At 38.5% G+C, this 144179-nt stretch overlaps 5 protein-coding genes across 5 annotated transcripts; 3 read left to right on the top strand and 2 right to left on the bottom strand.

Annotated features, from left to right (window-relative positions):
- Positions 1 to 13889: 13889 nt before the first annotated feature.
- On the bottom strand, positions 13890 to 22544 carry LOC139740725 (uncharacterized). Its single transcript, XM_071651292.1, has 3 exons — positions 22329 to 22544; positions 16827 to 17831; positions 13890 to 14935 (listed from the first exon to the last, which is right to left on the bottom strand). The coding sequence occupies exons 2-3, from the start codon at positions 17253 to 17255 to the stop codon at positions 14756 to 14758; spliced, it is 609 nt and encodes a 202-aa protein (XP_071507393.1). The 5' UTR covers positions 17256 to 17831; positions 22329 to 22544; the 3' UTR covers positions 13890 to 14755.
- Positions 22545 to 28202: 5658 nt separating this feature from the next.
- LOC139740724 (uncharacterized) lies at positions 28203 to 33973 on the top strand. The gene is made up of 3 exons (XM_071651291.1): positions 28203 to 28662; positions 30856 to 31945; positions 33685 to 33973. The coding sequence occupies exons 2-3, from the start codon at positions 31241 to 31243 to the stop codon at positions 33892 to 33894; spliced, it is 915 nt and encodes a 304-aa protein (XP_071507392.1). The 5' UTR covers positions 28203 to 28662; positions 30856 to 31240; the 3' UTR covers positions 33895 to 33973.
- Positions 33974 to 37460: 3487 nt separating this feature from the next.
- Positions 37461 to 40569, top strand: LOC139740700 (uncharacterized). Its single transcript, XM_071651269.1, has 3 exons — positions 37461 to 37640; positions 38188 to 38290; positions 40478 to 40569. Exons 1-3 carry the CDS (start codon positions 37461 to 37463, stop codon positions 40567 to 40569), a joined length of 375 nt encoding a protein of 124 aa, XP_071507370.1.
- Positions 40570 to 46968: 6399 nt separating this feature from the next.
- On the bottom strand, positions 46969 to 54291 carry LOC139740723 (zinc finger protein-like 1 homolog). Its single transcript, XM_071651290.1, has 6 exons — positions 54079 to 54291; positions 52977 to 53088; positions 52362 to 52555; positions 50102 to 50381; positions 48076 to 48190; positions 46969 to 47366 (listed from the first exon to the last, which is right to left on the bottom strand). Exons 1-6 carry the CDS (start codon positions 54178 to 54180, stop codon positions 47171 to 47173), a joined length of 999 nt encoding a protein of 332 aa, XP_071507391.1. The 5' UTR covers positions 54181 to 54291; the 3' UTR covers positions 46969 to 47170.
- A 1581-nt stretch (positions 54292 to 55872) lies between these two features.
- On the top strand, positions 55873 to 143470 carry LOC139740715 (HEAT repeat-containing protein 5B-like). The gene is made up of 36 exons (XM_071651280.1): positions 55873 to 56007; positions 61940 to 62112; positions 77935 to 78136; positions 94003 to 94214; positions 103840 to 103948; positions 113380 to 113529; positions 118179 to 118347; positions 119031 to 119188; positions 119611 to 119860; positions 120446 to 120598; positions 121094 to 121344; positions 122184 to 122295; positions 122779 to 122931; positions 124303 to 124402; positions 125554 to 125663; positions 126145 to 126383; positions 126929 to 127132; positions 127821 to 127889; positions 128257 to 128378; positions 129260 to 129419; positions 130302 to 130491; positions 130993 to 131162; positions 131619 to 131787; positions 132274 to 132438; positions 132919 to 133047; positions 134063 to 134191; positions 134389 to 134570; positions 135033 to 135101; positions 135473 to 135652; positions 136119 to 136593; positions 137051 to 137323; positions 138640 to 138942; positions 140312 to 140536; positions 141332 to 141483; positions 142093 to 142306; positions 142990 to 143470. The coding sequence occupies exons 3-36, from the start codon at positions 78011 to 78013 to the stop codon at positions 143307 to 143309; spliced, it is 6192 nt and encodes a 2063-aa protein (XP_071507381.1). The 5' UTR covers positions 55873 to 56007; positions 61940 to 62112; positions 77935 to 78010; the 3' UTR covers positions 143310 to 143470.
- The last annotated feature ends 709 nt before the right edge of the window (positions 143471 to 144179 follow it).

Raw genomic sequence — 144179 nt, 5'->3', positions numbered from 1 at the left:
GAAGTGACGGAAAGTGACCAAACAAGGTGATCTTCTGTGGAGAGATTACAGTCGCGAAAGTATCGAAGTTTACCCAAGGATAACGTTTTGAGGAGAATATGAAAAGCCACCTCCTCGCTCCACCAGATCACGACAACCACCAACAAGAATGCAGTTATGGAGATGTATGTTGCACAAATACACACGAGCAAGTCTATTATTTACTATAAGGTGCACTAAATGGTTGAAAGTGGAGAAAGACATCGCTAGATTACCCTTTTCATGTAAGTAACTTAAACAGATACTTTCATTAAGGGTTTTCCCGTCAATACGAAGCACAATGTCTTCATTCGACAAGTCTTAAAAAGCGAACAAATCTAGACTCAGCTTCAGGAAATTTCCTTCCTTTCTCCATCTCATAGTATGTTTTCAGATACAGTGATGCTAGTTGATCTACATCGTATTAAGAAGACGTCCATGTGTAATTTGCTAGTCACTCAATTTGAATCATATGACAATGTATGAGTGAGTCAGTTTTTCTGTTTGTTTGTTTGTTTGTTTGTAATAATCTTTATTTAGGATGTTCCCCTTCGACGCCTAAAATAGATTCCCCTGCAGTACATTTCCAGATAGGCCTACAGAGCAATATGTGTAATACAATGTCAACATAGAAACATTGTTGGATGATAGAATTATACTTCTAAGAAGTGACTGTTAATTGTCGAATTCAGCACATCCTGCAAAACGTTTTGAACAAACTGTGAGATATCCGACATGATAGCCATATACCATAGATCAAGTATTTCGGAACAGGAACAACAGTGATTGAATTAGTTGTTTCGTAAAATGATCAGGAAGCGAAATTGGTCAAGTTGTTCAGCTGAAGACGGATATCGTATGGATTTCGATATACTTGGATATCATGCTAGCTGCAAAAACTTGATTAAAAAGACAACAACTTAGTGGAGTCAACTTTCACTATTTGCACCAGGGCAGAATGAAAAAGAACGAGACATGAAAACTCGTCACATTGAGGACGAGTTAGGTGATACGCTTGTGGTCATCAGATGACAGTCATCTGTGATCGACAAAGAAAAGAATGTGATATAGGCACCTTGAAGTTATATTGAGCGTGCATGCGAAACCGTTTCTGTAACCACTCGGCCACGGGTCATCCACGGAAATGGTAAGACAGAAAAACAACAACAATGTATAGATATAACGGGGGGAAAGTCAATGCCCACTCAACTAACGCGGCCGTGTGAACATCTATTGCATTGCTAGACGGAAAAGCGGCCTTGTAACGACTGAGGTCGCTATACCATTTCTGGCAACTTGGGAAAAATACGTCCCGCAGACATAAAACCTATAATCGGCTGGTTTTGATACCTTGCCTTTAATCACAATTTTCAGTGTAATGACGTCATCAAATTACAAAACAATGACATGGTCTTGAAAGAAAATTGTTCAAAGTACAACACCTCAGTCGTCGTCATTACATACTATGATCGGTTTGACAAAGTCAACCTGCAAAATTTTGCTGCAGTCGAAGCAATGTGGTCTCCAACACACAAAAAAGAGGGATATGGCGTGTGTGTGTGTCTGTGTGTGTGTATAGGTGCGTTTATATACGAACGTGATTTCTACATGGACGAATATGTAATACAAAATTGAAGAAAAAAAAACAGTAAAGTAGCTAAGTATTTTGTTTCGTGATCTTGTGAGGTTCGAACCCGCAACCTCACGTCTCTGAGACGTCGCCTTTAACCACTCGGCGACACGTCTCGACGGGAAAATATGGGGAACGTTATGGACTTGAAAGACAGTTTTCAATATATAACACATTCATCATACGTTGTCAGTTTGCTATTGACATGACGATCTATCACATGAATATGAGGGAGGCATTAGTACCTGTATGAAATTATTATAGGCATGGTTATCAAATTGCCCTAAAATATCCTTATAATTGCCTTATTTTTACACACAGTTACGCTATCCCTTTAAACTCGTCACAGTTTAATTAGAATCATTAACATCATACATTAGTACCATATTCAGTTCCATAGCTGATCACGTTTGCTAATCAATTAAGAGTAATTGTCTAGAATGTGTCATATGGCCAACCTGTATACACACGTATATACACACACACAATGCTAAATGTATGTATCAAACATCTGTAACACAGCTTTGAACTAACTATAGGAATTATCGCTGCACTTATCATCCATACTTTTTATCACTATCTGAAACTCCACAAAAACCACTAATTGACAAATAATCATCAATACAGAAGACTGAATACCTTTTTTACAATGTATAGCTTGTTACATGTATAAATCAGCACAAAGTAACCACGACTACATTGTGTTACTGAATTGATATGAACAAATTTCATTTTGTTACAGTATACTGTATCAGTTTGAAAAGCCCAACCTGCAAAACTATAATTTTGCAGCAGACGAAGTAATGCAGTCTCCAACGCAAAACAAAGGTATACTGTGTGAGTGTGTGCGTATAGGTGTGTTTACATGCAAACGTGATTTCTACATGGACGAAGGTGTAGTACTCCATTGAAGAAAAAAAGTTAAAAAAAAATTATTATTTTCTTTCGTGCTCTTGTGAGGATCGAACCCGTACGTGTGCAACCTCACGTTTCTAAGACGACGCCTCTAACCACTCGGCCATACGTCTCGACGAGAAAATTAGAGGAACGTAAGCTTATGTACGTGAAAGATGAATCAGGAATCGTTTGGTCCGCATTCCATTCTCATTTTCAGTTTTAAATTGCAAAATTGTCAACCTCATGAGGAGATTTCAAAGAATAAAATGCATGATTACTGCAGCTTATTGTCACAGCTACAACATAAATAAGTTTCAGAGGAAATGAAGCAAAATCAGCTGAGATAAAGGTGCTTAAACGTTGTCAAGTCAATGCATGGTTTCTAAAAAAATCACCTCCCATAGACATAACACGTAAACTTGTCCGATTTTGCGTCTTTACCTTTAAACACAATTTAAAGCATGATGACGTCATCAAATTTCAAAACCATGACATGGACTTGAAAGGCAAATGTTCAAAGTACAACATATCTGAATTTGGGATAATATTGAGCTTAAACAACAGAGATACGAGCAAATGAATGTCAGAAACAGTACCTCAAAAAAATTAATTCCACTTTTTTGATTTCAGATGACGATATGATGACGTCATAATGTAATTATGGAAATAATGATACTTGAAACGTCATGTCCAATTTATATGCTTTTGTAATATGCAATAAAAACATAGGGTCACCTGACGTTTTAAAGAGCTATGGCGAAATAAACAAAGACATGTTTTTTCACTATATTTGCACATAGACGCGCACGCGAAATTTGAACTTTGACGCAAGTGCATTGCTTTGTTATTTGTAGGAATCGATTAGAAATCAATGGATATTGTTGCTCAAAGTATCAGGAATCCAAATCTGTCAAAAAAAGTGTATTTTCATGTTGCTGACGCGCTGTGCGCGCGAAAATGCGCGGACGGACGCGCACGCGCAAAATTGTTTGAAACGCATAAAATTGTCTGAAACTTCGAGATTTCCCATTGGAAAGTTGTTTTGAGCCTTTTAAAATTTTGACGCGCGCTTACGCGCACTTAATGATGTCCTAGGTAATTAGCATCAAAAGAAGTAAGATAGAACGTGACCTGAACTTTATGTCCACAAAAAATGATACAGAAATGACCTTTAGTTATGAAGTTATGATCGATCATGTAACATGGTCCAAAAATCACAAAATGGCGCCTAGACGACGTCATAGATATGTTACTGTCATGAAAACCTTATTGTGGCTAGATATTGTCATGAGACATGTTCCCTGAAAATGTCATGTTATTCCGTAATGTCATTCTTGAGATATTGATGACACAAAATTGTCCAGAAAGAAAGAAGAATAAAAAGAAATAAAGAGAGATTTTGACAATCACAATAGGTGATACGCTGATAGCGTATCACCTAATAAAGAGAGATTTTGACAATCACAATAGGTGATACGCTGATAGCGTATCACCTAATAAAAAGAAACGAGACATGAAAACTCGTCACATTGAGGACGAGTTAGGTGATACGCTTGTGGTCATGAGATGACAGTCATCTGTGATCGACAAAGAAAAGAATGTGATATAGGCACCTTGAAGTTATATTGAGCGTGCATGCGAAACCGTATCTGTAACCACTCGACCACGGGTCATCCACGGAAATGGTAAGACAAAAAAACAACAACAATGTATAGATATAACGGGGGGAAAGTCAATGCCCACTCAACTAACGTGGCCGTGTGAACATCTATTGCATTGCTAGACGGAAAAGCGGCCTTGTAACGACTGAGGTCGCTATGCCATTTCTGGCAACTTGGGAAAAATACGTCCCGCAGACATAAAACCTATAATCGGCTGGTTTTGATACCTTGCCTTTAATCACAATTTTCAGTGTAATGACGTCATCAAATTACAAAACAATGACATGGTCTTGAAAGAAAATTGTTCAAAGTACAACACCTCAGTCGTCGTCATTACATACTATGATCGGTTTGACAAAGTCAACCTGCAAAATGTTGCTGCAGTCGAAGCAATGTGGTCTCCAACACACAAAAAAGAGGGATATGGCGTGTGTGTGTGTCTGTGTGTGTGTATAGGTGCGTTTATATACGAACGTGATTTCTACATGGACGAATATGTAATACAAAATTGAAGAAAAAAAAACAGTAAAGTAGCTAAGTATTTTGTTTCGTGATCTTGTGAGGTTCGAACCCGCAACCTCACGTCTCTGAGACGTCGCCTTTAACCACTCGGCGACACGTCTCGACGGGAAAATATGGGGAACGTTATGGACTTGAAAGACAGTTTTCAATATATAACACATTCATCATACGTTGTCAGTTTGCTATTGACATGACGATCTATCACATGAATATGAGGGAGGCATTAGTACCTGTATGAAATTATTATAGGCATGGTTATCAAATTGCCCTAAAATATCCTTATAATTGCCTTATTTTTACACACAGTTACGCTATCCCTTTAAACTCGTCACAGTTTAATTAGAATCATTAACATCATACATTAGTACCATATTCAGTTCCATAGCTGATCACGTTTGCTAATCAATTAAGAGTAATTGTCTAGAATGTGTCATATGGCCAACCTGTATACACACGTATATACACACACACAATGCTAAATGTATGTATCAAACATCTGTAACACAGCTTTGAACTAACTATAGGAATTATCGCTGCACTTATCATCCATACTTTTTATCACTATCTGAAACTCCACAAAAACCACTAATTGACAAATAATCATCAATACAGAAGACTGAATACCTTTTTTACAATGTATAGCTTGTTACATGTATAAATCAGCACAAAGTAACCACGACTACATTGTGTTACTGAATTGATATGAACAAATTTCATTTTGTTACAGTATACTGTATCAGTTTGAAAAGCCCAACCTGCAAAACTATAATTTTGCAGCAGACGAAGTAATGCAGTCTCCAACGCAAAACAAAGGTATACTGTGTGAGTGTGTGCGTATAGGTGTGTTTACATGCAAACGTGATTTCTACATGGACGAAGGTGTAGTACTCCATTGAAGAAAAAAAGTTAAAAAAAAATTATTATTTTCTTTCGTGCTCTTGTGAGGATCGAACCCGTACGTGTGCAACCTCACGTTTCTAAGACGACGCCTCTAACCACTCGGCCATACGTCTCGACGAGAAAATTAGAGGAACGTAAGCTTATGTACGTGAAAGATGAATCAGGAATCGTTTGGTCCGCATTCCATTCTCATTTTCAGTTTTAAATTGCAAAATTGTCAACCTCATGAGGAGATTTCAAAGAATAAAATGCATGATTACTGCAGCTTATTGTCACAGCTACAACATAAATAAGTTTCAGAGGAAATGAAGCAAAATCAGCTGAGATAAAGGTGCTTAAACGTTGTCAAGTCAATGCATGGTTTCTAAAAAAATCACCTCCCATAGACATAACACGTAAACTTGTCCGATTTTGCGTCTTTACCTTTAAACACAATTTAAAGCATGATGACGTCATCAAATTTCAAAACCATGACATGGACTTGAAAGGCAAATGTTCAAAGTACAACATATCTGAATTTGGGATAATATTGAGCTTAAACAACAGAGATACGAGCAAATGAATGTCAGAAACAGTACCTCAAAAAAATTAATTCCACTTTTTTGATTTCAGATGACGATATGATGACGTCATAATGTAATTATGGAAATAATGATACTTGAAACGTCATGTCCAATTTATATGCTTTTGTAATATGCAATAAAAACATAGGGTCACCTGACGTTTTAAAGAGCTATGGCGAAATAAACAAAGACATGTTTTTTCACTATATTTGCACATAGACGCGCACGCGAAATTTGAACTTTGACGCAAGTGCATTGCTTTGTTATTTGTAGGAATCGATTAGAAATCAATGGATATTGTTGCTCAAAGTATCAGGAATCCAAATCTGTCAAAAAAAGTGTATTTTCATGTTGCTGACGCGCTGTGCGCGCGAAAATGCGCGGACGGACGCGCACGCGCAAAATTGTTTGAAACGCATAAAATTGTCTGAAACTTCGAGATTTCCCATTGGAAAGTTGTTTTGAGCCTTTTAAAATTTTGACGCGCGCTTACGCGCACTTAATGATGTCCTAGGTAATTAGCATCAAAAGAAGTAAGATAGAACGTGACCTGAACTTTATGTCCACAAAAAATGATACAGAAATGACCTTTAGTTATGAAGTTATGATCGATCATGTAACATGGTCCAAAAATCACAAAATGGCGCCTAGACGACGTCATAGATATGTTACTGTCATGAAAACCTTATTGTGGCTAGATATTGTCATGAGACATGTTCCCTGAAAATGTCATGTTATTCCGTAATGTCATTCTTGAGATATTGATGACACAAAATTGTCCAGAAAGAAAGAAGAATAAAAAGAAATAAAGAGAGATTTTGACAATCACAATAGGTGATACGCTGATAGCGTATCACCTAATAAAGAGAGATTTTGACAATCACAATAGGTGATACGCTGATAGCGTATCACCTAATAAAAAGAAACGAGACATGAAAACTCGTCACATTGAGGACGAGTTAGGTGATACGCTTGTGGTCATGAGATGACAGTCATCTGTGATCGACAAAGAAAAGAATGTGATATAGGCACCTTGAAGTTATATTGAGCGTGCATGCGAAACCGTATCTGTAACCACTCGACCACGGGTCATCCACGGAAATGGTAAGACAAAAAAACAACAACAATGTATAGATATAACGGGGGGAAAGTCAATGCCCACTCAACTAACGTGGCCGTGTGAACATCTATTGCATTGCTAGACGGAAAAGCGGCCTTGTAACGACTGAGGTCGCTATGCCATTTCTGGCAACTTGGGAAAAATACGTCCCGCAGACATAAAACCTATAATCGGCTGGTTTTGATACCTTGCCTTTAATCACAATTTTCAGTGTAATGACGTCATCAAATTACAAAACAATGACATGGTCTTGAAAGAAAATTGTTCAAAGTACAACACCTCAGTCGTCGTCATTACATACTATGATCGGTTTGACAAAGTCAACCTGCAAAATGTTGCTGCAGTCGAAGCAATGTGGTCTCCAACACACAAAAAAGAGGGATATGGCGTGTGTGTGTGTCTGTGTGTGTGTATAGGTGCGTTTATATACGAACGTGATTTCTACATGGACGAATATGTAATACAAAATTGAAGAAAAAAAAACAGTAAAGTAGCTAATTATTTTGTTTCGTGATCTTGTGGGGTTCGAACCCGCAACCTCACGTCTCTGAGACGTCGCCTTTAACCACTCGGCGACACGTCTCGACGGGAAAATATGGGGAACGTTATGGACTTGAAAGACAGTTGTTCAATATATAACACATTCATCGTACGTTGTCAGTTTGCTATTGACATGACGATCTATCATTTGAATATGAGGCAGGCATTAGTACCTGTATGAAATTATTATAGGCATGGTTATCAAATTGCCCTAAAATATCCTTATAATTGCCTTATTTTTACACACAGTTACGCTATCCCTTTAAACTCGTCACAGTTTAATCAGAATCATTAACATCATACATTAGTACCATATTCAGTTCCATAGCTGATCACGTTTGCTAATCAATTAAGAGTAATTGTCTAGCATGTGTCATATGGCCAACCTGTATACACACGTATATACACACACACAATGCTAAATGTATGTATCAAACATCTGTAACACAGCTTTGAACTAACTATAGGAATTATCGCTGCACTTATCATCCATACTTTTTATCACTATCTGAAACTCCACAAAAACCACTAATTGACAAATAATCATCAATACAGAAGACTGAATACCTTTTTTACAATGTATAGCTTGTTACATGTATAAATCAGCACAAAGTAACCACGACTACATTGTGTTACTGAATTAATATGAACAAATTTCATGTTGTGACAGTATACTATATCAGTTTGAAAAGCCCAACCTGCAAAACTATAATTTTGCAGCAGTCGAAGTAATGCAGTCTCCAACGCAAAACAAAGGTATACTGTGTGAGTGTGTGCGTATAGGTGTGTTTACATGCAAACGTGATTTCTACATGGACGAAGGTGTAGTACTCTATTGAAGAAAAAAAGTAAAAAAAATATATTATTTTCTTTCGTGCTCTTGTGAGGATCGAACCCGTACGTGTGCAACCTCACGTTTCTAAGACGACGCCTCTAACCACTCGACCATACGTCTCGACGAGAAAATTAGAGGAACGTAAGCTTATGTACGTGAAAGATGAATCAGGAATCGTTTGGTCCGCATTCCATTCTCATTTTCAGTTTTAAATTGCAAAATTGTCAACCTCATGAGGAGATTTCAAAGAATAAAATGCATGATTACTGCAGCTTATTGTCACAGCTACAACATAAATAAGTTTCAGAGGAAATGAAGCAAAATCAGCTGAGATAAAGGTGCTTAAACGTTGTCAAGTCAATGCATGGTTTCTAAAAAAATCACCTCCCATAGACATAACACGTAAACTTGTCCGATTTTGCGTCTTTACCTTTAAACACAATTTAAAGCATGATGACGTCATCAAATTTCAAAACCATGACATGGACTTGAAAGGCAAATGTTCAAAGTACAACATATCTGAATTTGGGATAATATTGAGCTTAAACAACAGAGATACGAGCAAATGAATGTCAGAAACAGTACCTCAAAAAAATTAATTCCACTTTTTTGATTTCAGATGACGATATGACGACGTCATAATGTAATTATGGAAATAATGATACTTGAAACGTCATGTCCAATTTATATGCTTTTGTAATATGCAATAAAAACATAGGGTCACCTGACGTTTTAAAGAGCTATGGCGAAATAAACAAAGACATGTTTTTTCACTATATTTGCACATAGACGCGCACGCGAAATTTGAACTTTGACGCAAGTGCATTGCTTTGTTATTTGTAGGAATCGATTAGAAATCAATGGATATTGTTGCTCAAAGTATCAGGAATCCAAATCTGTCAAAAAAAGTGTATTTTCATGTTGCTGACGCGCTGTGCGCGCGAAAATGCGCGGACGGACGCGCACGCGCAAAATTGTTTGAAACGCATAAAATTGTCTGAAACTTCGAGATTTCCCATTGGAAAGTTGTTTTGAGCCTTTTAAAATTTTGACGCGCGCTTACGCGCACTTAATGATGTCCTAGGTAATTAGCATCAAAAGAAGTAAGATAGAACGTGACCTGAACTTTATGTCCACAAAAAATGATACAGAAATGACCTTTAGTTATGAAGTTATGATCGATCATGTAACATGGTCCAAAAATCACAAAATGGCGCCTAGACGACGTCATAGATATGTTACTGTCATGAAAACCTTATTGTGGCTAGATATTGTCATGAGACATGTTCCCTGAAAATGTCATGTTATTCCGTAATGTCATTCTTGAGATATTGATGACACAAAATTGTCCAGAAAGAAAGAAGAATAAAAAGAAATAAAGAGAGATTTTGACAATCACAATAGGTGATACGCTGATAGCGTATCACCTAAAAAGAAATAAAGAGAGATTTTGACAATCACAATAGGTGATACGCTGATAGCGTATCACCTAAAAAAATCAAACGTACTCTAACACACAATCATTATGGGAGGAATGCTCTGTGTAGTGAAGTACAATCAATGGGTTGGACCAACATCTTTTAGGCTAAAATTGTTTGCATCAGTGAATCTAGATCCCTGAACGAAAAGATTAGTTCACGTCTATTTTTGATGGCACTATGAAGTGTTACACTAATGGTCGCACACGTGTAAATAGCACGTGTGCAGTGCCGAGCGCATCACTTTTTCGTACCAACGATACTAAACTAGATCAGGAAAATTAGACAACACAAAGCGCACAGCTTGTTAAGAATAGTTAGGTGGGGTTGCTGACGATTCATGAAACAAGTGAAATTTGAGGGGTAAAACCCGTAATCTTTCATAAAGATCTGAACGGAGTTCGAGCAAAAAGCCCCCCCCCCCCCTCCTTTCTTGTAAATTTGAGCACTGGAGTGATATGAATGATTTTGGTCTACTAATATCAAAAAACGAAAGACACCGAGTATTTCGTGTATTTCACATGTACACACGTGTGCCTACTCAAAATCTAGAAAGGACAGAGGAACCTGGGTGAATTGAGAAGCGTTTGGTCGTAGAGGGAGACATTCTATTCCCGGTCATTGAACATCCTTGGGTAAGTCGATTCAAAGATAGTGTCCGAATGGCAGGAGCTGATTTTAGGAAATCCGATAAATAATTTGGCTCTGGTGGAGTAGATGTAATTTTCCAAATAATCTACTAGTATTCATTTCGTGCCATATTTATCAGAAATACGAGGACGATCGCCTGCTATAACAGAAATCGAGATAGCGCTGGACTTCGAGTTTTTTCTCCTATGAATTGAAAAACAAGATTAGTTGTGGTAGGCCTACCTTTGCCACGCCAGTTTCCTGTCAATCTACAAAGTTGCTTGTGTATATGTTAGCGTGTTTGTTTTGTTTTGTTTTTGTTTTTGGTTTTTTGAACAGGTTCCCGAAGTGGTAGGGGCGCAGTGCTAGGTCAGGATTACTCTATTCTATTTACTGGTTTCACACTAGAAGAATGCTATCAATTATCAAGAGATTTTTCACTTTCATACATGCATTGGCTACTCCATCTCTTCAGCAATGACTGCAATACGAACAGAACGAAGTGTTTTGCGTTCAATCTTGAAACCACTGATTGAAAAGGTTCCCCTTGTCAGGCGAAGGGTAATTTTTGGAAAGCGCCATCTATCGATTGCACCGATTAATTTGATTAAAAAAAAACAATAACAATTGACCGACAACGAGAGTCATGACGGGATACAAACGTGCATTATAGCTGTAATATAAAGACGTACCAAAAGACTGCCGTTCACAATACACATTTAGAATTTAGACTTATACTGATATTTATACTCTTGTGTTCTGTTTTCATTAAACCTAATTAGGTCACTGACTCATGCTTGTTACAATCCCGGCTTCGCGATTGTTCATTATCAACAGGAAAACATTTTTGTGTTGTGGACTATAGCATCACTGCAATGTTATCAGTTGATATTCTTAACTACATTGATTAAATCATTCGGTTTGCACAACGGCGTTTATTATATGATAACAATATTATTCCTCATGGTGTATTGTGACGTAGGTGGCCTTATACCTTATCAAAGTTCGCAATACTAATAGCAGACTCATACCCATGCACATCATAACATTACGGAGTCGATAGAATAGACGTAACCCAAAAATGGTTGGGCGATATTTTCCCCAGTCAAACGCAGTCATGTGTTGCTCAGCCAAAGGAAACGAGAGATTAAAGCACCCATCATACCTCAAACAAAACCGACCTACACGTTCACACACATATTTCACATATGTGCATACGCATGTTCACCCTCAATTATCACCTTACAGCAAGCCTCACAGTATCCCTCGGGAAGTTCACAACAGCGAGCTACATGGCCTAATAACCAATGTATATGATTAGTATGGTAGTAATAACATTTATCAACATTAAAATACATTAGGAGAGTGAAACAGAGCATGCTAGGATGTAAAATACTCTTACTTTGTAGTAAGTTATCAAAAAAATGTGACACTGAAATGAAGGCTTATGATGCTTTAGGAAAGCAAAGGCCATGTCACATGTATATCAAAGACTCCATGACAAATGAAGAAGAAATGGACAGAGTCGGTTTTATTCTGTAGAATCGTGAGCATTTCATTGTACGGAATCAAGGGTGAGTCAGAGGAGCATGAAGATATCATAATGAAACGCCGTCAGGAGGACTATATTTCGTGGCAAATAATTGTTTTATTTAAAGAAACAAAGATCACGATACATCTGTTGATCGTGGTCGATCAGGAAATGGAACTCTTGTAAAATGAAATAGGAAAGATCATCCTTGACTGAAGGCATGACATAGGAAGACCACTTCATACATACTTGTCAAGAATTTTATCCACTCATATTCAACGTGTCAAAAGAAATGTCATTACTCTTTCAAACAGAATATTCGTTTCCGATGACATCCACAAATATCTTGCCCGACAAAGTAATAGAACAATATCATACGTAAACATCAATTGGCACAATGAATTAATGAAATCATGCCTCATATGATAAGTCATACATCAAACAACCATTGCATCGGCATTATAAGTAAAGGTCAATTTAATGTACCGAATACGGCTGTTAGTCAACAAAAATTTCAGCTTCACGAATGAAGAATAAATTTGTACCATATTAAAAGAAATGACTTCAATCTATATACCTTTTGTGTATCATGTATGTGACAGTATTATAATATTACTTCTAATCATTGGAAACGATGTTGTTACAGACACAATAATGGCCTTTTACAGTATCGACGGTGGTGGGATGAATGGTGCATTTACATAGAATAACGGAGAGCGTCCCTAAGATTTCATAGTAGGCTTTCACATTAGTTACATTGTAAATGTGTTGTAACATAAACAACGTATTTGATACTTCCGCTTTTGCCAAATGTGTTCCATGACAGGCTCATGCCCTGTACATTGACGGTATCCACTTTGCTTCAGCACTTCCTGCTGTATTTTTGCTGTAGCGCCAACAAACGAATCAACAAAATACTACACGGTGGCTGTTTATTTAGTCATGGTCAATCTTTCTCGACCAGATACGGGTCTTGACATAATACAATGAGTTGTGAGTTCGTCATAGTTCCTTCAGCGTTTATCTATTTCGTACGGTGATTTCATGCTCTACTTAGAGATTGCTATGTGGCGAGTGTCTAGATATTCAATAAACAAATCTGTTGACTCTTTGTCTCTCAAAATTGAACGTCTCTGGATCGAAGCTTCTCGGGAAGGAATGAATGACTTGGAAAGAACTCTGGAGAAATGTGATAAAGAATTTTTTTGTCGTGAATTGATATAATCCGACGTATTCAAGTTTAGGTCTGGCTGGCACTAATGACGGGGTATATAGTGTGAGCTAAGATTGCTTTTTTATCGTGTTTATTAGAGAGAATTTCGTCAGTATGATATATTACTTAGTATTCAGTCACCCAGTCCGATGCGATCTGATCTGAGCATCAGACCTCCTCTAGGAGTAGCATCCACGTGAAAGCGGAGCTCTATGTTCAAGATAACTTTAGTAGACATAGAGGAATCCGACAAGAAGAATGAAATAGAAGTGTCATTATAGTTGGTCATGAAATAACAAGGTTTAATATAAAAGTTTCATGAAGAATTGACGTTGGTATAACAATCTCGTATTGGTTCAAAAGCAAAATAGTTCAAAATAATGCTTTTTGGTGTTTAATTCAACGACTGCAATCCCTTTCTCATAGGAATCATGGTTGCTTAGTGTGTACAACTCTGCCATAAATTGGTTCTAGGGATACATGATACTCATATTACTTTCGTTCAGAGAAAGAGATTGAATGAAGATCTGTGATCAGATGTCAGATGAAAATGTGACTTGAGAATGAAGACATCACCACATCATCTGTTTTGTGTCCGATTGAGACCTTATCATCATTGGAAAACAATATTTCAAACGTCAAAATTGCATAGCTTTCTTCATTTAAACCTGATTTATTAAGGCAGAATTGGAAATTAAGTGGCATTTGCATGGTAACCACCCAGCAAGGATGCTGAAGCTCTGGCTGTGAATCCTCGCTATTAAAAGTTGTCCATTTCCGTTCATCACTGATTAATTCCAGGGGCCGTTTCCGTTCATCACCGAATAATTCCTGAGGTCTTTCCGAGCTGAAAACATCCTTACCGCATCAATAGATGGTTTACTTGGCAGTTTTGCTGGGTGTAATGGTTTCCATTACTTTGTTTGAATTCTCATCTTTTCGTCGTTCTATTTCAGGAATAGTTTAAGCAAACTTATTTCAGGTGCAATGAATTGGTGACAGATAGATTAAATCGCAGAGTGCCAGGTTCTGATAATTATGTCGAAATCCGTGTCACATCAGTCGATATTATTTCAGCAGTCATTTTGGAATCTGAGTACAATCGAATGTCTTCTTTATAGTATATTACAAAACATGTTTCTTTACACATACACGTGTATGTCATTCGTCCATTTTCGGCTGATTATACTGTTCCTTGGGTGACTATGCTTTGTGGTCTAGAAAAGAAACATGCCGTACGATACACCATCATATTCGTCGTCGGTGTTCAGCGATCTTGTGGCGCTGTTTGTCTTCACAGGCACGTAAGGATAACCTGGTGGGGGCGGGGCTACGAGGGCGCCCTTTCCTAAGAAACTGAAGAGCCTTCCGAGCTGTCTTCTCAAGAAGAGACGAATCTGGCAAGGTCATGAAAGGTAGAGACAAGCACATTAATGTATATTACGAAATAGATATTAATGATTGAGCTATGGTTGATATAATGGCGTTAAATATGATAATGGGCAAGATAATTACCATAATAATTTGAAACCGAAGCTTACACTACAAGCGAAGTTAAACATGAAACCATGGAGCTATAGAATACTAAATGTAGTATAGCTCCTTGATGAGACCGACCATATCAAAGATCTTGATAGTAAAAATCAATTTGACATCCAGGCGTTCCATTGTATATATAACTTTGTAGATGTAACAATCGTGGATACTGGATTTATTTTGTTAAAATAGTTGTGATGGAACCATAACGGCATTCATGCACCTGTCATTAACATTAAGCCTTCTGTATGGCGGTTTAGCTAAAAAGAAAGGAGACACATAGGCCATTGTATCCCTCAATAGTGTGTGTATATAGGGGTATTCGAGACAATACAACGGAGACAAGCTAGAATATTGACTTGACTCTATACATTTTTCAAAGAAGAACGTCGATATAGTAGGTGACATTAAGGTCAAGATGTTAAAGAAATCATCATACACACGATACAGATTGTCAGACTGTATCACTTTAAAAAGAACATGCTATTACACACTAACATTTTTAACGGTTTCTTTGCGTCCTTATGCTGTGGTGTTTCCTTATCATCAAGGCGGGGGCAATTGGCGTGCAGCGTGATTGACTAGCATTTTGATTGCTCTTGAAAGTGTGCCATATGCGCCTGGAACGTACATGAAAACAACTGTAGGGACAGGACCAGTAACTTTGAAGAACAAACGTTGTTTATCGACATATTTTTAGCGTTATGGCAATAGACCTACTGCGGGCAAAAGGTCGAGCAGTTGGGCCTGGGGCAATGCGATGGCGGAGCATGATACACAAATGATTTTGTTGGATTGTATGATGAATGTCTTAGAATTTCGGTTTCATCATGCGTCCTCTGACAAAAGCATCCAAATTCACTATTCCAAATGGCCTTAAGAAAGCAATGTATACATAATATATATATATATATATATATACATATATATTTTTTTTTGGGGGGGGGGGGGGGGCGGGGGAACTCAGAGATACACGAGTTTCTTACAAAATTCAATTTGCGAAGACGAGAAGACCCATGCTAAATCTGTACTTGTTGAAGGTGTTTATCATAATTGAGCACTGAATGCGAATAAATCATCAAAAATAACATATCTATCTCTATATTTTCTATATATACAAATAGCAATATTCATTAAGTTGCAAGAAGTGTCAGATTTACAAATCGATGACCGATCTTTAATAGCATTTTTCCTTCTCTTTGTTTTTGATCAATTTCGTTTAATACTTTAAAAAGTAATTTACATACTTTTTTGCTAAAGTTTTCTCTCTCTTATATTACCACATGTTTTCCTCTCTGACTAAATCTATGTAGTGTAAAGACGACCTTCAACTCCGTTTGTATACCCTAGAGTATATTTCTGGCGTTTGTACTTATAATGAGTAATGACTGCGCAGGGCCTTCACCTTTTTTTTTTTTTCAAAGGGGGGGGGGGGGTGCGTTTATATTTCTGGTTCCACTTCCGGATATCATGAGCTAACAAACAAACAAACAAACAAACAGCAAAGCCTTCAGCGCAATTTTCTGATTCCACTTCCTGTTTTTTTTTTTCAGCTGACAAGCAAAAAAAAAAAAAAAAAGACACACAAAAAAACTCCAAAAAACAAAAGAACAAAAAAGGCCTATTACCCCCGCACTATTTTGTGCGTGCATACTTCTTAAGTAAAACTTCTTTTTTTTTTTGGTTAGGTCTGAAGGGGGGGGGGGTGCATAAACGCACCCCCCCCCCCCCATGATTGAGGTGGATTCTTACCCTTTTGCAGAGTGTCATTCGTCTCGTATCGGGTCTTCTTCCCCTCCTCAGGGAGCCTCCATCATCGTCGTCATCTCCCCCTCTGACGTCACTATGGAACCTGACATGTTTCGTTCTGCCAGGCCTCATAGGTCCAGAACGCTCTTCCTGTTCCTCCTCCTTGGAATCCCTTTCCGGATTTGTGCGGTCGGGGTCGGTCAAATCATCCCTGTCATCCGGGGTAGGTTTACCCGTGGACTCCCCGCTCTGTGCATCCAGACTGTTCTCGGGCTTGGTCTTGGCCAACTCTTTACAGTTGCAATTGGAGTTGTTTTCGTTGCATTGCATACAATTAGTCTCAGTAAGGACGACTTTATCACCGTCGAGTCCAGTGCTTTCCCCGCTAAGCTGAAGAGTCACCTTAGTGAAAGCTTGCTTTACTTTCCCCATGATTTGTTGTTGTTTTTCCTCCAATGAGCCAACAAAAGGACACAGAAAATCTCTTCCTAGATGTAGGCACGTTGTATTTGAGCAGATCAGATGAGAAGTTACATTTTTACGCGTTATATCACTGGTGAAAATGAATACAATAATGTTTCTTTCACGGCTAAATGTTCTCCTTCATTGTTTCTCCATCGTTCTTGATTATTTTCCGGATTTTAACGGCACAAGACAAGTGTGAGCAGAATGACGAAAACATGAGGTATTCTATAAACGCTCCCACTCTCAGTCATTGTTCAAGAAGCAGTTTCTAGCAGCAAAATAATTCCCACTGGATCGCTTGCAAACATGCGGCTAACAAACAAACCATGATATCATACATGTACAGGCGATGTAGACCATACAGCTCCTGGAAAGTGTAATCAACTCAACGGAAGTTTGATGGCTCCCCCACGTTTGTGTGTCACGACCTCCTGGCGGCGATTTGTGACAACCTTCACCGATTGTTTCAGCGATGATCAATGGCAGCACAAAGAGTGGCAAGGTTTACCGGAAACTCTCCAGAACTTTCGTCATAGCAATGACCTGTAGGAACAAGTTGAGTGATAATCGGTGTTTGAAAAAGACCTTGACAATGCTCAGGATATTAAACGACCATATGGTGAAAAACAAACATCAAACTTCAACTAAAATGAACGAAACATTTATGTCAATCAAATCAAACGTTATGTCAGTTTAACAATTTCGACTTTTTACGTGATTCTCCAGTTTCAATCTTTTTTTTTCTGTCGTCGTGAAAACACAATAATCATGAAATCATAGCCCTCACATCCTGTCTTCCAAGATAATAATGTAACATGTCTCAACATTGTTGCTAGGACAGGAAAGCCTCCTGGAAATTGAATGCTTTATAAGTGACTAGAAACATTTGCTACGAAAGTACTTATTAGTTTATGCGAAGGATTGTCTGAATTAACAATGCATTGATTTTGCTACGATGGGTATAATTATAGTCGAGAAAAGTTTGTTTATAAAACATTTGAAATTGTGTTTCTGAGAGCAGATATTGAGACAGACGGCAAACTATGTTGTTGTTGTCGTTTTCAAACGTTTAAGTTTTGTTTGTTTTATTTTCTGTCTTGTTTTTGTGCATGATGATGAATATGAACCTTCCTGGGAGGATTTATTGCAAGGCAATGGTTCTTGAGTCGAGCGCACCCTCCCTATGGTATGTATGGCACATTGTGAAAGGCTGCAGGAATCGCGACGTCACAAGCCTCGATCAACTCACTTTAATTGATTTGAGTCCACGTCTGAATAGTGTCACTACTTGGGATTCTCAGGAAAGCTTTCTTACGTCCTCCAACATAATGAGATGCAATCTTCCCATTCCATGATTTATGCAATTTAGAATAAAGAGGGATTCTTCACCAGTATAAGCTTTATCATCTCATCTTAACGATTTTATTTTCTTACAGGAAACTGGAAAGCATCCTCAATAATTTTGTGTCCATGGAAAATTAACAATTCTTTGGCTTAGGAATGACTGAGACGCAGCAGACACGTCTTTCGACTAAAGATAAAACAATGAAGAAGCTTTTTATTACTTTATTTGTGCGGGGGTCTACAAACATCCACAAACCCCTCACATTTATTGGAGCTTTAAAAAAAAAGTCTGTCTCTCGTATCACTAACAAATGTTTACATAATCGCTGCACAAGGTTCTCGGACTTTCTGTATAGCCCCAAACAGATGCCGACTTTGAACGAATAGTTAGGATAGACATTTATTACATGTATTTAAATTCAATCTGTGATTTTATTTTTTTTTTCAATCTTCTTTGTCAGAAGCAGGGCATACTGGGCATCTGAAAACACTTTCAAATAATCATCATGTAAACATTAGCACATAGCACTATCTAAAGAAAGACGTAGAGGACCACTTCCATGCGACAAGATGTCGGTCTAATTGGGGAAATGAACGGGACTTCTCGGCAGGGCCTAAAGCCGTCACTTCCATATAGCAAGTAACCAGCCCATGAAATGTCACGTAACGTTATTCCCGTTACATATATAGAAACACCGGCATCTGAAATGCATGTATAGGCCTGCTATGCTTCCCGGGGATTAGGGATATAATATAAATAAAGCAATGCTATACCCTGGATGCTTTACGGAAATGAGATTGTTTTTTTTTTCCCCCTCTGATACAATTAGTGAGTGTGTAGGTCCCTGTGGTTTTTACTTAGGGTCTGTTTGTATGTGTCTATGCATACATATATATATATATATATATATATATATATATATGTATATATATATATATATATATATATATATATATATGCTGGTACATTGTGTGATGCTGATAATTATAAGGTACCATACGCTTTCGTCATCTTGGGAGCGCATAATAGGCCTATTATGCGCTCCCATAATGATGACAAGAGATATAGCATAATACCAGCTGGATTGGTTGAAGCTCGACTCTTGGTCTTCTTCAGCTTTATTGTCTGTACACAAACATGGCTTGATAAAGAAATTCCCACAACCTAAGACCTCTTGTGTATATATATGTATATATATATATATATATATATATATATATATATATATACATATATATATATATATATAAATGTATAAATAAATAAATATATATATATATATATATATATATATATATATATATATATATGTATATATAAGATTATATTTGATGGGGGGAGGTGTATCGGAGTTACGCTATTTATGCTTTTGGTGTATTCTCATTATCAAGGATTTCTCCTGCAGACTAACTTTAGTGACTGCATGATTGCGTTTGGTTTGTCAGGACAGGTGTGGCTATATCAAATTTCAAAAATCCTGACTTCCAGCCTCATAATGTATAATAATGCTTAACCCTATAGTGTCAGGGACTTTGGACAGTGTGTACAACACTATGGAGTATTGTTGTTTTTTTCACTTGTCATTCAAAGCACACTACGGGATGAGACAGGGGGGAAATGATAATAAAGCTTGGAGAAATAACATTGGACCTCGACGCATAATTCAATAAAGTGAATGAACAAATCTTTTCTTGTCTGTTTAATCTTTTTAGATACCTCTCAACAGACTTATTCAAACAAGGGATCCCAGAGTTGCTCCTAACATGGTACTCCGTGCACCATTTTTCAGTTGAGTGTATACCTAATTGTCATTTTAGATATTGCGTACTCATGTATTACATGGCTTGAAGACTCGTGTGGAATACAAACGCAAGTTCCGTAAACACTTCGCCCTTTCGCGTAAATATGACCCGTACTTGAAACCCATCAAATCTTTATTTGCATAATTCTTAACCTTTGGGATTCACTCTCCAACCCTGCAATAAGCTGATTCTATTTGTACTTAACAATCTTATACGACGTAAACTGGTAATTGAAACCACTCCGTATAGTCACGTACCCCACTCAGCACGAAATTGGATTAAGCCACCATGCTCTACAAATTCTGAGACCAAAATGAGTGGCGATGTGAAAAAGAAGCAACGTTATAATCGTTTATAGATTATGATAATAGTTGTTGTGCATCAAGAACACCTTATGGAAATTATATCAAAGAATGTCACGCTATATAGTACTGAAAACGATTTTGATACCATGTGAAAGGAAAAATGTAAAGTTAATAACCCCAAATGCCATCTATACATTGTTGAATACTTTTCATCAATGAAGCATAAACGCATAGATTCAGTCTATCACGTTTATATCGTATACTCAAAGCCGCCACTGTGGATACCTTTTTCAAACACGAACGACGACTCAATAATATCTGCCCGCATTTTCTACATGCCGAACTAGGAGCAGTTCACTTCGTGTTATGTGATGAGTGAATCTTGCTCCAAATGATTATTATATATATTTTGTCATGTATATCGTTGTATGTGTAATTTGCCTGAAGTCAACTTTATGCCTGACCGAGTATTACCCTTTTCCAATGTACTTGTGCGAAGCAAATCTGATGGTATAAAAATGCAAAGAAAAGACAAATTTAGTGTGTACATCCCAGGTAAGCATTTCATGCAAGCATTCCCCATTCATGTACATTGTGTGTGTGTGTGTATATATATATATATGTGTGTGTGTGTGTGTGTGTGTGTGTGTGTGTGTGTGTGTGTGTGTTTTGTGTGTGTGCTTCCCCATTTCAGTCCTGGGGGTGTTTCATAAAGCTGTTCGTAAAGTTACGAACAACTTACGAGCGACTGGTGATCAGTTCTTGTGCTGAATTATGGAAATTCTGATAAGTATAGCACATCCCAACTGATCACCAGTCGCTCGTAAGTTGTTCGTAACTTTACGAACAGCTTTATGAAACAGGGCCCTGATCTCATTTAGCAATTCGTTTACTCTTCCCTACTTATTCATGTATCACATGGGCCAAGTCATCAATATGAGATACAAAAAGTGCGTCCCGTAGCAACTACAGTTCTTCGAAGGAAGTTGCGAAGTTGGCAAAAGTTAAACCGATGAGATTTCGTCTTTGCAGACACAGAAAACAGGGTTGGTTTCAGGCACAATTCTGATGCGATTTTGGTGTCTAATGTTGTTTACTTCTGAGGATCGTACTGTGCCAACTTCAATCTTGCTACGTAATGTAGACATCATGTCACAATGTTTACTCTGTGTCGTAATGATATAGTCTTATGTGAGCGGTTTGATCTATACTCAAGGGAACGATAAAAGATGGTTGCAAAGTGGGAAGTCATAGAAATCCACATAATAACGAAGAACTAAAATCTTCTTCTTCTTCTTCTTCCGATAAAGTGCTGCCCTCAAATGGTCGAGGATGAACTTATGCATACTCGCATGATGTCATACTGACGAGGGAATAACTTGTCATTTACTCTAAGACTTCAATATAAACTGTATAGTCATGTGAGTGCATTGTGGAATGTAAAGAGTAAAAAGGGTAACAGTAAAAGAATGAACGAAGTTATACATACGACTCTAACCAGCCTTATTCTCAAGACTTTTCCACAAAACTATGTGTCAAGTACCAAGTCCATTTTATACACTAAGATAGGTCCTATATATATACTTACCATGATGTTCTGAAACAGGTTGCAAGCCTTCGTTCCGCAGCGTGAAATCAGATTAAAATCCACCAGTTGAGAGCGTAAACTTCCCTGGTATAAAGTGTGACGGAGTTTTCAAGTAAAAAAGCCAAACAACGCCGAGGTTTCTGTTACGTGAGGAGACCCGTTGTTTGAAAGCTTTGTCTCAAAGTAAGCAGCGACTAAAGTAATACCCCCGCTATAGCTTCACCTAGCTCAGGGATTCACCCAACCTATTGTAGAAGCTGAAATGCCCCTAGCCATAAACAGACATAAAGTATGTGCACTCAAACTGCTCCGCGTTTTCGAAGGTTAAACAAAAACCGCATACTCCCACAGATCAGCAAAGTTCGTGGGCTCGTCAAGAATGACTGCTTACGTACACATATTTCTGGCGCAATTTCAAGTGTATTCATCTTCTATATCATTAAAATGCGATTTTTAAATACTATTTAATTGTACATTTCATGCTGTGTATACTCAGTCGGTTTCCTGTCTCATAGGAATGTAGAAGTCTTCAGAAAAATAAGAAAAAATAATAATTGTAACAGGGAATCAATCACGTGGATGATGAAAACAAGTATAAGCTCCAAGAAACCACTTCGAGATTACACACGTCGTGAGGATTACATAATGCATTTTTTCATTACATGTATAAGATATTAATTGCATATTGTTCTTAAAATATCAAATTAAAAAAAAATCAGCTACAGCAATTGCATAAGTCTGTGAAGACCAGTGAATACAACTTTGAATGATTGCTTTATAGGCTTTTGCTGCTGGACTAGAGGCTATGCAACATGCCTTGTCAGGTGTAATTTTGATTCCTATCACTGAGAGCCGGATGCAAGAGTGTTATGTCATTTTACTAACATTATCAAACTGCCGGATTCAACTTTTAGATTGTTAAAATCATACACACTGATAAAAATGAAGAAGGTTCCCTATCGTCTGAAAAGTAGCAAAGGGAAGTAATCAATTACAAAATATGGAGTACCGAGGCATTTGGTGATTTGAGATCAATCTGTTATATTGCATAATGTTTCATCATCTAATTTTGTATTGTCTTATCTAAATAATTGATACCATGTCTCAGGTATAGATGGTAAATACCACTCACACCAGTATAGATTTAAGGCTTTGATAAATCTGCTTTAGTAATGTGGTGAATTTATCACGTTATGGAGGGGATCAACAAAGCTATAGCGCATTTTGTATACCTCCATCGTTTCAATAAAAATTATTTATTCATATATAATATTTATATACGCACAAAAGTTTGCTGAGCTTTCGTAAGAACCAATGTATGTGTACGCCTCAGTCCAATTTCTTTCAACTATATGCATCCAACAATGCGGCACCGCGTACGTTCGGGAGCCAGGGAACTATTTCTCACATTATATACATATATATATACATATACATATATATATATATATATATATATATATATATATATATATATATTGGTTCTTACAAAACCTCAGCAAACTTTTCTGCGTGTATTAATGGCCTTTCTCGAAGCTTTAAATGTATGCGTTTTAGTTAGGCATTCAATTCATTCATGCACGTGGGTCACGGACGCCTAACATATAAAAAACAAATGATCATTTTGAAACGAAGTGATATCGTGTAATCATAATGGTACACGTATAAGACACGATAAAATTAATCGTAGGTTTACTGATGACATCATCATTCAGATCGGGGAAGAATGTCTTAACCCGCGCTTACATTGCTTTATCCCAAACTGTGTCTTCAAGACCTGTCGAGGAAACTCCTGTTGTTATATTACAGCAAGTTATCTCACAATTGACATATATAATTAAAGAATACATCTAAGAATTTGTTCCTACACATTCTTGTGCGAAGGTGCGTTAACCATATTCTATAGATTCAAATTATTGGTATTAATATTCTTTCAAGAGAAAGGAATAGAACTTGTCTTAATTTGAACTTACAATTAATTTCGTCATGCTATTTTGAAGAGATTTTGTATGTTCTTATAGCCAAGTGTTGTATTGAGATCACTTTGCACGCTTTTTTGATGATTGCTTTACCTACGTGGTTTTCCTCACACTTGATTATTTCTGAATCAGAGATGAGACCAACAATCAAGTGACACATTTATAAAGTAATATACAAGTATTCCAGCCGAAGATGATTTTCGTGGTAATTTCTCCACAGCTGCTTAGGTTTTGATGCGCTATAAATATTCGTTTTCACCCGCTTATGGAAGTGATCATTGCTGCTTTGTGATGATTTTGCGTTATCTGGATTTGGAAAGAAATGAAATAAAAAAATGGATGATTACATATTTGCTGAAAATGAGTGTTTTGCACACTTTGGTGATTTTGTGGAAATCTAAATTCATTCCCTTCTTACGTTATCTCTCCCATTCTTACGTATATATATATATATATTCTTTTTTTTTTTTAGATTTCCAGATGTATATTTCCCATTCCTCGTTGTGTAAGAAAGACAATTGAAACTACCACGAATATAAACGTAATCGTGCATTGAAAAAAGGTAGTGCGTGCATTTGTGTGTTTACAACATAATATAATATTTTGTAATCTTTTGTCAGACGCTTTAACTTTTTGTCAGAAGACATAGGTTGTCACAGTACACCTGACTTTTTTTTTCTCTCTGAGTATACAATCATGTAGGCCTATATTATAACGTTGACAGTATTCAAATGTTTACATGTCTAATCATATTACAAGGCTAACCATAGCTAGTTAGATGTAGACGGATATAGGAAGAGATTTAGGAAGAGAAAACTACAACGGTGGGAGATAGGTAATAACTATGTAGGCCTACCTATTTGAAAGAATGAATGACAATGGTTAGCTGAGACTATTATCGATCGATCTTGCTAACCGATCAACCATGATCAAACACAAAAGGCTGGACATTGGAAAGGCCTGTCGGATTTCGAGGGCTGTTCAACAAAATTCTAAAGAACCAATGTTTCTCCATTACCCCAGGTTCCAGTTAACATCGCCAAGTCTGCGGGCCCGTATTCAAGTCTACTGCGCTTCAATGGATTGGGTCTGTTGTTGTTTGGTGTTTTTCGTTGTTTGTGTCTATTTGTGTCCCTGATGGCCCTAACTCCAGGAAAGACACAAGAAACAAATTCATCAGTTCTTTAAAGCGCCTATGCCCTTCAAAGGCTTTGAGAAGAGTGTGACACGATACGACTCACAGACTTTGGGGTTAGCGGCCTTGCAAGTCCTACGTCGAGTATCTTGATGGGAGACACGAGAAAACTGTATAGTATTTGACACAACACGAAGTGTCATTCAGTCCCACACCATACTCCTACACTGCTGATGCCTCATGATAGGTGTGACTGGCTTAATATGGAACCCATTTTACATCACAATAATGTCCCTTTGACGAAAAAAGAAGAAGAAGAAAAGACTGCAAAGATCCGACATCATAGGGTTTTATTCAGTGACATTGATTGTTACTCTCTCTCTCCCTCTCTCTCTCTGAAAGAAACCTAATGCTTTAAGTAGTGGTTCAGTATTTTCATAAGTATGATACTAAATAGCTGTTCAAAATGCATTCCTTTTTCGATAATGTCAATCTCAGCAAGATTCAATTGCTAATCCATTCGTTATATCAGTATATTTTGTTTTGAGGTATTGATAGTGATATGCGTTCTTTGCTTGGTGTAAAACGAGTTTCAAACTTTTTAGAAGTATCTGAGGAGAACTTTCATTGAGTTTAGAGATATTCACGCTGTCCTCTTTATTGTCGAAACATTGTGTACTGTGAACGCTCATTAAAATCGGTATGATTCTTATTGACTCCTTGTTACTTATTGATCACATGCACCAATTGTCAATCTGAGCTTAGTGGAGTAAATTTTGTTCGAAAACAACCGACCCTTTGCCTCTCAGCCGATATGGTATTAATATTTCATTCGAATGCAAGAAGAGTACAGTCAAATATTGTTGCGTAAAACATATATTCACAATAAGAATGGTTAGCGAGGGATTAAGACTCGCTGCAGATTGATTGACTTGTATCTGTTGAGATTATGGTGGCATTGATTTATCGATGACCTTTGCGCCTCACACGTGGATCTTATAATGATGTCATGTTTTAGACTGGGTTCATTACAAAATCAGAGTGACGTTTACACAAATAGTCCACTGGTGTTTACATTGTCCGCGATGTGTAAAGCATAGACCAGGCACTGATTCCCATATTTTACCCACAATGCACTTCACGGGTGAAAAGGCGTGTCTGTGATCATTAGCATATTCATATTCAACTTCCTATATGTACGTTAGTCCTCGTATATAAGAAAGTATTGTTGGCTCGTCAAACAAAAATTGATCCTTTGCGTAATTTCAGAACGTTAACACCAAATATGTCACATTACGTCACTCCAGTGAGACTTCTTTCTCCTTTTTTTAAATGTGTTTTGATTTACCTATAGCTCTCATTGACGAACTGGATCCAGGTTCTTAATGCCTATCCTGCTATTGTCAATATATTGTACAGAAGCAAGAACATTCACAATGTGAATCTGATGGTTATATTAGTGTAAGATTTACAACCACCGGAATCCTTAGTGGTTTGTAAACAGACTGAATTATGGGTGCAAACATATCATGAAATTAAACTTGAAATAGAATTTATAAAATCAGTATGTTACATATTGTCATCAAGCAAGGAAATGGTGCATTCTATGTCTTACAGCAATTAAGCCTCGGACCAGGGTGTACCTTACCGAGTAAGTTCAGGTAATGGTTTATATTTCTTATAATAAGAACGATACACGATTAGCTGCCCATTTGCTAAACTTATCATGCCTACAATGTAAAAACTATTCTGAAGCCACTATCGTCAAGCATTTGCTTTTTTGTTTTGATGATGGTCTCCTGTATTTCTGTTATGTTTAAAGTTGGTTGATTGTCTTTAGAACGGCAGGAAAATGTGATTCTTAAGTTTGCATATAATATGCATATAAAAGATCAAACACCTGCTCGTCTTCATTTTGTATTATCATGGAATAATGTTGGACATTTTAGCTATAATCGCTTACCAGTTTCGTTACTGTTGATTCAAGCAATATTGTACTCAACAGCTTTGTTTAATTGACTTTGTGTTGCATTTATATGAAAAGAGGAATACAGAAATAAAGTTAATCAATCAATTATTTAAGTCTTGCATATACACCTTGTGCTATATGTGATGATATGCAGGATATGAATTATGTTTAAAAAATTGTGTTTTCAATGTTATTTCAGTGACCAGCTACTTCACACATACATATTTACAGAACACAAAAATATCAGTGCTTCAAAACGAAGCAAATGGATCTATTGATAGCATGCCGTTACGAGGTGACATTATTACTTTGATTATCACGAACATCAACGGCGAGTAAAGCACAAGAAGTAGATGTAGAAGTAGCAGCATGATATCAGGAAGGAGTAAAGTAGCAGAAACCACAGAATTGCGCATAACTTGCCCTTTCACTGTTTTAATATGATAAGGTGTTATAGTAAATGTTTATTACGTTATACTTCTTATTTCACGAATGCATTTTTCATTGTCTCCGTATTTGAAGCTGGCTTCGAGAGTGAGCCAAAATATAACACAAGAGATACAAGAGAGTCATATTTCTTTAGTCTTCACCACCTCACCTCCCCCCCCCCCCAACACACACACACACACACACACACACGCACACACACCGTTCATATCTATGTCCTCTGTATACCAAACTCTGTTGTAGTTGGTTCTCTTTTCGTGTTTTCTTCCTGTTGGCCCCGGCAGTCACCACCGCCACAGGTGGCCTTCTAGGGACACATTGAGGGCCGTGAACTTCACCGACCCAGTAGAGCGAGGAATGTCGTTCCTTGTCCCCGAGGACCAACTACCAATAGGTGGGTCGCCGATCCCGGAAAGGCAAAGTTTTCCATGAAGCCCTGCTTTTGCAAAGCCATCATACCGGGCGAGCGAGAATACAATTCATTTTGTTTACTCGGGCAACACACCATTCTTTTCAGAGATTTTACCCGCGTTGTTCCTTCACGTAACTCCAATGCAGTGGCGTACCAGTCACTACGAAACCGAACGACAAAAGCTACGCGATAAAGCTTAATACATGTAGTAAAATCGCAGAAAATGAACTACGACTCAACCACAAGTAAAAGAATGCGCCGTTCCTACAAATAGGTCTACGTCAGCTCTTCTGAACATTCGGATCTTACGAATGTTAAACGTCCAGTATTCAACTCCTGCACAGCATACAGTAGTCCACATAGGACTACACGGAGGGACCAATGAGTTGGAGGTAAGCCGGCGTACTTATGGTTTCACACGGGTTATCAAAGTCTTTACCTGGTCTACCATTCGTATGACATGATACCATAAACCTGAAAAGGTGGTCAGTTATTTACAAAGTAAAGTTCAACTATTATGATTAATGTACATGCAAGGAGTTTTACTATGCAGCGATGCTTGAGAGCAACATTGGGTCATGCATTCGCTGTAAGACCATAAAACTTGCAAGCGGGCACTTTCAGGTTATTCTGTACTTCGCTCTCTTTGAATTGAAGGGTAAACCTACAGCGAACGCGTTTTACAAAAGACGTATTACTGTAAGCTATTGTATTGTAACCTCACTGTCTGCATTTTCCATTGTTATGGGATCTTACTCTTTAAGTACAGATAGGTCTGATCTTAGTACATCGTATTGTAGTATACATGCAGGGGATGTCGAAAGTACACTTTTATCCTGTGTCTAAATTTTCAAAATGATATTTATACTTGTACCATGTTCGCCTGTTCGACATGCATTGTGTACTCATTCATTTGAAGTTACATTATATATATATATATATGTTTTTTGTATATACATGTACATATTTACTAATTTAGGGGGAATTTATGCTACTAGTACATTTCTGAAACTGTAAGATTTGTAGTATGCGAAGGGTTCACTCTGAGAATTTCTGGAAAGTATCAAAACGGCCCTTAATGCCCCTTAATGCTCTGTTCCTTACTGTTCAAGGGCCTGATACAGTGTGTATCATGTACAACATGTGATATGTCTCTTTGGTTCGTCTCTTTCTATATGGCATTGGCGTAAAGGTATATGATCGAACATGTTTAGACACGACGGCGCGGCGTTGTTGAAGATAATATAAAGTTTTGGTACCTCAAAAGTTTCCCTGAGTTTCCTTGTCTTAGTTTGTGTTTCAGGTTAAAGTACCTTTCATACAACTAACACTGTGAGACTTACTCGCCCCAAAGTGCTCTCATGTCTTAGTAATCATGCAAAAATGGTTTCGTACCAGAGCAGAGCAAGCTCTGAAAAATTCGAACGAGCCGTTAGTTTGACTCGACGCGGTACCGCGACAATCAATATACACGTATTGTACGAAACCATTATTGCATAATTACTAAGACATGAGAGCACTTTGGGGCGAGTAAGTCTCACAGTGTTATGAATGGTACTTTAGCCTGAAACACAAACTAAGACAAGGAAACTCAGGGAAACTTTTGAGGTACCAAAACTTTATATTATCTTTAACAGAAGAACAATCTTGTATTGGGCTTTGCTATCTAACTGTGTGGCATAATGTTCCGATACGTACCAAACCTTTCAAAACTAAACTTAATTTATATGTACTTCTATGTCGCCTGTTTGATTTAATCAACTTTTACAATACAGAGAGGCAAGCTCTGCTTATTCATCTGCACACCATTCCCCATACAATCAAACATCACCAATTACGCTGTAAGATACTAGATAATAGATATCATATTCTATCTCTAGACGTATAATACTCGACACCAGTATCACAGCTATAGGCCAACATGAGCCTACCATATGGTGGGGCCTACACTCCAAATGATAAATGTGTTAAGTTTGAAGGATGCAGTAATTGCATAGACACCCTCTCATCGACATGTTGGAGTGCTGGTGTTCAGAAAGACGCCAATTATTCTTATGGCATCAATCTTTTCACGAGACAAGAATAAGTATATTGCTTAACCAAGTGTATAATTCCTACCTTTGCAATCTGAATCTGATAGTGATGAATATTACTCACCCACTTTAAAGGTCGTCATATTTAATTTGTGCAGTAAGGGATTACAAGCATACACTGGGTTAGAATGATGGATAAGCGCCCATTTTATACACTGAAGTAGTATGGGCATGATGAATATCATTACTTCAGGTGTTGCGGAGTCAAGCTCGTATGTCGAACTTTATTCTTGTCAAACACATCGGCAATGTAAATAACAAAGTACTCCCTGAACATCCCATTATCTGTAAATATTTTGCGTTGTATAGATACGTGTTTATGGAAAAGAAATAAAATTATCCCCTTCACATAGCAGATGATGGTTTAAATCATCTGAAGAGCATTTAACCTCCATACATGAAATGATATATGTCTCTCTGCCTAACGCTAACCCTCGTCTTCCATGAATTGTCATTTGATTGTAATTTCCCTTTTCTTTCTCCTTTCACTAGTTTACTCCAGCCTTCTGGCAAGCGTCTACCATCAGAGAGGCTAAGACGAAAAGGTTGTCTTGGATCTAGGAACTATTTGAGTTTTTGTGTTTCCAAGGATACGCGTTGTTCCATGCTGAGTACGGGTTCTAGAAACAAGAAGCCACGGGGGCACTAGACTGACGAAAATTGGGCCATGTTTGCTCTTTGTATCAAGATAAAGAGCTACAGGTAGACCGGTAAAGGTGTCCTCCAACAGAGACGACGCATTAGTCAAAAATAACTATAGAAGCTTATCGATGGACTTTGAACTTATATAACACACCCAAACTCGCCAACTGGTAGACGTGATCCTGGTAAGTTCATTCCAGGTGCTGAGTTTAAGACGTGACAGCTAGGAGGTATCATGGGAACGAAGCCAAGGCCAGAAGGCCAGGCAAGCGGGTCGGCCGACGACTCCAAAGCACACAAGAAGAAGGGACTCTGGATCCTTAGATTGGCTCGCAAACGCAAACGCAGAACGGCCTCCCAAGAGCAGCTGTACACGGTGAACCAAAACTTTAGGACCACCGAAGAGGTCGGGGATGACGTGGTGAACGAGCCGCACAATCACCAGCTGGATCACAGGATGGCAGACGCTGATATCGTCGTGGTCGACAAGGGAGCTAAAGACCCTGGCGAGCCAAGTGAGGGCTCCACGAATAGCGGTCCAAACAAACACACTGGGGAGGACAAGAAAAAGATGCTAGGCTCGGCAATCAAATTTTTCAAAAAGTCTTTCAGATCGACAAAACGACGAAAAAAGGGCGATTTCTCAAAGCTTGCTGAGTCAACTGATGATCTTGTGGAATGTGAGCCGTCAACATCTAAAGACAATGAGAAATCGGAAAGGAAAGACGCTTCCCTCACCAACAATGATGAGACAAAGGGGAAGAAACGCTGCAAGGGCAAGGACTACGTGCGGTTTGGAGAAACCATGGATGACGACGACAAGGAGAACATTGATATGGTCATCGATGAGGACGTTGCCATGAAACACAGAGATAACACAGAGTCGACTTCCGACACGAAGACAAAGAAGAAGAAATCAGCTCGAAAGAGAGTAACAAAGGTTAGTGAATTTGTGTTGACTGCGTCAGAATCAGTGGCAAAGCATTGTTAAAGTTGTAAAGAAAAATAATTGAAAGATACCGGATTATGCTTTACATGACAAACCTACCTTTTGAAATCAACCTAAATTTACCTACAATCGCCTGTATCTCGTGCCATAATATTCGATGGTTTTCTATATACTCTGCGTGCATGTAACTGAAATGGAAACTAAATTTACAATTTTGTTACAAAGTCTATCAGACAGACCAGCTGATACGAAGACTTTGTTTGATTTCAGTGCTGCTAAAGGGCAAATTGATATAAGAAATCCCTGTGAAATGAAAAGCAGAGACAGCACTGATTGAAATCAGTGGTATGTATTTAATTGCTGTGAGTGTTGTTTCTTATATACATTTATTTCTCAAGTAACTCTCGGAGAACTACTACAACGTTACTCTCACCTCCATGACTGTGAGAATGAGTATGTTGCTTTGTGTACATTTATACGTGCTTTCAACAGTAAATATAACCTAAATTGCTGAATAAGTAGAGGTTCTTTGATCGATTTGCTACAATACTGTTGTGACGTGAATTACATCAACTTATATCGACATTGTCCTACAATGATACTGCCTTGGATGAAACATAACAGTGCGACATGGCATATTAAAGTCAACAGCTATTTTTTATGGGCCTACATCATCACTACAAACGTAATCAAAAGTGTTGCACTATGACCCTTGCTCTACCTTAGTCAACATTGAAATCACGTGATTATACTCAGCAATCTCATCATACAGATAAGAGTATTGACACATTAATGGTAACAGACAAAGCACAGTAAAGGATGGCATGTAAACAAATCCATGCTCAATATTCATCTTTACCCGCAAAGAGCCCATGTTAATGATGTACGACTTAAATAAGGGTTCCACCTCTTTGGTTTTAATCTATATACACTGATGAAATGGATCATGCTTCCCGTAACTGGAATTAGATATGATTTCAAGGAGCAGCCGAAGTGGTTTATCAAACAATCTTGTAGAATTTGTGCTCATCCCACTTAAACTTGCTAGCAATGACTGTCACTATGTTTCAATTGAGTGTAGGATATGGCAAGGAACAAAAGAGCATACAAGCCCTAAGTGGTTCTGGGTGCGGACAAGTTACATTAACACATTTCGCCCATGCATTGTGATTTGGGCTTATTTCATGGACGATGATACATCTGCTGCATTAGGCCTATCTATCGATTGCAGTTCTGAGTACTAGTATCGGCATCATAATCGATAATCCTCGCGGACGAGCCCCCACCCTTTCCCCAACAAAGAATAGCAAGCTATGCTTTTTTCTGTGATATGAAAGCAAACATTACGTACCACATACAAAATACTGATTTAAATTCGTAGTCGTTCTCAAAGGAATTATATTGACAGAAGAATAACCGACCGTAGGCACATTGAGTAGTCCCATGAAATTTCACTGAATTAACCTATATACAAATTTGTACATCATGCTTTTATGATTAATTGTCAGCCCTTAGTTCTTCATAAAAGAACATAATTTACATAAACTACACATGCTTCATCAGAGTAATCGTAATACGACAATTCTAAAACTAATTCGTGAAGATTTTCCTTTTTTCCAAAATGCCATTTGCATATTTGCATAATCGAATTCATAAGCCGAATTGTGAATTGACGCATATTCTTTATTTGTTTCTATATCATATTTCTTCCAATTTTCTCTCCCTCTTAGGCTGGCAAAAAGACTGGGAAAATGTTCGGCGTCGGAATGATTCAGATTGGACGGAATTTGCAGTACCTCTCTCCTATCCCCACACCACATGTCTTCTCAGAGTATAACGAAGCAGCGAAAAACAGAACTCCTGGCGCTAGCAAACCGAAGAAGCCCACTTACAAATACACTGCTAAAGCACCACCTGCAAATCCGTACGCGTTTGTGTAGGACGGAATGATGTACTTTTTCTTCCGTCAAGGACCGTCTGCAGTGTTAAAACCATTCCGGGATCATTCAAAATGTTGCTTTCAACCGCAAATGTTTGTATGATTAGTATAATCTTAAAAAAAAACAACAACACTTTTTTGTGTCATACACAAGAAATGTTTCTGTGACGTTTGTACGCATGATATGAGATGCGGCACTATTGGAATGGTCAAAACAAAGCGGTCAATATTTATTGAGCATTTTATTATGTGTATGGTTCACCAGACCTTGATGACAGTAACTAGGGTCCTTATAGGGTAGAAACAAGGACTCAAACTCTTCCTCAGTGTCTGCTTTCTGTTCCCGGATACGGTGGCGGATCCAGAGGGGGGGGGGGGGGGGGGGGGGGGGGACGCAACTGGCGCACGCCCCCATTAATTTTCGTTAAAAACAAAGAAAATTAAAAGAAAAAAAAAAGAATGAAATGAAACCCGGAAGTCGCACCAGAAATATTAGTCACGCCCCCCCCCCCCCCCCCCCTTTACAGAATTCCTGGATCCGCCCCTGGGATAGGTGTTTAACCCTGATTACAAGTAATGAAGAAATTCCGGTATCTATCATTTAGGGTATGGTAAGCGGGGTGATGAAAGAATTTGGTGAACATTCGCATTTGATTCGTGGACATATTGTAAAATCCATATTCAAATAATATCAGTTCCTCAGGCAGCCTCTTTCCGGTGAGTCAAGTCCAGATGTTCACTTTCCCACTTTAGCCCTTTTCGATACCTTAAGTTACTCCAGACTTTATCGGAGTTGAAGGTGTTGTATGAATAGAAGAACGAGTCTCATTGGACCTCATTTCATAAATTCACACCCCCCCCCCCCCCGATATCAACGTGTTTCGTTCATCTATAGTGTGAATTTCTTGCTTTGCTTTAAAAAGCCATTTATCTCCCAAGATTAGAATTGTACTTAATCGGGAGAAGAAGAATGACAGCAGTAATTTCAAAGCAAAACCCCACAAAATGAGGGTATACCTTGAAGCTTTCAATGCAACTCAATAACACGTCTTAGGACTTTCAGTATAATGTAAACATTGGCAATGTGGTGAAAACTGAGAATCATCGCTATACTGATCGTAAAAATCTCACGCCGGGCTTTTCTGCCCGGAGAGAGGTACGAACTATTACGTCATGCTCAGCTCGTCATTGTGTTTGTTGTCTTTGATTTTTAGCTGTCTTTCTAGGTATAAAAGTGTAAACAATTTTGATTCTGCGCAACGTTTACTCGGCCTGTCACTTCTAATTAATAGAATATTAATCGATAAACCACTGGTCAATCAATAAGCTAAAGTGTGATTGCTAGCACAAAGAACATCCAGGGAAATGTTTGGGATGGTTTCATTCTAAAGAACTGTACCACCAAGGAGGTGTCACTTCCTTGGTACTGGTTATCAGAGACGCAAAGTTTTCCAGATGATGTGATATTCTCCTGCTGCATTCGAAGAATTAACATTCTGTGCGTATCGTTTCTGAGAGAACTTTAATAAGCAGATTTATATAGATTTCTGAGGTATACAAGGACGTCTGAGTGCACCGCCCTAAAAGGGGTATACAAACCTCAGTACTGGTGGAGCCAAATCCTATGCACCCTTCGGCAACAATCGTTATCCTGCAAACCCAGTGCTAGGTCCAACTTAGCAAAAAGTGTGTACTGGACCAATCTGACAAAAGAAATGTGATCGAACGGGGCATGTAGGTTTATGGTTCATGACAAGGCAGTTGGCTTTGAAGCGGCCATGGATTTGAATACGTTAACGATGCATTCTGTCTAGAAAAGTGCAAAAGTCAATGTGCAGCAAGGTCTATATCATATGTCGCTCAATATTTGATTTCTTTAAACTGAAATGAATTTCGATAATCATACACACAATGTATATAATATCGTTATCATTAACATTCTATTGCAGCTTTTACATAAAGTATTGTCTGCGGAGCATTTGGAATTAGGAGAGATTTGGAGATAAAACAAGATTTATTTCTCTTAAGTGCCGAGTGTGGCACGGTGTAGTAATCTTTGATATTTGGAAACTGTACATACATTAACGAAAGTTCTACAGAAGTGGATGTGCGTTACATCTTCTGTTGTTTTTTAAACGTTGATATCAAAGTTGCTAGATGCTTATGCCTTCCTATCATGACAACATTGCTGTCTTCCATGTATTATGTTCGAATGTATCCGGTACTGTAAAAAGTCGTTTAGCGCTGAAGACTGTGTTGCGTGACTTGCTAATAGCTTGTAGTTGTAAAAGAAAACGACCGCACTGTGTCTTTGAGTTGGCAGACAGCTGTATATGCTTTCTTGAAATCTTTTAGCCCTCAGCGGAAAAGTTTTCAATGTCGTCCCGATGGAATTAAAACTGGGATGAAAGTTGCTGGTAATACTCCATGTGGCCCAGCAATCAATAATGAGCTCCGAGAAGATTTAAGAGCTGGATTTCTGGTTTTATTGATCCCCTTCGGAGATATTGTCAGGGTCACAGGGTTATCTTTAAAGGATCTTTTACCTGTCTGCTTGTCTCTTTGTTCTAAATGCAACGTGTATAAACTCAAAGTTTAAACTTTTCTTCTTGCCGTCCCTGACAGACAAGTAGAGCTGGGGTTTGTGTCCAGAATATAGTCTTTTCTCGTGCAATGCGTAGATGTTGAAGGACAATGAAATTGCCAGACAATATATATGATTAAATGATATTCTCTGAATTGCTCTGAATTTAGCAGTTATCGTGTATTCCTTGTGTTTGTCCGTGAAGTCTTCTGCCAAGATTACCAAAACCGTCTCTTATTCTGTGTTTATGAACATTTCTATGTTATTGTCATTATTATCACACCTACAGTTGCTACTACTACTATACCACTACTGTAATATTGTTGTTGATGATAATGATAATGATAATAATAATACAAATGTAATAATTATAATAACATTATTATTGTTACAACTATAATTGTTATTATTACTGTTATTATTATCATTATTATCATCATCATCATTATGACGATAACAACAATACGGTACATAGTATCATCGTCCTTAATTGCCACCCATGGGCCCTGTTTTATGAAGAGTTGATATTGATTATGTAGTTGATTTCAACTGTAAGTATATTTAAAATCGATTTTATCTTTTGATAAAATGGGTCCCACGTAAGCTAGAATATAATTAGAATCACAAGCAACAGGTCTTGTGAGATTGCAGAGAACCACGCCCTTTTTTTCTTCAGCGCGCGCTTCTTACCATTGTTCAATGGCGCGCGTCTCTACCGCGTATACATCCCTCACATGGTAACGTGATTGTGACAAAATAAAGACGCCCATGATGTCACTCCTCACGAACCATGGCAAGCAAAATTCGTCTCAGAAACATTGTCACCATGCGCCAAATTATTATCCGCACAAGTCTTGGCAGCAGCTGATTGAAAACACATACTTTCAGAGAAATAACACATCAAATTACAAAGTCTCTGCGGTCATAGTTCCGGGTAATTCATTCAGTGCAGGACCTGACAAAGACTAAAAGTACAGGAAATAATGGGTTTGTTTGGACACGGAGATACCAAGAGCTCAGTAACACAGAAGAAATCTCTCTACGTCTACTCCTCGCTTCTCACCACTCTGGCTCTCTTGATCACCATCATCAATGATGTCCTCCAGTACACGGTGTTTGAGAGAACGGACCACACCTCACAACATTTCACAGAGAGCTTGCTGGTAGGTTGGTAATTGAAAATTGGGTTTGGGAAATCTACGCTTATCCCTTGTCATGTTTCTGTCTTTACAAATCTGTAGAAATGAAACTGAGATCACGATGATGTTATCAAACTTTCTCTTACCATACTGTCTGTAGGAAAATCCTAACGTGATCGACACCAATATGTTTGCAAGTAATTAACGTTTCGTACTAAAAGGAAACAAAAAGTAAGATAAAACTATCTAAAAGAAATGTATAGCTAGTATGTCTCACTCCAATTTACTTTGATGCAAGTTTTGTCACCCCCGTTTGTTGTTGCATAATGATATCATTTATTGGTAAATAATTTAGCGTGCGCTGGCAACATTTTACAAAACAGGTTTGATAATGAAAATTAGTCGTTAAATTACCCGGTGTAATGCAACGCAATCTCCATGATGAATCCACTTTGGCAATTAGTGTACTTTATTTACCTCCGAAGCGACTCCGTCTGACGTGCAATGAATTACCAGATAAAAATACATGTATGATTATTTTGAAGAAAAAAAAATTCATTCATGTTTCCAGATGATCCACATACTAGCGTACTATGCGGCACTTCTGGGCTTTGTGTACAATACTAAGGCGGGAAAGAGGATCGGGAAGGCAAGAGTCGAATGGCTGGCTATTGGTAAGTTTCAGCCATCCATGGGAGGAATTTCATTGCCATGGTAACCATAGTTTATGGGCTGTGGTTGAAGACGAAAATTTTCAAATCAGGTTTGTAATGAGCATTGAATTTCGTGCGTGATCCTTATCTGACAATATTGCCTCATCGTATCACCCTCCGACGTGTCTGACACTGACATGATAGTCAACCAACAGAAGTCGGATTCATCGGACTGCAATTTGATACTCTTCGGTTGGTAGCCGGAAGCGATAAACTTTGCTTCCGATGAGCGCGACCGATGAGAGAACATCTCTGTGGAATGCGGGTATAACCAGTGCTTTATACCGGTACCCAACCAGAGCCGTAAATTTACGGCTCTGTTCCCAACTAGAGAAAGGGCTCTCTTCCCAACAGTGCCAGGGCGCCCTCATGCTGGCGAGCAAAATTAATGGAGCAATATCTCGAATGGAAAGTCAGACGATCAATTCAGAAGCTGCTACTTTTCAAAGTATCTGAGTCGTCATCACTAGATCTGGAGACTAATGCACCTCTTGACGTCATTCGGACAGCAATGTAAAGAAAATACGAAAAAATGAAAATTTGTATCACTTAACGAAAAAGCATTTGACTCTATTACCTCTCTCAGAAAGCAGGAGGATTAATGTTATTCTAAACATGTCAGAAACAAGTTGCTGGAATGTCTACTTTTTATGACAAACGAAATTTTGTGGAATTCTCCTTATGACAATGAGAATGATGATGACAATGATGACAATGAATTTATTTCTTAAAACGGCCCCTCCCGGGGCATGGAAGAAATACAATGAGTAGAAAACACACAATAAAAAAGATTAAATCTTTGGCAGTCACAACACATAAATACATGTAATGTAATATCGGCAAGATTTAACAACAAATAGAGCACACTGTGCCAACTGGCACACCTCACAGTTTTGGCGCTACTAACAAAGATTCTAGTCAAACTTCGACATAATCATTCTACGAAATCTGGACAAATTCTTCAACTTTTTAATACTCTTACTACTAAATAATTGATGAAATTTAATAACGTTAGGACGGCATGAGAAATACCTCTTAATAATGATGCCTACGTGTTTCACTGAAGAAAGGACAAACCAACAAGTAATGAAATTCATCCCCCTGAACCTGCAAATTACATAAAGTACATAATTGGGGTGCTTGATCAGTTAAATATCTTTATATTGCTGTCTACAATGACGTCATGAAGTGTAGTAGTCTCCTTATTCAGCGATGACGGCACAGAAACTTTAAAATTCATAACTTTTGAATCGATTGTCCGATTTTCCTCGGACTTTCACTGATGTGTTCTATTGATATTGCTGCTTTCACTAATCCACATTTTATTTGGGCTTTGGTTTCCCGTAAATCTATGGACCTGCCTAAACATTTCAACTCAAATAAATCTTATCACGTGTATTGTACAATGTTTCTATAAATCGCGTGAAGATGGTAAACTTTACATTGATTTTCAAAAGCATAAGTTGCTGAGTCATAGTTTGCTAAATGATGTACTCGTTAGAAATATCTTAGCCTTTAGATTATGAGCGCAATATAACACGATTCGATGTCTCCCAATAATCATGTTCGTACACATGCATCTACCCGTTGCAAAATAAGGGGGTGAGGCAACCATGAAAGTAAGCCATTAAAGCGGAAGATTTTGCTGACGCCAATTCCTCAACTCACCCACTCTTCATCCATCCATTGATGTCCATGATAAAATCCATCCGTTACGACTGGTGTCTCTTAAAATTTTCGAAAGAGATTATATTTATAAATATAGCACGCCCATACTCTACTTTACAAGGGATGTTTGGATTTTGTTCTGTTTTGTCAAACTTATAATTGATTATTAGTCCCAAATATTCAACCATAACTCTTGCTTGATAGAATAGGGCCCTGCACATATATTTCTATTATTTTTAATAAAAACGAAAGTATGTAGGATTATTTCGCGTCACGATTGCCGGATTTACGGAGAAGGGCAAGGGGAGTTGATTTCTCCCTTATAATAAAATGATGAAGTAAAATTTGCAGCTGACTTCTTTTTTATGGATTGGTTTCAGTCCACAGTCTGTAGCAGTTTTCACATCGATGTCGACAGATTATCGTTTCATCTCCATTAAACAGCTGTATAATTTTATTTTCGAATTATTTTCATTGCAGTGTTGACATTTTTGGTAAGCATGATACGTCTAGCGATCGAAGTAAGTTTCATCACATATCGCAAGCAACAGTACAAGAACTTCAACGACTGAACGTAGCAGGGAGGGGCGTGGCAGCCTGTGGTACCAATGCCTTCATTTCCATTCATTGTATTTGGTAACCAAGTGACTCGGAATAAACGTGTGCTGTGGAAACATCCGATTTGAACTTGAGCTTTTTGGAAATCTTCATTGCCGTTGTTGAGGTTTAGTCTGTAAGTAGCCGTGCGCATCGATAGCTGTCGCTTCTGCAATATAATTGTCATGTAGGATCGTGTTTACAGAACAATCGGTTGGCAATTTAATTATAATCATAGTTATAATCATAATTATGTAATACAATTTAATTTTCATTGCAATATGATCGTAGTTACCAGTCAGATACCATTAGGTATACTTTTACCCTGTGAGGATAGGCTTATCCTTTGTTTTTTTCTGTCTTTTATATAAATAAGAAAGAGAGAGATAAAGATAGATAAAGGGGGAGAGAGAGAGAGAGGGGGGGGGAGAGAGAGAGGGAGAGACTTTGACACTAGCCCTTTACTCAGATTTTTACAAGCAGAGGAGGACGGTAGAGAGAAAAGATGAATTGCCTTCTACGAACACAATATGTGCTAAACAATACGACTAAATAATAGGGAGCTTTAAACTTGCGACGCAACGCTAATACGATGCTAATCAGGCAAAAGAAAAATGGTTTTTGTGCAGGTGCGCGAGACAACTGTTTCCTTTGTCTAACCCGGGAGGCTGCGTCGTCTTAGTGTTCGCGTCGCTGATCTAAAGCCCGCTAATAGGAGATACAAAGGAAACCTTAAATTCCCTTTCAGGACACTGATCCTCAAAAAAAAAAAAAAATGCTTTAAAGGAGATGGCTAGTAACTGATCAGTGGGAATCAGTGGGAATGCTGGGGGGGGGGGGGGGGGTGATTGTTCCAATTCTTGTGGGATTCATTTAAGAGTACATTATCTATCTATTGTTGTGTGAAAATTATTTGCTTCAAAATGGTCTCATATTCAAGTAATGTGCAGTTTAATGCCCCGTCACTGTATAGGCATGGTAGCCTCGAAACATTAAACTGTACATTACTTGAATATGAGACCATTCTGAAGCAAATAATTTTCACACAACAATAGATATATAATGTACAGTACTCTTAAATGAATCCCACAAGGATTGGAACAATCATCCCCCAGCATTCCCACTGATCAGTTACTAGCCATCCCCTTTAAACAAAATAATGGAAGCAATTGCACATGTTGTGATGTATTTAGGCAACTGTTTAGACATTTCTCAATCAAACAATCTCCCCAAGTGTAAAATTTGACAGCTGGAAAGATGAACATCACAGTCTCCGAACTATCATGGTATAAAAATGTATTTTGCCTTGAGAGTTTCTGGTTAGAACTACGGGAAGAGGTGACTCCAAACGAACTATTCACTGAGGGGCGCAGCCCGAAGTGAATAGTTCTTTTTGAGGCACCGAGGCCTATAGTTTTAACCAGAAACTCTAAATTAGGCAAAGTATATTTGTTTTACATTTTGAATCAAAAGATTAAAACAAAGAAGGGGAAATGGGAAAAACGCGAGGAGAGAGGCCGCGTGTGGTGTATGCAATATTGTGAAGGGATCACACGCTGACGCTAAGCAGCGCACGATGCCAGAGCTGCTTTGTGATTTTACCATTGCTTTATTCGAAAATTTTACACTTCACAGAGTGACGGTACGAAGCAGTGCACAGTCAGTGTAAGAATTGCTTTTTGACGTCACGATTGCTTTGTTAGAAATAACTACATGTATTGTTATATTTCACAGAGTGACGGTACGATCAAAGCCGTGAGCAATGTCAAAATTGCTTTGTGGCGTCACAGTTGTTTTGTTAAAAATTGTTACAATTTCACGTAGTGATGGTACGACGCTGTGTGCGATGTTAGAATTGCTTTGTGATGTCACAGTCATTTTGTTAAAAATTGCTTCATTTCACAGAGTGATGGTACAAATTGTACAAGGCTGCGCACAATTTCAGAATTGCTTTGTGACATCATTTTGCAAACAGTATACTGTTTGCAAAATGTCATTACAGAAGTGACGTTATTTTGCAAATAGTGCTTCGTGGGGTGTCAAACATGCAAACATTCTGATATAGCTGAAAATATCTATTATGACGTGAAGCTCTTTCAACCAATCACTAGATGATAAATTTAGGATCCAAAATATACAATCTAATTGACAAAAAGCGTTGACCAATCTAAATGCTCACAAAAAAAAAAGAGAGAAGAAAATGTCACTGCTACAGGTACTGATGATATTACTTTGTTATGTTAATGGTTGTGATAAACTTGTGCACAAAAACTTCTTCCTATTTATTCCAGATTTTCATATATATTTCAATTTTCACTGTTTATTGTGAGGTACCCTAACACTTGTCATATGGCAGTTACTATGTTTTGATAGAAAAGGAGATCTAAATGATTTTTTCCCTAGGACAAGAACAAATTTCTGAAATGCAAATATTAGGCAAAATGTTTTTCACATACATGCACATTTGAATGAAATGCAGTGAATATAAAGCAGCAGGTGACAATAATCTCTTAGTATGACAAAAATGCGACTTAACTTTAATATATTTCATCTCAGTCAGCTGGTGATACAAATATATCATTCAACACAAAAATTGCTTGGCAATGTTTGCATCAGCACATAATCTTTTTCTTCATATTTTACTTCTTCATACAAAACAGCATTCAACATTACACTTTTGCCCATCTGCGCAGGCTCAAATTGACATTGTAACAACGATCAGATGACGAAGTATGCGATCAACATCAATTCCATGCTGTACATGTCTCTCATAAGGAATGTAATGTACATGAAAGCTATTGTCAACAACTGCCAGATGATGGTGAACACTTGCCGTATGACCAAGGAGGTTTTATACATGGAGTTCCAACTGGCTGTAATTTATTCAAACAGTTGTCAGATTTCTATTGATGTACAAAAGAATTCCACAGGTGCACTTGTGCCTTTGATGATCGTTGTTCGACGCCGCTGTCTTGCTGAGCAATCTGAAGATTCATTTTGAACGTTATCATAATGTTGGCCATATTTTGCTTATCTACAGCTTCTGTATTTATCAAATGAAATGAAATTTCACTTAATAATAAAGCATGTAAAACAAAAGTCAATTCCGTTAAGAAATTTGCGCAAAGTGTAAATCAGAGCTGTATTATGTGAAAATGTTTAAATCTGTACCATCCTGGAAAGCTGGTTTTATCACTTTTCGACTTAATTTCCCCAAATGAAACTAGCATGTAATAATCGTCAAGTATAATTCTTTATTGATAGATACATCAGATTAGTGCCCGCGTATGCCCAGTCGAGTAATTTTCATTTTCATATCAGCATTTTTTCCTCATTTTCTGTTCGCGCATCCTCGTGTCTGTATCACCTAGCTTTTATAAGAAGGGATAGCGACAAGTAATTACCATCACAAAGACATATCTTCCTTTGAAAGTGGCTGGTGATTATGCAATGAGACGCAAGTCAATTGTCTTCGTATCGGCGCGGCAGATCCTGTATGGCACATGCTTCAAATATTTTTGAGCGGCAGCTTCGAACATAGATCAAAGGGAATAAGTCTGTTGTTACTCCATCTCTTCAACCTCCTTGGTATTACCCATCTTTTCCTCAACTATCTGACAAACAAAAAGAAACAAATTCTTTGCACATTGCAAGTTGGCTTCTGTCTCATCAGCAAGGAAACTGGCACAATTCTTACAGGTCTATCTTTCACAATTTGAAACTGAATCAGGGGGCACAGAAAAGAAAACATGTCTTAATTTCATTGAAACATAGGCAATGATACACTGGGTTTCTTTATGTTTGAAATTGTTTGAATTGTAAATGCATTCAGTTGCAAAAATACTTGACAAGTTGGTTGTAGTGCAGCATAAATGCATTGCTCTGGGTCACATCATAAAAGCACAGAAACATGACACAGAAAATGGGCAAGCAAAACCTTGAACATGCCCCAGATTTCTACTGTATAGAGGGCCAACATCCCAGAAGGCAAGCACTCTGTATTTCACTCACTCCATAGAGAATAAAATTGTTTGCAGTTCCCCGTTATCTTATAACAACATCTGTATCACATTTTAAACAAAACAAGTTGAGTAAATGTTGCTGTAAGATGAAATATCTGTGTTTATCCTGTAATTGGTAGAAATTTTAATATCATCTCCCCTTTAACAGATTATTAAAACAAACTGAAAGATACCAAGATGAAAAGTCTAACCTCTTCTCAGAATGAGGGAATCATTCATAAATAATTCGGAACCATATTCACCGACTAAACTACTAAATCACAAAATACCTAACAATAGAATCTTTGTTGGATCACTTTCAAATAAAGGGATAAATTGAGTTGATTACAAGGAGAATATAATGATAACTGCATACCAAAAATTTGCATGATATTTGGCATAATTTTCTTCTTGCAAAATTCATAGGAATGAAAAACATCATCCATCCCAGAGTTGAGCTGCTGCAAGATAGCATAATTGAAGTGATCAGTGTTCATAGAAACGTAAATGTACATGTGATGACTAGCCATAGTAACAGACAGGACAAAAATCTGTAGAATACAATTCCACATATTCCTCTACAAATGGCTGCTTCGGCCATCCATACATAAAATCTGGAAGTGGAAAGTAATCTTAAAGAAAGAGACCACCTAAAACCAAGGACAGCAGTTCAGTAGATATCAAAGATGTATACAACAGCGAACAGATGTCCTTCTGACTTGTGACATACATTTGCTTTTATGCTGGACTAAGATATTTCTTTTCTTTCCAAGCAAAATTATCATAAAATCATATAGATCTATAGGTCAAAACTGTGTTCTGAAGCAAATCAATAAAAAGGAGCAAGAGACCCTGTTATGAAAGAAATGTACTCCTGATTTATGTCATGTTGGTGCCTGGAACTTACTGCAACCCATCAGTCTGGGGTTGACATGCCAACCAGGATGCTGATAATGGTACATCTACATCATACTGTAAAAGAGGTTATTTTTGCGCAACTAATTTATCGCGCTTAGCAGGGTAAGAAGAGTTGTGCGTGTTTTTAATTCCGCGGAATCAAGACATCAACTACTGGAACATAAGGCAAACAAAAATATTTGCGTGCTTTTATTTTCGCGCTAGTTTCTGGTTGCGCAAAATTCATGAAAATTTAAACACCGCGAAAATTTTCACTTTTACTGTAATTGACAGATGAAAAGTTTGAATGTGACTAAAGAAATCAAATGCTTGTTCCCATTTTCTGTGGTACAGAGCATGACAAATATACCATTCACCACAACTTGTCTTTAGAAGCAACTCAGCAGAAACTGGTGATGTAACTCTGCCACCAGACTTTATAAAGGTAAATTCATATTTCTTGTGTTCTGGTAAAAAAGAAATGCAAATACAAGGTTGACAAGTAACAATTTCAGTGATATTGTAGTTGGACTAAAAATGGAACTGTGACCTTCATACAAATGTAGTTATAAGTTCTATGGTACTGAACTAATAAATCACTAAATGGAGTTTTTTCCCCTTCTTCCACCCAAGTGACATAGACTGCAAATAATAATAAATCCACCTCATTATCTCAAAACCTTGTGTATAATTTCTTAGATATTACATGATCTGCCTTTCCACCTACATATGAACTAAAATTGAATGGAAGTGCACATTTCTTGTACCAATAGACATGTAATTTGTGATTGATACAGGAATATGCATTCCAGTTAATTTGTTTTTTCTCGAAAACATTGCAATTAAGTTTACAAAAAATAATATATTATAATATTTGTATTCTTATGACAAAGTAGCTTAAGGGCACCTTAAAAGAAACAAAGATGTGTTATGCTGACAGTGTTCTTATTAAAAAAAAGAAGGTTATGCAATTACATGTTTCAACATCATATCAAAGCATGCTGACATGAAGTGTGTTATATGACTGCTTTGATGGATAACCAGGCATGCATGTTTCATGCATCTCATCTTACAGTCCGATAACAAAGAACATACATAACTTTGATTTTCCCAAAGGAAGAAAAACAATATACCTTTATGACATCCATCATAACACAACTCTATAGGATTATTTTCATGATATGTACAGTCCCTTTTATAACTGGTCACCACTGACACAAAAACACTCTGCACTGACTGTTGCCTCCACATTGAGCATCATTTGGTTATAGGGTCCACTGCACAGGAGTCTGGAAGTCTATTCCCAAACAGACTTTCAATGCTGCTTGATGTGTGTGAAAAACGATGCTACACACTGCCATCCTGGATTCAAATACTGTATACGCCGAATATTTTGCAAGGTTTTTATTTTCGCAAATTTTGCAAGTCAGCTGCTATTCGCGAAATCACAAACACGTGAAAATATTGACTCTGATCTCGATATGAACGTGACGTATGTGTATGCATTTCTCCGTTCAGTACAGGACTCCATGATCGCGAATTTAACCACTCGCAAAATCGTCGGGAAGTATCGATTCGCGAAAATTTAGACTCACTAAATATATGGCGTATACAGTAACAGATTAAACCTTCACTGCAGTCCTCCATACTGTTCCCTGTCAGCCTTCTAAACCTCCTATCAGATTCTTCTTCCTATTCTGATGTTGGGGTTGTTCAAAGGATCCAGGAGCGGGTCCGAGTTTGCTGATGCCCTCCCTACTGACGTCATGACGATGACGAAAGTGAAGAATGCCAGGAGGGCAATAAGGAGCAGGATAGCCATTCGCTTGATCTGGACATTGGACTCCACAGACTTCCTGCTGCCTGCTCGGGATCTGTCATGGTGAAAGTATATCAAAACCGAGTATAAATAAATACTGTGAAAGTCATTGGTCTTTTTAATTAGACACTGAGGCTAAGTGCATTAAATTCCTGTCCAAATTTAATGCAAGCAGTATCAGGTGGTGATATATTCGTGTGTTGTGAAATTTGCAGCCCAACAAAGATTTGCAAAATTCACAAAAATTAAACCCTAAAGAGTATTACAGTCTTTACCGTAGATTTTGTTTTCTACATTGGGATTACCAATAAAGCTCTAAACATGGCATACAAGTATGCACAAACCACCACCTCACATAAATTTATCCAACAAAATGTCATCTTTTTAAAATCTTTCAGCCAATGTAAAGAAATGCAGTTGGAAGGGGATATCTCTTGACCTTATTATATTTTGGTTAAGTGATATGCTATGGTGACAACCAAATTTATATCTATTAAATACAAATGAGTCATTTTTTTTTTCTCTCTCTTTACTCCTTGGTCCCAAATCCCTCACAGGCTCACAAGCTTTTTTCATTTCACTAATACTATGCATAATAATTTGCTCATGTGTGTATTTCTCTAACGATGATAACACAGAAAGCTGGAGTAGGAAATACCACTGGCATCCTGAGGAATAAATCAAAAAAAGAAAGAAAAGAGTCCAGCTCTCGTCTATATACTTTGGCTCTACTGGAAGTCTACAGAGAATATGCAGATACTCACTTGAACCATCTAGCAAACCAGTGAAAAGCACTTCGTCTCTTGTACTTGTCTTTGTCATGATCTTGGACAATGTCAACAACAAGGTCATCTTTCCTGGCATCATAAACTCTGTGCTCTGCAGAAGTAAACACATGCAAGTAAAGTTTTACGCATGAGAAGAATGTTACAACCATCTTTCCTTTCCTGAAACCATATTTCTAAGAATTAGTGAGAATTCTTAATCACTGCTTATAAATTGAATTTCAAGAGGAAACTAGAAATGTCGCTATGGCGACTGGTATGCCTCCGCCATAATACATGATTCTCCTAATAGGTCTAGATAGTACATGTGGACAATGTGTGATTACATTTTCACAAAATTGGCAAAATATCAAAATGACAAGTTTGTCACAAATGTGTTGAATGTTCACCTTCCTTGACCTAGGTTTAATTGGATGAATAGGAGAGCATGTATTTGGGAAGGACTTTGACTGGACTTTGACTCATTCATAAGTTTAATATGCATTGAGTAATGTTCAAGGTATGGAGAAAAAGTGCAATTTCTGTATTGAATACTAAATTGTTACCATTTTCATCTGGCCTTTGACCCTAAAAGTCATAAGATAATCACTGTCAGGCAGAACATGCATAAATATGTAGTACGTTTCAAGATAACTTGAGCCACTTCCAAGATATGGAGGAAAACTTAGTTCAGCACTTTCACTTGATCCTTGACCTTTTGACCTTTGAGGAAAAAAAAAAAAAAAAAAAAAACTTTCCAGAGAATCTCTATTAGGTTATACATGCATACACCAAGTGTTAAAAAAAAAAATCATGCTGGCATTGCATAAATATGACGGAAATAGTAAAATTTTGGAGTGTTGCCCTTGACCTTTCACCCCTGACCTTTGACCCCATGAACAAAAAATTCTCTAGATAATCACTGCCAGTCAGTACAAGTACATGCATATATACTATGTTCCATCAAGATACCTTGAACAATTTCCAAGGTACAGAGAAAAAAGGCGAAGTTTTAATATTTTTACTTGACCTTTTGACCTTTGACCTTTGACCTCATGACCCAAACTTTCACCAGAGAATCTTAATTGGGTAATACATGTATACACTAAGTTTCAAGAAAATATCTTCAGGCATTGCATAGATATGGTGGAAATAATGAAATTTTATGTATTTGACCTTGACCTTTTGACCTTTGACCTTGAGCATTTGCACCCAAAAGTTGATAGGCACAACTTCACCCCCTAATACACATACATGCCAAGTTTCATGAGGATACCTCAAAAGGTTTTGATAGTTACCCTGTCCACAAAATTCATTACGGATGGACGGACAACCCGAAAACATAATGCCTCCAGCACCACTTCGTGGCGGAGGCATAAAAACAAATAAATTTTTCAGGTATTCAGTCACAGATCAGAAAAACTCAAGCAAGACCATTTGATCAATTTGGGCATGCACTATGCACATTAAGTGCACAGACAATGTGGCTGCATTTTAGATACAGCTAAAACTACACTGTTCAGTCTAATTTCTTTGTACATTAAAGAAAAATACTCCTTCATTCAATGAATTTCTTCATGTCATGGATTCAGTACATATAATTTTTGCTGTTCTGAGTCATATGCGCAAAGAGGTCTACCATCCTGTGGTTGCAACAAAGCATGAAGGATCTTACACAATGTTAGACATTCAAAACATAAAGGTTATGCCCAATGCATTCATGCATAATGTGCATGAACACTGCTTACACAATTGTATGACAAGTAACATAATATCTCAAGCTGTTACATATAGGCAACTTTTGTGTGTAATTTGTGAATGCAAAGTCAAACCACTCTCTGTAGGTGCACATTCCATACCCTCTTGTTGTACGTATCAAGATAATGATACAAAACACACACATTGTGATTCAGGATAATGCTCATAACTAAATATTTCAAGAATAGCATTGCAGATTACCACAACTGACCTTGATTACTGTGCAAATATGACTGCTTTGATAAAGTATATCATAAGCCATACACACCTCCTCCACTTGTGGAAGGGAACTGTTTGTCAGTTCTGGCGTGTGTTCCCATATTGTCTCCTGACAGCCCTGAAGACCCCACCCCCAGTGCTGCAGTCTGTCTGGGCTGTGGTCTGGTGGTTTGGCCATAGCTCCCTCTAGAGACAGGAGTAGGGACAGCCTGCTGGGGTGACACCACAGCCACAGCTGTGGGTGAGCTGGCTTGCGACGACTCCGCAACATTGATCAGAGTTGAAGAAAGTGATGAGTGCGCAGGAATGTCTCGCTTCGGCTCTTCAATCTGTTGAAGTACATGACATGCTTAGACTAAAAACTATGAACATATGCCAAAAGGTTTTATACTGATACAGGTGATCAGTCGCGACAGAATTGATAACAAGCAGACCGGTTTAAGTCACAGGACAGTCCACAAAGCCATACTAACTGAAAAGGCTAGTCATTGACTAAGACATGTTCCATGTCAAGTTGCACTAAAATACGAGGAGTTTGAGTTTGGATTCAATTAGTGTTTGTGGTCCATTTGCAGAACACTGAGATAAGCTTGGGTATGAGCAGATGTTTTTTATGATTTTGTAGAGAATACTCTCAAATTGCTGTTCATATTTTTCATTAGCTCTTAGCATAATGAGTAAATCACCTTAGATAATGGGAATTACAATCTGATACTTCTACTATCGAATTTGAACTTGAGTATTCTGTTTCATTTAAAAAACATAACGTTTGTACAAAACAGAAAGAACACACACACACACACAAAAAATGAGTGTACAAACATGCTATACATGGTAACTATGAAAGCATTTGGAGAACGCAGACCTTCACCAAGCAGCTATTTTTCACCCATAGATACACATGACGAACATTGTCCAATTTCCAAATGATATACTGTACAGCCTTGAGATGACAAAACAACGTATGTCAAAAATTCATGAATTTATTGACTTTCATAGTCACATAGTCCAGCTTATTTTAGTAGAATCTTACTCTTGACCAAATCTTGAAATCAGAACCCATTCCATTACTAAGATATGATGCCCCCTCCCACTGGAAATTGTTCAAATTTTGTTGGCAAAATGACGCAAGCGGCGATATGCTTGCCCCTGCTCAACACACGTCAGGCATGGACTTGGCAAAACAATGTATCTACATGCGATACTTTGTTTTGCCATCTACATGTTAACGCAGTAATAGGCTACACGCCTGCAGAAGCGTGCCCAAATTGACGTTGTAGGACATATACGCACGCCAGTGATCGAGACTTACATTGTTTTGCTGTGTCAATGGCAACAGCATGGTTATGTTGAGACAGCAAAACAACGCATGTTTTGATTAAATGCAAATTGTTCTAAAAATAAAGGGTCTCGAGAAATCAATTTGCATTCACTGTATTACTGATCCTGTTGGTCCTTCTAGGGTAAGATATGAAGTGTTTAACTAAAACAGAAAAAGAGCTGTAGGTTTACGAAACTTCAAACTCGATTTACTGGAAATGATGTTGGCTGTAGATACGTTGTTTTGCCATCTCAAGGCCATGTAGAAGCCTAATGTTTACCTCATCAGCTTCCTGCATGCTGTGCAGCACATCGAGCAGAGCATGCGCTATAGTGTGCGAATGCAAACCTCAAGTACGCGCAGCTTGAACTCCCAAGTACATTGACCCTATTTGCCAAAACAAGATTTTGAAAAAATCCTTTAAAAATTAATAAAAATTCCTAGATCACTACCAAAAATTTAACAATCTGTTCCTTGTGCCATTACCAACTATCCTGTAAGTTTCATCCAAATCATTTCACAACTTTTTGAATTATTTTGAAAAAAAAGACAAACAAACAAATGCTGACAAAAACATAACCTCCTTGGCAAAGGTGATTATAAATGAAACACGGAAGTTTACAACAAAAGACCATTGTCAGGATAGTTCCCAACAAAAAGAAGGTGAAGTAATATTAAATTGTTATAAAGTCAAAACATGAACCATAAGAAATGTTTAATATAAAAACAGATACAAAGGAATGCATTTTGGTGATAAAATCTGTAAACCTAACAGTAGTAATTGATAATAACAACCCAGAGGGCAAAACCATTATTATCCAGCACAATAAACTCTAGATGTTAATAAAGAGTATTTCCAAAAGTTGCTCTCCTCTTCCATTTCACTAAAAGCATACACACACACACACACACACACACACACATGCCCGCACAGCAATATATTGGGCCTTTGATGTATCTTCTGAGTGAACAATCTAAGTATCCATACCGGTGACAGGCCTAAGCCTGCTCGTGCCCAGTTGACCTTTGAAAGATACTTCCTCAGGGTCTCAGCAACAGGCGAAATCATGTTTGAGCTAGGGAAGATGCTTGCATTGCAGGTGGGACAAGTGTAGCCAGCGGGTGCCGTGTTTGGAGGAAATTTTCTGGCATATGCATCCAAACACTCCCAGTGAAATACATCTGAAAGAAAAAAGAGAAGAAATAACCAATCTCTACTATAAAGAGTACAATATCAACATGTGGTAAAAAACCTGAGTAATATAAACTACATGTAAATTGAATTGTTTGATAAAAGTTTAATGCTGGAATTTGTATAAGGTAACAAGTGTGTTCATTATAAAAATATATTACATAGTGGTATTTCTTGAACTTTGGCACAAATTTTAACCCATTGAGGACAAGTCCCGAATATACTCGGGCAGGGGTCTGTGGGAAATGCTTGTTGTTGCAAAATCAGCCTGTCCTCAACAGGTTATTTTTTTCCCCACTTTACAATGACAGTGTGGAGATATAAACACACCCATAGCCTACACTGCGCTTACTAAACTGTAATAATGATGATGATGATATCAATTAGGTAAAAAAATGCACACAGACTCACCATAGCACAGAAGCCTGACAACATCTCCTTCTGCCAAGTCTTTACTGCACAGTGTACACTTTGTGCTGTAGTCACTATCTTGGAGCCACTGCAAGTAAGACTTTACAATACACTGCCAGGAGAAAGAAAGAAAGAAATGAAGATTGTTAACCTTACTTGTGCTTAAAAATGAAATTATCTTACAATTGTATGGGGTCATTGTGAGTTGGGTGTCCAACACATTGGAGACACCTTGATGCTTTTCTATCAATGAATACTTAAAATATTTCACAATTTGCCTGAAATTTTACTCACAAGTAAAGAAAAAAGACCACCCAACTCTGAATTCACAAGCGTGCATTAAAAATGTGATTTGCTGTACATGCTCCAAGATAACTGCTTCAAACGCATGGGTTGTTATTTTGACGAACTCAGTTGCGCCATAATTTTGAAACCAACACCCCTAGCATTTCTAGGCCGTACCCTCTCTTGACAATACGTGTGAAATGCACATAGATCTAATGCTTTTCAAATGCGCATTTATAATCTACGGTATCAAATGCGTATTTATAATCTACGGAATCAAATGGTTGTTTTGCTGTTGATCTGGTAGATTCTAGGGCCTACTACTATATCAAATATTAATCATCGGGTTTTTGGACTTCATCAAATCCCCAGTGAAGAATGCAAAACCACTGCTGCACGTAGTCTCATGCGTGAAAGTTCGTTCTTTACGCGCAATGCTATAACTAGAGGGGAGTCAGTTTCAATATTATGTAAAATACTACAGCGTCGATGTGTTGGACACCTAACCCACTGGTGGTAGGTAGGCTCTGCTAGTGGATCCCAAAGTGGCTGCAACTTGCAAGCAAGAAATCATGTCATCAGAGATTATGATAGAACTTTCTCAATAGCCAGAGTCTCGGTCCCCAGACCCTGCCGTTCTTACCCACAGTGACAGAAGACTAATAAAACAAAAACTTACAAGTCATAATTTACAGTTCATACAGACATCTGACTTTAACAGGATATGAGTCTAGATTTATAAGGTTCTAACATAACAGTTACTCAGAAAGTTTCCTGATACAGAGAGGACGAGACGGCTCATTCAACGTAAAATTACCTTCGGGTGATTTGCCACCATACAGTGTTCACAGACGTTGACTCGGTGCTCGAAACAGAACAGATTCGTCACTTTTCTCTTCGGACACTTGCACAGACCCATTTTAACACCTCGATGTGTCAGAAAGATGATAAAGGAGTGATTGCTAGGTTAATTTGTACAACCTACAAGTTTATCACACATCACAAACTGCACAGAACGAACGCCTCACTGACGGAGTTTTACTGTGATGAATCTTGCTCTCTGTACGTCCAACATCAACACAACCAGTCGAGTCGTTAAATGCACATAGATCACGCAGGAAGAACTGCACTGACGCGACGATGTGTACCGAACGTCAAGCCTGCCACGTATTTGACCTTTGACCGTATTATTCATCTCGTTCCCACGTTGTGTAGGCGGTGATAGTCAATACAGTGTACTTATTTTTTTAAATGAATGACGTGCAGTTTTTATTCATTTTTTTTTTTTGGTTCCATGTGTACAAAAAAAAAAAAAGCGAAATAGTTTAGCGAACCAACACGAAATTCCAACCATGATAAAATCGAAGGACCTAATGATTATGATTTTCTATGTCTTCTAATCCCGGATGCATAAGCAATGAAATATAATCTCAGCAGAAGAATGTCCAGCTTCATGTTTGGAAGAAGGATATTGATAAAATCTTTTCAGTGGATATTGGGATATTTTTCTTGCACAAGCCAGGGTCACAAGATCTCATAACAGTAAAAAAAACATCGTTTTTAATTTGAAAATTCAGAGAAAAAATGTGTGAGAATGTGAGAGAGAGAGAGAGAGAGATAAGGGGGATGTGATAAAAGGATGGAAGTGAGAGAGAGAAGGAGAGGCGGAAGGAAACGGCCAAAATGCAGGGGCGGATCCAGGAATTCTGTAAGGGGGGGGGGGGGGTGGGGGGCGTGACTAATATTTCTGGTGCCACTTCCGGGTTTCATTTCATTGTTTTTCTTTTTATTTCTTTTGTTTTTTACGAAAAATAAAGGGGGGGGGGGGCGTGCGCCGGTTGCGCCCCCCTCTGGATCCGCCACAGAAATGATTCGTCTAGAATGTAAAGAGAATCTTCATATATTTCTGGTTCACTGCACTACATCTCACACACAGAATTAAAAGGAAATGAAATGAGAACTATATGAATAGCAAAACTTCAGTGGCACCCAAGGAAAATACACCAAGCAGGACAGCATTATTTATTTTCTATATCACTTTCTTTATTTCTCCTGTCGAAGGGAAAAAGCAAGGAGCAAGATTGTAGAGTATAGCGCCCATATTTTCACTTCTCTGCTATTTTGGGGGAGAACTAACTTTCAATGTAGCATCCATGGAGTGAATCGTGCATGTAATATGCCAAAAATATGCAGAAGTAGACCTACTGTCAGAAAAAAAAAATGAATAAAGTAAAAGTTACATAACCTTGCCAGTCGTAAGGCAATCTGCCTTGGTTTTGTTGGTAAAAGGGACTACAGTTACAAGCCCTACTTTTCAGAAGCCCCCTACTATGACCAACAACTCGTGTTTGCAATGTTGCATTGTTTTGTATGTTGTGTAAATGTTTGTTTTACTGTAAATCTATTTTATTTGAAATAACAACTACAACCAGAGAATGGCCCTCTGTAGTTAAAGCGAGAGACGAAAGTAGTGCAATATCTCCCTTGCTCGGAGATCAGTGAGTGCAATTTGGGTATTTTGCAGAGCGACAACCCGCTCTGGTATTTTGGGTTGAGCGCCACCTTGCGTCATAATTGTAATAAATGTATTTGCCGACTGACTGGACAGACACGAAATCTCGTCCGGGTAGCCGCAAGAACACAGATTCTGACTAAAAGTGAGAAAATTACTGCCGGATAAAGACTGTAAATCACCAGCGTTGGCCAGACCAACGGACATTTTCTTGTGACAATCGTGAAATAAAAGGTAAGTCAAATTATTTGTGCCTTGGTACGAAAAATGTTGTTCTATTATATCGCTAGCAGAGAACACAATGACATTGACAATGTGATACGTCTCCCGCGATCCCGTTGAATGAGATGATGGTGACGGCTACTTGTACCATCCACATTATCCCAGCAGTGTGTCCAGTCCACGCCTTCTACTTCGGCGTATCTTGGGCACCGCCACATCGCATGCATGCAACGTTGAACAGGACAAAGTCATAAGTTATCCATCCTAATCCTGATCCTGTATTTGTGCCTCAGAGGAACATTGCGAGGAGCGTTTAATGTGTGTAGATGTTCATAGAATCTGTAGAATATCTAGTGTAGACTACTTGGGTTTTATGCAATAATGGAAAGTTTGGCCTTTTGAAAGACATGGTATGGTACGAATCGATGTAAACTATTAGATAGTGTTACTGTTAGGCCAGTTAGACGTCTAATGTTAGAGTAGAAACCACATGTTTACACTTTGTTCTACTGTTTCGTTAGTACTCTCTGTAGACTAGATTTGGTCAACAGGCATCACCTTGTAAGGGGAATAGTAGATCGATTGTGTAGAACGATTACGATCACGATTGGTGGAGAGCGATGTAGGAGGGAGAGAGATAACGACAAAGAGGTAAAGCTTGTGTGCCGTGTCGGCACAAGTAAAAGAGAACAGATTGCATATTCCTGGTATCGATATCAGTCATTCTGTGTGTTGTCTAACGAACCCTTACAACCTAGACCACTACTCATGCCAGAGAGAGTCTTCATACACATAGTCATTTGACCGAAAGATCAGTCTGTATCTGTCCGTCGGGGAATGTTTCGCGGAGACTGCGTCTGGCTTCACGGATCCCCTCCGTATACAGACCGAAGTCAATGATTCCGGCTCCTGTGTGGAGCAGTCGCGCACAGATCAAACATTACGATAAACCAAATTTCAGACAGCTTGTTTACATTCAAACAAGTTTGACATGACATGACACATTATGCAGCAATATTTGGGGTAAATTTCTCACATTGTGCAATCGAAATACAGTAACTAGGTTGTAATATAACGCAGAAATTTTATCCATATCGCAACACTGCCGTTCGCTAGCTGAAAGTCGCCATTTTGAATCTGTAAGCCAATCACATGCGAGGTACGTGCTTTAGTAAAAAAACACGTAGAAACTACCTCGCATGTGATTGGCTAATAGATTCATACTGTATGTTTCTGCAGTTTGAATGTGACGACGCGACGGGCTGGTTGATGTGTGTTTTATGTTGAAAATTCTACCAAAATGTTGGATTATTCATTAATCTGGTGAGTGTAGTGCATTCTTGAAATGTTGATTTTGCTATACAAGCTTAAATTTGCTGACCTAGGGCCGTGAATTAGACGCAATCGAGAAGGGTGAGGTACATGTACCTCACCGAATTTTCCATAGAGACAGTGGTTAAGAACATCCACACAGCGATGGGTACTAATACCTTCCGTCTGTCTACGGAGGAGAGCGATAACGTGAAAAATATAAAAGACTCCTCCGGACAGACGGATCTTTCTGTCTACATAGTCATGCACAAGCCCCTTCAACTAACAAGGCAATTAGACTAAGGCTATTCAACAGGATTTCTCCCAAACTGGAGCCTTGACTTCTGAGGGGCATCTAATCTCTCAGTCTGGACCTCTTAACAATTACTCACCCATCAAGCAACCATTTCAAGAAATTATGGAACCTGGCTTGTGATCTGCCTCCTGGCAGGTGTCGCTAACTTTTATTAGTGTCACATGTGCCAGCTATGCAGACATCGACAAACACAGAATCCCAACAACCCAACCAATACCGACAATGTATGGGAAATGACTGGCGACAGTGGTGTTAGCTTGTCATTCTACTATTCCATTTTGCAATAAAATCATGCATACTGATTACTGCACATAAATCAGAATTCTGTTCATCGATGAGGCTGTACAGTACTGGTTGAGGTGACGATTCAGCTTGTAACGCTTTGCGAGATATTTAGAATCCACTCTATGAAGTGGTAAAGAGCATACGATTCTAAAGGGAATCAAAAGTTTATTTGATGAAAATCGGTTTTGAAATGAACGAGATATCTAAAAACAAGGTAAAACAAAGAAATCCTAATAAAAGTCGTGGCCTGTCAATTTTATTAGTATCGCTTTTTTGGATATCTCGGCCATTTCAAGCCCAATTTTCATCAAATAAATGTTGAATCCTTCTTGAAATTACATTATCTTTCATATTCATTCTAGGTTCTTATTATCTCACCAAAAAATGTTATAAACTTGACGTTAGGTCTTGACCAAAGCTATGCGATCCCTTTGATAGTACAGTATACAAGTACTTCCCAAATCCCATGTGAGGTATTGCATAATAGCTGCATAAAACCATATCGACAGTACTAACAGGTACAAGCATCATGTACGCCAGCATTGCGAAGCTGCGGAGCAGGGCATTTTGCACTTGAAAGAAATCTTCATTTTTAAATCATATATGGGAAATATGATGCATATTGTATGATATGTAAAAGTCAGCTAAGCCAATATAAAATGCAAATAAATGTGTGTAGTTATTTACAATATTACAAAGTTGTACTGTTCTCAAATATTCATGATGGCTATTGTAATATACACATGTAAACCAGGGTTTTGACATACGATTTTAGTAATGCCAGTTCTCAGTGTGTATGTGTCGGCAGGCCATTTCAGAGGATAAACTGCAGGACAAGGAACATCTTTGGAGGAAAAAGACTTGTCACTCACTGTTATTAAAGTGTTGTGATATATATTTGTGCAAATTCTTATTATATGATGTTATCAAGTTATAAAGGAACGTTTAGAAAGATCTGTCAGTAAATAGTGCTGTTCAAGGTGATGTTTGAACAGTATTTAGTACACATCAAACATTCAGATTCTCACTCAGGTACTGTTCAACAGTTTGCATACAAATACATTTTCTTGAAGAAGAATAGGGAGGAAAAGATGAAAATAATCAAGATTTTGAGATCTAGAGCATACTATATTACTTGTTACTAATTAAAAGCACCTGCAAACATGATACAGTAGGACCTTGATTATCTGGCCATCGATTATCCGGATTCTCTATCTGGACGTCGACTGGCTTACATTTTTGTTTGTGTTTTACTTATATTGGGTATTATTTCCTGTCATATGAAATATGAAACATGGCAATGCCATGTAGATAATCATGATATTAGCAAATTGGTAATAACATGTTATATACCCCTATCACAATATGCTAGAAAGTGATGTATTTGAGCATATCTCTCTTATCCAGTTAAAGCGATTATCCAGCCAAAGCGATTATCCGGAGGCCTGCTGGTCCTAATGTGGCCAGATTATCAAGGTCCTACTGTAGTATGTATTTCATGTGAGTTTTTTGAATGTGCAGCATAAACATGCATTCCTACTGGGGCTATTATGCTTATATCTGTTGGTGGCTGACAAAATGTTGTGATTATTGGTAGGGCAGGGCTTGGGTGTAAATGACATTTGAATGTTACAGTGACTAACAGTAACTGGATAGATCTGTCTATAATATGCATGGTACACCTGTATGGCATTGTTTTACTGCTCTCTCTCCACTGTGATAGAACAATCATTCCCAGGTTGCAAGGGTTACCGTCATTGTTTTCACACAAGATGTGTTTATCTACTAATACATACTACCATCAAACAGATGCCCTTCAAAGGGGTATGATAACATTTCAGTTTAATTGTCTGCTTGTAGTGCAATCAGTTGTAAATCATGTTGATGTTCAGAGGGAATACAACTCAAGCTCTCATTGTATACTAGCAGCTACTTCATCAGAAAACAGGATACTGGCGTATGGGTGGTATGTTATGGTTAGGTACATTTGTACACAACATAGAAGTTTGATCAGGTGTTTAAGACATATTAGAGCCCTTAATTGTTAAATTCTTTTCTCATAAACAGATGGTGCTGGATGACAATGAATTTGATGGTTCTACATGTTGCTGTTGACATACTGTACCATGTATCAATAATGATCTGAATTAGATTACAGTGAGCTGCTCTGTACTTGTAATTAATACCTAACAGGAAAGGGCTCAATATTTCCTGGTTGGAGATTATGCACAAATACAAATTATGTACCGGAAGCATAGTATGGCTCCTATTCATGTACATAGGGTAGGTTTGACATACTGTGTACTAATACAGACAAACAGACACAAGCACTAAAACATGTACAATAATAATACACCAGTTGATTGTATTGCAACTTTTGCATTGTACTATTAAAATAAGCTACAAATATGAAAAGGGAAGTTTCTTTGTATATTTCATAACATTTATATTGTATTTCTTCACTTGCTTCTTTTGTAAGATGTGCAACTAATAACTAATGCATAATTAGTGAAGGCTTAGTTTCATGAACCTTCTGTTGTACTTTGTGGTATTCATCGATTATTAATTAATTATTTCAGCTTATGACTCATTACATGTTGGTGTGCTGTTTTATTGTTGCTTTTATTTCAATACTTGTGTTTATTATCATGAGTATACTTTATTCGTGTCATGATTGAGGTAAATCAGCAATGTATGACTCTACATAGCTGCATCTCTTATTAACCTAAAAAACTGAATTGATATCCTGATGTCTACATGTTTTTTTGTTGATTTTTTTTTCATGAGTTCAATGTCTTGGTATTTCTCTGTATTTCTCTCTACATTTGGTAGATTAATTTAACCTGCAGATCTTACAGATTTAAGGTAGAGGTCAGATTTACTGGAGAATAGCAACTGTTTTTAATTAGGATTTGTCTTGAAGGAAAAGGTGAAATTATGTGCTGCTTCCAAATCATGCTTTCTTTTCATACAAATCCTTTTATGAAACTGATTGGTTGTATATTCATCAGTGCTAACAATCATTTAAAATGTTCAAATTTTTACTTGGGTGAAATTTTTGAGAAACAGTAAATAATTAGTTTGTATTAGGCATTGGCATAGAGATTGTAGCATGACATGTACATGCAATCATGTGTAAAGCTATGATTTGCGTTGTGCATATCTCTTTAGTTATGTTTAGAAAAGAAGATGAGTTAGTATCCAGTCAAAAATATTACCGGTACACAAATACAGACATACATGTAATAGCTCATAAGAAAGTGATCGGGTGTGATTTTTGAAGTATCTGCACAGATAGAACACAGTGTAATCTCACTTCAATATAAAGACAAAGACAAACTGATTTGAAGAACAGTGGAATGGTAGATGCAGGCACTAAGATTTTAGGATTGTACTTTTTTTTTATAGAATAAAGATCTCAGTTCAAGATGTTAAGTTTTCTAAGAAAAGCTTTAGAGTTGTCTACCTGTCAAAAATGAAGCATTGATGTGCTCACACATTTTTCGTAAAATATGGGGTATGAAGACATTTACAATTTATTTTAAAAAAAAGCATTATGGAGGCATTACTCTCATACTAGGCACTAGGTGTTTGTAGAACCATGCTCACACTAAACGCATTGTACCATTGCACTATACATATCTATAAATTTAAGATATAAAATCCTAGCAGCAATAATTTTCTATTTCCCTCACGGTCTTTTGGAATTTGAATGAAAGACTCTTATTGCCATGTGTGTGTTGATTATTTTTGTTTCATATGACTGTCATGTTTCCATGTATTATTTGCTTATCATGCTGTTTTGAACATACCTGCATATCTGCTTGTATTGTAGCTCCTCATCCCAGCTTTGTCTTAAATATTGCTTTCCAGTCCTATTTCAGATTTATGGTTTTATTTTTGTATCGTCAAAACAAATTGTCTGTTTTAGTTCTTTGTTTTATTTTTTCGCTCTTTCTCCCTGTTTCTGTTTTGTTTCCTCTGTGCACGCATGTTTGTTCTCCGTCATTCCTGCTTGCCCACATCTAATAGTGGTTGCCCATCGGAGGGCGTGTTGGAGTGGATCGCCACAGTGCATGGTGGCTGTAGTGTCCATGCCTTTGCTCTCCGGGGTTCACAGTATCCAATAGAAAGAAAGGAAACCCCACAGGCTGTGCTCTCACCTCACTCCCGCCATACCCAAATTTTGCACTGCCTGCCTGAAGGTATGTACACAGATCATTTCTTCTCTCTGCTGCTGCAATTTAAAAGAGGGGGGGGGGGGGGGGGGGAACCATCTTAAAAGGTCTCTGCACATGGCCAGTGCAGAGAGCTTTGTAGCCAATACCATTGCTACAATGTAGCTGATCACCTGTCAGTTACACTGAAGCATATACTTATTTGTATCTCTCCCAATCTTGATAACATATGTATAAATTATATAAAATTGTACAAACCTTTGTAATGTGGGATTTCACTCTTACATAATTTGATATTTTACTTTCTAATGCAAGTCCTAAAATTCGTGATATTTGACATATGATTGTATTCAAATGATTGAAATTTGAGAGTGCAGGACATCTACATATGTTTAAACTGTGGTCACAAAAATTAATTGGTTTTATTTGTGCATAATGTGTACAATGTGCTTGCTTGCTAGCTAGTGTTTTGTTTGTATGTACTCGTAAAGTGTTTTTCTGTAGGGTGAACTATCCTGGCACCTGCTCATCATGCATGCTGTACACTTGTGCTGCTAGATGTTAGAAGCGCTTTTCAAACACATAATAAATCAGAGCTCACTTGCACCAGTTCACATACAACTAAATTCTTGCGATAAGCATGTATCTGTAGAAGAATTAGTAATTACACAAAACATGTTATGTCCCTATGTAGTAGTAATGATATTATGCATAAAAAGCATAAAAAGCATAAAAAGCTGATAAGTGTATGAGTTGTCAGTATAGTAGAAAACTTTACATTTTAAATCTAATGCTTAACATATTTTTTTTTCTGGTCTTAGATGATTCCTGGGTTTGATGTTTTTTCAATGAATGACAACATGTTTTGTGGGTCTGAATATAACAATGTATTTTTTAGTTGTATTTGTAGTTGGCAGTACTGTGTGTTTTGTGGTTTGATACATGAGTACCAATATTTGATACTTCTTTTTGGTATGAGCTACATTATGTATATATACCAGTGACATCCTTTTGTTATTATTTCATTACTAGCCCTTTCCATCTGCTACATTAGGTCAAAAAATAATGCAAAAAGTGGAAGCTGTCTTTGTGGATATTTGTTTCTCATTTCTGACATGAAATAAAAACAATTACTTGTGAAGTCAGACAAATGAGAAGGATATCATCTTACATGTCACAATCAACTGAAATAGTTTAGGTGTCTTGTAATGTATACGTGATGTCAGTTGAGAAGGTTGTGTTGGACTATCACAGATTTCAGATTCTAAATTCTAGACAGATACCTCCACTTCAGTTAGATCCTGTGGTAGTGATCACAAATAAAGAAGTGTATTTCATTGAAAAACAAAGATGACATAGTCTGTCCTTCATGCAGATTCAAGTAAGATATTAGTGTAAGTCATTTCAAATATGTTTATTCAATAGTTATTAGTGTCCTGCTCAGGCTTCTAGTGTATCATTTCACCAGCCAAATGATGCAAGGTGCTTTAGGCTGCAGACGCAGAGCTTATCACACCCTTGGATGTCTGTATTGTAGAGATCCTAGGGGAAATTAACTTCACTGCCTGCTGGATAAGGATGGGGAAAATAATCCCCTGATTAAGAAGTGCTCCTGAATGGTTTCATCATAAGCAGGATTATGTCATGAATTGCCGAGGAAATACTTTGCAGACATCTGGAATAGAATTACCTTGAAGCTTTTGCTGATCTACCTCAAATGACTTTGAGCAGACTGCATTTTTACTTTGCTGTTTTTTGAGAGAATTAAGTTTTATGATTTTAGATCCAATAATTAATCTTTTTCAATTTGGAACATAATTTTATTTGGATTAGAAGGTTCTTTGAATACTGTATTGAAAATTTACCTATGAGTGTAGTTTATCAAAGTGAAGTTCAAGGAGTAAATGTGGTGCTTTGATATATAAAATGTAGTTTAGTGTTACCATCTTTTTTTTTCTTTTTCTTTTTTGTAATTGTGCACAATTAAAACCTGCAGTCACTGTAAGTGGAACAGAAAACAGCCAACATCTATCAAACTTAACTTTATGCATATATATTTTAATTGTCTCCAACTCCAATGTCATCTTGCATTTTGCATCCTATTGCTACCGTGAACATTCAATTGCGAGAGAAATTTGTACTGGAAGGATGGGGTGTCATCCAGACGTAGAACTAAATGAACATGAAGCCATTCAATGTTCACCTTGAAATAATGGGGTTGCCATCAGCTTACAATGTATGCAAACTTCATGTAGTAAATATGCATTTTGAATAATTGCTCATGAACAGATATTAATCATATTGTAAGGAAATGTGGCAGCCTTTGGCCTGTCTGTTTTCAGTGGGTACCATCACAGCATGCTTTATGAGTGGTCTGGCTTCTCGCTTAAGGGTTTCATCCATTATTGAAACATGGCTTGATGATGTTCTGGTGGCAGTAGGTGAGGCCGGGGTAGGGTTGTACGTCACTAAGATGCATTCTTTCTCCTGGTCTGCCCAGGACTGGCACAGCCATCTAGTGTGAGAATGTTGAGACCTCTGGAGAAAGTCTGCCATCCCTTCCAAAGAGAAGTTACACCGAATGGAAATAGTTCAAAGAGAGGCCTTTACATAGTGTTAGCTGATCAAAGAAAAGCCTGTGAGCTGTCACAGTTTCAATGTCAGTACATCACACTAAGTGATGTCCTGTGGGTCATTAAACAGTTATACATGTATCGGTCATGTGATGATGGCATCTTTTGCTCAGTTTTTATCACAACTCTTCTTGTTGAATATTCAGAATGATCACAAGTATTATGACAACCTTGACTACTGGTTTGCTTGATAGTTTTGTCGTCAATTTTGGATGGTGTTTGTCAAGAAATAATGATCTCATTAATAGCAGTCATGCAGAAAAGCGAAAACTTACATGGAGTTGAATTAAGATTTTTTTTTTTTAAAGCATTGTGCTAACTATGTCACAAGTTTGTTATAACATTCACAGTGGTCTTACCAGATTTTCAAAAAAACTTTTATGTTTCTTTTAATGAACTCACAGCACTTTGATACTGTATAGTGAAAGGAGCAGATGAGTATCTGGTATTGATAGTAATTGTAATGATACTATTATCATTATGTAATAATGATGGAAATATGGTATAAAGAATGATGATGATTGCAACAAGTACTGGTAGTATTAATGTAATTTATTTGTCTAGCTTTTATTATGACCATGTTGCTTCTATCATTAGCACAGCTTTTTAAGATTGTATCAGCTTTTAGAGAATTCTCAATTGTTGGGAAATCTTTTTCAAAAGAACCCATCTCTGAGGTTGTGCACAACTTGCTGAGTTTGAGACCTTTGTTGTGTGGAATGGCCTTATATTGATGATTTATTCAACTCATGATGTTTACTTGTTATCTATATTTTTTTGTACTCGATATTTATCAGACATTAGTTATATTCTATATTTTCAGGTAATAGATGGCCCACATCATTTAAAGGACAAGTTCACCTTCATAAACATAAGGATTGAGAGAATGTAGCAATATTAGTAGAACACATCATTGAAAGTTTGAGGAAAATCGGACAATCCGTTCAAAAGTTATGCATTTTTGAAGTATTTGTGCAGTATCCGCTGGATGAGAAGACTACTGCAGTGTGTGAATAACTTAGATGTCACATGCGTACAACAATATAAGGAAAATATAAAGAGAATTTCACAAAATTTCATCTTTTGAAAAAAGTACACATTCGTCCGACTTGTTACCGACAAATGTTATGGGTAATATTATTCCCCCTGCCTTTAGAAAGAGGCAAGTCAAGTGCTCTTGGGCAAGTCCAAGATAACACGCGCGTTACGTATGGGACATTCAGAGACTTTTATGACCTGAAAAATAGTGTTAATGGCTTTTGATCATATTGAACTTTATCATGGTGATTGATATCTAGGAGAAGTATAATCATGCAAAAAATGGAGAAAAATGACCTTCACAATTATATTCTAGAAGAGAAAATATGTGCCGTTACGTATGGGACCAGAAAAATTTAGTTTTTTTGAACATTTTTTTCAACCTCAAAACTCTCTGAAAGTATTTCATTCTACAACTTGTAACTCACTGTGATGAAAGTCACAACACTCAAGATTATCACAGGTAAGTTTCATGTCATTAGGCAAAAAGCTCTAATTACAGGTTCTAATTAAAGACAGACATGACGTGTTACGTATGGGACAGTTACGTATGGGACAGTTTGTCCCCCATTCATTTAGTGTGTGAAGAACCATGTTTATGGGTATTTTGCATAATTATTGAAGTAAAATCAGTTGAAACTACTCAAATACTGATCCAGATTGTCAAGGAAACAATATTCCCCAAATATTCACCATCCTAATCATATTCAATCATATTTTTATATTTTTATGACCAACCTGAGTATGCATGCCCTTTGTCCCCCATTCGTTTAGTGTGTGGAGAGACATGTTTATGGGTATTTTGCAAAGTAATTTTGCAAAATACCCATAAACAAATTTTTGCATAATTATTGAAATTGAATCCGTTGAAACTACTCAAATACTGATCCAGATTGACAAGGGAACAATATTCCTCAAATATTTACCATCATAATCATATTTAATCATATTCTATATTTTATGACCAACCTGAGTATGTATGCCCTATTTTTATCAGGATAGTTACTACTGAAAAATTGAATAGTTTAAAGTGTTTACTTCCATTGATGAAGGGCAGTTTGCCATTTCGTTTCAATAAAAAACAACTTGACACAAGAAATATTAATTTTTATAAATAAGCAATACCTGCTGCGTGGAACCCCAGTGATCGAGTAGATATATGATGTCTGTCTAGCAGTCAGGTCATTGATTCGAGTAACACCTCAGTATGTATACCCATGAATTTTGTCGTGGCTATTATTGAAACCTGAATAAGGACAATTTGTGTATCACTTGCAATAAAAAAAAAAATCATTTTACTTTATATTGTTTTAAAATATTTATATCACAACCATTTCAAAGTGGATCTCCATCACTAAACTTTGAATTCCTCTAGTCTTAGGATTGTATGCTCTTTAGTAATTCATATAATTGGTTTCCAATCATCTCATCAAATGCTGAAAACTGAATCCCCATTTCTGCAAAAAACTATACCATCCCTTTAATGCTGATTTTTCATTGTGTATTTTGCCATTTTCCCCTCCCCCTTTCTGAAAATCGTTCAGTCAAGTACATGTATTGTTTAAAGTGTCTATAACTCAAAAAGTAGCTACAATGTTGGGATGCTTTCTTCAGGATGATTGACCATTTGTGTACTGAGAGACCTTCCCAGCTAGCTACATGCATTCACATGCATTATGTATGAGGATGTCCCATACGTAACGCATTTGTCCCATACGTAACATTATTTCAATGCCTAATAAAAAATATTCCTTTTACTGTTTTTTCTTTTTTCTATGGTATTTAATTTCTCTAAACAATAAATTAGAACTTTCCAAAAGGGCATTAATATAACCTTAGCAATTTCAGAAAAAACCTAAAAAAATGACCTCAATTTGTTACGTATGGGACATCTCATGATAGGACACGAGCTAATTTGCATAATCATTTGTATAATTCCTAAATTTTCATACCAAGTTAAACTATTTGATGAACTTCTTATGTCCACATATTAATCAAATATCATTTGCTTTCCTTTGAATTAATATGAATTTTTATAAATGTCCCATACGTAACGCTGTGTTTCACATTTATGCAAATGAAGCCCTTGAAATTTGCATAAATTTACGTAATATAATTTTTTCCTCCATGGAAATCAAAACTTCAACTCATAAGCTTCAAAATGATACCAAACATGTCAATATTGAGCAAAGATGAAATTTTGCCTTCTGAGGGGACCTTATCTTGGACTTGCCCTCTTTTATTATGCGAAAAAAGTGAAAATATGTTGAATTTTCTTTTACATTTTCTTTATACTGTTGTACGCATATGACTCACAAGCTGTAGTAGTCTCCTCATCCAGCGGTTCCAACACAAAAATTTTAAAAATTCATAACTTTTGCATCGATTGTCCAATTTTCCTCAAACTTGCACTGATGTGTTCTACTAATATTGTTGCATTCTCTCAATCTTTATGTTTATGAAGGTGAACTTGTCCTTTAAATTGCGTTGACATACCAGAATGCATACAGGATAAATATTCCAAATGCTGCTTTTTTTAATCAGATACATGTAACTGCTGTTCTCCAGATGAATCTTATCTTCATCTTAATTTTAATGAATTTTATCTCCATATGTAGAAATCATGAAGTCATATGCTGAAGCTGCATTTAATATATAAAGAATAAATAGCTTACCACATTGTGAGATATGTACAGAGAGTCAGCCACTCAGGATAAAAGCATCCTTTAGCTAGTATCCATGGTTACGGATGATTAAGCGATCTAAGATGGGAGGTGCATGGGGCCATTATACTTGACTTGACAAAGAGAGATGTGCAGGAATAGTAGCGTCTAGGAATAAAACAAAAGTGGGGAATATTGAATACTAGCTTACTCAGCATATCAGGTTGATTTTAAATGATGAATCCATTTCTATGATAAATCTCTTTTAAAGAATTGATGCTCAATTCTTGTGAGAGCAGAACAAATATAATTCATGGGGTTTTGTGTGTGTGTGTATTTTCCCTATCTTTTGTGAATTTTCAAAATGAATAAAGTCAAAGAATTATTCCTTACATTTGGCAGTCTTTTTTGGAATCCAAATTTGACTGCATATACATTATCTTTTTCAGAATGAGCTTTCAGCAAGGATCTTTAAGATGTGGAAGTGCAGGTGTTCTTCAGTTTCTTTCAGGAAAAAAAATAGTGTTTACTTCTGAAATGGAAGTAAATTGAAAGGGACTACTGTACATACTGTATGTGAGAATTGATGGACACATTGAAGGTCTAATAAAGAGAGTTGTAGTGGTACAAGGAAGGAGACGTTAATTCTCAGTTGCCTGATCAAACATTAATGGCACAGTGGGAGATAGTATGTATACTATACTGTTTGTGTTCACAACACATCTCCCCCAGCAGGGATGTAGTGTGCAGAGGAGAGAACACGTAGTGGTATGTCTGGTTGGCAGAGCCATATCCAGTTGATTGGTTTGGCATTTATAGCATGATTGTAGATAGTTTCACTACTTGGCTGTACATATGAACAGTAGTTTTATAGATTTTTATTGTGACCATTGAAGTTTTGAGAAATATGAGATTCAGAAAGCTTTGTGAAAGAAAAAAAAAACACGATGTTAAAATATTTGTGTGTGTGTGTGTGTGTGTGTGTGTATGCACTTGATATTTTTGATAGTGTGTGGCTTATTGTGATGTTCATTTTGCCCACAGAGTGTACGAAAGTGGATTCAGTTGAAATTGTATCATAGATATGAATTGCAAATGACTGTGCTTTTACAGTCTTTGCTGACACATGTGCTGTTCCTGTGACAGCTGTATGACTAGTGCTCATGATAGATGTCACAGCTGAATATTTTGTGAGGTTTTCATTAATTTAGTCCTCTATGTGCAGGTCATACTTTAAGATTTAGACTCATACAACTTGACAGGTCAAGACATTCTTTTGATTAATTAGGTGTAATCATGTTATTTGGATACTGTTTCACTTTCAGTATTTGGTGATGGTCTATGATGTGTCTATAACTCAACTGTGGGTTGCCATGCAGTGTGATTTCAATAAAGACCATTTTATCTGTCTATCTATCCCTCCATTCGCTGATAACAAACAGTGCAATATTGAATTAATGAGGTGAGCAAGAAACCAGGTAGATTTCTGTACAGGCTCAAGATTACTAAAGGTGTGAATCAGTCTTGATCAAAGGCTGAAAGAAGCCTGACTCACCTTCTATATTTCCTCCATCCATATTCCCACTCACCCGCTACCTGCAATTTGCTCCAAGACATTTCGTCTCAGGTTCACCGGCTTTTCAGGCTGGCCTTTTTGTGTGCGAGTGTGTGAGCGAGTGAGTGTTCTCCTTTCTTTTCTCACGCCGAGCCCTGCAGTAATCAGTGGTGTTCATTCCTTTCCTTCCTTTGGCTGCCTTGGCAGAAGCCAGGTTGTCGTGGGAATTCTGCACATGATTATCGCGCAGGCAAATCTAGATGCCAGCCCATCTCCTCTTTGTGCTACAGTGAGACGGTGTTCTCTGCCGAGGAGACTGAACTGTAGGCGGTTTTGTGACTTACAAGTGTGAGAATACATCATGGTTTATCCATTGGATATTTTGTTTGAAACGCTTTCTGCCACAGGATACTTATATCATGGATTTAATTGTTCTCCATTACATTTGTACAATTTGATGTGAACTGACTTCATTCCTTAAGATGAGTTCCACTTCTTTGTTTTGTTCAGAGTATCTTTTTACACACACTCCAGTGCCAAAATTGGTAAATCTTCAATATGTTAAATTTCTGGAATTGTAACATATGTGTGCTACAAATGATAAATTATGTGTATGTTTATCGTGCAAAATGTCTATGGTAGAAGAATTTGCATTCCTATTCTTTTTGCTGTAGAATAGACAGAAATGGCAATGTTGATAAGTATAAATGTATGCACTGTATGTGACATTTCTGCAAAATACAGTCTGGGGAATAGACAGGATTTCTATCTCTGGATTTCAATGGTCAGATACAATCAATCAATGTCTATCATGTGTATTGGAATGGGTTCTCTCCGTCATCTTATGGTGCTGCCTCCCACGAGGTGTGGAGGGCATCTCAATAAAGTGAGATCACTTCCTCCCCAAATTGGATCAAATTGCTCACCAATGAAATTTTCTTCCAATTATCCGCCCTGGGTAAGATTATGAGAGCTACGTAGGGTGTTGCGCAGACACATAAGTCTGGTTTCTAGCCACAAGCAGGATTTGCTGCGCATGAAGAGGAGTTTTTCCTCCGCCAACTTCTGCAATGTCTTACAAATCTGTATCTGCTTCAGGCACCACCGGTATAATGGTAATATTCCATGATATCATGATCTCAGTATGTATGTGTGTGTGTGTGTGTGGAAGACAGAAACTGAAGTCTTCTTGGGATTTTACATTTCCTACAGGCTCCTCTACATAAACCTACTTTCACCACGTACAAACACACATCACAACCTACATGGACTGATGTTTGTGCGATATCCACAATCAGAATCACTACTGCTTTTACTTGAAGTGTCGATCATCTTTTTGTCATCAAATTGGCAGAACACCTTTTGTTGTTTTTACCAGGAGAGCCTCTGTATTACTGTAGCTTACCAATCAGTGTGCCATGGTAGCACAATCTTAATAGGGATCACAAGTGAAGACTAGTGCAGGCTACTGGCTAAAAGTATAAGGTTGAAGATCTTTAGGCAATATATTATTAGTTGCAGTGTGGATTTCTCATAAATAAGTTTTTGCTTAGAATGACAATCTATCCTCACCAAATTGCTTTGGTCTTCCAGGTCTTTAGAGAGTGATGACTGCAGGTAAAATAATTTGTAACGAAAGCAGAAGGAGAATACTACAGTTCGACCTCGATTATCCGGCCTCCTTTTATCCAGAATCTCTATTATTCGGACGCGTTCACGCAGTGAAGGACTTTTTTTTTCATCCAAAAATTGAGAAAAAACAGTGACTTTAAACTCAATTAAAATTTTTACTAAACTCACTCGATTTACCTACAATATTCCCTACAGAACTTACATAAATCCACACCACATTATCATCGTAAAAGTAAGCAGTCATGATCTACAAATTCACCATAAGAACCACTGTTGCGGGGTACGCTACCTGCCTAGCTGCCAGTGCACTGGGACGGCAGCTAATACATTAACATTGTGTCTCCCATATCCAGCCAATTCGCTTATCCAGATGAGCGCTGGTCCCATCATGGCCGGATAATCGAGGTCGAATTGTATTAGAAAAAAAAAATGTTTTGTTTGTATGTAGCTCTGTATGCGTGTGTGTGTGTGTTTGTTTGTGTGTATGACATGTCTTAGTGTATGTGATACTTATCTCTGTGTTTTATGTGTGTATATGTGTCCATTTTTATCTTTGTGTATGTTTACGTGTGTTTACGTTTATGTCTTTGTGTATGTGTGCATATGTCTATGTGTGTTGGTGTATAGTTTCTTCATGTTTATACTACATAATTGTAGTATGTATGTGTTTAAGTAGATCTGTGTGTGTTTATAACTCCATGTGTCTGACTGTTGATGGAGTAACTGAAACAAGAGTATTAGACTGGAATGCCTGTGAGCTTGAACTCATCACTAGGTGTGTTGTTTGCTCCCCCCTAGATGTCTTCATCTGAGGAATATCAACATCTTGTTACATTTGTACTCCAGCACTATATTATATATAGGCCTTGGAAACCTTACGTCGCTCTTACATATCTCTGTAGCATGCTAACCAATGACATGACTTAATGTATGTTCTCTTCTGCGGGTCATTCTGGTGCGAGAGGACAAATATCCTTAAACTTGTATAGCATGGTTAAAGCAAGGCTTGACACTAACCTTTTCTTTTAGTGACCCGACAATCAAATTACGTTGTGAACCGATCGGGCCACCAACACATATTTTTCCTAAACGGAGGTGGCCTGCATCTATTTTTGATGGCCATGGGCCACTGGGCCACTGGTAATGTCAAGCCCTGTTCAAAATTTGACACTATTTGATAAGTAAGTAACTTATCAAATTATAAATTTGGGCAAGATACACTTAAGCATATGATGTCTATAGTATAATTGCTGAATAGCCTACTTTTTGAAAAAAAAATCTTGAAAAATCTTCATTATGGGTCATAACTAAGTGTAAATTATGACAGGAGTTATTATACTTCCTGATGCTAACTGCATTCATGAGGTGGATAACTCTACTTGTGTAATATGGTTATAGTTTCAGAAATAATGTCAACTCTTCATTTCATGTTGCTTCAGTCCCAGCTGCTTTTTACATTTTGATCATTCGTCAAGAAAATGATAATAACTCTGGTGAGAGTATGGTCTTACATGGAAATGGACATTCAAATTTCACTTATTTTCATTCTGAGTATTAGGTACACAATTGATTTCAATTTGTTCGATTGAGTGCATGCTTGACAGCACCTATACATGGCAGAACACTCTTTGTGTTGTTTACTGTAATTTTGTCAGAATTTCACCTGCCTGGAGAAAGTCAATCAATAAAACACTCTGTTTGCATTGACTTCAAAGAATAAAATGAGCTTGAGGCTGTTGATGAGGGCCACAGCAGTATGATGTAGGAAAGCCAGATTTTAGACATGTGGGACTTTTTTTTTGGGGGGGGGGGGGGTCCAGATTGATAGATAGAATTGTCCTTAATAACTAAAGGCATTCTAATATTCTCTTTGGTGAGTGCTCAGAAGCCAATTTATTAGAGGTAGTAAAGTTGTAGCTGGAGAGAGTTTTATTTTAAGTGGGTGGTATGGAATGCAATAGAAGTGTAGTGATCAAAAGCTCTGGTAGTCATTCATGAGCTTAGTGTTTCTATCTCTGCAAATTAGTATTGCTGAAATATTGATATAATTCATTAGAGATCCATCGTGCATAATTATAATTCATAAGCTTGGAATCAGTATTGGTTTAGTTTACTGTGTCAATTTCTCTCCCACTTTCACATCCATTCTGTAGATCGCTGCCTATTTTAATGTTATTAATTCTAGTAGCCTATGGGCAATGTTTAATAAGTATGATGATATTCAAATATCATCATCGTTTTTTCAATGATTATCACTATAAATATTGTGATGATTTTAGGAAAAACAGACCATATAGCCTCATCTTGGATTAAGTTTATTTTCTGTCATTCCTATTTGAAAAGTAATTAAAGTCTAGGGCAATGTTCTTGAGCATGTGTATAAGCATGTTTGTTCTGACCAGCAGATGATGTTCATACTGTACTTCATTAAAGCAGGTGAATTTTAATGGACTTCAAATGAGGATAGATTAATGAATGTTAAAATTATGAACTGAATATCCATGCTTACAGATAACCTCCAGATTATGAAAACTGGTGTTTATGAGGTCACAGCGGTGTGAACTGAGTTGCCAGGAAGTCACTAATTACAAGCACACACTGGGCATTGTGGATGCAGGTGCTACGATTTTTTACGAGCTTCTTGATAATGTTCAGATGTAGGCCTTTCTGTGACATGTCTCTTAGTGTGAGGTATTCTTGAGGGAAAGGTCTTCAGCTGGGTGTCACTCTTGTTCCCTGGCAAGATTCAGATGTTAACTGACGTCATACTACTGTAAAGCCAGAAATGTTTGCATGCATTTTAATTTCGCAAATTTCGCGGCAGCCAAGATTTGCAAAATTAAAATGCGTGCGAAAATCCTTGTCTACACTACATGTGAATACATTCAATGCCAGTGGCAATTCGTGAATATTTCATTCTGCAAAAAAGGCCATTGGCTCCAATTCACAAACATTTCATGCCGCGACAATATCTTGCTTTACAGTAACTAATATTTCATGATTCAAGGTGAAATAAAAATATTATATTACTTTCTCATCCTAAGTTTTTGAAAGAAAAAAAGGAGGGTGAAGGCACTCGCTATTTGGGTTGTCTAATTTCCAGTCATTTTTAAGTAGTAACAGTACGATTTGTAGGCTCTTCATGTGTAAGGTTCAACGGCTGGAAACAGCAAAAATCGATCAAAATTTTGTCTTTTTATAAAGAAAATTTTTTTTGATGTGGCTTCAAAAAACCAATGTGGGCAGGGACCACAACATTCCAGATCAGACCTTTATCATCTGACATGTCTAAATCAATGAAAATCTCTCTATGTATATTAAAAGGCTTCATGCCAAGAACCGATTTGGTGTAATATTCACATCTTCCATCTGTGTACCTTGTCACTGCTTCATGAATTGCTGTCAAGGAGTAAATTCTGTGCCTTTTTATTGCCATGCTTGCTAACATGAGAAATTATATATTACATGCTTTGCTGAGATCAAATATGAATTGTGCAGATTATGTATGCAGTCAAAATTGAATTGATGTGGGTGCCCATTATCTCACAAGTAGACCCATGTCATTGGTGTTCTTATTGAGACTAGCTTTGCAGTCATTTTGAAATAATTGCTTTCACTGAAGGACAGAACTTTCCCAGCTTTGAAAAGATGATGATGCTCCAAGATTGGAAAGAATCAAAGAGACAGAGAAACGGAGGGAGAAGGAGAGAAGTAGAGTGTACATTGGTCGCTGCTGGTTTGCATTCAAATAGAGGTGTGTAGGGAAGGTGATTGCTTTCTTCCTATTAGCCTGGGAGGAAATAAATGCCACTGGAGACAGGATAATGGCAGTAGATTAAATGGAGATGGGGAAAGGAAGGGGTAAAAGAGTGAGAGGGAGAGGGAGATGTGATCAAGAAATAATGGCCACTGGTCAGCCAGGAGCTATTTGTGATGGGGAATTGGGTTTTCTAGATTGCTCCAAATCATATGAAGCCTACATGTACAATGTACGTGCCTTCATGCCCCCCACCCCGCAGAATGTGAACTACATGTAGGAATTGATCAGGTTTGTCAAATGTTAGTGACCAGACCAGTATGTTTGCTTGGTGTTCTGTTGGCTTCATATGTCTACTGGTATCATGCAGGGCTGCTTTACGTCACTACCAGCTGCCAAACACATGCACGATTGAAACTCATGGATACGGCTGTAGGTCCTTGCTTGATTCTGTCATTACTTTTGTTGAGTATGTATCTGGTTACATAATGTGTGGACTAGCAAACTCATAAACAAGTGGCATTAGCTAAAAATATACCAGATGTACATGTTAATGTTGTGGTTGTAATGATTCATCAATCTAATCATATCTTAACTCAATGACTCATGATCAGTTCATATCTTAAAGGGACTGTACAGTACTGGTTGAGGTGGGGATTCATGTTTTGAACATTCTTAAGTGAGATAATGAGAAACCTCTTATGAAATATGAAAGAGCATGTAATTTTAAAAAGGATTCAACGTTTATTTGATGAAAATTGGTTTTCAAATGGCTGAGATATCCAAAAATGTGATAATAATAAAAGGCGACATGCCACAACTTTATTAGGATCTCTTTGTTTCACCTTGTTTTTGGATATCTCAGCCATTTCAAAACCGATTTTCATCAAATAAACTTTTGATACCCCTTAGAATAGCATGCTCTTTGGCATCTCATAGAGTGGTTTCTGAATATCTTGCAAAACGTTAAAAGCTAAATCCTCACCTCGACCAGAACTGTACACACCCTTTAACATGTTATTTATGATAATCATGTAATGGTGATCTCAGAAGTTTCGTAAGTGGAGAATATTGGAGAATTCAGTCGATATGAAAGGAAATTACTGAATGCTTCCAGTCCCCTCTCTGTTATTTTTAGTGAGCCCAAAGTTAATAACCTGCTGCCCTATGAATAACAAATGTCATCTTCAAGTATGGAATTTTTATTGGAAATGATTCAAATGGGCTTTCCCAAGAGTGCTACTGCCCTGAGGAAGGATTGTGATAAGAAAGTGAAATGGAAAGTTGCTCTCCACAGGTTTTGTGGTGCGATGATATTTGTATATACAGAAACACGTCCTCAAAAGGAATATGTGTAGTAATGATGTCACAATACACTGTCACATTCATTGGATGGAAGTATTCTCTTCAGTGTGCCGTGAATTAGCAAGGAGCCCCAGTGTCTTAATTTAAACCTTGAAGGGAGTCAGGCCCGCAATCAATTACAATCTGGATTCCTTGGAGGTTGGAGTTCCACTGATGAAGACTCTGAGAAGTCATTGAGATAAGCAAAATGTTAATTGGTCATAAATATGATCTATTCCTGATTTACTGCTCCCATCCCAGAGATAACCCACAGTCTCTACATAGTCTGTGATGTTCCGTGTCATGTTTCATGGATTGGAAACCATCACTGGTTGATTAAAAAAAAAAAAAAAATGGCGTAGGCTTAATATCCCTCACGTTCCTGTTTTGCCTTTGTATACACATGTATCACAGTATGTATGATGTCGAAATTAATGAGAACATTGCACTTCATGAACTAATCACTTGCTCAAGATGACTCTGTAAGAGGAAATATACAGGCTGAACTTTGTTTACAAGTGTACACTGTATGTACTAAAATAGTTCCTGAAGTTCCCTTTTTATTAGTGATGGACTAAATTAAATTATGTTGTGATACATGAAATACATGTACCGTTTCCAAATGAATGTGGTAGAAATCTTTATCATAGGCTTTGCAAAAAGCAGTCCCTGAATATATGTTCAAATGATTACATAATTCACTTTCTTCTGAAGGCTCTTTCAGCCAACAGTTTACAAGTCTTTCACATTATACATAGTCCTTTTTTTTTTCACCCGTGATCTCCTTAACAGTGTTTTATTCTGATTAAGTTGGCTTGGCATCAAAGTAAAACTTCAACGCAGATGTTTAAGTACTTTACAGGAAAGTAGTTCTCTGACCCCCAATGACAGATGATTCATTGTGTGTACAACCCAAATGGTTTGTGATATGAGAAATGCTTCAGATGCTTGATGCTATTCAATTTTCTTTTCCTGTTTTTCTCTCCATCACTTTCTTTTTCTTTTCATCCCTCCCTCACTTTCTTTTTCTTTTCATCTCTCCCTCTCTCTCTGTTCGCACTCTCTCTCTCTCTCTCTCTCACACACACACACACATGCAAATTTAAACACATTTCTCCCTGATATTTACTTCTTTCTCCCTCCCCTGTCGGCCATGTCCCGTCAATCCTGGTCCGCCCCCCATCTCAACCCCACTCATTCCTGCCCCGCCCATTCCGGCCTTCCCAGATCCACCACGGGTAGCAAGCAGAGCTCTTCCTCACATTCTGGAGCTGAGGGGGATGAGACAGAAGAGGACCCAGTCATGGAACTCTCACACAGCTTGCTGCTCAATGAGGAGGCCCTGGCCCAGATCGCAGACTCCAAGAAGCCCATCTTTGTCTTCGAGTGGCTCCGCTTCTTGGACAAAGTCTTGGTTGCGGCAAACAGAGTAAGATTCTTTACAAAAGGTTCCTTAATATTTACATTATCATTACTTGCATCAATTGAACTTTTGGCTGCATGCTGATTACAGGTCTGTCTTCACATGTGAGTGGTGAGTGAGTGTTTTGATGTGTTGGTTCTAGCTGAGATTAGGGAGCTTTAGATTTTAGACGCGCGGACGTTCAAAGGAAAAAAACATGTTCTGAGCTTGCGCAGTAGAGCGCGTAAAGTCAATCTATTTTTAGCTTGCGTCGCCTGAGTTGTTTACTACGCGTACTGGGCTATTTTCACGTCCGCACAGTTTGCGACGTAGAGAGCTTCTTCATGCACTGATCATATGGGGCGCGATTTTATTTTTTATACGTTGCGTCCCAGCGTAATCTAAAGCTACTTTTCCACACGACGCAGGGAGAGGAGAACGTCCAGCGCAAGCGTCGGCTCAAACGTCCGCGCGTCAAAATCTAAAGCTCCCTATTATAGACTCGAGGGAAGCCCATGTTATTTAGTAGGTGTTTCTTCTTCCTTTGGGAATTCCTGCTACAGGATATCTATAGTACAAGGCTTCTGAAGTTCTATGAAATTTCCTTGGTACTTTAGCCCGACTAGAGCAATGTTAAATTTTGGCAAGTACAGAGTATGTTGCGTAGATTTTTGTTGACTGTGGTCAAGCCCTCAAGCAGAATTTAGTTCATTTGGCTTATCTGATTATTCACAGAAGAGGAAACACTTGCATTCAGCTTACAGCTGGTTTTTTGCAAGTCTGTTAAAATACAAAATATTTATAAATAGATAAAACATGGTGACATTGTATATGAAACACATACTTCAGAGTACAAAATAATGTTCACTTGCAGTGGTAAGTAAAAGGTAAAATTGAATAGGTATCATGGAAAACACATTTGCAAATGAAAAGTAGAGAGGATGCAGCATTATTCATTTAAAAGGATTGAGATGTAGATAGATAAATAAAGTGCAAGATATGATAACTCTTGAACTGAGGAAGAAGAAGAAGAAGAAGAAGAAGAAGAAGAAGAAGAAGAAGAAGAAGAAGAAGAAACAAATTATACATATTGTTATGAATTTACTCTTTAGATGACAGATATTAATCCTTCTTTTTTAGAGGTAGAAAGTGGTCATTTAATTGTTTTGAAAATGATTTTTTTTTTCAGTTACCTTTGGTGTAAAGTTATGAATTTTGTAAACTGATGCACAATGACTCTTTGGATATGATTAATTAGGTTACCACTTTTCTTTCAGAGTTTAAAGATATTGATATTCAAAGGATGAAATGTATCTAAAAAAAGAAGATATATCTGTATAGTTTTGCAGCTCCTCACTTCTTTTAATGATAGTCTTTTTTAATGAAGAAATGACATGCTGGTTCAAAGTATATCACTCTGCATATCATACGGGTATCACCTGTTAGAGGTGGACTACTGTAAAAGTGGAAATTTTCGCGGTGTGGAAATTTTCGCGCATTTCGCGCTACCAGACGCTAGCATGAAAATAAAAGCACATGAATATTTTTGCATGCCGTATGTTCCAGTAGTTAATGTCCTGATTCCGTGGAATTAAAAACATGTGAAATCCATCTTACCCGGCTGAGCATGAAAAATTACTCCTGCGAAAATATCCACTTTTACAGTATAACACTTTCGTACCTGCATGAGTTATATTTTTCCCAAAAGATTTTATTTTCCTTCAGCGCTGCAGGCTGAGCCGCACACTGTGAAGAAAAAAATTGTCTCGATGGGAAAATATAACTCCCAAGTTTGATATCACATGTGTTGTATTACAATGGTAGACAGGACAATATTTGTTATCATATGGTCTGCAATTGTACGTACACACTTCATATCATTCTAGCTCCATAGACAACCAGTCAAATTCTGAAAATTTATTAGCTGACCTGATGTCACTATTCACAGTATAATGATTTCGATCATCACTGGTTTTGTCACTTGGTTGTAGTTTGATCCATCATTCATCGGTATATGTTTTGACCACCTAATGTATTTTTGTCAGTGGTGGTGAGTTATACCCCTTTCAGGTAATCGTGGATGCGGATAATAGGAGCAATAAGTCGTAAAATTTTGATTACATGAACGGGAGAGGAGTGAAAAAGTGTGCATTATTTTGATGCTGCTATTATCCGCATTATTGCAGCGTGAGGAGTTGATCGAGAATACATGAACGCGTTTTACGACTTATGCGCACTAACATTCCACAGTTCGGTCAAAGGTCACTCGATTTCCCGCACAACCGCTGATTGCTGAGCTTGAGCGAGAGCTGTGCATACACGTGAGTATATATCACCGGAAACATTACGTCATTATAGAGGCGTGCGCAGTAACCACGACAAATACTCCCGTCTTTTGCACCGTTATATGAACGGGCGCTCGTAAAAGTAGTGCGCACTTCATGGGATATATGAACGCGATTTTGATTACTTCATCCGCATTATTTGGATGCGGATAATTGAACCGCGATTACCTGAAAGGGGTATTATTCTCATGATGACCCCTTGGCCTAGGGACTGAGTTACAAAATGCACTTTAGACCCTGGGGAGAATTTCTGTGTTACAGGAAATAAGGTGGCCTTCCTGTTATCTAGAAATAAATCACAATGTGATAAATGCTGCAATTCTACAGTTTACACACACCTCAGCAAACAGAGTGTAATGTACAGCCCCTCCCAGCAAAATGTATGCCAAATATTTCTGTCAAAGTGATCATAGGCAGGCAGAGCAAGACTAACAATATGTCCTCTGATTTCAATAGCTTCTTATCTGAATATCTTTTTCAAATTCATGAGGTTTATTAAAGGACAAACTGAATATGATTAATGTTAAGAATACGTGTCAATGCTATAATGATCAAATCTGACCAAGTTGTCTAGTGTGGTTAATTTTTCCCATTTTCTCTTCATTCTGCAAGTGTGAAATGAGCCACAAGGGGATAGTTTTGTTTTCTGGTGCTGTATCTAAAAGATCGTCAATCCATCATACTTATCTGTCATATTCTGTAATCGACAAAAACTATTCTTGGAGTCAGTTGTTGTTGGACTGTTATAATATGTAATTGACAGACCCCCTGTTAACACGTTTAGTCTTGGACTGCTGCCCTGCCATGAGATGGAACGTTCAGGGAGGTATAAACCATGAAAGGAGCACATGTCAGTTGGCTTGCAAGGAATGTTGAGACAATAACACCTGATCAGGAGACAATGCCAAATGTATCTGAAATGAGTTCCTATTCACTAGCTTTAGCCAGTCTGAACTGAGTCTATCCTTTCCTGTATGAAATGCAGGGCTGCTCTACCATGTAACATGGTCTATTTAGCCCTGCTTCCCTCACAGTGCCAAGCGATGCTATTCCCCGACTCTTCCCCTCCTCCCGCAATACACCCAAATGAATGAAAACATGTTGGTAATTTCACGCTTCTGTTGCACTGTAGATTGGCTACTGGCTGCAGTATAACATGTACATGGTGGTTGCAGCGAATGTCAGCAAAGCATGCCACATTGCTGGGGTGAAGAAGATATTGAGATCTATGAATTTGCTACTGTTTTGATTGCACTGCAGTATTTTTTCTATGTTTTTGGGAAAGGCTTTACCTTTGTATTATCATATCCTATTGAATTTATCACAGCTTTAAAGGGAGAAATGTTTCATGATAAGGGAGTTCTGTTATTGTAACTCACATTACAGAAGTTTTCTGCATTCAAGGTCATTATTCAGCAGCAATTCTTCAGGAATGAATGGCATTATATACCCAGCTGCAGCTAATGATGCACATAAACATGAAGTTCCAGTATTGTCTTTACGCAAGATGTTGGGAAAACAAGACACCTGTCATTCAAATGAAATCGCAACTCATTTTTTATGACATACCTTTTTGTTCATTACCCCAATGTCACACTATATTGAAATAATGAATTCAACAGTTTTGTGTCATAATGATTGGAAAGACCACTGGTATTCTCAAAAATGAAATAAAAATAAAAATTACATTAATTTCTAAGCTTTAACATGCCACTTCAGCTGTGAATTTGCATACCTTATATGCTATAGTAACTATAAATGTTATCTATTGCCAAGCCAAGCTGTATCAAGAAAATTACTACCTATCAAGGAATAAGAAGAGAATTAAAGGTGTTTTTTTTTTGTTTTTTTGTTTTATTGAAGCAACCAGAAGATTGATTTAGATTTGATTATTGCGTGATGCTAAAAGACTCTTTCAAGGGAATGTTAGTGAAGTTGTGATTCCTTTTGTAGATTTTCAGGTAACTTATTTAGTGATGAACAAATTATTGGGATTGAAGGTTTTGTTGATAAACCAAAGTAAGGTAATTAAAATGCTTCTGATCAGGAAATGTTGACCTTTTGAATTTCTGATGTCTTCAAATCTGTGTTTAATCTAGATATCACTTATGTCATTTACAAGTAGAGCATTGTAGTACATGTATTTGTCCATTCTTCCTGAGAATGTAATCTGCGAATTTGAATTTATGATTTATTTTAAAGCAATTCTGTGGGTTGATTTTTTTTTCTTTGTCTGAGGAGGTCATCCTGTTCTATCTCTGTCTCAGTTTGTTGTATAGTCACAGTACCTTTGGGTTCTGATAGTCTCTAGAATAGGTCAGATGGCGTAGTCAAACTGTATCCACTCTACATTATTAATATTCCAAATGGTTGGTGTGCAAGTGGAGAGACTCACTGCCAATTATGCATTCCCACACAAATTAGAATCACCCGGATGTGTCTCTCCCGTGCAATTCAAACCTGCCCTACATAATCTATAACACAAAACTGATGACTCACTTTTACCATTCAAACACTTTCTTCTTCCTTCGACCTGGGGGTGGGGTGAAGGGAAGTCAGATGTTGTGGTGTCTGAATGTTCCGCCTTCTCCGACATATGAGACTGTGCAAATACTGTGAGAGAGAGAGGAGAGGAGTGAATATGTCTGGTGTAGGGATTGCGGAGGTAGGGGCTCCTCTCTACACTTGCGGCATGCTGTGTGCATAACTTGAGGAATCAATGCGCTGGTGTAGTCCAATAGCTCTGTCTAATAGCTTGCCCCGAGGCAGTTCATTTCCCTCACTTCTACTGTCCTCTTCGATTATATGTGACACCTCTTCTGTTTCATCCTAGGAGAAATTTTAAGGCCCCCTCCCTTTCAAAGGTTATCAGACGAAATCTGCAGAAATAGGTTAATGGTATTGCAATTTGTGAATTATCATAATTAATTTTTTGATGAATTGTTCCTTATCTAACTTTGTTCACAGCATACAGAGCATTTAATTCACCTCTATATGAATTTACAGTGGTAATTCACATAGAAAAAATGAGATACACTCACTGTACAAATACAATAGTGAGATACACTGTACAATCTATTTCCTTGGGGAAAGTAGCCTGTGACATTCTTGAGGACAAAAGACAAGTGTAGCCGGAAATTCCAGGAAGCTGACTTTACTCTGTGGTCATCACTGTCATGCATTTGATTGTAGTTTGTGCAACTACACGGTGTATTGCATAGAGATAATGCATTGTTTGTTCATAATTTTTATTCTTAATTTGTTTTTGTTGTAAATGGGAATTTCTTCATGAACCTACTGTTGTCAAGTTAAGAAGCTTGCGTTCAGCACTGAAATACAAATGCCAGCACTAATTCTGTCATCTTTCATCCACTATACTCATAGATTTTGGGATTGTCAGAAAACAATAAGAAGATTAAAAGGTTGAATTGCTCTGTGTAGGACCCATAGCATGTCCTCCCTTATCCATGCATTGAACTGTGTAAAAAGATATGTATTGATTTTATTATCTACAAAGTACTCTCAATACAACCATCAAGTAGCAGCATCAGCAACAACAAAAACAACAACCAAGAACTGTTATTTGTTCCAAGTAATTTTGATTGTGAGCTCCATAAAGTAATTACTTCGTGCTATGCACAGCAATTTCACAAAGTGGTTTACAACAGTTTTGGCAACCGGTAATTGCAGTTTCCATGAAAGCAGCTGAGCTGTAACAAATCAACTGTAGCTATATCAGTCGTTGCTATGGTAACTAAAGTTCTTCTATTGTGGAGTGATTGCAAATGCATCCCTATGAAATGTTGGCCACAGAGGGCCGTACTGTGTGTATATGGGCATACTTGGGATAGGAGCTCAGATAGAGAGGGATTTGCTTTCTCTTCTGGTATGTTTGATATGAAAATATGAACAAGGTATGCTAGCCAGAGAGACTGTAGCGGAATGTGTCGTCTACCTGGAACGCATGCTTGTCTTAACATAGTCATTTCACAAAATGTATTTACCATAGGACTGGCGTCATCGCGCTTGTTTGCCCAGCAGTGCTGCGATCTTGATACCCACTGTATGAAGCACAGGAGATTTAATTTTCTCAAGATGAATTTAATCACTCTAAGTGCTACGTAGTATATGTGAATCACACTCACAGAAGATGCATTTAGGAAATTTAGTATGATTAAATTTTATACATGGTTTTGCCATTCAACAAGATAATGCTGCTTACCTATGATGATTAGTCAGTTATCTTAGAGTCAATGCCATGATGTCTTCTAGTCACCCTTTAATTGATTAAAAAATGACTATATAAACTATGTGATAGAGGTATTAAGAAATGAGAGACTCGGATAAATCATTTAATAGTGATAAAGACTTTATAGCAGGGCTAGACTATGTTTGTGTATTAGTGTTCATGAGCAATGAAGTTTAAATAGGATGATGGTCCGATGTTCAACTACATTTGAACTCTGAAGTGATTACATGATGACAAGATGTATGTATGTGTCTATAGTCCCAGATACCTTGAGTACACACTGTGCAGCCTTTTGTTAGGCCGACTGTCAAATGTTCTTACCATGTTGAGTGGCTGTCATCTAATTGTTTATGTCTGTGTCTGTGATTGCTCTTTTCTTTCTCCAGTTGGCCTAACGCTCCCCTCTTTGTAGTCTTGCTTCAAGTCTGTTGCAGCTTTTTCTGAACCAACATCAAGCATATTCAATTTGTAAACATCACTCTGCACACAGCATCATGCCCCATGAGCATGACTAGAAGATAGATACATCAGTGGAAAAAGCCTCCCTCTAGACTAAGCATTCATTGCATTACACCTGGTTAGTGTTGTAGACGTCCAAAACCATGGGATCAGGCTAGCATTATCTATTTATATACCCCCATGTTCTCTCCCTTGCCCTGTACCGGTGTATTTACATTACAGTCCCCTGAGTTTATTGCGGTACACCCTATTATTCTCTTTCTCCTCCTTTCATGTCAATTTCCTTTCTTTTCTTGGAACTTGTCACTGATGCATTCCCTCCCTCCCTGTCTCCCCTCTCTCCTCCTCTCCTCCTCCTCCTCAGCAACCCTTCCTCCCCCTGAGCGATGTATTAACAATACTCCATTCCCAATCGTGGCAGTTAATGGAGCATCGCCATCAGCTTCTAATAGCTGCCATGTATGATATGGCAATTGAAAACAGTTCTGTGCTAGTTTTAAAAACCATATCATCCTCAATAGGACTGTCAGTTAGATATAAACAGTCGTAACATGTCAGGTTATTGCTCTGATGAGATGTACCGCAACCCTCCTGAACCATTTCTTCTCCCCGCAAGTTTCTGCAGGTGAATCTACTGCCACGCACTGCGGCAGACAAAATTCCAAGAAATACATTGAAGCTTCTCATCTGGGAAATTAAGCTGCTGTAAAAATGCCATGCACTGTTTACTGCATGAAGGCACAAATAGCACAATATCTTCTCTGAAAATTCTGCCTTCTTTCCCCACCAATCTTATAAAAACAAACAAACAAACAAACAAACTTGGTCCTTTTCACATGCCCCTGCTTGGTTGCAGGCTTGTGTACCACAGTTACATCACAATGTTCATCCGAGGCCAACTCTGCAATCCCTGAAAAAACAAACAAACAACAACACCAAATAAGAAATGTACAACCGCAAACGCTGTGCTGATTTCTCAAACCAGAACCTATCGGGTGAAATCTGCAAATCTCCATGCAGAGAAGATTGAAAGATGAGTTAGGGTGGAAATGAGAGTCTCAGAGGATTATCGAATATTTCTTCTGATATATTTTTATATTTGCAGTGACAGTCATTTGACTTCATTTGATTGATGCAAAAACAAAAACAAAGCGAAGGCATGGGCAATTCAGATGATAGGCATGGTATGTATGTTAATAAGTAATGAATAGATACTGAGGTCTTTTGGTTCATTATGATTATGGTGTAATTCCAATGCAGCTCTTCAGATGTTGTGTAGATAATTTGCTTCATAAATCAAATATCAATCATATTTGGGTCTTCTGCACAATTTTAGCTCTTTACGTGTCAGACAAACTGCTGCTCTATGGGATTTGTATGCATTATAATATATCCATGTGCAAAATTGTGACTTTGGCAAGATAAGAGTTCAAAAATGTTTTCGGAAGAGTATGAACTTGTACAGCTAATGCTAGGCTATGTCTGTCAAAGAATCATACAAGTTTGAGAAAGGCTTTATTTGGTTTCTTCTTTTATGTCTACGTATCAAGCTATTCAGTGGAGTTGTAGTATAGAAGCAGAGCTCAGTTTGAGGAGACCCTCCTCCCAACCCCTCCCTGGGTTGTATGAGATGTCATGTGATAGAAACTAAGACAAAGAAACAGACATGAATCACCATCCAGTGGGTTATATTTACAGTTGTTCTCAGACTATAGCTGGAGATATTTTATTTCAGCTGCCAGTATACACTTAGATATTTAGACAAAGTCAGTGCTATGCAAGTAGCATTTTCTAAACTTCAGAACTTGACAGTGTTCACGGAAGTATCAAAATAACCATGGAACTCATCACTGGATTTGTTTCCAAGTGTTAGAGCATGTACTTACAACCTACATTGTAGTTTGACAGTGAACACAGGAGTCCTGTTCATTACCACCATGTCATACACTACTTTATATAAAACTCACTGTATTTGGCTTGTGATGCCATCTCCCCCCCCCCCCCAAAAAAAAGGGGGGGGGTAGGAATTGGGATACAAAAATTTGAACAGAATCCAAGCATGACACGATCAATGGAGGAAAATGTATTTGAAATTACGAAGTGTCAATAAAAAGATCTAAAGTCCATTAGCTCTTGACTAAAATCTGTTAGCTCTTGACTAAAATCTGTTAGCTCTTGACTGAGATATTCTCAGTTTCATATTGTTTCTCAAGAAGTACTAGATATTTCAGTAGTCCAACACTTGAATAGTATCTATAGAAGAGCTCCGGTGAATGCTATGTAGCTGTGTTTAAAGTGATATATTGTTTTCATTTAAAACATGGGCATGAGGTGAGATCAGCAAGACATGAATCAGACATGAGCTGGAAAATGCCAATCTATTATCTGCACGTGCCTGGCTACAGCTCTGCATATTAATATCCTTATTATGAAATGCCTTGGTACAAGGAGTTGTCACTTGTTTAATAACAGCGCCATCATGCTGCCTTCCTTGGTGATGGAAGTGACGGATGCATCACATATTGTTATCTCTCATGTTCACTCCAAGCAGTTTAGCAATGCTTCATGTATCAACTCAATCGTATAAAAGCTGATTTTTTTTTTTTTTTTTTTTTAATGCTGATGAATCGGTTCATCTTCAAGGTGATGATATGGAAGAATGATTTCTGTACTGCTTTTGTTTTGTCTTTGAAATGAAGGAAATTCTGCAGCATGTCACTTGCTCTCTTTTGCACCAGACGCAGTATTACTTCCCACCTCTTAATTAGCAATCAATGAAGGAAGTTCATGTTAGGTGGAACGAACTGACTTGGTCTGTAAGTTGCATCACACACATGCTGTTCTACTAAGTTGATGTGATTGTGAATGGCAGCTGCATTGAAAGCTAAGCTGGGAATGATCTCCTGATTAAAACCTTATTACTTCTCTCATTATTGACCTGCTCCTGCTGCTTCAGATTGAGTCAGTGACTTTCACTTCTTCCTTAAGCTTCATTATGCAGACAGTTCATAGGTTTATACTACAGCTGTAGCTGCATCAGAGAGTATGACTACAGCTTCACGTAGTACATTCAAGGTGTTTAAGAAATGTTGTAGAGCAGGGTTATTTCTTCAGGAATTGCTTCATCAACTTGATGAGTCATGGTTGAAGAATGTCCAAGGTTGTCACGCCATGTGTTGGTAAAGTTCAAGGTGTAGGTATAGACATAGATGTTATGAAAAACTTAGCTATTAATTATCTGAGATGTTGCTGTCAGTGTTGTCATAGGGCACTTTAATATCCTACACAGTAATGTACACCAATTTCACTCTCTGGGGAAAGTTTCTGCTATTCTTCTTGTCCGTATCTGTCTGCATTTTGACTCACAAACACTTGAAAGGAACAGAGCAACCCATATCTTGCTTGGTTTCTTACTCCTTTCTGTGCTAAGGTATCCATGCTGTTAAGTAAGCAGTGTCTATAGTCTAGAGATTCAAGAAGTTAAAATCAAGTTCACATTCATCCATAAATAGATTTTACTCTTCACCAGGATTGAACACTTCCATACTAATCTACTTTCTGTCATATCTATGTCATGAAATATGAGAAAATAGAACTGGTGTATCATCCCTATGCATTCACTGGTAATATTACCAGAGCTTGTAAATCAGTTGGAACCATGGTTATTCCTGTGCTAGAATTTGTTGGTGCTGTGGCAAGGTTTGGACATGTAATTCTGATATTCCCAGAAATGATGAAATTGGATACTGGTCAGTTGGCATTTTGTTCCCACCCTTGATTAAAATGAATGGAGCTTCATAATCAAAGATTAGCAGATTTCAGAAAGGCAAATCTATAGCTGTCAATGAAATTATCATGGGTGGATTTTAGCATTTCAGTTCTCTGCATGTTATAGCTTGAATAAAGGTTGATTGCACTTTCCAACATCTCAGGGTACTTTTGAGCAGCTCAGGGCTCACTCATATTTCACAATATACATGTAACAATGATCTTGCTTATTTCTAGTCTTCTCCAAAAGAGGCACAGTGTTTGAAGTTGGGACTACTTCCAATTTTTCACTTTAACTTACTCATTAATTTTTATCAATCCTTTTTTGAGATTCTGTTAGTATTGTCTGAAGATTTATATTGTTCAATCTAATCAAGTCTTACTTGAAGGTGTCATTGTGTGACAGTTGGATTTGCTGTTACACAATACTGATGTCCATCTAACCTTCAAATGATGGTGTAGCTTTGAGCCTGACAGCAGTCGCAAAGTGCATGATTGTCACATTCCCATTACATTTTTCTAGGATATATTATACTAGCTAGAAGGTGCTAACTTTTTGAGAACAATCAAGCCACGTGTGAACAAGCCTTGTGTGAGAGGCAGGGTGTCCATTGGGTATTGAGTGAAAGAAGGTCAACCTGACATGGATTCCTCTCAGCATCCTTTCCATCCAGCATCAGCTTTCCCCATGTGGTTGAAAACAGAGACATTCTGTGAGTAACCACCATTTGGATTCCCAGTGACTTAGGCACTGCAGAAAGCTGCATATTTTTTTCCAGCATCCTGCAGGGGACAAGCTGCAATATTGGCCCCATGCATACCTAGATGCATTAGTATTTACGCAGAGATGTCATTTTACTGTAAGAGATTGAATTCATATGAAAATGAATTGAAGGTATACAACTGGCAGTAAGTTTAGATTCAGCATTTGTATTGTCTCTTGTTCAGAAATTACATCTTGCATTCTTGATTTTATTTCTTGACTCTGCCATATTGATGGTGGTGTAACCAACATCAGTTCAGTATTTCTGTCTGTCCGTGGAGAGGGCTGAAAATAATCGTCCTAGCACGTTAGTTCATGCTGATTAGTCATTTAGCATCCCAATATATGTCGTGTCACCTTTGCTTTGCTGTCTTGACAGTAAAGCATACCACGTCCTTCACCAGTCTGTGCCTTAATGTTTATGACGGACATCATGTTGATAGACCAAGTTGACATCAAGTTCATATCAAGCTATCAATTTGTATCAAAGCAGCAAGGTCTTTAGAATCACTTTCTTTGCGCAATGGTGATGTTATCAGCATACGCTTTCTGCTCTTTCCACATGTACAGGAGATTAATGTTTCGTGACCTGAAATTCTGCCCGCTATGTCTTGACAGTCATTTAGAGTGACAGTAATGCTGACTGCAGTCCAAGGCGCACACTGATTAAATTTTCAGAGGGAGTAATTGGATTGGAGATTGAATGACAAAAGGTTGTATGTACGCTGTCTCATGACTCTTGAGTGCACTACGCCTTCTGGATGCACTGCAGCCAAGCCCTCTGACATCTGAATGTCCAGGGTGATGGAGATCAAGCAAGCTAGAATGCATAACCTCATTTGGATCAAAGAGGGCACTGTGTCGACCTGTTCCTTAGCAGTAGCAGTAACTTACTGTATAAGCTGTTATTTTGGCGTACAGATATTTTCGCAAATGAGCAGGTCACGGACATTTTCGCGAGATTTTTTTTTTTTTTTCGAATTGACGTGAGGCTATTGTAAGTGCACTATGAGCCTAGCGCATGGTGACATTTTTGCGTAAATCGAGGTCCAACAGTGATTTGCGAAATTCATGAAAATTAATCCTCGCAAAAATAACAGGTCTTATACAGTATACTGTAAAAGTGGAAATTTTCGCGCATTTCGCACAACCAGAAACTAGCGCGAAAATAAAAGCATGTGAATATTTTTGCTTGCCATATGTTCCTGTGCATGATGTCTTGATTCCGCGGAATTGAAAACACGCGAAACTCTTCTGACCAGGCCAAACGCGAAAAATTAGTCGCGTGAAAATATCCACTTTTACAGTATACTGTACGAGCATGCTAAAGAGACTATGAAAGATTATGGATGTTCTTTTAATAGCAGTATTTCAGGTACTGATAATTCTCTGTACAGTCTTATCCATTTCTTCTAGTTGGGAGAGTTCAAACTGTCCACATAAAATGATCCTTAGCAAGTTAACTTTCACTGTAAATATCTTCCTTCACTGAAAGTGATTCACATTCTTTTCAAAATCAGCCGTGTAAGCACTTGAAGTTAAACCATTTAATTGGTAAGAAGTTGAACAGTTTATTCCGTACGAAATTTCGAATGCATTGTGTCATGTACATAGAAAATGGTTCTCTTTCTGATTTACCTCTGAGTAGCATTGATAAAAGGGTTTAGAAAATGTATTGTGATGTGTAGCAAGGAATCTCCAATGTTTTGAAAATACAAATGTTACACTAACAAGGACTTGGCGATTAACCAAACAATTAGTATGAGAAGCATGATGAATTTCTTGTTAATACAGTAAACCATCAGTATGGTATTTTTATTCAATTCTGAGGTACAGAGAAACATGGCTCTGCATAATAAGATCATTTTGTTGAAGTTTTTTCTGTAGCATCCATTAACTGTAAGTCTTTTCATGTTAGACTGCAGTCATTTTTATTGCAAATAAATGTCAGTATCTTCTTCCCGGCATGATAATCCCTTTAATGGAAGAGTCTGTAGTTGTACTGAGATGCATTACTGCCTGGGCTCTGACATTTAGATAGGGTAATGCCTAATTAGGTTGTTTCAGTAGCAATCCTATGTGCGTAGGCACAATTAGCGACCAATCCCAAATCCCTTTATACTGTGTCATTTATAGGTTGTGTTTCTTTTTTTTTCTAGTACTGATTTCTAGAAGGCAAGCTGAATTTGCTGATGAAATTTTTCATTTTGTCAAGAAACTAGACAAATAAAATCACCTGTGTGCTAAACCTTGTTCGACTTCCATACAATTTTTCCTCCAGTTTGAAGGTATTGATTTGCTTGCATCCTTTTATGTGGCAAGGCGTTGCAAGTCAAGGCATCCTCCATACAGTGACTGATGCAGATTTCTTGCTATCATAGTAGAAAAATTCCATCTGTGTAAAGATTTATTTTTTCTACATTGTCTACTTCTATATTATCATTAACTGTCCAATAAAATGCTTGCAACCTAATAGTTTAATTTGAAGGTCCAATTGCCCATTCTTCCTGTAATGTTAGTAGTTTCAACCAAATCGTAATCTATATCAGAGGTAATCAAATTTTGTTTGCTGTTGGTTCCAGTTGATCATCTGATGGCAACAAGATTCATATGCTGCACATGAAGAGTATAGATCAAAATCACAGAAAGTACCTCACCCAGGAAGTTTAGAAACTGTGACACCACTCAGAGATGTCATGAATATCGTCCTTACTCGGCTTTCAGTCTTTTGATTGTTGAAAGCATTTAAGCATGGTGCTTGAAGCACTTTACCCTTTTATCCTGTTGTGAAACTTTGTAAGATCTTAAAATTAACTTATGTCATTGCGTGCCTGTAATTTGCAGGGTATGCAGTATTCATGCAAACACTGTATTGGATACATTTTTCTCTCCCCATTCGACAGATTTTGACAGTTAGGTTTCATGATGGGGCAACTGTCATAGGCATCTTTATTTTGACTGAATTCATTCAAACAATACTTACCTTGTAAAAACTTAACTCTAGAAAAGATGGTAGCTGTCATTTCAACTCTCAAGAATATCGTGATTATTAGAAATGAATACCCCCTCCCCACCCATTTGTTTTTCTTTAACATTTTGAATTCACCCACAAAATAAAAGATAAATAGATAAATCAGTGAATAATTGCTATTTGAATGATAGGTGAGAGTGCTGAGTCATAAGCAGCACACTTGCATCAATTCTTACTCTTGATAAGATACATGTATTAGTGAATATCTCCAACAGTGTCTTCAAGTATCAGACCTACTGCAGTGTAGCTATTAGTGTAAAAATGATGAAGAGAAGTATAATTTTCTACAGTAGGATGCAGTCATCTACAATGAAAACTGTGACTGTTTAATCTTGAAGTCAATCAGGATGGGTTTCTTTCCTCCATTCATTGATTGCCAAAGTAGATAACAGCAGAATGGCAATCTCTGTCTCTCAATGACAGTAATATATCAAACATTATCTGCCATCAGATTCTTTTGAACGTCAAGAGCAGAGCTAAACTGCAAAGTAACTGTGTTGTCCAAACCATTAAAGGCAGTGCCACTCTCTTGCAAATGCTCTTAACAATACTAATGGAAGTAGAATATTTAGATGCCTTTGCGCTGATATAACAGATACAGTCCACCTTGCCCAAGTCGAATCTATTTGAACTGAAGAAATAGCTTCGACTTAGAGAAAATTTGACTTATGAGGGGTTAAAATCAATAGAATATAAAGGGAAGAGGACTTGAAAAGACCTTCGACTTAGGCGATTATTCGACTTATGCGAGGTGGACTTAAGCAAGGTTGAATGTATGTCTTGTATGTGTTTTTATAAGAAATTGGTTATAGAAGTGCATTTTTGATGAGCTGAGATGGCATTTCAGCTTCAGTAAGCATACTGCTTGTTTCTTTCAAATCACAATGTAGCCCTGATGGAGAGAAGTCAAAGTTCATGCAAACCTAACAGTCATAGCATGTCCCTAGTGAGCTACCAGGTTAATGCAACAACTTAAACATCCTTACATTTTTCACTTTAGTTTAACTCTCTGCATGAATAATCTCCCACTTTCATTGAATTTTCTATCATATTGTGATGTGACAACTTGTATAACAACATTTGAAACTTATTACACTGAGTCTTACATCTATTTTTGCCGACAATGGCAGATGCTGATGACATGACATGGCATTGTTATCTCAAACTAACTGTGAGAATCTCATTGAGTTTAAAATTCACTTTTTAATACCTCTGTTATATCATTGTGTTTTGTTTTGTTTTGATTGTTTGTTTGTTTGTTTTTCTTTGCTCTTCCAGTCGGACATCAAAGAATCTCAGGCCAAACTGGTCAAGCAGTTGACCGCTCAGATATCCCAGTCACCGGGGCCTCCAACCAGAAAGCTCCTTGGCAAGTGCATTGCTACCGTGTTCCATGTCGGAGATACCATGGCACTCTACCAGACGACAAATCTCTGCAATGACATTATTAAGAGCAAGGATGACTCTCCCAGCTATCTGCCCACCAGACTGTAAGTACATCATCCATCGCCATGGCAACAAAGGGAGGGGGGAGAAGGGGATGTAACATCACCTGTGAAAATTCCATCATGGTGAAATACATGTCTGTATACTGTCTGGTCTTGTAGGCAAGGGTGCCAGGAAAAAATAGGAGAGCCTTCATTTCATTATGTAAGATAATTTTAAATTTGTCACCAGAAATCTTGATTTAAGAAGTAATTTATGAAGTTGGTAGAACTGTGAATGCTATATTGTTAAAATGTTGAATATTTCTACATTTTTAAGTATTGGCTGTGCAAAGTGAGTATTGCCATGCGCAGAAAGTACAGTCAACCTCGGATACCTCGACGTCGGATAAGCCGAATATCACTTACCTCGGGTGCAAAATGAAAGTCCCGATTGTTCCTATGGAGTTTCCGTGTATTAAAATTCGCGTAGCTCGAAGAAAATAACTCGAAATTCGGTTACCTCGAAGTGAAATCTAATGTCCCGATCTTAATTAACTTATTGTTTTTCCCAGCATGTTGCTCGAATCGAAATTGCAACATCACTCAGCATCTCCGATTAAGCGCGCGTGGACAGCGGAGACATGTTACAAATCTTTTCACACTCGACTGTAAATATTCTTAACAATCGCGCGCCCAAAGAAATACCCGGTAGGCCTACACAGCTAACAAGAAAAAACCCCAACACCTACCTACTACACACGTACACGATTATGCACATAGCACCCGTGCCAATGGAGTGCTTACGTTAACACTACGCTCTTTTCTTTAACCACAATGTTCTGATTTTTGATCGTGATACCGAGTAGTCATACCGTGCGCGTAGATTTCTTAACCGTCATGGCGCACCTGCTTAGGTGTTGACGGTCCACTGTTCTAACATCAATCTCCTGCGTAGTGCCTATATATATTTTTTTTTTTGGCCTTTCACGAAGTTTGTTTCATTTATTCTTCCCCGAGAAAGCAAGCTCTGGATTTTTTTTTCCAGCAATGCGATTATGAAAATAGTGTGGTATAGGATCCGGAAGTATAGGCCGAGCATAATAAAGCATGGGCGTCACCAGGGGGGGTGCGTTGGGTGCGTTGGGTGCGTTGGGTGGGTGCGTTGGGTGCGTTGGGTGCGTTGGGTGCGTTGGTTTCCCCCTTCAGATCTATTAAAAAAAAAAAAAAAAAAATCAGTCTGCGAGCGACCTCAACGCCGGACGCTAAATAATTACTCTTTTCTAATTTGTTTTTATATTTTGCACCAGGGACACACACACACACACACACACACACACACACACACACAAATAATAATAATAATTCGCACCCCTGGTCACCTGGCAGCACTGATTTTGTACATATCTATTAGTATTCTACAGTGTTTACTATTTATCGACCGTACTGTACATCCGTACGATACGGAGCACTTGTACACGTTTGCCCCATCCCACATAATCATAATTCCCTCAATGAAAAGATTTTCTTGCTTTTTTGTTAGAATTCAAGAAATCTGTCCAATTAGTTCACCCAAAAGCAGTGGCGTAACTACGGATGGGGGTGCGCCCCCCTCCCAATCCGCTGGCAAAAAAAAAAGACTTACCGAAATAGTGATTCAAGTGTTAGTAAACTGCTTTCGAATGAAAGGGTGATCAAGAAATAAGATATTTTTCTATGATTCCTTTTAACCATAATTAGATAGGTATATAGTGTGAAACATTGTTCAAAAAGTCCGGACCCGACAAAAGATTGTGATTCAGCGTGATTCCTGGTTGGCATTCTGCATAATTATAAGCAGGATGTGCGCAGTGTACTCGGTACATCCGAACGAAGAGTCGCTACAATGTTGCGCAATGTGATGTAGAGTGTATACTTTTGTACCTTACTCTTCGTTATATCAAAGCTAGATCATTGATTTTGCAGTGTTGCTTTATACATACTAGTCTATGTAAAAATGTCTTGCATTGCCAATAAAAAGACTTGCCCTGGGCTAATTCCTAACTTTTCCTTGTACATATAAGACACACATACAAACAAACACGCACAATTAGCAGTGATTAGTTTACGGGATGCTCTAAAAAAGTGCAGATTTTGGACATCCTTTCCCCGCTTGGTCACTTCGACGCCACCTCGCTGGTCATACCTCCCCCAGTCATGAACATAAACCCACACCCTTGACTACCAGTGGCGGATCCAGGGAGAGGGGCGCACCGGGCTCACCGGGCGTCCCCCCCCCCCCTTTAATTTCCAAAGCGAAAAAAAAATAATATAGCTTCAAACGGCAGTTTTTGGACAGTAAAATGTCAAAATTTTCAAGCTCGCTCGTTCCTCTCGCTCGCATTAGTCGTATTTTTTCCTGAAGTTGCTGCCAGTAATTGCCGGCAGTTGCGCCTGGTGCGCCCCCCCCCCCTTAATTTCCAAAGCAAAAAAATATAGCTACAAACGGCAATTTGGGGACTGTAAAATGTCAAAATTTTCAAGATCGCTCGCTCCGTTCGCTCGCATTTAATCTTTATGCCATTCTTCTGATGTTGCTGCCAGTAATTGCCTGCAGGTGCGCCCGGTGCGCCCCCCCCCCCTTAACTTCCAAAATGAAAAAATATGGCTAAGAACGGCAGTTTGGGGACTGTAAAATGTAAAATTTTCAAGCTCGCTCTCTTCGCACGCTCGCATTTTATTGTTATGCAATTCACCTGCAGAGATGTCAAGTTCAAAAAACTTTTATGAGTGAGATTTTTATGACTCGGCTTCTCGACGCTCGTGCGCATGCGCACGCGAACGAGGAGGGTGTCCCCCTCCCATGGTAGGGAGCTTTTTTAAATTGTTAGCTCTTAATGATGCGATCTGGCGCATACTTAAGTGAATATTTTTTACTAATTTTGAAAGGCAAAAGGGAAATATACCTTCAATTGCAACTATCACCAGATGCGTGAGAAAAATGGGTGCCATGCGTGAGATCGTGAGACAGACCCTAAATGCTTGAGTCTCACGCAGAATGCGTGAGACTTGGTAGCTCTGCACCTGGATGTTGCTGCCAGTAATTGCCAGCAGTAAGATGCGCCCGGTGCGCCCCCCCTTAATTTCCAAAGCAAAAAAAAAAGATACGGCTACAAAATGCAGTTTTGGGACTGTAAAATGTCAAAATTTTCAAGCTCGCTCGCTCACTCGCTCGCATTTAATTGTTATGCAATTCTCCCGATGTTGCTGCCACTAATTACCGGCAGTTGCGCACGTTGCGCCCCCACCTCCTTTATCTCCAAAGCGAAAAAATATGGCTCCAAATGGCAGTTTTTGGACTGTAAAATGTCAAAATTTCCAAGCTCGCTCTCTTCGCTCGCTCGCATTTAATTGTTATGCCATTCCCCTGATGTTGCTGCCAGTAATTGCCAGCAGTTTCGCCCGGTGCGACCCCCACCCCCTTAATTTCCAAAGTAAAAAAAGTATGGCTACAAACGGCAGTTTTTGGACTGTAAAATGTCAAAATTTTCAAGCTCGCTCGCTCGCTCGCTCGCTCGCATTTAATTGTTATGCAATTCTCCTGATGTTGCTGCCAATAATTAACGGCAGTTGCGCCCGTTGCGCCCCCACCCCTCCTTTATTTCCAAAGCGAAAAAATATGGCTCCAAATGGCAGTTTTTGGACTGTAAAATGTCAAAATTTCCAAGCTCGCTCTCTTTGCTCGCTCGCATTTAATTATTATGCCATTCACCTGATGTTGCTGCCAGTAATTGCCAGCAGTTGCGCCCGGTGCGCCCCCCTTAATTTACAAAGCAAAAAATATGGCTACAAACGGCAGTTTTGGAACTGTAAAATGTCAAATTTTTCAAGCTCGCTCGCTCCGCTCGCTCGCATGTAGTCGTGATGCCATTCTCCTGATATCGCTGCCAGTAATTTGTCGTTTCACACCGTCATTCCATAATCCATTTATAAGGGGTACAACCCTCTCCGGCACTTCCACACCCTCCCCCCACCCTTGCTCGCTCCCTCGCATACTACCCCCCCCCCCCCCCCCCCCTATAAGATGAAATCCTAGCTACCGGCGCGTCGGTGCCCTTTCCCCGCTTGGTTTCCCTCAAAAAACAGTAAAAGTCTAGGGATTGAGAGCTTCCTATTTTCCAAATGTCTGTCAAAAAAATCTCGTAAACATTTAGTGTCAAAACGCACCCCCCTTGAAAAAAAGCTGGTGACGCCCCTGTAAAGACTGGAATAGACAGGGCTCCACACTGACTTTATCGGGTCACCAATGTCATTGATTTTTATTTTTTGGTGGTCGAAAGTAAAATCTGCTGACTCAAAAAAAAAAAAAACCCGAGGAAAACATTAGAAAAACTAAATCGGCCCTACTAAACATAGAAAAATTGATATTAAGCATTATTGAAGTGATACAGATGCCCACGTCTTAAACAAATGAATAGAAAATTCAATCATCTTATTCTGTGTTTTAAGATTTAGCAATTAGGCGTAGAGATTATTATAAAAGTTGATGCTTATACTAGGAGGTTAAAACTTACGTTTGAAATGAGAAAGCATTTGCTGACATTTCTTAGCATCCGAAAGTTACCGTTATTATTTTCTTATTGTAAAAGCAATCATCCAACATATATTAGTATGTATTTTTAGCACCTTACGGAGCCGAATATAACCGTTAATCATTTTTAAATGTAAAAGCAAGCAACCGACATTCATTTTAGCATCTTAGCGGAGCTGAATGCTATCCTTATCCATTTCCAAACGTGAAAGCAAACATCCGCTATATGTTTTAGCATCTAACTGAGTGGGTTAATACCGTTAATCATTTCCAAATGTAAAAGCAACAATCTGTTATTTATTCTTGCATCGTAGAGAGCAGAATATTACGGTTATTCATTTCAAACATCCGACATTTATTTTATTATCGTATCCGGAGCCGAAAGGTACTGCTGTCCACTTCCGAGAGTGAAATGAATCATCTGACAATTATTTTATCATTGTACGGAGCCGAATGTTACTGTTTTTCATTTTTGAACGTCAAGGCAGACATCAGACATTCATTTTACCATCAAACGTAGCTGAATTACCGTTATTCATTTCGAAATGTAAAAGCAAATATCCAATATTTTTTTTAACAACGTATGGGGCAGAATGTTACCGCCATTCATTTCCAAACATGCCAAACGTAAAAGCAATCATTCGACATGTATTTTGATAACTTGCGGAGCTGAATGGTATTGCAATTTTACTTTCTAACGTAAAAGCAAACATACGGCATTTATCTTATCATCGTACGGAGTTTGATGTTATTGTTATTCATTCCAGAACATTAAAGCAAACATTCGACATTTATTTTAGCATCTTCCGGAGCTAAATGTTATTGCAATTTACTTTCAAATTACAAAACAAACATCCAGCATTTATTTTATCGTTAGGAGTTGAATATTATTGTTACTCATTTACGAACGTCAAAGCAAACATCAAACATTAATTTTACCATTGAACGCAGTTAAATGTTGCTGTTATTCATTTCGAAATTTAAAAGCAAACATCAGAAAGTTATTTTAGCATCGTATGGAGCAGAATATTACTGCTATTCACTTCCGAACATAAAAGCGATCATCTGACATCTATTTTAGCATCTTCCGGAGCCGAATGTTATTGCTATTTCCTTTCGAAAGTATAAGGAAACACCCGACATTTATCAAACCATCGTATGGAGTTGAATACATTGTATTAGTTTTTCATTTCCAAACGTCAAAGCAAATATTCGACATTTATTCCAGCGTCTTCCGGAGCCCAATGTTATCCTTGTTCATTTTCGAACGCAAAATCAAATATCTGACATTAGTTTTAGCACCATACGGAGCTGAGTCTTATCGTTATTCATTTCCAAAAGTATTAGCAAACATCCGACATGCATTTTAGTATCACACCGAGTCGAATATTACCGTTATTCATTTCCAAAATTAAAAGCAAACATCTGACATTTATTTTAGCATCTTACGTAGCCGATTGTTACCGCTATTCATTTTCAAAAGTAAAGGCAAACATCCGAATTTTTTTGGTGGCGCGATCGGGCCACCAAAATCTTTATTTCTGAAATTTTAATTTCAATTCCGATTTTCATTCTCTTCATTCATTTAAAAGTCGATTTAATTCCAATTGACAAGCATGCAAACAATCAGTAGGCACTACAACAGATACGATGTTGAACAACGATAAACTTTGGATAAGTCGAAGAAAATTCGACGTACGCGTACCTCGAAATTCGCGTACCTCGAACCATTTTCTTCAGTCCCGACGAATTCGAGGTATCCGAGTTTGACTGTATGTTTGAAAAAATATCAGGTTTACAGAATGAGCAGGATGAAAGCTTTGAACAAAGATTAAATGATTTGTGCAGTTTCCAGATTACACATGTCCCTTAGAACATGATGACTTTGAAGGGGATTTTTTTTTTTTTAACATGTACAATGAAACAGAGGACATGAATGTTGCTTTCTGTCTCCATTTATGTCATTTTGATCCATCTACACATATTACTTACTTCTTGTTTGGTGCAGCTGCAAAGTTGAAAATTAACACAGGCACATACGACTTTTCAGATTTGATCAAATTCAGTAAATATCTCGCAGTTGAACATTATCATATTATATGTAAAGTATATGAGAGAGAACAACTCCCATAATGCAGACTAGTATTATTACAAAGGGCAATGGGTTCAAATTGTTGTCGTAGTTAAATGGTCGTCATAGTAGCGCTCTGAGTTTGTGCAGCACCCAGGGGTTAATGTTGTGATCAGTAAACCCTATTACCAGTCCTCATGAGGCCTGTAAGTAGAGTGTGCCCTGGCAATCAGCCGCTATGGACTCTGTGTCTTGATAATGAATTAATAATGCCAAGAGAGCTACCACTCTGGGGAAAGAGAGTCAGTGTCTTGTATATTTAATCATTTTCTAGCGGAGGAAAACATCTCAGTTATTTCCCCTTGACCTGATCAGCTCATTCAAGGATGAGCTTTGCTTTAGTACAGTCAGTGCTCAAATCATTTTCTCTGTTCTCTCTAGAAACATGCTGTATGTGGAAGATTTAGACATAGTACATAATATGCGTACTAGTATACATTATTGTAGATGCAAATTATCACCCTTTCTTTGACCTGTTGAAAATATATTATTATGTTTGGTATGTATTATATATATTGGATATACATTGCATATAACTGTGGATGTTATAAATTGTTTGACAGAAGTAACACAAAAGATATAGTAGAGGGGTTTGTGTGTGTGTGTGTGTGTGTGTGTGTGTGTGTTTGCGTTTAAACAAGACTTTTAATGTAACACTAGTAAATTCAGCTTTTGATAACGTTGATTAGATTACTTCATGATATTTCTTTCCTAAAGCAGGTATTCTATGCAACTGTATAGGTCAGGGCAAATTTGTCCTCGCCGATAAAAATTATATTTCAAAAGCTGTCAAAGACAGTGTTATCAAATTTCAATCAAACATCCATAGAGCAGATGTAACTATCCTATATCAAAGTCTCCATGGCATTCTAGGTTGTGTGTGTGTTTTTTTTTTATATCGTCTTTTTTTCTTTTCTGTTTTTTTCATTGGTGAATCCTGGGTTAGTTTCAGTAGCGGTATCTGGAAAACCTGATACATGTAGTTGTCTGCCAGATGTTAGCCAGTGTGGCATGGGGCACAGATTGTGCTGGCTTGCAGATTACATTTTCCCTTTCTTTTGTGCCGCCCTCGTTTTTTACTCTTGCTGCAATAAAAAAAGAGAAATCCCTCCCCCAGGGTAGAAAGCTGTGTAAATGTCTGTAGCAAAGACCTCTATAGGGTCGTACATGTAGAGTGCCGTTGAAAAAAACAGATGATATTTCAAATCTTTTAGGTCTTAGTTTTCTCCAAGTTAGCTGGGTGGGAGGAGTAAATTCAATGTTAGGGATTTTTAAGCATTTGATGCATATTATATTATTTATTTTTCCTCTTAGGAATAGTCATATCCAAGATGATGATAGTTTGTTGATTAAGCCTGTCATAGCCATAGGGCATGAGTGTCATGTACAATGGCAGTGGCACTCAGAAACAGTGGCACCAAGAGGATTATAAATCTATCCAGCAGTGCATATGAAAATATATAAAAGCTTCTCTGCATAATGAGAAGCTAACTAAACTAGTTCTAGTGCAAACTACATAAACAGAGATGGGACTATGTATGGACATTTTACGAGAGCCACATTTTGTTTCAAATTTACTTTGTCTTCCTGGATCCAGTGAAATTCATCCTCTTTTCATATTTGAATCTTATTATTTGTCTGAACTCAAAAGAAAGGGTTTTGCAATACAACTGCATTGCAGTGTGCTTTGCCAGAATATGAAACATATGGAAAGCTGTCAAGCATATTTCTTAGCATGTATCAAAATGCTCTATGTTTTCATTAACTTCGCCTTATTGCTGCAGATTGTATTGTACTGTAAATGTCAAAAGTTTTGCACAATTAATTTTTCATACTGAGCAGCTCAAAAACATATTTGTGGGTTCTTGAATTTGCACTGTGCAATTGTCAACCAGTTTAGAATGTACAGCGAAAATTGTGAAGATATTTTTGCAGGTTTTAGAATTTGCAGTTAGCCAAAAGTAGCACGAAATACTCAAAAATTAATGTACCGCAAAATTTTTGCATTTGCATTATTACTGGGGAAAAGTTGATCCATTGAATTTCCAGTAATCTTGTGTATATTATGACATCACCTGGCCAGTTGAGTGATTGCCATAGTGATGATGGTAGGTTAGGGATGCCCATGAACAGATGTACACAATGATGAAACAAGCTGTTCTGTGACCTGTCTTAAAGTACAGTGCACACTATCAGATGTTAGCTGTCTATTCTATCGGGCAAAGTCATATATTTCCACATCGCAAAGGTCATGTACATCTGTGATATAATACTTTGGGGGAAAAAGGTATTTTGGCATGTAGGATGGTGGTATGCCTAAAGAATGTTTCCTTGAAAGTTTGTCTTGATACATGTATCAACTTAACCCATTCAGAGCAATTTGGTTTGTAGCCAAGGCATGCACTGCTATTTGGTTCGGCCGACTCTTGTTATAAGAAAGTCCTAGGGACTGGCAGTTTTCTTTTGTTATTTCAAAATTTTGTCATAACCGAAGAAGTAAAATGTATATTAGATATGTAAACAATCATTTTGAGACCTGAATTTTTACTTTGTCATGACAACATTTTCTTATTACTGTGTTCGGGAGTGCACTGTACTTGGTTAATGAAAGTATTGCTATAGGCCCCAATTTACTGAACAACAATAGAAATATTCAGTAAGAAGTCTATGAAGAGGATATTTGCTGATGTAGTATTTTTGCTTTCTCCCTTCTTCTCTATCTACACTACCTACCCCTTTTGGTCTTTATCTGCCATCTTTCTTCTTTTTCTACCCTGTATACTGCATGTCTATTTCTTCTTCTATCCCTTCATCATTGGTCTATATCCAATCTTTTATCTGATTTCTTTCCACCCTTTTCACTGTCCATTCCTCTCCCATCCCTTCTGTCTCTCTGTATCGATGTACCTGTCTTGCCACCCTTTCTCTATCCATCTCTTACTCATCTTTTTTTCTTTCTATCTCTCCATCTCTCTGTTCTCCCTACGTAGAGCTGCTGTGGCTGTTTTGGGAAAGATGTACCAGCTGCTTGGACGTCTCATGGGCAGCTCCTACTCAGAGACCATCCAGAGCCTTATTAAGGCTCTGAAAAATGCAGAGGTAAAATGCACCTACCATTTAGAATGTACAGTCCATTATTTTTTTTTCTGACATATCCCTTAAAAGAAATTGGTGTGGATTGAGCGTTTAATCTTCATACAAGCCCACTTCAGTTGAAATTCAAAATAAATGATGTTATTACATTGTTATGTATTGTTATTCTATTATATGATGTATTATATATTTTTGTTCTTCATATTCATGTTCCTATTAACATAAAAAAGAATTGGATGCTTTGTCATTCAGTGGAAAAGAATGATTGAGAGAGATGATGAGTTTTTTTTTATTTTGCATATTTTCAATAATCTTTGACTTCGATTTTCTTCGTATGCTAGAGATAGACCGGGGGCCCAGAAGATTTATTTAGCTGAAAAGGGTCACACTTTTTAATGGTCTCATCATATAAGGATGTGTCCAAGGGTCAATAAAATGAATTGCTGGCAAGTCACATCCTGTACCGTAAGCCTTGGGGCCACAAAAAGGGACCCCGAAAAGTGGATTTATTCAGCCGAAGGGGGTCACGGACAAAAGTTGGTGGATATTGTTCCTTTGGGTGTACTTATCATGAAAACAGCAATGCCAGCTATTTTGTCCTGTACTGGGCCCCAGACAGTAGCCCCAAAGGGCCCCACAAATATGGTATTATTCAGCTGAAAAGGGTCACGGCTAATTTCTTTTGCAATGGAAGTAGTTCCCATCAGAGATATCCAAAACACCAATGCCAGCTATTTTATCCTGTACGGGGCCCCAGACAGTAGCCCCAAAGGGCCCCACCCCCCATAGGCCTACGTACAAACACACACAAACATTGATTTTATTCAGTTGAAAAGAGTCACGGCTAATTTCTTTTGCAATTGAAGTAGTTCCCATCAGAGATATCCAAAACACCAATACCAGCTACTTTATCCTGTACGGGGCCCCAGACAGTAGCCCCAAAGTGCCACACCCCCATAGGTCATAGTACAAACACACACAAACATTGACTTCATTCGTGCAGCTGAGAAGAGTCACGGCTAATTTCATTTGCAATGGAAGGAGTACCCATCAGAGATACCAAGAACACCAAAGCCAGCTATGTTATCCAGTACGGGGGCCCCGGACAGTAGCCCCAAAGGAGCTCCCCCCCCCCACACACACACACACACATTAGTTTCATTCAGCTGAAAAGAGTCACGGCTATTCTTTTGCAATGGAAGTAGTACCCATCAGAGATATCCAAAACACCAAAGCCAGCTATTTTATCCTGCACGGGGCCCCAGTCAGTAGCCCCAAATTGCTCCCCCCCCCCCCCCCACACACACATTGATTTTATTCAGCTGAAAAGGGTCATGGCTACTTTCTTTTGCAATTCTATTAGTAGGCATACTCATCAGAGATATCCAAAACAATAAAGCCAGTTATTTTATCCTGTACGGGGTCCCGACAGTAGCCCCGAAGTTTTTTTTTTTTGTTTTCAGTGATCTTTTTATTAATTCCATTTCCTTTGAGAATATAACAATTCAAAAAAAATTACACACATTCTACATAACATCTGTCATAAATCATGTAGATATTCCTACAGTTATGAGACATAATCCATAATCCATAAAACAAGAATAATCATTCAATTCATTTTAAGGCAGATATCAAACAGAAGAGAGGAAACAGAATGAATTATCCGATCATTCCTTTTTAACTACAAAACAAACAAGCAGAATTCATATATGCATTTGTGAGCAATTTAGCCAAACACTAAAAAAACAGGAAATGAAATTTCTATTATATCAAAAGAACGATGACAACAACAACAACATAAACCACCCTCATTCCCACCTTTCCACCATACCCAACCCTCAACTACTCATAACTTTAAACTTTAAACCCCCCCCCCAAAAAAAAAAAAAAACACCGTCCTTCTCATCTCTAAACCACCTCCCCACCCTCTACACTACATCCACCTCCTTACCCGAGACAGACACACTCCCTCTCATCCACCTCTCATCTCATCCACCTTTCATCCACCCACCCATTTACACACCCACCCTGCACACACATCCGCTTAAAACACACACACACACACACACACACACACACATCCACTTAAACACACTTCCACACCCCCTGCACACACATTCACTCACCACAACACACAGTTATTTCTGCTCGCATTCAGAACATAATAATTATGCTAATTATGCTTAGGATATATGCTGCATACACACAATACATGCATGCACATACACATATCATACACACAATATACATATCCACATACCTGCATATATATTTTATATACACAATACTTATCTCTGAACTCAAAAATATCTAAAGAAAAGAAGTCAGTAATCAAACACATACAAAAGGGGAGAAGTACGGGTGCATAAATAAACTAAACCTTTACAAATTTTTTAAACATTCCCATTTCAGCAAATGCAAACCCGGTTTATTTCTTCTTATGGCAATATCATTCTCTTCCTTTCGACATTGCATTAATGCCTTTTTTAATTCTACCAATGTCGGTGTTATTAACTGTGACCTCGCTTTATATAACATATGTTTAACTATAAGAATAAGAGTGTTGTACAGTTTGATTCTGTGAGAAGTTCCTTCTAAACCAATATGTATATCCCGCCAAGCTAAATTACGTAACTCTTCTAACTGAAAGTACTCAATGAAATCATGCCATAAAGATTTAACTTTTTCACAGTTCCAAAATAAATGCGAGTAAGTTTCAGAGCTTTTTCCACAAAAGGAACATAAATTATCAGCCACAAAACCAAATTTCAGGAGCTGTTCCTTAGTATAAATCGCCCCGTGTAATAACTTATGTTGAAATTCTCTTAAGTCTCCAATTAGAGTTGAACTTCTGGGCCTTATAAAAATATCTCTCATACTTTTATCAGCGAAAACAAATTTTTGGTGTCCATCTCTAATTTCTAAACAGTAAGACTGCTTTAAAAGAGACACGAAATGTGAATAAATCTTCGAAGTGCACCCCTCCCCCCCCCCAACACACACACACACACACACACACACACACACTTTTTTTTGTTTTTCAACGATGTTTATTCTGTTCCATTCAAAGTAATAGAAAAAAATAACAATTTTCATTTGCTACAATTGAAATGACGAAAATATACATTTGTGATCATAATAGCAAATTTGCTATTGCTGTACATAATGACATAACGAAAATTACATTTTCATGAACAATTATCAATTTACATACAGTCACTTCCCCTATGCTCTCAAAAAAAAATTGCTTAAATTTAACAGTGATAATTCAATTCTTCTAGCATTAATCTTAATAATCATCCAAATGAATTATGCAGCAAAATTATACTGTAATAAATAATGGAACCATATTATTTATCAACCAATACCCGCCCACCTACTAACTCATATCCCTTACTGAGTCCCTATGACCACCCCCACCAGTTCCCTCCCTTCCTGTTTCCTCCCCCACCCCACACACACACACACACACACACACACATTAGTTTCATTCAGCCAAAATGGGTCACGGCTAATTTCTTTTGCAATGGAAGTATACCCATCAGAGATATCCAAAGCACCAAAGCCAGTTATTTTATCCTGTACGGGGCCCCAGACAGTAGCCCCAAAGTGCCCCCCCCCCCTCCACATACACACACATACACACACACACACACACACACACACACACACACACACGTTAGTTTCATTCAGCTGAAAAGGGTCACGACTAATTTCTTTTGCAATGGGAGTAGTACCCATCAGAGATATCCAAAATACCAAAGCCAGTTATTTTATCCTGTACGGGGCCCCACAAAGTATAGCCCCAAACACGGGTAATTTCTTTTGCACTGGAAGAAGTACATGTACCTATCAGAGATATTCAACACACCAAGGCTAGTTATTTTATCCTGCTCAGAGCCCCAGACAGTAGCTCCACAGTGTCCCATCCATTATACATGTACTGTCAATCAGCTGAAAATGGTCTTACAAATTCTTTTGTAGCATTAATATCAGGGCCTACTGAACAGAGATATCACAAACACTAAAGCAAGTCATCTTATCCTGTATACGGGGTCCCATAGGTTACAGTAGCAAAACACTCAAGAAATTTGCAAAGGAAGCATACTTTTGTATAGTGCACAACTAAGATGACCATATTACGAAAACCAGTCATTTCATCTTGTCCTGGGCCCAGGTTACAGTAGCCATACAGTGCCCCTCCCCCACATAATTATTATGACATAATTTAGCTGAAAAGAGTCATAGTTGTTTTTCTTTTACAATAATAGTAGGCCTTAGTTTACATCATAGATACCCAAAACATCAAAGCCAGTTAGGTTTTCCCAGCCAATTTCGCACTTTTGTTGGTTCATTTGATAGAAGGTTCGAATTCGTAAAATGGGTATTCAAATTGGCTGGTACCCTACGTTCATTCAAATTCGCCTTGACTTGCCGAAAAGGGTATTTCAGCCATTAAATTTCGCGAAAGACAGTCAAATTCCAAACGTGTTCATTCAAATTCAAATCATGCTATTTCTTTGTTTCAGATCATGTTAACATGTCTTTCTATGTGTGTTTTCGTTTCATCTATGAATTACTGTTATAAAGCAGTAAAAGTATCATATTTCCATATTTTTTGGTTGTTCTGTAACCAGACTGGTAACGCTCCTTCTCTTTCATATACATGTCATTATAGGCCTATACGTGTACCAGTAATGCAGATTAACTTCATTTTTTATAGTCATGACAGCACAATAGATACAGACGTATATCTCTAAAAGACATAGAAAGAATTATTTAAAAAAAAAAAACATTTGAGGATCATAACCTTGACTTCTTGGAACTGGCCGACCGCTCGTAATAAAGCGCTCGTAACGGCCAGATAATTTGTGGCTTCTTACTTCTTTGGATTCAAAAAGCACGTTAAAAAATGGTGTCAAAGTCTCTTAAACGAATACGAAAACATGAAATGCTATGATGCTTACAAAACAATAACTACGATGAAAGAAAATAAGGAAAGAGGCCAAGCATGAACATATCTGTTTAATTGACTGCAGAACATGTTAAATTAGATGGCCAGAGATCAATATGAATGAACGAGCGCAGCATGTAATCATGTGACTATATCATTATGAATTTATGAATGAACGGATGGTGGAATGGTACTTGTCTTATATATGGATTTCAGTTGAAAAAAGTGTTATTTAGAATAAGGTTAGAGGTAATGTGAATGTTTCAAAACAAATTTGAATGAAGAGATTAATATGACATTGAACTACCATGTCATCTAGGCGAAATTTTTGCTAAATTTAATTCAACATTAAAGAATTCGATTAAAAGAGGTGCGATATTGGCCCGTATGCAGGGCCCTTGACAGGTATAGCCCCAAGGTATTCCCACCCATATGAATTAAGTGTTTTTAGGTGAAAAGAGTCATGTATGCCTATATTCCTTGGCAGCTAGTGGAATTAACAGCTGAGATACGTAAAACACAATGGCCCCCAGCCAGTAGCTGGAAAGTGCTCCCGTATCATTTTATTCTAAGTGAAAAGAATCACTGCTATAATTTCTTTTGCAATGGAAGTAGTACTCAACGAGGTATCAAAAACACCGAAACCAGTTATATAGCTGTCCGGGGCCCCACGGAGTGTTCCTAAAGTGTCCCCAAATGTAATTCCACTATCAAGATCTGCATCCCGATCTATTCAATCTGTCAGATTGGGAGAGAGCGGCAAAAGTGTACGGGGACCGGGAGCATCGTGATGGGGTTGGATCTGGCAATTTTACAGATCGGGAAGAAATTTTGAACTGGTTCAAAATTTCTTCCTCATCTCCCCATCAAGATTGACCTATTTTGAATCGTAGCTCAAACGGGGAGAGAGCAGTGACAGTGTAAATACCGCGGGATGAGCGTAACAATTCCAGGTTTTTCTGACCGTAGTAACAGCGGCACAAGAACGGGAAATGTAGTCTAAACTAGACACCGACGACATGGTCCCGCTGCTGCGCCGCTTTCTTGATCAAAGCACGACCTTCCCGCTTTAACGACGCTCTCACTAAGCCCCCGTCACACTAGAGCGGATCGAGCCAACGAATGCCCAGCGGATCCGAAAATTTGGACATATGCTCACATCCGTTGCTCGTCGTTCGTGACCCGCTTGACGTTCATTGTATCCGCTAGCTGTTCGCAGAGATTCGCAGAGATCCGCCGGAGCAAAATTTTGATTTTGGACATGTCCAAAATCTTGAGCGGATGACGAACGGAATGACAATCCGCTCTGTGTTCGCTTAGCATCCGCTGATTGAAAGTTTTGGTCGCTCTGCATTCGTTTCTCATTCGTCCGCCGTTCATCCAAATTCGCCCAGCAAATGTGCACAGCAACACACGTTAATCAAACGTAGATAAAAAATAGATATTCATATATAGCACATATAATAATAATAATGATAATCATAATAATAAGAAAAAAAAAGGGTCTTATTTGCCCAGGGTAGCCTCTTCAGTGTTGTCACTGCTCTACCAGAGGGCCCTGCCATTATCATTACCCCAGCGTTGCCAGGTACCCATTTATACACCTGGGTCGAGAAGGACATCGTGGGTAAAAAAATCTTGTCCAAGGATGTAAGCACTAGGCGGGATTCGAACCCGGGTCCTCGGTTCGGGAGTCGGATCCACTATGCCACAGCCCCCCACATGACATTTCATTATACGTATTCTGACATTAAGTAATAAGAGAACATTATTCTAAACCACTGCTATAAAAGTCAACATGTAGTAAATGGGAATCTCTGAATGGAAATTGAGAATTGTGAAAGTTCGACTCCAGTTGGAGGCACTAGACGCAATGGAGGATGTTGGACTACCAACATCATCGTCACGTGATCATCAGAAGGAAGTACACTTTTTAGGGGAATCTTGAATGAGTGACATCTGGAGTATTAGTGGTTACTTCGGCTTCCTTCTTTTTGGGGCCATTTTCACAGTCACAACTATCTAAAAAAAGAAGATCACTCCAAAATCTTCGAGTGATCCCTGAGGTCACTCCAAAATTAGTGAAAATGAACATTTTCACTCCAAAGTCACTCCAATTTCACTCGAAACTCACTCTTTTTTGTTATTTACTCCTTCATGAGTGAACAATTTCACTCTTCTTTTTTTAGAGAGACAACATTACTTGACACTGTCACTGATTTGGTAAAGTGTGCGTCATCCGAGATCCGTCACGTAATTGCCGCAGTATCGCTCTGCATATGTTGGGCATTTGCTGCTCATTCGCTTTGTCCACTCAGCATCCGTTGGATGGACTGTACGCATTCGCTTTCATTCGTTACTTTATCCGCTCGTTACACGGTCAGCATATGCTCATCATTCGTCAGGCGAACGTTCGAAAACCACATTTTGCTTGCGAATTCGAGCGGATACGAGCGTATCTGGACTTTGCCAAATTTTGCCCATCCGCTAGGCATTCGCTGATTTATACGCTGTAGTGTGACGGGGCCTTTAGCTACGCTGTTCCTACGCTTTCCCAGACTCAATTATGCATGCAATTATGTGATACACTGGAAAATGTTTGCCAGAACAGCAAAACTGATGATGATCAGGAGGACGCGTTGTCGTTGTCGCGAAAATGAAGACGAAGGAGCGCATATTTAAGAAGAAGAGATGCAAACAATAAAGAGAATAAAGCAAAACACTTTGGAGCTACTGTCTGGGGCCCCGTGCAGGATAAAATATCTGACTTTGGTATTTTGATATCCGATGGATACTACTTCCATTGCAAATAAATTAGCCGTGACCCTTTTCGGCTGAATGAAACCAATATGTGTGTGTGTGTGTGTGTGTGTGTGTGTGTGTGTGTAGGGGGCACTTTGGGGCTACTGTCTGGGGCCCCGTACAGGATAAAATAACTGGCTTTAGTGCTTTGGATATCTCTGATGAGTACTACTTCCGATTGCAAAAGAAATTAGCTGTGACCCTTTTCAGCAGAATAAAATCAATGTGTGTGTGGGGGGGGGGGGGGGGGGAGGGGGTAAGGGGGCAATTTGGGCCAACTGTCTGGGGCTACTGTCTGGGGCCCCATACAGGATAAAATAACTGGCTTTGGTATTTTGGATTTCTCTGATGGGTACTAATTCCATTGCAAAAGAAATTAGCCGTGACCCTTTTCAGCTGAATGAAACTATTGTGTGAGTATGTGTGTTTGGGGGGGGGGGGGGGGGGGGCACTTTGGGGCCACTGTGTGGGGCCCCGTACAGGACAAAATAACTGGCTTTGGTGTTTTGTATATGTCTCTGATGGGTACTACTTCCATTGCAAATGAAATTAGCCGTTACTCTAATCAGCTGAATAAAGTCAATGTGTGTGTGTGTGTGTGTGTGTGTGTGTGTGTGTGTTTGTACGTAGGGCTTATAGGGGGTGGGGCACTTTGGGGCTACTGTCTGGGGCCCCGTGCAGGATAAAATAGCTGGCTTTGGTGTTTTGGATATCTCTGACTGGTACTCCTTACATTGCAAAAGAAATTAGCCGTGACTCTTTTCAACTGAATAAAATCAATGTTTGTGTGTGTTTGTACGTAGGCCTATGGGGGGTGGGGCCCTTTGGGGCTACTGTCTGGGGCCCCGTACAGGATAAAATAGCTGGCTTTGGTGTTTTGGATATCTCTGATGGGAACTACTTCCATTGCAAAAGAAATTAGCCGTGACCCTTTTCAGCTGAATAACACCATATTTGTGGGGTCCTTTTGGGCTACTGTCTGGGGCCCCGTACAGGATAAAATAGCTGGCATTGCTGTTTTCATGATAAGTACACCCAAAGGAACAATATCCACCAACTTTTGTCCGTGACCCCCTTCGGCTGAATAAATCCATTTTTCGGGGTCCCTTTTTGTGGCCCCTAGGCTTACGGTACAGGATGTGACTTGCCAGCAATTCATTTTATTGACCCTTGGACACATCCTTATATGATGAGACCATTAAAAAGTGTGACCCTTTTCAGCTGAATAAATCTTCTGGGCCCCCGGTCTAAGAGGGATTTATCCCAACATTTGGGTTTTTGTGTCAATTATGATTGTTACAGAGTTGAAAAGCAGATTATTGTAAATATTTTTTCTGTGGTTGTTTTAAGGAAATTGCATTATGGCACAGGAGAAGGTCGCAGTAATTTAATTATGCGTTCCATGCGTGGGATGAATTTGCCCCCTCAGCACATGGCTCTTTTTGTTTTGTGTTTCATACCAAAGATAAAAACAACTCAGTGACGTCTACGTAATTTATATCAATGTTGTTTCTATGTCATCCTAGCTCTGCCTCTTGAGTTGATTTCATAACCTTGTTGAGTCTGGATATGTTGTTTTATTCATCATCCAACCTGCACTTGGCGACTGTGCAATTCATCTTGAATCTTTTCCCTGTGTGAACAAGTGGCATGATGTATTTCATTTCCAAACCCTCCGCAGTCCACCGGGCGATGCGAGATCATGTGGTGTCTACAGAAGATCCTCCAAGGTCTGGGCAGTGTGACCCAGCCCCACCACCGAGACATCTACAAGGCTGCCCGGAGTGCCCTGCAGGACCGAACCATGGCAGTCAGGGTGTCTGCCTCCAAGGTATGCCTGCCACTAGACTATGATATCATATCCCCTGTTCAGACGCAAGCCAGTTTATACCAAAACTTGATAAAGAAGTGAACGTATAAAGAATCATCGTATAGCAGACAGACCATTCAGACGCTAATCTCGACCATTCTGGAAAACGTCGTATAAATGTGCAGTTTCCCCATATTGTCATGAGTGACAGCTTTGGGGCCTCACCCAGTTATACCGTTCTATTGTCGCCATACATTCAGACGCACAATGGACACAATGGAATGCTGATTCGTTATCGAGTTCTAGTTCGAAACGATGCTCTGACCGTTGTTTCATTATATGCCGTTTCGTTAGTCAGCGTTCAGACGTATAAATATTGTATAGCTATACCGTTTTGGTATAGCTATACCGTTCTAGTATAAAGTTTTTGCGTCTGAACACCCTGATAGACTGATGGTGGTCCCCTGGGGCCAGAGCTCTATCAGACTCTGCCTTTCGGAGTCAGAGAGTTCTTTCCAGGGCATAGTGAGAGAGCCGAGAGAGTCCTCAAATTGAACCGGAACTAGGCCCCCAGACTCAATCAATACTGTGTATTTAGACACCTGCCTTGATTTCTTTAGTTGCAGACACCTGCAACTTCTCAGGCAAGCAAAGCCCCTTGGCTTTAGGTGTCACTTTGGTGTGGAGATGTGTAGGGTTACCGGTCATTGCCTTTAGGATGAGCTGTTGCCATGGTTTCATGAGAGGAAGGGGATTACCAATGAATCTGTTATCCTATGGATGAGCTTAATGAGATGTGGTTGGAATGTCCCAGAGAGTTTGGTGTGCTCTGAAAGTTGGCTGATACCAGATAATTATACCATAGAAAATATATTTCTCTGATGGGAATGTCATCAGAAGTATTGATTTCCCACTTGAATAAAATTTGTGAAAAGTTAATTTATTCACAGTGAGTTGTTAATCTTTGGTGGAAGGGAACAAATTCTTCATCAGGCTTACTGCCCATCATTACCTCCGCCAAGGGAGGAGGTTATGTTTTCGTTACCGTTGGTTTGTTTGTTCGTTTGTTCGTTCGTTCATTAGTCCGTGTGCAAAATAACTAAAAAAGTAGTGAACGGATTGAGATGAAACTTGCAGGAAAGGTTGAGAATGACACGAGTAACAAACGATTAACTTTTGGTAGTGATCCCAGAATTTGGGGGAATTTATGAAGGATTTTGATATTTTAGCAGGTAGGGTCAATGAACTTGGGAGTTCAGGCTGCGCGTATTTGAGGTTTGCATGCGCGCACTAAAGCGCGTGCTCTAGTTTCTGCTGGGGAGAGGCGCGCCGCGCATCTGAGGGTTTATGACGCAACAAAGGCTTCTATATTGGGAAATTGGGCGATTTTTCAGTGGGTGAAAATCACTTATCTCTGTGGAAGAGCAAGATCATTAGTGGAAAGTAACTGCTTGGTGGAGGTCTGCGCTCTCGGAGTGCTTTTCTAGTTATCATCTGTTTCATTTGCATCATGTTTGTTGTCATTGTAATTTTGTAATCATCAACATTGCTGCAGATATTACAGGATTAATAATATCTATGTTCATAATAATGACATGATTATGAATATGGTGATGCTTGTGGTGATAATGATGGTGGTGATGGTGATGATGGTGATGATGGTGGTGATGATGGTGATGATGGTGGTGATGGTGGTGATGATAGTGATGATGGTGGTGATGATGGTGGTGAAGTTAATGGTGATTTATTTTCCATTTCATCAAAACCTGTATTGTGATTGTATAAAGTGATTGCAAAATACAGTTGAACCTCTATTATCCGGCCTCCCTTTATCCGGATCTCTCTATTATCCGGACGCAATCTCGCCGTGATTTTTTTAAATAATTACGGGAAGAAAGGGGGATTCCCACCTCCTTGAGAACTCCTACCCAAACACACATGAATTACATATTACTTCCAATATGATTAACATACATTGCATCAAATTTCCTTCCAAATTGCTTACCTTCAGACATTTCAACATCCCGAAACATCCCCAAATGTAACAATGAAAAGGTTGCAGTATACACATAACTACATGTGGTACTACAATGGGCTACATCAGTACATGTGTATGTATATGTACATGTATAAAGCATTGAGTCTCCCGTATCCGGCCAAATCCCTTATCCGGATGAGCCCCGGTCCCGACTTGTCCGGATACGAGAGGTTCAACTGTACTGAAATAAGAAATAGAAATGAACAGGTTATGGTAAGAGAATGAGTTGTGAAGTTTATGAGAGGTAATGAGTACTTGATAATCAGAAGCCACAGCACAACATGGTATAAATATACCGTGTGCTTTAAATAGTGGTTTTTTTTTGTTTTGTTTTGTTTTTTTTTTGGGGGGGGTTCTGCATGCATTTTAATGTGTTTTTCTGGTGATTTTCATGTCATTGGATGAATGCTCTATGCATTTGGTGTTTTATTTTTTCCCCCTACATACATGTATATTCATGTTTGTTTTTATGCCTCCGCCACGAAGTGGTGCCGGAGGCATTATGTTTTCGGGTTGTCCGTCCGTCCGTCCGTCCGTCCGTCCTTCCGTCCGTCCGTCCGTCCGTCCGTCCGTCTTTCCGTCCGTCCGTAATGAATTTTGTGGACAAGGTAACTATCAAAAGCTGTTGAGGTATCCTAATGAAACTTGGCATGTATGTGTATTAGGGGGTGAAGTTGTGCCTATCAACTTTTGGGTGCACGTGCTCAAGGTCAAAGGTCAAAAGGTCAAGGTCAAATACATAAAATTTCACTATTTCCACCATATCTATGCAATGCCTGAAGATATTTTTTTGAAACTTAGTGTATACATGTATTACCCAATTTAGATTCTCTGGTGAAAGTTTAGGTCATGAGGTCAAAGGTCAAAGGTCAAAAGGTCGAGTGAAAGTATTACAACTTCTTTTTTTATCTGTAAATTGGAAAATTGTTTAAGGTATCTTCATGGAACATAGTATATACATGTACTGACTGGCAGTGGTTATCTAGAGAATGTAGGGTTCATGGTATCAAAGGTCAGGGGTCAAAGGTCAAGTGCAACACTTCAAAATTTTACTATTTCCCTCATGTTCATGCAATGCCAGCAGGATTATTATTATTTTTTTTTTACACTTGGTGTATGCATGTGTAACCTAATAGAAATTCTCTGGAGAGTTTTTCTTTTTCTTTTTCTTTTTTTGGTTTCCCTCAAAGGTCAAAAGGTCAAAGATCAAGTGAAAGTGCTGAACTAACTTTTTCCTCCATATCTCAGAAGTGGCTCAATTTATCGTGAAACTTACTGCATATTTATGCATGTTCTACCTGAAAGTGATTATCTTATGAATTTTAGGGTCAAAGGGCAGATGAACATGGTAACAATTTACTATTCAGTACAGAAATTGCACTTTTTCTCCATACCGGTACCATGAAAATTACTCAATGCATAAATGTATGAATGGGTCAAAGTCAAGTTAAAGTCCTTAAATCCCCAAATACATGCTCTCCTATTCATCCAATTAAACCAAGGTCAAGGAAGGTGAACATTCAACACATTTGTGACAAACTTGTCATTTCAATATTTTGCCAGTTTTGTGAAAATGTAATCACACATTGTCCACATGTACATTTACTATCTAGACCTATTAGGAGAATCATGCATTATGGCGGAGGCATACCAGTCGCCATAGCAACATTTCTAGTTTGTGTATGGTTGTTGATGTTTGTCTACCTCTGCATCTTGTCTTAAAATGTAGTGCCCTAAGATTTTCCGTCTCCGGTCTGATAGAAGGATTCCTTGTTTTGAGACTTGGAAGGCAGAGTAAATTTAATTTATAAATTAGGACACATTACTGCTCTCTTTGCCTGTAGGGTGTTCTCACAGAGCTAGAGCTCAGCTCTCCCTGGGTCATGATGTTGACTTTGTTTCTGGTGACCTTTCCCAGCTTAATTCATTCATTTTAGCCATGAGACGCTAAAGAAGTGGCATACACCGAAAACAAAATCCACCTGTTGATACTACCAAGCATATCACATGACAAATGTTTGTTTTGTGCTATCTGTAGGGTTACTATTGAGGTGGGATTGTTCTGCTCTCTATGATAGATTTCCTGATGTGTTTATGTGATAAGTTTGATGATAGTATGGTTAATATAAAAGCAGAAATTTTTGCCAAAGTAATTTTTCATTCTTGGCTGGGTAAAATACATTTGTAGATTTTGCATGTTTTTCATTCCACAGAGTTAAAATCGTCTAATAGGGTAAGATGTTATATGCAAGAAGATTTGTGTGCTTTCTTTTTTCGCTAGTTCGTGATGGGTGAAATGTGTGAAAATTTCCACTTTTACAGTACCCTAGTTCATCATAATTTGTAGGATATCTTCTATGGGATTATTAAGTTGAGCTTCTGCTGGCACATTTGAATGATTGTAACATGCTCACATACTCAAGGGATGAATTCATATTTTGATGGTGTTGATAAAAACTGATAAAACTAGGAGCATTCCCAGTGTCAATACTGAGTTCAACCTCTGAAACTACTCAAACCTATGAATGCCATCATGGGGTAGACTGAAGCTTGTCATGATCTAGTTTTTCTTTTTTTATCACTTGTGTGTAGTCTTTCCTCCCATGTTATATTTATGTGATTACCTGTGCAGTGTTTGGAGCAGCTGGCTACAGAAGCCCCTTTCATGGTGACGTCTGAACTGGAAAATGTGATATCCTCCAGCTTCAGAGCACTGGATGGGTCCAACTATGACGTCCGTAGCTCAGTAGCACAGCTTCTTGGAGTCCTGTTAGCAACCGCCCTCACTAAGCCTCCAAAAGGTAACATGAAGAGAAATGAGCTCATGATTTATAAATGAGTACCTGAAGGACAGTGCACAGTGAAGGTGACAAAAGGATGTACATGCATTTTGTATGCTCAAGTGATTATGTTTAACCCTACAGTGTGACGATGAATTAACATTATCATAAAATTATTGAACAATGATGTTGGTATTGATGGCAGTTATACTCAATATTCCCTTTGTATATATTTTTTTGTGTACTTGTGCGTCAATATATTTCAACTATTCTAGTGATTAAAGGCCTGATGATATACTCAGGTATGAAGTGAGGATAAGCTTCAGCTGTCACTGTGCATTATATTTCAGGGAGAGAGTGTTTTAATTGTGGTTTCTAGTCCTGTATAGGTTTTCTCCTGATGCCTAGAAAATATTGAATTTGAAAATGTTGAATAATCCACACACATCCAAAGCTCCCCCCCCCCCTCCTTATAGCGTGGACGTAAATTGCGTTATTGCAATCCCATGAGTGAGACCATCATTGTTCAATGTACCTGGGAACGTTAGCACAAATTGTTTGAGTACTGTCCATGAAAAGGATATCTGTCCATCAACGGAATTCGGGTAGCAGATGTCTAATGGATGTAAGGACACTGATGACATAGTTGATACCGATGGACTGCTTCGTAGCTCTTGATTGATGCTCCTCCTTCATCCCTCCAGATGCGAAGGCCAAGCATCTGTCCAGCGATGACATTCTCAACCTGCTGGCCTCAGGCTTCGTCAAGGGGACGTCTGGCTTCCTCAGGGGAGGGTCTGGAGAGCTGCTGAAAGGGGGAGGAGGAATGGTCAACCGAGAGATCCGAGTCGGGGTCACACAGGTCAGTTTTAGTCGATCAGTCGTGGGTGTGTGGGTTGTATACAGCTGGTCATGTGACCATTATTGAGTGAGTGATGACTTTAATTTGGATGAATTAACAGCAATGTTGATTTAAATTTGCAGTCCATCAATTCCTATTTTCTTTTTATTTATTCAGCTATGTAATCTGTCTTTAATATATGATGGTTGATTGGTCTTTATAATATGAGTCACGATTTATATAGAGAGGGTCATATACTACACAGACACAGCATCACTTCAATATCTTCTATGGATTGGTTATGTGGTCAGCAAATTATTGTCCTAACTGTAAACACACTCAGTCAGGTAAGTAAGCCTTAAAATGAAAGTTAGCCTTGTTGTTTACACCCTGACTGTGAGTGAGAGGATGATTTTATTACCTGTTAACGCTTTCCACTCCAGGCCTATGTGGTACTGGTGAAGACTCTAGGAGGCCTGTGGCTGGAACGCAATCTCTCTCTCGTCATGGAGCACACCCTGGGCCTGTTGGCTAGCCCCAAGGCCACCCAGACCCATGTGGATGCTGTCTACTCCCGTCGCTGTGTAGCCTTTATCTTACAGTCCACTCTGGGCCACATGCTGGGAGAGAAGGCCCAGGTGTCAGCCTGTAAGGAGCTGTGTAGGATCATTGGCAAACAGATGAATGCCGTCGGTGAGGACCAACATCAATCCACTACCTACAAACCAGTTTCCTCGTTTGGAATTCCATTTTGTTTACAAATATGTACTATTGATGAAAGCCTTTGGTCACTTATAGATCTGGCTATCCAATATATGTCAAAAGAAACAAGGGTAGCTTTTTTCAGGCATGCTTGCATTGCCCTTTTAAGTGCAGGTTTGCTATATTGCAGATTTTTTTTCCATGGAAAAGTTTGTAGTTTAGTGTTTTAATAAAATTTTAGGATGCATTGTTTGTTTACATGGTTGATGTTACATATCCAGAACAATTCAATGATATCTGAAGCTTTGATGATTGTGCTCTGTGTGTAATGATGCACAGAGCTTGTCAATATCTTGATATTGAGGTGGTATCTGATATCGCAAAAAGTTTTTCCCACATTGCTACAAACGGGGGAAAAAAAAGAAATTACAAGAAAAGGCTAGAGCTGTGTATAAAGCTAAAAGTCAGTCTGTAGCTTAGTCTAAAATGTTTCTAGTGAATTTTACTTCAATAATCAAATCAATACTATGAGAAAATGGATATGGAACCAATTTCTATGTGCTTGCATTTCTGCAGGAGACCCAAGCGAGGGCGGTAGTGACAGTAAGAGTCAGACATCGGATGTCTTCATCAGTCAACATGTCCTCATTTGTGCTCTACAGGAGCTTGGGAGTCTGGTCAGAAGTTTGAGTACATGTTCAGCTCCTCTCATTGGAGATTCATCAGCTAGTGAGTTCATCTCTCGGTGCTTGTAGCCCTCTGTATCCTCAAGATGTGGGCTTGTTTGTACAGCACAACTCTGATATGAGACATGTTGATAAATAGTGAATTGCCTCATAAGTTTAAGAAAATAGAATGGCATCTTTGACTTGAAGAAGACTAAGAAAATAACTTAATAAAGTTTAAAGAAAATTGTTGTCTGCTGAAAATTTTATTTTTTTAACCATTCATGTTAAAACTTGTGGGAAACTATTGCTTTTTATTTAACCTTATGACATGTGTCATGACATTTGGTTGAGATAGGTGGTTTGTTTGTTAGGGTTTGTATTTGTTCAGTTCTTGATATATCAAGTTAATACATCCAAATTTTTAAATTGCATCACAGTTGCTTAAAAGCACATATGACATGCACACCAACATCCAGTAGTAAAAGAATCCAAACATGCTATAGCAGGTTGATAGATTAGTTTCCCCAGCTAAAACCCTCATATCTGGTGTCTCCAGACATGTGTGACACAGTGTTGACAGTGCTGCTGCACCCCAGCCCAGCGGCCCGGCTGGCTGGCTCCTGGTGCCTCCGCTGCATTGCTGTGGCCCTCCCCTCCCAGCTGACCAGGCTGCTTGACCGCTGCATGGACCGCATGGATAAATTCAAGGGCTCTCCCGAGGCAGTGTCCGGCTACAGTTTCGCCATTGCTGCCCTCCTGGGTGCTGTCCGTAGCTGCCCACTGGGCATTCCTCATGCCAAGGGAAAGGTAAGACAGCTTAACCTTGCTACACCTCACATTCATTCATTCACTAATTATTTTTGAAAGTTAAAATCTATCTGCTTCAGTGCAGTGTCCTTTCTTTGTATTCTATTCATTTAAAATTGTATAATGCAAGAAATGTATCATACATCTTTATTGCACTCAGTTGAATGTAAGTGGATGTTGGAAATGGCAATATCTGATATTTCTTACTGCAGTTTTGGACAAGGTGTACAGTTTACAGGGATTACAGGAACATTAATAACTACTAGACCCCTGTAGCTCACAAACCTATGCAAATATTGGTACCACTGTGTTCTCTTCTACTAGCTGCCCTGCTTATCATCAGAGGACACATCCAGTTTCTTTTTGGCATTCCTACCAATGCTAAGTTTCCTTGTGCTGCCTGCTAGCAGCATGTGTGGTATTTGTTATTGTCTTTGAAAAGTGAGGGGAATGTAGACTATTATCAGAATCAAAGCTGTGTCTTTTACTGCAACAATCACCCTAGTACATTTACGCTAAAATTTCTTATCATCTTTGAAGGTTTTCATGGTGGTGAGAATAAAATGAGGAGAGGTTTGCGATTCACCATGAGGGAAGTCCTGATGAGGACTGTAGAGAGAAGAAATGAGGAAAGACTAAACAATCACCTTGACAACAAAAGAGTATGATATGTAAACTTCCATGTTATTCAAGTGTATCAGTGTGTGATAAAGCATTATATGACAGTATTTAGCGCTTTGCATCCAGCGGAAAAGGCGCTCTATAAATGTCTACTATTATTATTATACAATATATGTGCTATTGTCCTCGACCATTATTTTCATCATCAACAATTGCAGCAAGTGTTTAGCATGGCAGAGGATCTACTGAGGACTGCTTCACAGAACAGCCGCATGTCACTCCACCGTACCCAGGCTAGCTGGCTGATTCTTGGAGCTATCATGACACTGGGTAAGTCATCATTAATCCTCATTGATGTCACCTCTTAACGCGTTTCATACAATGGTTCTCCTTCTGTAAGAATGTAGATAAACTAAGAAAGGAAGACCTCCGAAGTGTATACCTGCATTAATTATCTCATGATTCCATTTCTGATATGGTTGAAAGTACTTGGTAGTACACAAGTGTACATGTGATGATATTCTGAATAATTTTGAAAAAAAATACATAATTATCACTTTACTAAGCTGTTCTAGTTGCAGATGTCTACTACATGTACTTAATGAGTGTACTTAGACAAAGTTCTTGACACTTCCATTACTTATCGTTATACAGGCAAATGATGATATAAGTATAAACTCTTTAAATCACTGGAAAGTATTGCAGTCAATATCTTGTTATTAAAAATGTGCCGGTCTGGAGTTGAGCTAGCATGCAAATACGATGATTTGCACATAAAATCTTGACAATTGTTTACTCTGTCACCAATCCCAGGCACACCTGTGGTAAGGAACCACCTACCCCGTCTCCTCCTCCTGTGGCGTAACGCCTTCCCGCGATCCTCCCGTGAGATGGACTCAGAGAAGGCTAGAGGTGATGCCTTCACATGGCAGGTGATGCTGGAGGGGAGGGCAGGAGCCTTGTGTGGTGAGTACTAACATCCTTAATCATGATAGGCATTAAAGGGATTGTTTAGTTTTGTTTGAGACCTAACTTCAGGTTTCTAACATTTTTGGGTGAAATAATGAGTAACCTCTTATGAAATATGAAAGAGCATGTAATTCCAAGAGGAATTCAATGTTCATGTGATAAAAATTGGTTTTGAAATGGCCGAGATACCCAAAACAGAGTAATCCTAATAAAAGTTTGGACCCACCTTTTATTCTGATTGCTTTATTTTGCTTTGTTTTTGGATGCCTCAGCCATTCCAAAACCGATTTTCATCAAATAAACTTTGAATTTGTCTTACAATGGTATGCTCTGTACTATTTCATTAGTGGTTTCTTGGTATCTCACAAAAAGTTAAAAGCCCAATCCTTGCCTCCGCCAATACTGTACCATCCCTTTAATCACTTCTCGGCTCTACCCTCTTTTGAAACCATTGTAACATATCACCAACATTAGTTACATTCATACGGTGATCCTTAACCTCGAGGATAGCTATCTTCAAGGATAATCTCATGGTTAAGCACCGTGTAGATGCACTCGTTGCTAGCTAACTTGAAGTCAACTTAAAAATAGCTCTCCACAAGATATCTCAGGGTTAGTGCTCTATCAGTGAGCTGCGGGGGGCCCTTGTAGTTAAGCTTCGTGTGGACAGAATTTGTTGATAGGAACTTATAGATAGCATAGTTACGGGGGGCAGTGAGCCTATCCTTGAGGATAGCCACCTTCGAGGATAAGCTTCGTCGTGTGAACGCGTGTCGTAGTTAGGGGGCCAGAGCTTATCCTTGAAGATAGCTATCCTCGAGGTTAAGAATCACCATCTAAACGTAACTATTGTATGGATGCAGAATGACTGGGATGGTTGGGATTCCATTCTGTTGTTACACCAGGAAAGCTACATAAGTCAGCAGTATATCCTCCAATCATTATGAAACAAGTTAGTGAAGTGGCACTAGTATTGAGAATACTAATCTATTTTGTTCAACAATCATCTGCAATATTTTGTAGTAAGAATAACAAACAAACTGTAGAGTCTTCTCTCTGTGGAATGAGTAAATATCATCTATTGGTTTTTGTCACATCAGATACATTGTATGTAGCACTAACTGAATCACTCAACTCTACTTCCTTCAGCTCTCATAGAGTATGTTTCCACGATGATGAATAAGTTTACTATATTACTCAACCAATAAAATTGGTAGCTAATGCCTGTATTACCTGTCTCTTTCTTACTGTATTACTTTCTGTCAAAATTGAAGCATAATTTGACTTTTATATGTTATGTACATTTCACTAGTAGAAAGCCTGTAGCTAACTTGTCATTTTTCTCTCTTACTTCCTTTTCCCTCCCAGCGATGCAGAGTTTCATTCGTCACTGCCCAGAGCTGATTAGTGATGATGTTGTGAGAAGGCTGATGACTCCTTTGGAATGTGCCATGTCCATGTTATCCGAGTAGGTTTATTTCTCAATGCAGTCCTCACCTTTCAATATTTTTCTTCTACCATAAGCTCCACATGCAGCACTAAATCAGAATCATGTTCTGTAAAGTGCTTGACAAAAATTGTAACATAGAGTAATTACAGTTACCATTGGTACTGCCATGTCTATGGCATGTCAACAACCAATTACATGTATATGTTATTTTGGTCATTCCATGAAACAGACTAGTGATGTTACCTAACACTATAAAGATATGAAATTAAGAAGACAAGGTGTGAAAAAGCTCTTTTATCAATGAAAATCATTAAATATGTTTGTTTTATGTGTTAAAACTAGAATTGCTCAGTATAAATGATGTGGATAAAAAGCGTAATCAAGAAAGCCTCCTGACTGAATATTTGCCGAGTCGTAGCAATCCTGCCAAGAGTGTCAGTCTTCCTACAATTTACGTAAATTCCATGATGCAACTGAAGAGTTTTATTGCAAAATGAGCTAAGCCCCATTTTTAACCATTTCAAAGTAAGTTCATCATCAGATAAAGCAAAATTAAACCTATCCATTAATACCTCACTTGTGACATAACAAGGAATATTCTAGAAGTTATGATTAAAAATATCCTGTATTTTCATATTATTTTCTTTGTTTTTTAACAGCTTTATTCACAAATATCTCAACTTAAAGGCATAATTTACCATTTGCAGATGAAACAAAAATCCAGCTGTAGTGCTTCAAAATAGTTCTAAAATGTGAGTTAGTGATAGAAACAACCAAAGTAAAAATTTGAATCAGTATAATTAATGTTATTAAAGTATTGTTAGATATACAAAATGGGAACAATAGTTATAATGAAAATATTTCTAGACTAAACCGTCTACGGTTATGGTTTATTGAGAGAAACAGTGATATCTCCTTATATTTTAGACTTTACTGCAAAATTTTTACATGGTGGGATGTTTTGTGATACAACTGACCAATACATATGCATCAAATGTAATATCTCGAACATTTTTTTTTAGATCACTGCTCCCAAAGGTAAACTGTACCTTTAACAAAAAAGGATTTAGCTCGTTTTTCAATAAAACTCTTTAACTGTTATAGGCAACAAACTTGCTCATAGTTAATCCCCCCATTTACTCTTTTTCATATTCAATTGGTAATCCCAGAATCCATGAGGTAATCAAATCTTATGGGGCCCACCTGAAGGCCTGTGCTGCCATGGTTCGGCTGAGACTGTATGAGGTCCTCCGACAGCTGCCTCCCAAGTCATACGAAGGTAGGCATGAGCAGCAGCGCCACTCACATCTCAACATGTGATGTATTTAACTCTTTCAGCCTAAAGCCTGCCACACACTATACGACTCATGACTTTACGACTGACAGACTTTGGATCTGAAATAAACAAGTGTGTTTATTCTGAAGCTATTGTTATTTATTTCGGATCCAAAGCTATCAGTCGTGTGGTCGTGAGTTGTATAGTGTGCGGCGGGCTTTAGTTTCTGAACTTATGTTTCTGTCTTGTCATATTCTGATGAGGGCATTGGCAATTGATTCTTCAAAATCCATGCTGCATATCAATATCATTAGCAGATTTAGAATTACATTGTCTTGTCTGAAGAGAAATAAGAAATATCGTTCATATCTATAAAGAAATGAAGATATTCAAAAATGTTTGATGTGAAAATCGTAGAGATTCAATGTCAGGGATGGATCCGAGGTCAGTAGTTTAGTTTGCTTTCCATGTTATGTTATTCCAGGGAGTTTCATTCCCCTCCTACGTGAGTTGGTGGCTGAGTTCACACTGACGGACAACCCTGCCAACACCACCACGTCCCTCCTTCGCTCCCTCTGCCATGAGAATGATTCCATCATCCTAGGCTCCTGGATCCAGGACACAGATCACAAGTCAGTGGAACTTCAGCTCCAGCCCAACAGTGCCTCAGGCTCTGGGGCCTTGGAACATGACCCGTCCTCACTCTACTGGGATATCACTGATGTGAGTGGGCTACACCCTGATCCAACCTCCGTATTAAGAGATGGGTGGACTTGATTTACTTTGAGATATGAGAGATACTCCAAGACAGTTAGTTCATTGTATATGATTGTGTAATTTAATTGGATTTTCTGTGTACACAGCAAATAGTCATAATCTGCCATGATGTGAAATGTTCAATATTATAATGATATTTATTCTATGCATGCACTGAAATTACTCTTTTCAAGAGGACATGTAAGTTCTGTTTTTACTCTTTTAGCTACAACATAATGGGGAGAATGTGTGATCCATGTGTTGGAGCCCATTACAGAGGATTTAGAGTTGATATGTTTCCCTATCAAATATCCTAGGAACATGAATTTCTTGTCAATATCTTTTTATCATAGAGCTATATTTGAACAAATTTTATTAGTCTTTCTGTAAAGTAGATGCAAAAGAACAAATTTGTTATTTTAAAATCTTGTAATAGATTAGATAAGAAAATGTGACAATAGCATAAGTAGAGAGGGTACTAACTTTTCCTTTCCATTCTCATACTTGAGGAGGATGAGGTGCCTGGTCCCCTCCCACTTGGTGTAGCTGTCATTGATGGGTCTGTTGCCCTCTTCGGTGTGGTCTTCCCACACGTTGCTGACAAACACAGAAACAAGATCCTGGAGCATTTCCAGGACTGCATCCAGCAGGCCAAGTCGGCACGGCAACAGGCGGTCCAGATCAACATCTTCACAGCGGTCCTTAGTGCCCTCAAGGTAGGGATAAATTGCCTGTCCATACTAGCTTTAACCCTCAGGTGTTATATAGTGATATTCTTTTTCCTTTTCAAAAAGTGTATCCATTTTTAGTGGATTTATCTGATGACAAAGTGATATGTTTCTGTGGCCATTATACTGAAATATTTAGCTTTAATATTGCTGCTTTCATTTACTCCTATACTCCTTAGCTAAACATTCCTACCAACAAACATGATAGTTGCAGTTAACAATAGGCCATTTCCATTGTTATTCTCCATTAAAATGATATAATACTGTATTACAAAAAGTTGTTGATGGGTTGATGTAATTTTGTCTTTTTTTATAGCAGAAATCCAGTAATTCTCGGTGATAAATGCACAATGAGAAAAACTACTTGTGGAAAGATTGTTTTTAATCTCTAAGAAACCATGTTGGTCTTCTCCAGGTAGAAGGAAGTTTATGAAAGTAGAAATTCCTTTAATGTATGTGACAGGTTGTAGTCAGAGTAATGACATCAAGTTTTCACACCAAAACTCAAGGTGATACACCCTTTGTGATGATGGTTGGAAGTTCAAGGTCTGAGTGCCATGATGTTTCATTTAGTAAAGATGGCCATCAGTGCAGTGTTAGAAACCTTGTATAACTGAGGACTCTGAGCCGTTTAAACAGTATCCTGTCTGTATGATTTATATCCTCGTATATCCAGGGCCTAGCTGATGCCAAGCAGAGATTGACAAACACCAAAGTCAGAAATGCTGCTTATGCACTCATCATGGTGAGTACAACTTTATTCAATACCCAAGGATTTTTGGCTCTGCATATTTGGTATTATTTAGATAATACTGTCATCTAGATGCAAGTCAAGTGCTTGATATGTGTATGCCCACATTTTGAGTGTGTGTGTTTTGCAGTGTAGCTGTATGGAGTGGTGTTCGTTCAAGTTAATGTTTTTCATGGGTGATGGGTTATTTGTATGAATGTTGAAGAGATGATTTGATTGAGTGACTGATTTACTTTATTGTCTACAATGGAAATTCTTGGTGCCATGGATATTGCAACAAATAATATAAAATGCATTCAAGTACATTTGTAAGAGAAGTTATGAAGAGACCCTTGAAAGATTTTGTTATATTCACTTCCAGGGAGCTCTGAACAATGCCAACCCCATTCTGCGGTGCTCAGCTGGGGAAGCTCTGGGGAGGATGGCCCAGGTTGGGGGTGATAATACATTCATAGCTCAGACTGCTCAGCTCTGCTTTGACAGGTAAGCTTCCATTTTCTCCTACGATTCTCAGCTTCCAGTATATCAGAGTAGGGATTAAATGATGCAGATTGATCCTATCCTTGATTAGGCTGAGAGAGAAATTTGCCCCATCATCACCTCTCTGCCTCTATTTGCTTTAGTGGGTTGCACAAACTTCTGTACTTTCTCAGCCATTAAAAGGAAAGAGCATTTGCTTAAAAATCTGCCATATTTTCAACCTCCCAAACAGCCATGGCCTATTAGTTTAACATTGAGATTAATTTCATTGTTCCAAGCAGTATGAATCATAAGGCTTGAGATAATGATTCGCATGCTACAGAATTTTCAAATATATCCAATGCATAGGAGAACATGGTGCATGTACAACCCATTTTTTACTGGTACATTTGTATCGTGAGTCTTTTACAAGGATGTTTGTTGTGTCTGTGAGGAGCTATTTTATGTATGTTTGATATCATAGTATTGTCTGCTTGCACCTGTATAACCAATTATCAAAAGATTGCAGTCTTCTTAATTACTGGATCCCAAAATATGCACAAATCACCCTAGCAGTGTTCCAAAAGTCCTTGAAGATTTTCCTTTTCAATAATTGATTAATCAATTATGTATATATTTTGTAACTTTCATTTGTTATTTTCCCTACCCCCTTAATGTCATTTAATATTATCATTTTGTGAAGTGCTGTGATACATCTTTACTTGTTTTAAGAGCACTATATAAGTACCTATATTGTATTGTATTGTAATGCATCATACAATGTAGATGCATTTCAAATTTGCCTGGCATGAGTGCATTATTTACATTTAGTGCATTCATCTGTCAGCCCTATGTGAAACAGATGAGAGTAAGCTGCTAATATCTCACTTTTCTTGTGTCTGCAGACTGAAGACAGCCCGTGATGTGGTATCAAGAACAGGCAACTCCCTAGCTCTAGGCTGTCTCCACCGGTATGTTGGTGGTATGGGTGCAGGGCAGCACCTCAACACCAGTGTCAGTATTCTCCTAGCCCTGGCCCAGGATGTCACTTCCCCTGAAGTACAGGTCAGTCTGCCCTCTGTCCTCTTTCTACTCATGAAATTCTAGCAAAAGTGTCTGGGAAGTTTAGTCCCTTTTCAGTTAGGACTCATGAAATGATGTTCCACATGATAATTGTCACAACATTCACATCCCATTACTTGAAATGGTAGGTAAGAGAACAGTGTTCCGCATAGAAGTTTATTAACCTCTCGCATGTCAAACTGTTATGTCATTAGGACATTACAGCACCTACATAATGACACCAATGCCATTTACAGTATTCCAGTTCGCCACAAAAATCAGAAGAGTACAATATGAAGTACTGTTGATCAAAGGGAATTTGAAAAAAAAGGAAAAAAAGTGAAACAAAAAGATGATGCTATTATTTTTTTTCCAGCAGTGGATACTGGTGATTCTTAGATTTGATGTGATTCATTTTGCAAGAAGTGATGACACTTGCTATCATCTCCTATAAATGTCAGTGGTGGTGTTTGAAGTGACCTGCTATGAGCACAATCAAATATGGAACAATTGACACACTCGGAGTTAAGAGAGAGATTGACTTTATTAGACGACTGCATTCCGCCAAAGCTCGAGACAGACTGACCAAAACACTGGACTGCCTGGTCATAAATACATCGGTACATTGCTATTACCAGTATGGTGGTCCACCATGATGTGAGGACACCTGTCTCTTTAATCCCTCCGATATACGAATGATGTGATATGAAGCCCTCTGGCCAACAGAGCTCAGACACCCTGTCTGGTCCAAGTCTAGCCTGATTACATAATATACTACAGTGTTATTGCTGTTGTCAGGGTTATGGTTACTCCACTGGAATCATAAATACGTTTTGGTGTATCTCTTTTCTCTTCTTCCTCCCTCCCATGTCTGTATTATGACAGATGTGGGCGTTGCATGCCCTGACCCTGATAGCGGACTCCGGTGGACCAATGTTCCGGTCCTACGTGGAGCCCACCCTGTCCCTGGTCCTCACCCTGCTCCTCAGTGTCCCACCATCCACGGTAGAGGTCCACCAGTGTCTAGGGAGGTGCTTAGCTGCCCTCATCACCACAGTGGGACCTGAGCTTCAAGGTCAGTTCAGTGGAAGTTTTCATCCCAGGCTTTCTCACACTTGTATATCATATCAAAGAATTCTAGTGAGGTAGATGAGATTGATTATTATGCTAGGATGATATCTAATTATTACTGGTGTCATCATATCATAATGCTAAGTATCATAATAATGCTCATTGGCTTTCAGAGAAACAGCAGTGGATCATATATTTTTTAATATCGTGGATACTGATAAAAAACCTGAATAATCAGTGCTTATTTACTTCGGTGATGGGCAATTTGTCAATCATGTCAATTACAACTTGTGGGTAGTTTACCTTGAAGGCTAAGTTGTTCCTTTCATAGAGCAGTTTGTGTAAATGGTGTGTGCTCTGGAATTCTGTGATTTCAGAGATAAGTTGAAGAACTTTTGTGGTGTTCATTTTACGTTCAATAGTACTTCAACATGTGATACAGCACAGAGCACCTGAAAGGAGGGCAAGATACATATGATTGAAGGTATTTGCTGCTCCCATACAGGTAACCGTGGAAACATAGCAACAGCTAGGACCTCCTGCCTGGTAGCCTGTGCCATCATGCAGGACCACCATGACTCAGTGGTAGGAGCTGAAGCCATTGCCTGCCTCCAGCAGCTTCATATGTTTGCTCCTCGTCATGTCAACCTCTCTACACTGGTACCAGATCTCTGTGTAAGTGACAGTGTCTTACTCTCTCCTTTCCGTACCTTTGTTTCTCTACCTGCTTCCCTATTTACCTCTGTTTTCCCCCTTTCTGTCTCTATCTAGTTTTCTCGACCTCCCTCACTCTCGTCCCTTCTCCATCTATCTTTAGTCTCATATTTTCTCCTTTTCATTCTGTTTATTACTACCAATCATTAATGCACTTTCTTCACTCTTTTTCATATAGTGTAATGTAACTATATTCATAGATGTGCTTTAAGAAGATTAATCCACTGTAGTATAACCTCTTTCGTAATTTCTCTTTCTCTACTTCTCCACCTCCTTCTTATGCCCTACTGAATCTCAGCTAGTGAATGTAAATGTATATCATCATAATTTCTTTTCTCTTCTTCAAATATTATGCAACACTATACATTGATATGAAAAGGATATGATGTCATTTTAACATCCAACCCTTGTCCACAGACTGCCCTAGGAAGCCAACATCTTTTGCTCAGACGTGCAGCTGTGGCTTGCCTTCGTCAGCTGTCGCAACGTGAGGCACGCGAGGTCTGTGAATATGCCATGACCCTTGCAAAGCCAGACAAACCAACCGGAGCTGTACAAGGTGCCAAGTCAGATGCAATAATCACAGGTAATGAAGGTTATTAGATATCTGTAACAGTCTACAAACAGATAGGTGTATGACTTCTAGGGTTTCTGCTTACTCTTCACTCTTTATCTGTAATAAAATGCAAAGATTGTGAGCTTTAATTAGGGTAAATCAAGTTTGTACTTTATTTGTTTGTACTGCTGACTCTTTAATCTTTATTTGTAATAAAATGCGAAATTGTGAGCTCAGTAAGTTAAAACATTTCAGTAATAAAATAATTCCTTCTCTGCATTGTAACAGGTCTCAGAATGATGCTTTGTTTTTTTAATGCTATGATTGTCAAATACATTATTTTTAAGAGAAGTCTGTTGCCAGTTTCATCAGAGTAATATAGGTTTTGTGTCAGTGCTGAATATTTTTCTTTTTGATGACTTGTAATGAACATGCAAACAATGCACAAAGACTGTAAAAGTTTGATGCACTCTTAGAATTCATGATCTTGATAATTGTTTGTTAAAAATCGTCCAGAAACGGGTCTAGAAGGTTTCCTCTTCAGCATGCTGAACAATGAGACAGATCCCAAGATGCGCTCCAACATCCATGACACCCTGATCAGCATGCTGCATGAGTTGGTGGTGGAGAACCTGGCTGGTTGGCTGACCCTCTGTAAAGCTGTGCTTTCGGCCTCCACAGGTGAGTTGGATCTCACAGTCACGACTCCAAAAGGAGCTTTTCATCTGTCACTGCCAAACTCTAGAGTAGCTGTGCAGAATTGAACACATTAATGATTAATGCCAGTTTGTAACCAAATTTTGCATATTATGAACATGTAGTTTGTTTATGATGGTCACTTCTTCCCATGTCCTGTCCTTACTTAACAATTAATAATTTCTAAATGTGCATAGTTTTATTTAAACGTTATTTTCAATGATTTTAATCATGCATTTTCACCCAGGTATGCACAGACCACACAAGCTTGTACTCATTTAATTCCAGTCATGAAAGCTGTAGCACTTTGAAAACCTCCAAAGTTTGTACTGTAGTAATCTGAAGCATATTTCTCAGCCTACAGTGTGAATCGAACTCAAAAGTGTGGTGTCTATATCTACTCTATATTGTTTAATGAGGAGATGGTTTCTGTGAATTTTACTGATGAATATTCTGTTTCAGCAGACTCTGATTCGATGGCAGCTCAGAAGAAGCTGGAGGAGCTGGAGAAAGATAATGATAAAGAGAACGCTGAATGTGACGATGATGACGCTACCTTCAAGGCACCAGAAAAGATTGACACTCATCCCACAGGTGAAAAAAACAGTCATCATTGACAGCTGTATAGTCACTCTGAAATCCATTCTAGGTCTTGGGGAAATCATGGGTTAGCTGTTAATGGATGGCTCATTTTGGTTATCATTAAAGGACAAGTTCACCTTCATGTACATGTGGATTGAGTGAATGCAACAATATCAGTAGAACACATCAGTGAAAGTTTGGGGGAAATCGGACAATCCGTTCAAAAGTTATGAATTTTTAAAGTATCTGCGCAATTACTGCTGGATGAGAAGACTACTACAGTGTATGATGTCATATGCGTACAACGACATAAAGAAAATAAAAAGAGAATTTCACAAAATTTTACTTTTTGAAAAAAGTGTACATCTCCTCAACTTGTCACGGGCGTATATTATTATATTATTATTCCCCTTGCCTTCTGAAAGAGGGAAGTCAAAAGACCTTTTATTAAGCGAGGAAAGTGAAAATATGTTGAATTTTCTTTATATTTTCTTTATATCGTTGTACTCCTGTGACATCACAACCTATAGTAGTCTTCTGATCCAGCCTTCATTGAGCAGAAACTTCAAAAGTTCATAACTCTAGAACAGATTGTCTGATTTTCCTCAAACTTTCACTGATGTGTTTTACTAATATTGCTGCATTCACTCAACCCACATGTCTTTGAAGGTGAACTTGTCCTTTAAATTCTGGTTTATTGCTTGGATTTCAAGATTCAGCAGTTCAGTCAATCAACTCCTTTGATCTTTTTTTTTTTAATCATCATGATACCAGAAAACAGCAGTTCTCAAATTTGCCAAACAGGAAAAGAATTAGATTGAGAAAGAGTACATTCCTGCCGCAGCATCTGGGTAGTTTGTAATTTTTGTGTAGTTATAGCATATAGAACATACCTTAAGGACAAGTTGTCATCCGTTTCCTACCATAAAAGTGCTGATTCATACACATATGCTGCACCCCAAAGTGTTTTATCTACCAGACATCTTTCTTCCCCGATAAATGTCTGAATCCTGCTCATTCTTCACAGTTCCTCCTCGATGGCCAACGAGGGTGTTTGCGGCTGAGAGTGTGCGGCGAGTCATCCAGATCTGTGATGGCAACACGGTGCACTTTGATGTCGCCCTTGCCCGGGAGATGAGAATCAAGACGGCTACCAGTGAGTGTGAACATTGAGAAGGGATTCTCACGATTGGATTATCTTGCAATCGACACCTAAACATGACATTCAATGCCAATCCTTTTCATGACATTTATCATCACAGTACACCTTGTTCGTGCTTGACAAATGGTTTATAAAATAAGAAGTTGTTCTATCACATTGAAAGCCCCCTTTTTCCTGCTCCCCACCCACAGATAACTACCTAGTCTTACACCTGTCAGACCTTGTTAGGACAGCATTCATTGCAGCCACCTCAGAGAGCACACAGCTGAGGAAGGCTGGACTTCTGCTGCTTCAAGACGTCATCAATAAGTTTGCTCGTGTGCCGGAACCAGAGTTCCCTGGCCACTACATCATGGAGCAGTACCAAGCACAGGTCAGACTCCTCGCTCACTCTCTTTCAGCAATCTATGCAATTCATCCTACTGTACATTGATCTTAGGAATCATTAATGCATATATTTATTCTTTGTTGTCTCATTTATTTAGAATGGTATTATAATGATAATAGTATAATTATTGTATTCATAATCTATGTATTTCATTGCTCATTTATCTTTTTCAGCTATCAACCTTTCCTATTCATTCTTCAATTTATCATCTTATTCATTCATTTATCCCTTCATTCATTTCTATATTCTGAAATATGTTAATCTGTTGCAATTTTTCATAATCTTTTTACTTTATTTCGATATGATCATTTCAAATTAAACTTCTAGATTCTATTTGATTTCTTACCCTTGTGTTGGAATGTTGGTACCATGAACAAGCCCAGCTTGTTGCTTATACAACAAAGTTTATATGTTCTGTTGTTTTGTTTTGTTTATCCACCCATGTAGGTGGGTGCAGCATTGAGGCCAGCCTTCTCTGCTGAAACACCATCAGACGTCACAGCCATGGCTTGCCAGGTGAGCTCAGTATGACTCCAGATAATTAATGTCAATTGGTATTTTGGGGAATGTCAAAGTAAGTTGCTATCTATCCATCATGTAGGGAATTATTCATCCTAGAAAATGCATCATTCCTTCACCTACCATCATTAGATTTGTGATAAATCAATAGCATCATAATGTTTTAGGTTTATCTTTGTGATGAATTGTCCATTTGTAATGACATTATAGAAAGAATTACCCTTCCCAAGATGATGTTTTTACTCAAAAATCTTTTGGTATTTCTTTGAAATTTTATTCACAGTTTCATGGTCCATTACAGGTCTCTTAGACGCAGAGTGTTAGATGTTACTCTTGAGCGGTTTCTCTTTTACTCTGTATTTTGACAGGTTGCCAGTGCCTGGATTGGCAGTGGTGTGGCACATGACCTCAACGACCTCCGCAGGGTTCACCAGCTGCTTGTCTCCTCACTGGACAAACTCAAAGTGGGGAAGGGCGCCCCCTTGCAGCTTTACAGTGAGAGTGCATTCACCATGGAGAAGTTAGCTGTCATCAAAGCATGGGCTGAGGTAGGCTTTGGTGTTCTTCAAGAGGGGTCAATATTTAAGAATCATTGGGAAGTCCAGAAAGTGAAATAATTTCCTTGTTAGACTCAGATAACACATTTGTTTGGCGATGAAAGATGTTATATTATGCTCTTGTAACAAAAAGGTGTTCAAGTGATGCAGGAATTGCCAATAATGTATGAATGAAATGCATGTCATTGATGTATGGTATTGGCAAGGATGACACTCCCTTATGTCAGATTCATGTGTTAGAGCTTACAGTATGACAGAAAGTATATTCTTTGCCACACAAATATTGACTGTTGTAACACTATTTGTATCTCTTTCTGATATCATGAAGCAAGTGTCTTGTGAGGTGATGGATACATTGATTGTGAAATGCGCTTTGAATAGATTCAACAACAACAAAAAAATAGAAATATAGTTTGTACTTTTCCATTTAATGAAAGACATAATTTATTTCCACCAGGTGTACATTGTAGCCATGAAGCAGAACACAGGGCACTCCAACCATTCCACCCAGAATGGTGATGACTACCAGACAGACAAGCCATCTTCAGACAGCCTGCTAACATTGGTACAACCAGAGCTGAAGGCTCTCAATAAGTACTGGCTGGCAGCACTGAGAGACCACGCCCTACTGGCCCTCCCTGACGAGTTCACCAGCCAGCTACCCCCAGAGGGCGGGGCTTTCTACAACCCCGAGGCCACCTCCACGACCAGGCCCCACTACCTCCGAGCCTGGGCACCCATCGTGTACGCCGCCTCCCTCTGGCTCAATGCTGGAGGTCTGAAGATGATAGAAGAGAATAGTGATGGGAGTTACTGCAGCCCAGCAGACAGTGGACCCATGCTGCCTGGTATGGCAGTCATACCCAGGGGAAACTCAGCCTCCAACAAGAAGCCAGAAGAAATCAAGGCTGATTACTTTCACCTCATCATAGGTAAGTTTTCTCTGTCTGATAGTCAGTAGAATTTTCCCCTTCTTGAGATTCTGCTATAATGCTATTTCACTTTAGCATTGGTCGTGATACATGTAAGGTTAAATGGGGCAGAGCAATGTATGTATGATAAGTATGTTGGCTTGTATTGTATGTTGAATTGCCGAATAAATAATAATAATAATAATAATAATAATAAAACAGCCACGTGTATTACCGGATCAAGGCATATCATATCATTGCCAACCTTTTTCTCGTAGTAGTCTAATATTCCTTCAAACTTCTATTCCTCATGATGTTACATAACTTTTTTTCACTTAGGCTGTGCATTGACTTATAGTGCCATTGTATTACGCACACACATACATGTAGACATCACTGCTGTGAATCATGTAACAATGTTAGAGTTTGCATCCTTTATGGCTAAATTACCTGCCTATCCTTTTTTCCCCCATCTCAGGTGTGTGTGTAGAGAGCCTGTCCAACCAGCGAGCCACAGAGCCACTCCAAAACATCTCCTCCTGCCTCCAGGCCCTCCAAACCCTGCTGGAGGATGCCTGGTGCCGGCGACAGCTCACCTCAGACCTAGCCCTGTCCATTGAGCTCCTCAATGTCCTACATCGCCTGCTACTGACCAGGGAGAATCTGGCCACTCACCTACAGGTGGTGGCTGTGGTCAGGCAGGTCATCAAGGCCATGCAGGAGAGACTGGACGGCCAGCGCAAGGTCAAAGGTCAGTCCACCTCCAACTGACAACTTTGTAGTCAGTGAAGTAAGCTATTGAAAAAAATCACATCAGCAGAAATATTTAGGGACCTTGGACAGAACTGAGGGATGTCTCTCTCTTAGTAGAATGTTTGATGGTGGTTTATGCAATGCCAGAAATGAAAATTGCTTAATTTGCAGGATTGTTTGAATTATTGTGAAAAACCTTATGAACAGGACTTGCTTAAAGACCTTGTGAAGAATATGTACAAAGATATGCAAGACTAATATGTTTGTCTTTGTTGTTTGTTGTTGATTGTATTTGTTGCATCACTGGATATACCAAAACATGGGTCTTTTCATAATATTCTTGGCTATATTGTATATGTACACAAAAAAGTGTGAAAGAGAAGCAGACTGAAAGGGGATGGCTAGTAACCGATCAGTGGGAATCAGTGGGAATGCTGAGGGATGATTGTTCCAATCCTTGTGGGATTCATTTCAGGGGACATTATATATCTACTGTTGTGTGAAAATTATTTGCTTCAGAACGGTCTCATATTCAAGTACTGTAAACGTGGAAATTTTTGCGGTACATTAATTTTCGCAGATTTCGCGCTACGTTCGGCTAGCGCGAATTCAAAAACGCGCGAATATATCTTCGCAATTTTCTATGCACATTTTGAACAGCCTGAATTGTGTGCGCTTCGTTGATGATACTGCTACGTAGTACAGACATGTTTACGCATATAGCAGTATCATTGCACGCACCGCACGCACCGAGCCCATGGCCGATTGGTGTGCTACATCCCCGCAACTACAGTACTAGTACTACAGTACATGTATCGAGTAAAATACACATGTACTACCGGTACGTAGTTGAGCGCTTGTACTCGCACTCGCGCCGCTCGCTACCTTGCTTATCGTACGCTGGCATCATCGCTGGATGAAAACAGAGACTGTGTATTAACTCGCTGCGGAGCGCGAATTTAAGAACCCGCGAATATGTTTTCGAGCCGCTCAGCGCGAAAAATTAATCGCGCGAAAATATTGACGTTTACAGTAATGTGCAGATTAATGCCCCATCACTGACCAGGCACGCTAACCTGGAAACACTAAACTGCACATTACTTGAATATGAGACCATTCTGAAGCAAAACAGTGTTCACACAACAATAGATGTATAATGTACTCTTAAATGAATCCCACAAGGATTAGAACAATCATCCTCCAGCATTCCCACTGATTCCCACTGATCAGTTACTAGCCACCCCCTTTAAGAAATACTATTTTCTAGAGTGTTGTCTGAGACTAGACTTCGGCCTTAATGATTGTTTTCACCAGGTGAGAGTATAGAGAACAAGGAGAAGTCAGAGAAGGAGGAGAAGGCTGACTGGGATTCAGACATCGGTGAGGGCGGGGTAGGTGGGGAGGTGACACCGGGTAAGTCAGTGGTGTTTGCCACCCTGGAGGTGTGTCTCTGCATCCTGGTACGACAGCTGCCCGCCCTCAATCCCTCTGGTAGCACTAGTGCCGCCGCCATCCACAGCTACTCCAAGAATGCCGGGCTGTCAGACGAGGCCAGTCAACTCATCTCCAGTACTGTCCTCATCATGGCAGAACTGCCTTCACTCTGCTCACCAGCAGGTGAGTTCAATGCCATTTGCCATAAAACCTCATTTAACCCATAGCCTTCCATTGGCACTATTCTTCATCACCTTTATCTTAAATTCTCGCTATCGCCAATACACAAGAAGGTACCCGGATGTAGCTTTTTCGTCAAGATTTAGTGCACTTCCGGGACTCTGGCACTTCCGGGACTCTGGCACTTCCGGGACTCTGGCACTTCCGGTGCGGGGCTTATTTTGCACAGCGCTAGTGTGCGCATACGTGTACCTTACCCAGCACGATGCCGGCCACGGATAGGCGGCTGTACCCGAGCCAGCCAGGCCTGTGATACATACAGTAGCTATAGCCCTCGCATTGCCCTAGGCCTTGCTTGTAGCATGCATGCGTAAAAGCTAGACATACCGGTTCTGCTTGATCATTGTGATCGCCTTGCACATCAGTCGTCTCTACATACGCTGAAAATAATACTGGAAAATATTCACCCACCTGGATATCGTCATGGAATGCCCATCTTTTTTTATTTGTTCTCTGTCGAAGTGCCGCGAACACAATCGTGAAAGAACCGTGATCTCGAACTTATCCTGTCTTCGAAGCAATTTCTTCCAAGCAAGTCGCACACGCTGTAGAGTCACCAGGAAACTTCACCCACGTCACGTCTCGCATGCCAGGGATATTTCTGTAGATATGTTCGTTTATTGTCGTGCGACCAACACATGGCAGCTTCGCAGTAATGACCCGTAGTCATATTTACAGCAATTTCTCTAGAATGGAGAAATTTCAAATCATATAAACGCTACAATTCAAGTCGAGGAAACAGTAAGTACAAGCAAGAATACAGTCGGCCGGCTGTATAGCTGTGAACTGTATGTATGTAAAGAGCATTAGCGTATCACGCGTGTACGAACGGAAGTGACTTGGCTCCCGAACTATCCCATAATGCACCATACATGACGCTTAAATCAACATCCAGGTACTTTTTACGTCATTGGCGATAGCAAGAATTACATCAGATCAGACAAATTTTGTGTGTGCAGGGATATCAAGAAAGAGATAAATATATGCATTTCAACAAACGGGTGATTTTTCTTCTTTTTGTAGGTAAACTGAGAAATAAGTGGATTATTTACACTGTTCAGAAATCAGAGGGTAGCTTCAGATTAAATGCTGTACTGCACAATTACTGCAAAGTTTAAAGAATTAAGTACATAGATTATTGATGCATGTATGGGATGCATGTCATGCTGTCATCTTGCTTGTGCAGAACTTTATTGACTCCAATTAATTATTGTGTGTTTGTGTCTGCCTACAATAATGTAGATGAACAAATTAGAGTTAAGATTTCTGAGTTCATATGATTGCTTTGCTTTGATCACCCATGTTAACACAGGAAGTATATCAGTATTACCCACAATCCTCTTCCTGACGACTAACATCCTGCGTGAGACGGCCGAGCCCTCGCTTGATGGCAAGAGTGCTCCGACAGTGACGTCCTGCATGCAGGCCCTGCGCTCCCTGGCCACATCACCCTACGTCAAGGACCCACGCTGCTCAGAGGAGTGGGAGAAATTCCTGCAGAGCACTCTGGCAACCATCTTAGACTACTCCAACCCAGGTGAAGGTGGCTCAAGTTTAATGTAACACCTGCAATCACACACACACTACAGGCATCGATAGACCATATACAACTTTTATGTCACTTTCAAAAATCAGTTTAAGCATTAATTAGTTTTCAAGTAGGTGTACATGAAGAGGCTTGTAAAGGAGTGGCTGATAATGTATGTTTCTTGTCATCATACAGTATACCAAAAAGACGATTGTAATGATGATTGTCCAGAATACAGTTACAGTGGTATTGTTATTATTTCTAAATTTATGAAATGTCATTATGTCTGTTGGAGTCACTTGAAGGTTTGCATTTCCTCTAACTATGGCTTTCTGTGTAAGAAAACACTAATCCAGTTTAAAGAGAATATTATCTCCTTGTTTTGTAATGCTAAGTGGCAACAATATCCACTGTTAGTTGTCATTGTCCTCTGCGTCCAAGACCACATGTGAATGAAGTCTTGTGTGCTATTTTGGATATCTGTGCTTTACCATTATGTCAAAAAGTGAAACCTGTAGATGTTTTCACTTTCTACACAAGTCACTGTTTGAAGACACATAAAGTGAAATTCTTGTTCAGAGCACCCCACAATGCTTTGCAAATGAATGCTACTATATTAGTGTAGCTTAGTGTAGCTGAATATAGGCTATCCAGCCATCTTCACAGATGGAAAATGAACAACAACAACAACAACAACAACAACAACAACATATCTCACCCAGCCTCATACAATGTCAATGATATTTAAATAGATGGTGATTTTGCAAGGGTTAATTGGCCAAACTCTGTGTTCACCCTGTACAGATAAAGATAAGATGGAGGTGGATATGTGCAGTGTGCTGCTTGCTGTGGCTGTCTTTGTTGCCTCAGCCCCACCCACCGTCTCAGCCGTCTCCTCCCTACAGGCACAGGGAGTTGATCTCTTCTGCAAGGCTTTCAAATCAGAGGAGCCAGTGGTGAGTCCCATGCATGCAATTTTATGCTGGGGTGGTTGATGTTTTTCTCTTTCCCATTGAAACCTTTCTTGTCATATATCAGGGATGGCAAGTTCTAAATTTGTTATATGAAGAGTGACTAAGCCAGTGTTGTTTTCTGAATATGACCTGGGGGGCATTTCATGAAGCGTTTTGTCAGATTTTTCGTCTGACAAAATGTTAAAAGTTACTGAAATCCTTGCCTCTGATTGGCTGACAGCAAATTTGTCCCACAAAGTTGTCGGACAAAATGCTTCATGAAATGCCCCCTAAATGTAGGTCAGAGTAGGGTATAGATGTCGTCAACCCACACAGTGTGGCTAAGTATTAAGTGTAGACTGTATGAGATTATGTGATGCTGGCTTCAGGAAGGATGGTGGTGAATGAAAGGGAGAGGAGCTAATTGTTCCCTCTAGCACTCCAAAGATCTGACATTCACTCATCCTCAGAATGAAGCAATTTGCCCATTGTAATTGATACCAAACTCATGTCAACTGCATAAGTTCATCCATATTATGAGAGCGATTATATAACCATAATCAGATTACATGCTTAAATGGCACCTGTTCTACTATCTTTCTCTTCTCTCAGGTCAAACTGAAGTGTCTACAGATGGCAGCCTCCATCTTCCAGTGTCCCCACCGTGAGGTATCAACACCTTACATCCATGCCATGGGACCGAGGTTAGTGGAGTCTCTCCAGTCAATGGCTGGCAACATGCCCGACAACGACGAGTCGGTTGCCGTCATTATCGAGTCCATAAGGGTGCTTGAAATTCTGGTTGGCCTGACAGATGACTCTCATAGTAAGTGAACTGGACAGTTTTCCTAAAGCTCTTTTTTATTGCTGCATTGCGCTGTGAAATGCTGCAAGTCTTTTGTTTGATTTCCCAGTATAAAGAGTTTGAAGAAACCATTATTAAAGCATAGCAAAGTCTCTTGTGACTTTCACAGTGCTCTATGAAGGACATCATTAATCAAATAAGTGAGGCACCCAACTACTTTTGTGTGGACTCTGTCAATGAATTTAAAAAAAGATGACAGTTGAAATTCCTATAAGAAGTACAAGATTCGTCTCAAGTTATTCACTCATTTTCGTCATCATTGTTTAGAGATCGAGTGGAATATCAGTTTATCTGACATATTAAACTGATCCCTTTGATAATAAACTTGGATTTAGACAAGAAGATATACTTAATCATTGAAATTAAAATCAAAATATCTGCCATGATAATGTTGATATCAAACTATTTGATGTAGGCCCAACAACACCTGTCAGTAGTAGGGAGAAATTATCATTTGATGCTTGCTTCACTTATATATCCAGTGCTCTTGGATATCCGAAGATAGTATTTTCACAGTGACTTCAGACTGCAATTTCCCAGTTATGGGTATGTTTTATTGATTTCACAATCTAGTGTCTGGTGAATTCATAATGCTGTACTGATGTTTTTTTCCCCCTCACCCCATTTATGTCTTCTACCTCCAGGAGTTCAGATGGTGGCCCTCCTGGTCCCTATTCTCATCAGTCTTCTCTTCACTGGAGACTCTGCTACCCAGACCAAGCAATCGAGGGCGCTACACGACCATGTGTTGCAGCGTCTGATGAAGATAGGCCCCCAGTACCCCAATGCCTTCAAGAGTGTGATGGCTGCCTCACCGGACCTGAAAACTAAGCTAGAGAGCGCCATCCATGCGAACGCTGCCTCCAAGAAGGCCAAGCAGCCCAGCCGACAGCCGTCCCGCAGCAAGACCCCCGCTGCCCCCAGCATCAAGTTAAAGATGAACTTCAGCAACTTCACTGGCTGAGCCAGTGGAGTGATGTGACCCTTGAACCCCAGGATGCAAACTGCCATTTTACCTTCATGCATTGATGACTTACTTTGCCCCTTACAGACTGAGTGCTTGTTGTATAAGCAAACTAAGAGGGAAACAAAGATCTGATAGTCCCTATTTATCACCGTGCTCAAAATTGGCAACTCCCAGTGTGAAAAAATCAATGGCTGCATAGGCTTGAACATTATTATGCTGTGTAATGTAAAGAAATAATAGTGCCAGTCTATGCAATTTCTATTGCGGCATCTTAAGTACATAGATTGCCCAAATAAAGCAATCCTCTTGACTGTAATGATCATGAAATCTGTATGAACATGATATTATCCGTCTTCATAGTAATAAGTTCCGAGCTCTTGAATAGTCTATGTGTGTTGCAGTTGCAACATGTGCTGTATTCCTGCATGTGTAATGATTGCCACGGTGCTACAAGGATGTTCCACTTCAGTATGCCAAGTATATGTAAGTAGCTTTAAGGTAAAATTCCTCATAGAAAGAGAATTCATATAGGTATACTGTCTGCTGGCATAGCTATGTAATGAAATGATCAGGTGACTTAATTCCAGCTGAGAGCTGTTTTAAACTCTTTTCAAAAGTGTGCTGCAAATTGTGAGATAAGCTACCATTTGATTCTACCTGCTAACTTAAGTGGTGTTGCTGAAGAAAGAAAGAAAGTCTGCATAGACAGCATTTCCAAGATGCACAAGAATAATATCAATACTTCCACTTTCCTGTCCTCACCATTACTTTGAAGTTTCTACTTCACGTGAAGAAGTGAGCAAGCAGCCATCTTAAGTTGCTAGAATAGAATCTCATGTGTTCTCTCACCAGCAGTGGCTGCAGGTT

This window comes from Diadema antillarum, unplaced genomic scaffold, assembly GCF_040938485.1.
Source record: "Diadema antillarum isolate AM-2024a unplaced genomic scaffold, OU_Dant_1.0 seq00000876_RagTag, whole genome shotgun sequence".
Taxonomy (NCBI): Eukaryota; Metazoa; Echinodermata; class Echinoidea; order Diadematoida; family Diadematidae; genus Diadema; species Diadema antillarum.
The sequence above is the reverse complement of the archived record's forward strand: the minus strand, read 5'-3'. Positions and strand labels throughout refer to the sequence as shown.

Excerpts from the sequence above, each read along its gene's own strand:
- LOC139740725 (XM_071651292.1), bottom strand. The coding sequence starts at position 17,255 with ATGGGGAAAGTAAAGCAAGCTTTCACTAAGGTGACTCTTCAGCTTAGC. Across the intron at positions 14,936-16,826 it reads GAATGACACTCTGCAAAAGG|ATTCGTCTCTTCTTGAGAAG; the intron begins GTAAGAATCCAC and ends TGACCTTGCCAG.
- LOC139740724 (XM_071651291.1), top strand. The coding sequence starts at position 31,241 with ATGGGAACGAAGCCAAGGCCAGAAGGCCAGGCAAGCGGGTCGGCCGAC. Across the intron at positions 31,946-33,684 it reads CTCGAAAGAGAGTAACAAAG|GCTGGCAAAAAGACTGGGAA; the intron begins GTTAGTGAATTT and ends TCTCCCTCTTAG.
- LOC139740700 (XM_071651269.1), top strand. The coding sequence starts at position 37,461 with ATGGGTTTGTTTGGACACGGAGATACCAAGAGCTCAGTAACACAGAAG. Across the intron at positions 37,641-38,187 it reads ATTTCACAGAGAGCTTGCTG|ATGATCCACATACTAGCGTA; the intron begins GTAGGTTGGTAA and ends TCATGTTTCCAG. Across the intron at positions 38,291-40,477 it reads AGTCGAATGGCTGGCTATTG|TGTTGACATTTTTGGTAAGC; the intron begins GTAAGTTTCAGC and ends TTTTCATTGCAG.
- LOC139740723 (XM_071651290.1), bottom strand. The coding sequence starts at position 54,180 with ATGGGTCTGTGCAAGTGTCCGAAGAGAAAAGTGACGAATCTGTTCTGT. Across the intron at positions 50,382-52,361 it reads CAGGCTTAGGCCTGTCACCG|ATTGAAGAGCCGAAGCGAGA; the intron begins GTATGGATACTT and ends GTACTTCAACAG. Across the intron at positions 48,191-50,101 it reads CCCTTCCACAAGTGGAGGAG|AGCACAGAGTTTATGATGCC; the intron begins GTGTGTATGGCT and ends TTACTTCTGCAG.
- LOC139740715 (XM_071651280.1), top strand. The coding sequence starts at position 78,011 with ATGGAACTCTCACACAGCTTGCTGCTCAATGAGGAGGCCCTGGCCCAG. Across the intron at positions 124,403-125,553 it reads GCCATGTCCATGTTATCCGA|AATCCATGAGGTAATCAAAT; the intron begins GTAGGTTTATTT and ends TGGTAATCCCAG. Across the intron at positions 132,439-132,918 it reads TGTGCTTTCGGCCTCCACAG|ACTCTGATTCGATGGCAGCT; the intron begins GTGAGTTGGATC and ends CTGTTTCAGCAG.